The sequence below is a fragment of the Salvia hispanica genome, chromosome 4 (genome assembly GCF_029641045.1).
Source record: "Salvia hispanica isolate PSC_SH4W2 chromosome 4, Shi_PSC_v1, whole genome shotgun sequence".
NCBI classification, from domain to species: domain Eukaryota; kingdom Viridiplantae; phylum Streptophyta; class Magnoliopsida; order Lamiales; family Lamiaceae; genus Salvia; species Salvia hispanica.
The window spans coordinates 1,755,038-1,889,102 of NC_142695.1; the positions used below are offsets into that span (position 1 = coordinate 1,755,038).

General features: G+C 34.9%; 19 protein-coding genes, 1 long non-coding RNA gene and 1 pseudogene across 38 annotated transcripts; 17 read left to right on the forward strand and 4 right to left on the reverse strand.

The window, feature by feature from the left end:
- The first annotated feature begins 1,820 nt into the window (after positions 1 to 1,820).
- Positions 1,821 to 5,863, forward strand: LOC148927019 (disease resistance protein RPP8-like). The gene is made up of 3 exons (XM_089057302.1): positions 1,821 to 2,864; positions 3,625 to 5,389; positions 5,486 to 5,863. The coding sequence occupies exons 1-2, from the start codon at positions 1,871 to 1,873 to the stop codon at positions 5,355 to 5,357; spliced, it is 2,727 nt and encodes a 908-aa protein (XP_088913428.1). The 5' UTR covers positions 1,821 to 1,870; the 3' UTR covers positions 5,358 to 5,389; positions 5,486 to 5,863.
- An 8,634-nt stretch (positions 5,864 to 14,497) lies between these two features.
- On the forward strand, positions 14,498 to 19,826 carry LOC125194058 (putative disease resistance protein At1g50180). The gene is made up of 3 exons (XM_089057301.1): positions 14,498 to 15,627; positions 17,595 to 19,359; positions 19,456 to 19,826. Exons 1-2 carry the CDS (start codon positions 14,628 to 14,630, stop codon positions 19,322 to 19,324), a joined length of 2,730 nt encoding a protein of 909 aa, XP_088913427.1. The 5' UTR covers positions 14,498 to 14,627; the 3' UTR covers positions 19,325 to 19,359; positions 19,456 to 19,826.
- A 4,657-nt stretch (positions 19,827 to 24,483) lies between these two features.
- LOC148927020 (putative disease resistance protein At1g59780) lies at positions 24,484 to 28,962 on the forward strand (annotated as a pseudogene). Its single transcript, XR_016137824.1, has 3 exons — positions 24,484 to 25,306; positions 26,596 to 28,357; positions 28,456 to 28,962. The product of XR_016137824.1 is annotated as a putative disease resistance protein At1g59780 (transcript).
- A 1,180-nt stretch (positions 28,963 to 30,142) lies between these two features.
- On the forward strand, positions 30,143 to 33,235 carry LOC125196277 (protein CutA, chloroplastic-like). Of its 2 annotated transcripts, none has more exons than XM_089070182.1 (7): positions 30,143 to 30,244; positions 30,710 to 30,900; positions 30,993 to 31,108; positions 31,613 to 31,675; positions 32,437 to 32,468; positions 32,603 to 32,697; positions 32,987 to 33,235. In XM_089070182.1, exons 1-7 carry the CDS (start codon positions 30,170 to 30,172, stop codon positions 33,066 to 33,068), a joined length of 654 nt encoding a protein of 217 aa, XP_088926308.1. In that variant the 5' UTR covers positions 30,143 to 30,169; the 3' UTR covers positions 33,069 to 33,235. The 2 variants fall into 2 exon arrangements, with proteins under 2 accessions (XP_088926308.1, XP_088926309.1); XM_089070183.1 differs by having other exon boundaries at positions 30,239 to 30,320; positions 30,771 to 30,900.
- A 2,643-nt stretch (positions 33,236 to 35,878) lies between these two features.
- On the forward strand, positions 35,879 to 39,667 carry LOC125196240 (protein NDL1-like). Of its 4 annotated transcripts, none has more exons than XM_089057474.1 (11): positions 35,879 to 36,232; positions 37,462 to 37,561; positions 37,659 to 37,756; positions 37,835 to 37,923; positions 38,045 to 38,105; positions 38,183 to 38,269; positions 38,352 to 38,429; positions 38,498 to 38,557; positions 38,649 to 38,704; positions 38,793 to 38,928; positions 39,075 to 39,667. In XM_089057474.1, exons 1-11 carry the CDS (start codon positions 36,170 to 36,172, stop codon positions 39,396 to 39,398), a joined length of 1,152 nt encoding a protein of 383 aa, XP_088913600.1. In that variant the 5' UTR covers positions 35,879 to 36,169; the 3' UTR covers positions 39,399 to 39,667. The 4 variants fall into 4 exon arrangements, with proteins under 4 accessions (XP_088913600.1, XP_088913601.1, XP_047950629.1 ...); XM_089057475.1 differs by having other exon boundaries at positions 35,880 to 36,232; positions 38,501 to 38,557; XM_048094672.2 differs by having other exon boundaries at positions 35,889 to 36,232; positions 39,130 to 39,667.
- Positions 39,668 to 42,198: 2,531 nt separating this feature from the next.
- LOC125201754 (Pyridoxal phosphate phosphatase-related protein) lies at positions 42,199 to 44,672 on the forward strand. The gene is made up of 4 exons (XM_048099992.2): positions 42,199 to 42,412; positions 43,199 to 43,320; positions 43,405 to 43,600; positions 44,274 to 44,672. Exons 1-4 carry the CDS (start codon positions 42,272 to 42,274, stop codon positions 44,565 to 44,567), a joined length of 753 nt encoding a protein of 250 aa, XP_047955949.1. The 5' UTR covers positions 42,199 to 42,271; the 3' UTR covers positions 44,568 to 44,672.
- A 1,588-nt stretch (positions 44,673 to 46,260) lies between these two features.
- Positions 46,261 to 50,188, forward strand: LOC125196314 (Mitochondrial substrate carrier family protein). Its single transcript, XM_048094778.2, has 7 exons — positions 46,261 to 46,782; positions 48,380 to 48,465; positions 48,580 to 48,787; positions 49,065 to 49,191; positions 49,295 to 49,479; positions 49,566 to 49,688; positions 49,773 to 50,188. The coding sequence occupies exons 1-7, from the start codon at positions 46,618 to 46,620 to the stop codon at positions 49,935 to 49,937; spliced, it is 1,059 nt and encodes a 352-aa protein (XP_047950735.2). The 5' UTR covers positions 46,261 to 46,617; the 3' UTR covers positions 49,938 to 50,188.
- A 673-nt stretch (positions 50,189 to 50,861) lies between these two features.
- On the forward strand, positions 50,862 to 53,621 carry SERAT1;1 (serine acetyltransferase 1;1). Its single transcript, XM_048095732.2, has 2 exons — positions 50,862 to 51,354; positions 52,864 to 53,621. The coding sequence occupies exons 1-2, from the start codon at positions 50,971 to 50,973 to the stop codon at positions 53,353 to 53,355; spliced, it is 876 nt and encodes a 291-aa protein (XP_047951689.2). The 5' UTR covers positions 50,862 to 50,970; the 3' UTR covers positions 53,356 to 53,621.
- A 1,109-nt stretch (positions 53,622 to 54,730) lies between these two features.
- Positions 54,731 to 58,082, forward strand: LPXA (bacterial transferase hexapeptide repeat-containing protein). 2 transcript variants are annotated; one of them, XM_048089932.2, is made up of 10 exons: positions 54,731 to 54,901; positions 55,057 to 55,157; positions 55,677 to 55,801; positions 55,895 to 56,003; positions 56,407 to 56,499; positions 56,599 to 56,715; positions 56,809 to 56,892; positions 57,054 to 57,158; positions 57,504 to 57,590; positions 57,671 to 58,082. In XM_048089932.2, exons 1-10 carry the CDS (start codon positions 54,817 to 54,819, stop codon positions 57,788 to 57,790), a joined length of 1,026 nt encoding a protein of 341 aa, XP_047945889.2. In that variant the 5' UTR covers positions 54,731 to 54,816; the 3' UTR covers positions 57,791 to 58,082. The 2 variants fall into 2 exon arrangements, with proteins under 2 accessions (XP_047945889.2, XP_047945890.2); XM_048089933.2 differs by having other exon boundaries at positions 54,879 to 54,901; positions 55,057 to 55,152.
- A 168-nt stretch (positions 58,083 to 58,250) lies between these two features.
- Positions 58,251 to 58,925, forward strand: LOC125192395 (uncharacterized). The gene has a single exon (XM_048089935.2). It carries the CDS (start codon positions 58,327 to 58,329, stop codon positions 58,738 to 58,740), a length of 414 nt encoding a protein of 137 aa, XP_047945892.2. The 5' UTR covers positions 58,251 to 58,326; the 3' UTR covers positions 58,741 to 58,925.
- A 491-nt stretch (positions 58,926 to 59,416) lies between these two features.
- On the forward strand, positions 59,417 to 64,107 carry LOC125196320 (protein FAR1-RELATED SEQUENCE 2-like). 8 transcript variants are annotated; one of them, XM_089057461.1, is made up of 10 exons: positions 59,417 to 59,540; positions 59,611 to 61,809; positions 61,908 to 61,967; positions 62,050 to 62,118; positions 62,216 to 62,281; positions 62,355 to 62,426; positions 62,560 to 62,616; positions 62,703 to 62,774; positions 62,855 to 62,928; positions 63,662 to 64,107. In XM_089057461.1, the coding sequence occupies exons 2-9, from the start codon at positions 59,827 to 59,829 to the stop codon at positions 62,885 to 62,887; spliced, it is 2,412 nt and encodes an 803-aa protein (XP_088913587.1). In that variant the 5' UTR covers positions 59,417 to 59,540; positions 59,611 to 59,826; the 3' UTR covers positions 62,888 to 62,928; positions 63,662 to 64,107. The 8 variants fall into 8 exon arrangements, 6 of the variants coding, with proteins under 6 accessions (XP_088913587.1, XP_088913589.1, XP_047950746.2 ...); XM_089057463.1 differs by having other exon boundaries at positions 59,433 to 59,544; positions 59,786 to 61,809; XM_089057462.1 differs by having other exon boundaries at positions 59,454 to 59,544.
- Positions 64,108 to 67,772: 3,665 nt separating this feature from the next.
- On the forward strand, positions 67,773 to 69,629 carry LOC125193432 (transcription factor KUA1-like). Its single transcript, XM_048091219.2, has 3 exons — positions 67,773 to 68,316; positions 69,028 to 69,224; positions 69,298 to 69,629. The coding sequence occupies exons 1-3, from the start codon at positions 67,983 to 67,985 to the stop codon at positions 69,544 to 69,546; spliced, it is 780 nt and encodes a 259-aa protein (XP_047947176.1). The 5' UTR covers positions 67,773 to 67,982; the 3' UTR covers positions 69,547 to 69,629.
- A 3,834-nt stretch (positions 69,630 to 73,463) lies between these two features.
- LOC125192573 (tetraspanin-2-like) lies at positions 73,464 to 75,528 on the forward strand. Its single transcript, XM_048090187.2, has 2 exons — positions 73,464 to 74,018; positions 74,900 to 75,528. Exons 1-2 carry the CDS (start codon positions 73,521 to 73,523, stop codon positions 75,191 to 75,193), a joined length of 792 nt encoding a protein of 263 aa, XP_047946144.1. The 5' UTR covers positions 73,464 to 73,520; the 3' UTR covers positions 75,194 to 75,528.
- Positions 75,529 to 81,965: 6,437 nt separating this feature from the next.
- LOC125192921 (putative late blight resistance protein homolog R1B-16) lies at positions 81,966 to 84,980 on the forward strand. The gene has a single exon (XM_048090598.2). It carries the CDS (start codon positions 82,067 to 82,069, stop codon positions 84,761 to 84,763), a length of 2,697 nt encoding a protein of 898 aa, XP_047946555.2. The 5' UTR covers positions 81,966 to 82,066; the 3' UTR covers positions 84,764 to 84,980.
- Positions 84,981 to 88,460: 3,480 nt separating this feature from the next.
- LOC125196751 (S-adenosyl-L-methionine-dependent methyltransferases superfamily protein) lies at positions 88,461 to 91,334 on the reverse strand. Its single transcript, XM_089056018.1, has 8 exons — positions 91,047 to 91,334; positions 90,711 to 90,778; positions 89,841 to 89,988; positions 89,675 to 89,755; positions 89,422 to 89,508; positions 89,102 to 89,187; positions 88,823 to 88,943; positions 88,461 to 88,713 (listed from the first exon to the last, which is right to left on the reverse strand). Exons 1-8 carry the CDS (start codon positions 91,257 to 91,259, stop codon positions 88,639 to 88,641), a joined length of 879 nt encoding a protein of 292 aa, XP_088912144.1. The 5' UTR covers positions 91,260 to 91,334; the 3' UTR covers positions 88,461 to 88,638.
- Positions 91,335 to 96,917: 5,583 nt separating this feature from the next.
- On the forward strand, positions 96,918 to 98,166 carry LOC125194023 (cytidine deaminase 1-like). The gene has a single exon (XM_048092017.2). It carries the CDS (start codon positions 97,066 to 97,068, stop codon positions 98,062 to 98,064), a length of 999 nt encoding a protein of 332 aa, XP_047947974.1. The 5' UTR covers positions 96,918 to 97,065; the 3' UTR covers positions 98,065 to 98,166.
- Positions 98,167 to 99,806: 1,640 nt separating this feature from the next.
- Positions 99,807 to 101,485, reverse strand: EMB2752 (embryo defective 2752). Of its 3 annotated transcripts, none has more exons than XM_089056351.1 (3): positions 101,334 to 101,485; positions 100,890 to 101,090; positions 99,807 to 100,148 (listed from the first exon to the last, which is right to left on the reverse strand). In XM_089056351.1, the coding sequence occupies exons 2-3, from the start codon at positions 101,070 to 101,072 to the stop codon at positions 100,035 to 100,037; spliced, it is 297 nt and encodes a 98-aa protein (XP_088912477.1). In that variant the 5' UTR covers positions 101,073 to 101,090; positions 101,334 to 101,485; the 3' UTR covers positions 99,807 to 100,034. The 3 variants fall into 3 exon arrangements, with proteins under 3 accessions (XP_088912477.1, XP_047947975.1, XP_088912476.1); XM_048092018.2 differs by lacking the exon at positions 101,334 to 101,485 and adding an exon at positions 101,169 to 101,323; XM_089056350.1 differs by lacking the exon at positions 101,334 to 101,485 and having other exon boundaries at positions 100,890 to 101,323.
- Positions 101,486 to 104,184: 2,699 nt separating this feature from the next.
- Positions 104,185 to 107,130, forward strand: EER5 (proteasome family protein). Its single transcript, XM_048091190.2, has 9 exons — positions 104,185 to 104,458; positions 104,811 to 104,947; positions 105,028 to 105,121; positions 105,226 to 105,590; positions 105,888 to 105,975; positions 106,243 to 106,319; positions 106,401 to 106,475; positions 106,558 to 106,663; positions 106,833 to 107,130. The coding sequence occupies exons 1-9, from the start codon at positions 104,288 to 104,290 to the stop codon at positions 106,962 to 106,964; spliced, it is 1,245 nt and encodes a 414-aa protein (XP_047947147.2). The 5' UTR covers positions 104,185 to 104,287; the 3' UTR covers positions 106,965 to 107,130.
- Positions 107,131 to 108,490: 1,360 nt separating this feature from the next.
- LOC148927021 (potassium channel AKT1-like) lies at positions 108,491 to 113,818 on the forward strand. Its single transcript, XM_089070232.1, has 10 exons — positions 108,491 to 108,723; positions 108,816 to 109,157; positions 109,232 to 109,283; positions 109,946 to 110,031; positions 111,375 to 111,617; positions 111,791 to 112,043; positions 112,128 to 112,160; positions 112,253 to 112,438; positions 112,942 to 113,075; positions 113,623 to 113,818. The coding sequence occupies exons 1-10, from the start codon at positions 108,491 to 108,493 to the stop codon at positions 113,816 to 113,818; spliced, it is 1,758 nt and encodes a 585-aa protein (XP_088926358.1).
- Positions 113,819 to 121,381: 7,563 nt separating this feature from the next.
- Positions 121,382 to 125,970, reverse strand: LOC148927022 (potassium channel AKT6-like). The gene is made up of 10 exons (XM_089070235.1): positions 125,738 to 125,970; positions 125,304 to 125,645; positions 125,178 to 125,229; positions 124,430 to 124,515; positions 122,844 to 123,086; positions 122,418 to 122,670; positions 122,301 to 122,333; positions 122,023 to 122,208; positions 121,849 to 121,934; positions 121,382 to 121,571 (listed from the first exon to the last, which is right to left on the reverse strand). Exons 1-10 carry the CDS (start codon positions 125,968 to 125,970, stop codon positions 121,382 to 121,384), a joined length of 1,704 nt encoding a protein of 567 aa, XP_088926361.1.
- A 2,036-nt stretch (positions 125,971 to 128,006) lies between these two features.
- Positions 128,007 to 129,741, reverse strand: LOC148927023 (uncharacterized). 4 transcript variants are annotated; one of them, XR_016128796.1, is made up of 6 exons: positions 129,542 to 129,741; positions 129,039 to 129,169; positions 128,865 to 128,945; positions 128,697 to 128,760; positions 128,508 to 128,613; positions 128,007 to 128,305 (listed from the first exon to the last, which is right to left on the reverse strand). It is a non-coding gene; the product is annotated as an uncharacterized LOC148927023 (long non-coding RNA). The 4 variants fall into 4 exon arrangements; XR_016128795.1 differs by having other exon boundaries at positions 128,865 to 128,950; XR_016128794.1 differs by having other exon boundaries at positions 128,865 to 128,958.
- Positions 129,742 to 134,065: the final 4,324 nt, after the last annotated feature.

Sequence of the window (134,065 nt, forward strand, 5' to 3'; positions counted from 1 at the left end):
TCCGATTTGAGCTAGATTTCATAGCAATTTCGTTTTGTTAGCATATAATTAAAGTTTATTAGTTGTAACCTGCACATCACATTCTATGTTCTACAGCAGTTTATCTTGGATTCATTCAAGAAATATCCTTTTTATTCATTTCCCGATTACCTTTGAGCTGATGATACTGTTTCACATTCATTTTCGATTATAATAAACCTCATATGAAAATCAAGCTTGTCCTTAAAATAAGAAATAATTGGACTTTGGATTTAATTTGGATAATTATCCCAAGCAAATAATTAAATCCAAGAAAAATAGAATTCATTTCCAAAAAATAAAAGTGGTCGAAAATTCCAATGAAATAATGATGCTCCATTTAATCTCACTCATCCCTTAGGAAATTATTTACCACAATATTATTTCACCCCGCATTAAAATATTCACATAATTATGTCACAAAATCCACCATTCTAATTTCACCTCATATTCTCAACACCTTGACCTTTCAACGGCCACGTCATAAATTCCACATCTTTGACTATTCAACCGTCACGTCATATACTCAATAGATTTGATTATTCAAATCAATCTCAACTCCAAATCGCAATTAGGTCACAAGGAAAACCATGCAATTAATTCACCCATTAATTATTCCACATACTTCATAGTATTAAAAGCATTTAATGCAAAAATTTTATGACTCGAAAAATTAGGGTTCGAAAAAGTGATGTGTTACATAACCTAAGGTAACTTTTCTCTATGGTGGCATTTTTACGATCATTCTCTCTCTATCATTCTATTATCTAGTCATTCTCATTGATAGAAATGACACTAGCTAGTTAAGACTTGAGCATAATTTTCAAAAGCCACACATCACTATTTATAATCAGTATTCTTAATTTTCGTTTCCTATGTTCTTCCACAGCGTGCCTGAAGTGATTTCCTTGCCCATAACCGGTGGCAATCTCCAGTATTTGGAGTGGATTAAGAACAGTACTCGGGACTAAGATGACCGACAGTCGTGCATTGCATTAGATAAGTCTTACTACTATACATACTTATTGTTGGATCGGATTGTGCCTGTGCATACTCTGAAATGTGAAAGGGGACGACGAGGGGGAGCCTCTGGGGGACTACGATGCCGCCGGGTCTGGCCAAGGGGACGACGAGGAGTGAGAGGGGGGACGCGTGTGTCAAAGCTCTGGGATGGTTTTTTTTTTCGTGAACTATGTATTTTTTTTTAAATTATGTATGTTTTTTTTAATTTATATGAAATGGTTGCATTTTTCCCGTATTCATGTCGAAATTTTAATTCCGTATTTATGAATTTGTGATTTTGTTTGTTGAGATATCCTAGTGCTAGTCCTAGTGCTTATCGTGGGATGTTCTAGTGATGTGGCGGTGCAGTGGGATATTCCAGTAACGTGATATGAGGTGTTTTTGGCTAGTCCTACTAGTCCGCTGGGATATCCACCCTATTGTGGATGCTCTTAAGTGTATGTTGGTCTTCGCAGTGTTAATTTACTGATCAAAAGCAGGAAAAAAAAAAAAAAAGAAAAGGGGAAGAGATAGAGAGAGAAAAAAAGTAGAATGGCAGAATGCGTGATTTGGTGATGCAAATAAGTCTTTGGAAATCCTTCGTGAATTGGTGTAGGCTCTTGAAGAATAAATTAAATCCCTAAACATTACTAAAGAATAAAGCAAACTTCCAAACATTATTAAAGCAAAAGAATAAAGCAAACTCCAATGACTAAAAGTAGGATCTATACTACACAAGGCAAGTATAGTGAGCTTCCTTCCTTATCAAAAAATTCCATCTGCTTTAATTGGGTGTTCTTCTTTTCTCTACTTTGAAAATCTCTGTATTGCTGTGAAGCATTTGTGTAGAATGGCAGAATTTGTTGCAAATGCTTCTCTGGAAATCCTTCGTGATTTGCTGGTTGAAGAAACTAAGTTTCTGGTTAGTGTGAGCGGTGATGTTGAGAAAGTCAAAGCAGATCTGAGAAGCATCCATGCCTTGATGATGAGAGCTGACAGAGAGAGACGCGATTCTCCAACTCTAAAGCTTTACATTTCCCAACTCAAAGATTTGGCTTTCAAAGCTGAGAATCTGCTTGAAACGTATGCGGTTGAAGTTGAGTCCAAAAGGGAAGAAGGGCGGAGGAGCCTCAAGGATAAATTCAAAAGGTACATTTGCATCATGTGTGAGTGCATCAGTGTCCACGAGGTTGGGAATGAGGCTCGCGGCATAATATCTGCCCTGGCCGACCTCACTAAAAAGTTAGAATCAGAGTTGGATCGACAAGGCTCATCATCTCATTCGAAACAGGAAGATGAGCGTCTGTTGAGACAGACGTATGCTCATGAGGTTGAGCATGATTTTGTGGGCATGGAGAAAGACATCCAGCTTTTGGTCTCCAAGGTGAAGGATGAAACCAGAAGGAGACGAGTAGTGAAGATATTTGGCATGGGTGGTCTCGGAAAATCTTCTCTCGCCAGAAAGGTTTACAACCACACAGACCTCCAATCTTATGCCCGAGCATGGGTTTGCATCACCCAACAGTTTCAACATAAGGCCGTTTTCGGCAAGATTTTGAAACAACTTGACAAAGACATAAACGTTGATGTCTTGGAAGTTGAGGATTTGGTCACAAGAATTCAAAGTTTTTTGAAGGAGAGGAAATGTCTGGTGGTGATAGATGATATTTGGGAAGATGATCACTGGGAGATCATAAGGCAAGCTTTTCCGGTGAATTGTGATGTCATTCTCACCACTCGTAATGAGGATATTGCTAATCAACAATCCGAACCTCACAGGCTGGAATTTCTAACAAAAGACCAAGGTTGGACTTTACTTCAAAAAGTAGCCGATATTTCTCCAGGTCAGAAGTTTTAACTATATGAATATTGCATTTTTGAATATATTTGGCTGGTTGATGTATCATGATTTTGTTAGAAATTTAGAGGATAATTACAAGTAGATGTGAACATTCGGTTTTGGATTAATTTTTTTGACCAAATCAAGACGTATCAAAAAATAAAAAAAACTGAAATCTGAACATAAAAAAACTGATCCAAACAAATAAAAGAGTAGCTTTTTAGGGTAGAGAAATATTTATACTATTAATTAATAATGTAATAGAGAGTGATATTGATTTATATGAATCAATAAAATGAGGGAGATAAATATAAAATCTAATGCACTATTTAAATTGGTTATTTTTACGATCAACTTTTAAATTTATGGAAAATGCCCGCTAAAATTTATGATTTTAGAGAAATATCTTCCCTTAAACATACATAGTTTGATACTTAGAGTTTGTATAATCCAAGCCTTAGGTAACATGAGGAGTAAGCAAATTATTATAATTGAAATAGCCTAATGAAACGTCCAAAGCCTTTGTCCTATCGGCAACAAGTGTACACATTATTGTATGAGGTGCCGAGTTCAAGCCGAGGAAAATATAAATAAAATCTAATGAACTATTTTTACATTTCTTTTTGACGGTTCTTAATTTGTAAGGCTGGGTAGGACTAGAAATTTCTCTAGAGTACTATTAAATTTTATTCTTATTGTTATTTTGTATCCTACTAAGATTAACTTAAATAATATGCCTCATCTTATTTTGTATATTGTGGCAGATGACCCGGATTTAAAATCATTTGAAGATATTGGAAGAAAAATTGTATCAAAGTGTGAAGGGTTACCACTATCAGTTTGTGTTATTGGAGGGATTTTGCGCAATAAAGTACACACACAATGGATAGAGGTAAATCTGAACATGGAATCACATTTGAAGCATGGAAAAGGTGTTGGAAAATACGATAAAGTAAATCAGGTGTTGGAGTTGAGTTACGATGCTCTACCTTATTACTTGAAACCATGCTTCCTCTATTTAGCATGTTTTCCTGAGGATCACATGATTGAAGCAGAGAAACTGTATTTATTGTGGATGGCGGAAGGCTTCATTTCCTACCAAGATAAAGAAGCTAATGAGACTCTAAGAGATGTGGCTCAAAGATATCTAATAGAACTTGGAATGAGGTGTATGGTTCAACTGCATGATGAAGCTGACCCCTACACTCCACTTAGGAAGTTTGCTTGGTGCAGGCTTCATGATTTAATGCATGATCTATGTTCTTCTAAAGCAGAAAAGGAACAGTTTCTGATGCGCATTGATGCTTCCAAATATCTACCCGACATTCTTTTACCAGCTCGAATAGCCATCAGTTATGAACGCGGTAGTTACCCAAGTATAGATTGTTTAAAGGAAGTTAGAGGTCTTAGATCTTTTATTGTTCTACCAAAAGACTATTATTCTATATCAACCATGGGTTTCAAAGAGAGTATAGTTAACTTTAAGATGTCGCAATACTTGAGGATATTTGTGGTAGAAGGTTGTGAGTTTGAAGGGGGGGAATTACCAAGCAAGGTGGGGGAACTAATTCATTTGAGATACTTGAGTTTGGTGTATTCTAATGTGAGAGAGCTACCAAAGTCTATATGCAGCCTGCCATACCTGCAGATCTTAGATTTGCGAGTATTACCCGATGTTGCTATTAGATTGCCAAATGTGATATGGAAGATGAAAAGACTAAAGCATCTGTTACTCAATCCCAAAATAAAAGTGATTGGAGGGGAGAAACTAAGACTAGGTGGGCTACAAGAGTTGGAGACGTTAGGTGAGATCAGCAGTGAGACAACTTGCATTGCAGATATCCCTACATTGATTAGTCTACAGAACATGTGTGTTGAAGTTTGTGATGTGGATAGCCTGTTAATTGTATTGAACAACAAAAACAGCCAATTACGTGAGAGTTGGCTTTCAGTTCGCTCATGTGATTTCAGTTCGGAGAAAGGTAGAGAGGTTTTGAATCACGGGTTGATGTCTCCTTCGTTGGTCAGTTTGGAGATACGGGAATGCAATTTGGGTAGCAGTTTTCCATACTACAAACCAGAGATGTGTCAGAATTTAGTAATGTTGACCCTTAGAAAATGCAAGGTTAAGGTAGATGTGAAGGACTTTGGCAAGTATCCCATGTTGCAACACCTATGGTTAGATGACGCCGAGATGGAAGAAACATTAACTTGCCACTCAAATTCATTTCCACGACTCCAGAGACTTCAATTATGGAAATTGCACGATTTAAAGGTATGGGAAGCAGAAGAAGGAGCAATGCCAAAACTTACTTTCTTGGATATTCAGGAATGCCCCAATTTGGAGAAGCTTCCAGATGGTTTGAGATCCATCTCCACTTTTCGACACATGTCTATCTGGAAAATGCCAAGAGAATTCATGGAGAGAGTAAATGAAGAAGATTATGGGCCATTTGTCAATAAGAAAATTGAAATGGACCACGTCTACAAAGAATAAGCAGTGGTCGATAAAAGAGGGTTGAAGCAAAGGTAATCAATTTGTGAGCATACATTCTATACATCATATACAATATAACTAAATGCTATTCCATATACCATATTGACATTGTGCTATTTCTTTTTCAGATGATAACAAAAGTTTGATTCTTGGTGAAGGCTCTCTACATTTACTTATTCGCATTTATTGACTCAATTGATACTCCATAAAACTCTCTTGATTTTGTTTATGTACTCTCGTGTTAATAATAAGGCTCTCCAGCGCACCTCCCGACTCACCACGAGTCACCTACATCAGCTCCAACACATCCGCTCTATGTTGTGTCTTGTTATCGAGTCGGTTATTTGTTTCCATCCGGGTTTTCTTTGTGGTTCTTTCCTGGATCAGATTACGAGAGTCGAACCACATATTAGGTTTATGTTTCCATTATAAAAGAGTCTTGTTGTATCCATTATTTCAATTGAGCAATAACAGCTTATCTTTTTAAAACTCTAAACTCTCTCTTATTCCGCTATGTTGGTTGGATGTGTGTTTTTTTTACCCACAAATACTGCCATTATGATTGTGGATAAAGGAAGTAATGTATATTGACTTTTTGTTCTTTCAAGATAGATAAACAGAGATCAGAAATAACCAAGAACGTATAATTCCTTGATTGTAGTTCATATGTGCATTACTTGTGCAATTTCTTTTGTATTTTCTATATAACTTTGATGCATACATAATGAAAGTCCCAAGACTTTTGCTTTTATTGGCTCAATTATTAATAGTAACATTTTGTGGAATTTGTGTATGTACTCAATAATATCCGGATGATGTTCTATGAATTATTTTTCTTGCACATTTTGTAACTTCTTTTTTCGTTTAATATATACTCACAAGTGAATGTTGATGGATGTATTTTTTTTTACAACAGAATATAATTGATTATTGATACATATACTTTTCATTATGTATAAAATAGTGTTGATTGATCTTTTTCTGATTTTATTGTTCTTAACTTTGTTGTAGTAATAATTGATTATTACAGTACGGAGAATCAAACGGAAAGTCACGGCTATTGCAAACAAAGCTTTTTGGCTTGAACGATCCACGAACAACGAACCCAAACCCATAATAGTATTTAATTTGGACTGCCGATGATGCTACAAATGAAGATGGAAATTCGTTTGCGAAGTTGAAATGGATCTCCAATTTGTCAAAAATATCCTAAAAAAGCTTCTAAATATGAAATATCATACGGATAAGGGAATTTTTTACATAAGCTTATTTGTAACAAACACGATTGTCATCTTCATAACGATCAAACGCCAAAATTATGGTCCAAATCCAAAATCAAGTAGCATACAAATCTAAATAGGCAGCATTATTATGAAGAAAGAAACAGAAACAGATTGGTAAAAAGAATAGGCATGGCTGAATGCAAAGATAGAGCTGCTTCTAATTTATTTTGATTGGACTTACTATTTTGGGCTATATAAATTAAAGCCCAAATCCTACTAACCCAGCCCACCTTGTGTTACTAATTTATTATGTAATTAATCTAAAGCAGTCTGCTTTTCCTTTCATAATCTAAGGCTAATGCATTTCATCTCCATCATAATTATAAGATACAAAAATAATCACAGTTGAGTAAATTATTTTTTCAAACGAAATCATAAAATAATTAGATTTTTCTATCCAACTTTCACTTTAATTATAAAAAAATCACATAACTAAAACAAAATATTAACGGATGGAGTACATTATTATAAGTTCAAATTTTATTAGATGAAAATTGGAAGGCAACCTACGGCTAGACGGCTAGCACTAGTACTGTAGTAACTGTTTTATTTAATCTTCAAATAGTTAAATAGAAAAAAAAAGGAAATTATTTATCAATGAAATTGGAGTCCTAACCTTATTCCCATCTCTCCTTTAGTCTCGAATTTCTTCGACCAATTTAAGGTAACTTTTCTCTATGCATGGTAGCAATTTTACGATCATTCTCTCTCTATCATTCTATTATCTAAGTCATTCTCATTGATAGAAATGACACTAATTTAATTAAGACTTGAGATAATTTGATATCATCCCATATCTGTATGATCAAATCACACTATTTTATTTTGGAAATCCTCCTTATCTTACGTACGTTCATTTACTTTGTTTCATGTTTCCAACAACATCTTGCATCTGAAATAGTACTAATAATAATATGGATACATTTAAACTGATATGGAAAAATAGCACAGGCGACAAACTTGATTTTGTTCATGTACTCTCATATTAATAATAAGGCTCTCCAGCGCACCTCCCGACTCACCACGAGCCACCTACATCAGCTCCAACACATCCACTCTATTTCGCGTCTTGTTATCGAGTCGGTTATTTATTTCCATCCGGGTTTTCTTTGTGGTTCTTTCCCGGATCAGATTACGAGAGTCGAACCACATAGGATTAGGTTTGTTTTTCCATTGTAAAAAAATCTTGTTGTTTCCATCATTTCAATTGAGCAATAACAACTTATCTTATTCAAACTCTAAACTCTCACTTATTCCAGCATGTGTCCAGACTTGTATCATATATCCTCATGATATTCTACCAATTTGTTTTCTTGTTGGTTGGATGTGTTTTTTGTGACCGACAAATACTGCCATTATGATCATATATACTTTTTTGTGGATGGATGGACGAAGTAATGTTTATTGACTATTTGTCTTTCAAGACTATAGATGTTAAATTGGGATCAAATAACCAAGAAAGTATAATTCCTTGATGTTTTCTTGATGATTGTAGTTCATATCTGCATTACTTGTGCAATTTCTTTTGTATTTTCTATATAACTTTGATGCGATCATAATGAAAGGTCTAGCCTTTTGCTTTATTGACTCAGTTATTAATAGTACTAACATTTTGTGGAATTTGTTTATGTACTCACATATACTGATGACATTCTAAGAATCATTTTTCTTGTACATTTTATAACTTTCTTTTTTGTTTAACACTCACAATTAAGTGAATGTTGATGGATGTGTTTTTTAAACAACAAATAAAATAGTGGTGATTGATATTTCCTGATTGCTTGTTCTTTATATCAAAGTAGGTCATGAAGAATCGAATGGAAACTGAATATTTTGACTCGAATCACGGCTATTGCAAACGAAGCTTTTCGGCTAAAACGAACACAGACAACTAACCTAGAGTCTTAATATTTAATTTGGATTGTGGATGAGGCTAAACGCTAAAATGAAGATGGAAATATTACTACTACATTAAGTTCAAATTTTATATAGATGAAAATATGAAAGCCGCCTACGGCTATTTAAAAACGAGTAACTTTTTATTCGTAATCATCAAACAGTTAAAATACTGTATTAAAAAATGGAAATAAATAAGGTAACTTTGTCTATGGAATTGGAGTCTCGTCTCGCTTCGTACCTTGTAGATGTGAAGAACTTTGGCAAGTATCCCATGTTATTTATACACTCACATATCCTGATGATACTATGAATTATTTTTCTTATACTACATTTTATAACTTTTTTTTTGTTTATTACTCACAAGTGAATGTTGATAAATAGTAGTGGTATGTTTCTTTTAACAACAAAATATAATAGTGTTGATTGATTTTTTCTGATTGCTTGTTCTTAATATTATTAGAGTACGTCATGAAAAATCGAAAGGAAGCTGAATAGGTTGAGTCGAATCACGGCTATTGCAAACGAAGCTTTTCGGCTTGAACGATCTACAGGCAACGAACCCATACTCTTAATATTTAATTTGGATTGCGGATGATGCTACAAATGAAGATGAAAATTCGTTTGATAACTAGAATATTACGAATCACACACTACACTACGTGAAACGTAGTAAAGATAAAACCAAGAGTAGACACTCTTTGATTGGATAAAATGAAAGAAACCAAAGTATACAATATTGAAAATTACAAGCCTATTTATAAAATCCTAAACCTGTTTGCAGACTGATGAGCAGAATCAGTCATGCTTTTTAACCCCTATACTATTTTGGAGCGAGGCGAGGCTCAATAAAAATTTGAACCGAGAGCTGCTTATATTTTGGGCCTTATATACTCATTGTTTTGGTAGTTAAAGTTAAAGCCCAAATCCTACTAACCCAGCCCACCATCTATTATTTTGGATCCGCCACTACTCATGTGGTGTAGTTTTATGTTTGAGAAAATTATTACCTCAGGCCTTCTTGTCTTGTTTTTGGGGAGAAATCAATTCAACATGCTTCCCACTTTTTATCCTCAATCTCTCACTAACTTTGATGGGATCTGCATTTGCTCCCTTCACTCTAACTTTATGATTCCTGGCATCAATTTCCACCCCTTCCACATCTGCAGTATTATCAAATTATAGTACATTTTCTAAATCCAAATTCTAACTATATTTGTAATTAATTTGTAGCAACAAACCTTGAAATCCACGAAGATGGTTGAGCACTTCTTTTGCGCAGCCTTCACAATGAATATAAACACCCAAAACTATTACCCCTTCCTCATTGTTGTTGCCATTCTGATTATTGTTGGCATTCTGATTATTGGTTGCTACACAAGTCATTTTTTAGTTGCTATATTATATATGCAGATTAATAGTGTAGTATATGATAGTTTATATATATGTGAGCTATGAGGTGTTACATGGAAAATTGGAAATAATGCAATTCGGGTTAAAAATCTTTTCAATAATGATTGTATTATTACTGCAATTTTGCAGGGTGTAAAGTAGAAAGTGATAATTAATTAATCTTCCATTTTAAACGATCTATTACTCATTTGTGTAGTAAAATTAGATTCTATAAATTGATATACCTGAAGCTGTAAATGGGGTGGAGATTAATGTATTGATGTTTTTCTAAACTAAGGCTGGTTAAAATAGTAAGACCATATACTACTATAGTATAACCGTAACGCGTGGAAATAAAAAATGTAACTCTCTTACCAAAATAGAAATAAAATTGTTAATATAAATACAGCTATCGTCTCATATAAAACCATAGAAATAATCATAGATATCTTCTCATTCCTAATTCGATGGAATTATACATAGTTGAATAATTCTTTAGTCCTTATTGGCATAGAACTGAATGAAGAAGTGAAAGCTGAGGTGTTTTGTGTGATTTAGTCATCCCCTTATTTTCTTGTGAATTATCCAATTATCGATCATTTATCTATGTTTTTGTTTGTAGTTTACTTTGAATTAAAATTTTATACTACAAAACTTAGTTTAGACCCGTGGGATTGCTGTCTTCGACGCTGCACTCACTCGTGCAATCAATTGTAATTTTAGGAACATTTATTAACGTGTTGTGCTCATTTTATATTTGTATATTTATATTTGTATAAAGTGCTCTAAAATTCACTCAATTTATGCTAACCACATTTGGTCAAGAAATGCTAACAAATGAACCAAACACATCCTTAATATTTACTCCCTCAATCCGCCATTAAATATCTCATATTTCTTTTTTTTTTATGTCCGCCAATAAATGTCCGATTTCACTTTTACTATATTTGGTAAGTGGACCTTACATTCCACTAATTCATTCTACTCACATTTTTATCACAAAACCAATATATAAAGTAGGCACCACATTCCATTAACTTTATAACCCAATTTACTACATAAAGTTAAACAATTTCTTAAAATTCGTGCCGATCAAATATGAGACATTTAGTCACGGACAGAGGGAATATAGGGATTAATTAGGTCAAAATATTGGCATGACAAATTTTATGTTACACTTAATATAACCGTATTTATATAACCAATACTTTTAAATTCGGAGACCCAAATTACCACAGGATAAAATGAAGAAATCAAAGGATACAATATTGAAAATCACGAGCCTATTTATAAAATCCTAAACCTGTTTGCAGACTGATGAGCAGAATCAGTCATGCTTTTTAACCCCAAATGTAGCAATTCGAGTTAAAAATCTTTGCAATAATGGTTGTATTAGTATTAAATATGCAAGGATAATATTGTAGGTTGTAAAGTAGAAAGTAGGACGAGTATTAATTTTCCATTTTAGACAATCTGTTACCCATTTGTATAGTATAATTAGATTCTATAATTTGATATATCTGACTCCGTAAATCGGATGGAGATTTGATGTTTTGCTAGGGATCTTTTTCAATTAGCACATGAGTTAAAAGAGTAACACCATATGCATTGATTTACTAATAAATTTCATAGTATAACGGAAATAAAAATTGTAACTCTATAGCAAAATTAGAAACAGAATTATCAACAAAATAATACATCTATCACTTGATATGAAATCATAGAAATAATCATATTAACATGCAAATGATGGTATTGTCTTCTTATAATATTACTTTTAATTTTTTAATATTTTTAATGTGCCTAATATAGACATGGAGTGGTATTTTGAAGAATAATACTCCATCTCTTCCACTTAATTTTTTTTTCATTTTTGGGACGTTCCCTTATTAGTTTCCCACTTCACTTTTATTATCTTTTGTAATACCCTCCATATTCCACTATATTTTATTATAAAATTAATATATATAAAATTATGGCTCACCTTTTATTTCTATCTCATTACTCATCTCCTCGCAACTTTCGGCTATGGCAGCAAAAAAAATTACCCTATAGTAGTTACCAATGGATTGGATCTCCGTCGTCAAAATCCTACACCCGTCACTTGATATTGTTGACTAATATCATGAAATTTTTCACAATATTTATTTATTTTTTGACAAACTTTGATATTAATATATAATATCACGAACTTAAATAATTATTGAATTTTTTTTTATCAGTGACAAAATCCAACTACATCCACCATACGTGGCTTCTAAATACTTTGTAATCACAATACTCCCTCCGTCCGGCGTTAGGAGTCCCGGTTGAGTTGAGTGCGGGTTTTAAGAAATGTTTGAGTGTGTAATAATTGGAGTGTGTGATAATGAAATGTGAGACCCATTTGCATTATTATTTACTTTATTCTTTGGATGTGTTTTTACTTGTGTTTTTAGTATTTTATTTTATAATATTTTTATTTCACTTTCTATGAAAATATCTAACCGGGACTCGTAATGTCGGACAGATGAAAATGGTCAACCGAGACTCCTAATGCCTGACGAAGGAAGTATTATATTTCAATGGTAAGTAGGAACTACCTTGTAGAAGTAGTAGGAGTAGATGATTAGGAAACACGGTTTATATATATTATGATGGGTAAAATATTAACCATGATGTGAGAAGATATTAGTCTCTCCGTTCCAGTTATGATGACACATTTCTTGATACGCACGAGATTTTAGGAGTTATTGTTTAATATGTTTAATTAGAGAGAAAAAACAGTACTATGTTGTGAGTATTGAATGGAAAGGGAAATAAAATTGAATATTTTAATGAGAGCGAAAAAAGTAGTTGGGTGATTAAATAGAGAGAGAAATTTTCTAAAAGTAAAATGTGTCATCTTAGTTGGGACGAAATGAGTATTAAAAGGTATGATTATTTTTTGTATACTATATAAATATATGGACACACTTTATATACTCCCTCCATTTCTCAATAAGAGTCACACTTTGTCATTTTGATCCGTCTCACAATAAGAGTCACACTTTACTTTTTACCATAAATAGCAAATAGATCTCACATACCACTAGCTCATTTCACTCATAATATATTATAAAACTAATATAAAAAATTGGTCTTGTATTAGACTAACTTTTCCGACACACTATTATTTAAATTTCTTAAAACTCACGATATGATGGGAGAGTACTATATAAAGTAGTTGGGCGTATTCAATAAGTGGTCGGTACATTAAAATAATACAGCTAATCCTCTGATTTGAAATAAATGCAAACCTACCACTATCATAAATCAAAGCAATCAACCACCCAAGCAGACGAGCTGGCGGTTCGAGCAAGCCCTCGGAGGTGGGTGGCGCGGGGTAGAAGTGTCTTGTTTAGTAGCCGTTTGCAATTAACCCAAAAATTCCAACATGAGCTACATTGCTTAACAACTATTGGAATAACATCAGGCCGGGGAACGATTAAATGACTCGAAAAAAATAAATATATTTAAAATAGTAGTCTTAAAATATTTAATTATCAAGCACAACTATATAACAAACTAAAAAAAATTCACAAATATTTTAGACTTTTGTCTGGAACGCATAATTAAGCTGTCGATAACCCTAAAAACAAATTTGCAAAAATGAGTAGAATAGTCGAAATCTGTACTGTCGATGCCTCTGAAGTCATGTAGTATTTGATTTTCTAATATGAGTAAAATAATCAAAGCCATTTTTCTAATAAAGACGTGGTCGTTGGTATATAAAAAATACTCCCTCCGTTCCACAAAGATTGTCCCACTTTGACCGGGCACGGGTTTTAAGAAATGTAATATAAAGTGAGTTGAAAAAGTTAGTGGAATGTGGGTCCTACTTTTATATATTAGTTTTATAATAAAATGTGAGTAGGAATGAGTTAGGGGAATATGTGGTCCACTACCAAAAAATGATAAAAAGTGAAATGAGACAAACTTTGTGGGACGAATTGAAATAGAAAAATGGGACAATCTTTATGGGACGGAGGAAGTAATTGATACAGATATCAGCTAAGTACCTATCGTTTGAATTTAATAAGCTGTCCCACTTCACGTCACTTAGAACGTGGTATACTAAATTAATTGATTAACTTGACAAGAATTATAAAAAATATAATAAAAAATAAATTAGTGGAACGTAGAGTCCACTATACTGTCAAATTAGTAAAATACTCGTAAGATTTGGGGACGCATGGAAAAAGAAAATTGGTACTCCATGGGTTCTACAAAGATTGTCTCACTTTGACTGGATACAGATTTTAAGAAATATAATAAAAAGTAAGTTGAAAAAATTAGTGGAACGTGGGTCCTACTTTTATATATTAGTTTTATAATAAAATGTAAATAAAAATGAGATAGTGGAATATGAGTTTATATATTAGTTTTATAATAAAATGTGAGTAGGAATAAGTTAGTGAAATATGAGTTCCACTAAAAAAAATGATAAAAAGTGAAATGAGATAAATTTTGTGATCAACTGATTATAGCTATCACATTGTGAATGCTGCTATCCTCTCATTTTCAATCAACAATCTTCCCACCTTGCGGAGACTTACACAGCTATACTTTCATTTCAAGTCAACATGTTTGGCTCTCTGCATTCGTGTGGAACACTCTTGCATAGATAACAGTAACACAATATGTAATCTAACAAAGAAAGAAACAGAAAAAAGGTAGAATGGCAGATGCGGTAGCAAATGTGTCTCTGGAAACCCTTCGTGATTTGCTGGTTGAAGAAACTAAGTTTCTGCTTAGTGTGAGCGGTGATGTTGACAAAGTCAAAGCAGATCTGAGAAGCATCCATGCCTTGTTGATGAAAGCTGACAGAGAGAGACGCGATTCTCCAACTCTAAAGCTTTACATTTCCCAACTCAAAGATCTTGCTTTCAAAGCTGAGAATCTGCTTGAAACGTATGCGGTTGAAGTTGAGTCCAAAAGGGAAGAAGGGCGGAGGAGCCTCAAAGATAAATTCAAAAGGTACATATGCATCATGTGTGAGTGCTGCAGTGTCCACGAGGTTGGAAATGAGGCTCGCGACATAATATCTGCCATGTCTGACCTCACTAAAAAGTTAGACTCGGAGTTGGATCATCAAGGCTCATCATCTCATTCGAAGCAGGAAGCTGAGCAGCAGCGTCTGTTGAGACAGACGTATGCTCATGAGGTTGAGCATGATTTCGTGGGCATGGAGAAAGACATCCAGCTTTTGGTCTCCAAGGTGAAGGATGAAACCAGAAGGAGACGAGTAGTGAAGATATATGGGATGGGTGGTCTCGGAAAAACCACTCTTGCGAGGAAGGTGTACAACCACAGAGACCTCCAATCTTATGCTCGAGCATGGGTTTGCATCACCCAACAGTTTCAACCTAAGGCCGTTTTCGGTGATATTTTGAAACAACTAGATAGAAACGCAGAGATTGGTGGCATGGAAGAGCAAGAGCTGGTGAGAGGAATACATAGTTTTCTGAAGGAGAGGAAATCTGTGGTGGTGATTGATGATATTTGGAATAATGATGACTGGGAGATCATAAAGCAAGCTTTTCCGCTGAATTGTGATGTCATTCTCACAACCCGTTCTGAGGATATTGCTAATCAACAATCCGTCCCTCACAGGCTGGAATTTCTCACAAAAGACCAAGGTTGGACTTTACTTCAAAAAGTTGCAGATATTTCTTCAGGTCAGAAGTTTTAACTATCTTCCTTATTCCATGTTTTCATTGTGTAGTTTTGTTAAAATTTAGAGCTTTTCCATCTGAATATTGCATTTTTTATTATGTTTCATGCGTTATTTTGTTTGAAATTTAGAGTGTAATTAGAAGTAGGGGTGAACATTCTGTTTTTTATTAAATTTTTTGAACTTTATAAAATTTGAAAAACCAACAATCAAAAAAATGAATTCAACACTAATATCTACATATGGCAGCTCATGAGCTTCAAATTCAATAAAAGTTACATCTCTATGATTTTTTGTTTGCCTAGTTCTATACACCATAGTTTGTACCCTTTCACTCCCCCTATACTTAATCGTAAGGATGGGTTCTCGTCACACCGGCGACATGGATATTAATTTGTTTTATAAAAAAAATAGATGAGAGAGTAGTGACTCGATTTATTTTAAACACGAGAATTACCCGCAAGTGTACGGGGCTATCGTAGTATAGGCAAGTCAAGAGAATCGTATCCACGAAGACAAATTGTGTAACTCAAGTACCACGAACCAATTTTTGACTACTATCTAGAAGATCCGGAAAGGTTGATTTTGATTTTGAAAAACAATTAAACAAAAACAAGACAAAAGTATGCAACAAAAGACGAGTTTCAAGTAAGAGAACGAGGTAGAGTCTTGGATCCAACTACAACCAAACACGATATGAACAGCTCAACAACTTCGATTACCCATTTGAAGTCTCTAGGATTACTTGGAAAGCCGCTAGTCTAGACTAAGCCCTCTCTCGAGTGCACTTAACCCGATGATTAATTATTAATATTGAAGTCTCCTTCTAATACGTCACAATTAACTCCTTAAAACAAAAGGCTCAAGCCCTCACTCTAGAATTCCTTCTCTCGAATGCAAATTATCTAGGTGTTGTTCATTCTTTTATCAATTCTAATTAGATATCTCTCGATTACTCAAAACTAGGTCAACAAATCCAATTGGTAGCTAAGCAATTGAATTGGAAAAGCACAAGAACGGAACAAAGAAATCACAAGAGCAAAGGTAATCAAAATTCTTGAATTAATCAAAAGCATTCATTGTAGTCTTCACCAAAACTCTACAAATGATTTAGCTACTCATATCCAAAGCAAATTCACAAGAGAAATCCATAGAAAGAGATTTGAACATAGTAAACTAATAAAGATACTCCCAAGGGTGAATTGAATGGGCAAATCGTCTTCGTCTTCAAACTTGTTGATTAATCGGACTCTTTGTCGCTTCAATCTGCTCTCAAAAGGTGGAAACTGCTTCTGGGGCGTGTGGAAAGTGTGCTGGAGTCGAACCCTAGGTCCTATTTATACCCAAGGCGAAAATAGAAGAAATTCAGCAGTTACGAGCAATTCGCCCGGTCGGGCGATTTTTGAGTAACAAAACGCCCGACCGCGCGATCTTCTTAACACGCGGATTGGCCAAAATGCCCAGCCTGACCGGTTTGGGAGGCCAAACCCCCGGGCTGGTGCATCAAAACGCCTGACCCGTTGCAGTAAAACGCCCTGCCTCCTGCTTTGGTACCAGTTTCGTCCGTTTCCACCTGTTGTGACTACAAAAACTCGACAAACTTATCAAAACACTAAAATAAGGGATCATATATGAAAACTCAAGTAAAGTGCTATAAAATACCCAATTATGCACTTCCAAACATCCTACACACTTGCTAAACTACGAGTTTATCAAATAGCTTTTTAGGGTATTTGTCAAAAAATAAAATAGAGTGATACAAATTTATACGACTCAAATAAAATGAGGAAAATACAAATAAAATCTAATGCACTGTTTTTACATTTTATATTTGACGGATCTTAATTTGTAAGACTGGGTAGGTCTACAAATTTCTGTAGAGCACTATTAAATTTTATTCTTATAGTTATTTTGTGTCATTCTAAGATTAACTTAAATATACGCCTCATCTTATTTTGTATACTGTGGCAGATGACCCGGATTTGAAATCATTTGAAGAAATTGGAAGAAAAATTGTATCAAAATGTGAAGGGTTACCACTATCAATTTGTGTTATTGGAGGGATTTTGCACAATAAAGTACACACAGAATGGATAGAGATAAATCTGAACATGGAATCACATTTGAAGCATGGAAAAGGTGTTGGAAAATATGAAAAAGTAAATCAGGTGTTGGAGTTGAGCTTCGATGCCTTACCTTATTACTTGAAACCATGTTTCCTTTATTTAGCATGTTTTCCTGAGGATCACATAATTGATACAGAGGAACTGTATTTATTGTGGATGGCGGAAGGCTTCATTTCCTACCAAGATAAAGAAGCTAATGAGACTCTAAGAGATGTGGCTCAAAGATATCTAATAGAACTTGGTATGAGGTGTATGGTTCAACTGCATGAAGCTGACACCTACACTCCACTTAAGAAATTTGATTCGTGTGGGCTTCATGATTTAATGCATGATCTTTGTTCTTCTAAAGCTGAAAAGGAAGAGTTTTTGATGCGCATTGATGCTTCCAAATATCTAACCGACATTCTTTTACCAACTCGAATAGTCATTAGCTATGACCCCAGAAGTAAACCAAGTATAGATGGGTTAAAGGAAGTTAGAGGTCTTAGATCTTTTATTGTTCTCCGAAAACACTATTTTCCTATACCAACCATGGGCTTCAAAGAGAGTATGGTTAACTTTAAGATGTCGCAATACTTGAGGATATTTGTGGTAGAAGATTGTGAGTTTGAAGGGGGGAAGTTACCAAGCAAGGTGGGTGAACTAATTCATTTGAGATACTTGAGTTTGAGGGGTTCTAATGTGAGAGAGCTACCAAAGTCTGTATGCAGCCTGCCATACTTGCAGACCTTAGATTTGCGAGTAGATGTTGCTATTAGATTGCCAAATGTGATATGGAAGATGAAAAGGCTAAAGCATCTATTTCTCAATACTGAAATAGAAGTGATTGAAGGGGAGGAACTAAAACTAGGTGGGCTACAAGAGTTGGAGACGTTAGATGGGATCAACAATGAGACAACTTGCATTGCAGATATCCCTACATTGATTAGTCTACAGAAGATGCGTGTTGAAGTTTGTGATGTGGATGTGGATAGCCTGTTAGTTGTATTGAACAACAAAAACCGCCAATTACGTGAGAGTCGGCTTTCAGTTGAGTCATGTGATTTCAGTTCGGAGAAAGGTAGAGAGGTTTTGAACCACAGGTTGATGTCTCCTTCGTTGGTTAGTTTGAAGATGTGGCAATGCATTATGAGTAGCAGTTTTCCATACTACAAACCAGAGATGTGTCAGAATTTAGTATCGTTGTACCTTATAGAATGCAAGGTTAAGGTAGATGTGAAGGACTTTGGCAAGTATCCCATGTTGCAAGAGCTATACTTAGATGAAGTCGAGATGGAAGAAACATTAACTTGCCACTCAAATTCATTTCCACGGCTCAAGGAACTTCAATTAATTAATTTGCACGATTTAAAGGTATGGGAAGCAGAGGAAGGAGCATTTCCAAAACTTACTTCCTTGAGTATCTCTGGGTGTCCCAATTTGGAGAAGCTTCCAGATGGTTTGAGATTCTCATCCTCTCTTCGAGGCATCTCTATCTGGAATATGCCAAGAGAATTCATGGAGAGAGTAAATGAAGAAGATTATGGGCCATTTGTCCAGAAGGACATTGATATGGATCGTGTCTACGGAGAATAAGCAGTGGTGGTCGATAAAAGAGGGTTGAAGCAAAGGTAATCAATTTGTGAGCATACATTCTATACATCATATACTATATAACTAAATGCTACTCCATTTACCATCTTGATCTTGTGCTATTTCTTTTTCAGATGATAACAAAAGTTTGATTCCCAATGAAGCCTCTCTACATTTACTTATTCGCATTTATTGATTCAATTGATACTCCATAAAACTTTCTTGATTTTGTTTATGTACTCTCATTTTAATAATAAGGCTCTCCAGCGCACCTCCCGACTCACCACGACCCACCTACATCAGCTCCAACACATCCGCTCTATTTTGTGTCTAGTTATCGAGTCGGTTATTTATTTCCATCTGGGTTTTCTTTGTGGTTCTTTCCCGGATCAGATTACGAGAGTCGAACCACATAGGATTAGGTTTGTTTTTCCATTATAAAAGAGTCTTGTTGTTTCCATTATTTCAATTGAGCAATAACAGCTTATCTTTTTAAAACTCTAAACTCTCTCTTATTCCTCCATGTGGTTTGTTTTGTTGTTGGTTGGATGTGTTTTTTTTTTACCCACAAATACTGCCATTATGATCATATATACATTTTGTGGATGGATGAAGTAATATTTATTGACTTTTTGTTCTTTCAAGATAGATGTAAAATTGGGATCTGAAATAACCAAGAACGTATGATTCCTTGATGATTGTAGTTCATATGTGCATTATTTGTGCAATTTCTTTTGCTTTTTCTATATAAGTTTGATGCATACATAATGAATGTCCTAAGACTTTTGCTTTTATAAGCTCAATTATTAATAGTAGTACCATTTTGTGGAATTTGTTTATGTACTCATAATTTCCTGATGGTATTCCATGAATTATTTTTCTTGTACATTTTTTAACTTCCTTTTTTGTTTAATACTCACAAGTGAAGGTTGATGGATGTGTTTTTTTAGCAACAGAATATAATTGATACATATACTAGCTCATCGTTAATGGAATAATAGTGTTAGATTGATCTTTTTCTGATCATATTATTCTTGTTGTAGTAATAATTGATTATTAGAGTAAGAAGAATTTAAAGAAACTCACGGCTATTGCAAACGAAGCTTTTTGGCTTGAACGATCCACGAACAATGAATCCGGACTCGTAATAATTAATTTGGATTGCGGATGATGCTACAAATGAAGATGGAAAGTCGTATGCTAACTTAATATGAATATCTGGACATACTTAAATCTCCAATTTGACAAAAATATCATAAAAATACTTCTAAATATGAAATATCATACGAATAAGGGCATTTGTTACATAAGCTTATTTGTAACGAACACGGTTGTCATCTTCACAACGATTAAATGCCAAAATTATGGTCCAAATCCAAAATCAAGTAGCAAACAAATCTTAATAGGCAGCAGCATTATTATGAAGAAAGCACCAGATTAGTCAAAAGAAAAGGCAAGGCTTACTACAGATTTGATTGAGCTTATTAATTTGGGTCATATAAATTAAAGCCCAAATCACAATAACCCAGACTACCATTATTTTGGACTATACTTTGCTTTTTGCTAGTTAAAATTAAAGGCCAAATCCTACTAACCCAGCCCAGCTTGTGTTATTAATTTATATAATTAATCTAAAGCAGTCTGCTTTTCCTCTCATAATCTAAGGCTAATGCATTTAATCTAAAGATAATCACAGTTGAGCCCATCTCTCCTTGAGTCCTCTGCACAGCTCCAAATCGAATTTCTTCACCCAATTTAAGGTAACATTCTCTATGGTGGCATTTTCCGATCATTCTATCTCTCTCTTCCCAATCTCTTTTGAATTTGAGCGGCAATTTCGTTTTGTTAGGATATAATTGCAGTTTATTAGTTGCACATCACATTCCTAGGTTCTACAGCAGTTATCTTTTGAATTATTCAGGATATAGCCTTTTCAATCACTTCTCTATTAAATTTGAGCTGATAGTGTTGCTTTGTACACACTTTCGATTTTAAGAAACCTCAGATGAAGAATCGTTTAGAGATAGGAATTCGTCTGCAGTGGCATATTTATGCATAGATGATGAATAACCAATCTCAGAAAGTACTAAAATAATTATATGAAACTAAGTTGAATGCAGTGGTTTAGCTACTTGGAAATTGTAATTTTCATCTGTATAAACTATATAGAGTAATGGTGTGCTCAATCTCTCCCTTTTTGTCTATGTTACAGTTCCAAACAAGGAAGCAGGTTTGTTTCTGTTTCATAGTCTATACACTATTATGCTTAGTTTGTATGTTGTAGAACTTTAGGGTATTATGTGGTTACACATGTTGAATTTATAGCTCTCTCAAAGTTTTTCTAGTGTTTTTCATTGCTTCTGTTGGTCAAGTTTAGAGTGATACATGATAGAAACTAAATGTTCATTTTGGAGAGTTCTACTTATCATAAATCCATAAAGTATTGATTCAAGTGGAGTTTTGTTAAATACACCCTATGACCCTATGTTACCGATAAAAGATAAGGATTTGAGGGTGTGAAGTGAGACAGTGGTTGGTTAATAAAAATAATCGTCGATACAGCTATCCTCTGATTTTAAATCAAAGCAACCTACCACACTCATTTTACATCAAAGCAATCAACACCAAGCAGGCGAGCTGGCGGTTCGAGCAATGCGCATCCGATACTCTCATAGGTAGAAGTGTCTTGTTTAGCCTTTTAGTGATTTTTGAATGTTTATGTAGTACTTCATTTATAATTTGTCAAGCACAAAAAAATCTTTATGATATTATTAAATTTGTTTATATTATATCTAAAAAAAATTATTTAAATCTTATCTATCTTGATGGGATTTTTCCTTCTGTTGAGTAGTACAAGGGATTTCTCAAGTGTTATCTAAAAATGAATTATTTAAACCTTTCTAGTATTATTATAACTGCATTACAATCAGAAAACTAATATGCATTTATAGTATTATTTAGAAAATATTGAATGGTTATTTTTAAGCATTTATTTTTAATGCTTGATTACAACAATAAGTTATACTAGTTTGTTAGATACCGAATTTTCTACATTAATAAAGTGTAATTTATTGACTTAAATTGAATTGTATTGAATTGTAGTTAATTTTATTTAAATGACTTTATTTATATTATTGTTGTAATCATACATTAAATTAAAAATGAATCTTTTAAAAATAAACCATTCAATATATTTTAATTAATACTACATATACATATTGATTTCTCGGTTGTAATGAAATAATTTAAATAATACTACAAATATTTAAGAATTCATTTTTAGATAACACTACAAATATTTAAATAATTTTTTTGAGATAATATTCAAAGATTTAATAATACCACATAGATATTGGTCCTTAAAATATCACAAAGAAGTGCATAAACATTCAAAAATCACAAGTTTGGTCCTCAATCAAACTAAATGGTCAAATATACCCCTAAGGGCTAAAGGGTAGAATGGTAAAAATTGGGACTGAATTTGGGGTTTATGAAACTTTTTAACTGAAAATGTGATTTTATAAACGCTGGGTATTAAAAATTGCAAACCTAATTTTCTGAGTACTCCCTCCATTCCATAATAGATCTCACACTTTCCCTTTTAGTTTGTCTCATAAAAAATGTCACATTTCCTTTTTGGAAAACGCTCTCTCATATTAATATACATATATTAGTTTCTCTTTCCACTTAACACACAAAACACTATCACCTAAAATCTTATGCCAATTTCCAAGTGTGTCATCTATTATGGGACGGATGAATTAATATTTTTGTAGTACACTATTTTAATAAAGCCAAAATTTTTAACTCGAGCAACATGGTTCAACAACCGCTAGAAACACACGGGGGATAATTATAGGAATCTGAAAAAAAAGTTTGGTTACATAGCTTAATACTCATGTGTTTCATAATAGTGCAAATGTTTCTATTTGACACATGATTTAAGAAAAATTATTTTAAGTGAATTAAGTAAAACAAGAATAAAGTAAGAAATGAAAAAAAAGTAGAAAAATAAAGAGAAAATAAAGTAAGAGAGAGTAAAGTAACTAAAATGAAATGTGTTAACTTGTACTGAAAAAGAAAATAACTTCACACTATAGAACGTACCAAAATAACAAAACGATTGTATTACTATAGAACATAGGGAGTATATCAGTTTTTAAGGAATTACTATCTTTTTCCATATTTTAATATTCCAATAATTGATTATAAGTACAACTATCTAACAATTTTTGTAAAAAAATTACAAAAAAATTGTACTTTTTCTAGAACGCATATTTAAGCTGTCGCGGGAATAATGATATTACAACTTTTGCCCTACTGAAAAAATCAACTTGCTAATACGAGAACGAAAATTATAAGAAAAAATTATTATCACAAGACATCTTAATCGAACTCTGATTATGATATCAACCGGTCTTTGTTCTTAATTTGAGATGTGCATGAATTTTAAATCGCCTGTGTCCGTTTAAATTAATTGAAGAGGTTCCGCTTTTCATTCTAATATCATAGAAATGGACCACCCACTTCGTTAACAAGTTCTCATAAGGAGATATATCCATATTTATATAAATTACTACCTCCGTCCCTCAAAATTTGCTACACTTTGACCCGGCACGAGTTTTAAGAAATGTAATGGAAAGTGAGTTGAAAAAGTTGGTGGGATGTGGGTCATACTTTTAAAGTATTACTTTTATAATAAAATGTGAATAGGAATGAGTTAGTGGAATATGGGGTCCACTACAAAAAATGGTATAGTGAAGTGTATCAAATTTTCAGGGACGGACCGAAATGGTAATATGTATCAAATTTTCAGGGACGGAGGTAGTAGATATTTAGATGAGATTTCATCGAAACCTGTATGAATTTCAAAAATCAGTATAATAATCGAAACCATTTTTTCCAAGACGTAGTCGGTATATAAAACAATCTTTGATACAATTATCACACGTGAATACAGCTATCCTATCATTTTAAACGAATAAGCTTTCCCACTTCACGAGACTTGGAACGTGGATACAGTAATATTCCTCTCATTTTATAATCAATAAAGCCATCAACATGATTATACTTTACAGCTATCATATTTGGAATACAGCTAACCTATCATTTGAAATTAATAAGCATTCCCACTTGAGGAGACTTACAATCTCATTTCAAGTCAAAGTGTTTGGATCTCTGTTCTGTGCGTTGCATAGAATGGCAGAATCTGTTGCAAATGTGTTTCTGGAAACCCTTCGTGATTTGGTGGCTGAAGAAACTAAGTTTTTGCTCGGTGTGGGCGCTGATGTTGAGAAAGTTAGTGTTACAGTGTCCACGAAGTTGGGAAGGAGGCTTGCGACATTATACCTGCCCTGGACCAACTCGCTAAAGAGTTAAAGTCAGAGTTGGATCAACAAGGCTCATCATCTCATTCCAAGCACGAAGCTGAGCAGCAGCATCTGTTGAGACAGACTTATGCTCATGAGGTTGAGCATGATTTTGTGGGAATGGAGAAAGACATCGAGCTTTTGGTCTCCAAGGTGAAGGATGAAACCAGAAGGAGACGAGTAGTGAAGATATATGGGATGGGTGGTCTCGGAAAAACTACTCTCGCCAGAAAGGTTTACAACCACACAGACCTCCAATCTTATGCCCGAGCATGGGTTTGCATCACTCAACAGTTTCAACCGAATGCAATTCTCGGCAAGATTTTGAAACAATTTGATAGCAGCGTACAAATTGGTGGCATGGGAGATCGTGAATTGGTGACAAAAGTTCATAGTTTATTGGAGGTGAAAAGGAAATGTCTGGTGGTGATAGATGATATTTGGGAAGATGTTCACTGGGAGATCATCAAGCAAGCTTTTCCGGTGAATTGTGATGTCATTCTCACAACTCGTAATGAGGATATTGCTAATCAACAATCCGAACCTCACAGGCTGGAATTTCTGACCAAGGACGAAGGTTGGACTTTACTTCAAAAAGTAGCAGATATTTCTCCAGGTCAGAAGTTTTAGCTATCTTCCTTCGTCCATGTTTTCATTGTATAATTTTGTAAAAATTTAGAGCTTTTTCCATCTGAATATTGCATTTTTGAACATGTTTGGCTGGTATATTTCATGCGTTATTTTATTTGAAATTTAGAGGGTAATTATGTAGGGGTGAACATTCGATTTTAATTAAATCTTTTGAACCAAATTTTTATAAAATTTGAAAAACCAACAATACAAAAAATGAATTAGGTATGACAGGCCATGAGTTTCAATAAAAGTTAGTACATCTCTACTTATTACTCCCTCTGTCCCCCATAATTTTACCTAGTATTCCATTTTGGGCCGTCCCACATAATTTTACTCACTTCACTTTTACCATTTTTGGTAGTGGGCCCCATATTCCACTAACTCATTCCTACTCACATTATATTATAAAACTAATACTTTTAAAATAGGACCCACATCTCACCAACTTTTTCAACTCCCTTTCCATTAAATTTCTTAAAACCGGTGCCGGGTCAAAGTGAGTAAAATTATAAGGGACGGAGGGAGTACTTCCTTTATCCATGATAAATAAAGCACACTTATTATTTTTGGTTGTTCATGAAAAATAAAGCACATTTAAAAAAGAAAAGTTTTCAACAACCTCTCTCTTACTTTTTTTTCCTTCTCTTACTAATAATATGGGCCCCACATTAACATTATTTTATCTCTTACTTTTTCTCCTTCTCTCTTACTAATAATATGGACTCCACATTCTACTAACACTAGTTCTCTCTTACTCTTTTCTCTTTTCTCTTACTTTATCAATTTCACATTAAAACTCATACCATTCACAATGTGTCCTATTTTTCGTGGACGGAGTGAGTATGATTTTTTGTTTGTCTAGTTCTATACACCATAGTTTGTACCCTTCCACTCCCCCCCTATATTGAATCGTAAGTCTGGGTTAGCGTCAAAGTGGCGACATGAATATTAATTTGTTTTATAGAATAATAGATGAGAGAGTAGCTTTTTAGGGTATTTATCAAAAAATAAAAGAGAGAATATTTATATAATTCAATAAAGTAATGGAGAGTGATACAGATTTCTATGACTCAAATTAATAAAATGAGGAAAATATAAATAAAATCTAATGCACTATTTTTACATTTTTTTTTGACGGGTCTTAATTTGTAAGGCTTAGTGGGACTAGAAATTTCTCTAGAGCACTATTAAATTTTATTCTTATTGTTATTTTGTATCCTACTAAGATTAACTTAAATATATGTCTCTATCTTATTTTGTATATATTGGCAGATGACCCGGATTTAAAATTATTTGAAGATATTGGAAGAAAAATTGTATCAAAGTGTGAAGGGTTACCACTATCAATTTGTGTTATTGGAGGGATTTTGCGCAATAAAGTACACGCAGAATGGATAGATGTAAATCTGAACATGGAATCACATTTGAAGCATGGAAAAGGTGTTGGAAAATATGAAAGAGTAAATCATGTGTTGGAGTTGAGCTACAATGCCCTGCCTTATTACTTGAAACCATGCTTTCTCTATTTAGCATGTTTTCCTGAGGATCACAAGATTGATACAGAGAAACTGTATTTATTGTGGATGGCAGAAGGCTTCATTTCCTACCAAGATAAAGAAGCTAATGAGACTCTAAGAGATGTGGCTCAACGATACCTAATAGAACTTGGTATGAGGTGTATGGTTCAACTGCATGAAGCTGACACCTACACTCCACTTATGAAATTTGTTTCGTGTGGGCTTCATGATTTAATGCATGATCTTTGTTCTTCTAAAGCTGAAAAGGAAGAGTTTATGATGCGCATTGATGCTTCCAAATATATAACCGACATTCTTTTACGAACTCGAATAGCCATTAGCTATGACCCCAGAAGTAAACCAAGTATAGATGGGTTAAAGGAAGTTAGAGGTCTTAGAGCTTTTATTGTTCTCCCTAAACGCTTTTCTTATAAACCAACCGTGGCCTTCAAAGAGAGTGTGGTTAACTTTAAGATGTCGCGATACTTGAGGATATTTGTGGTAGACGATTGTGAGTTTGAAGGGGGGAAATTATCAAGCAAGGTGGGTGAACTAATTCATTTGAGATACTTGAGTTTGAGGTATTCTAATGTGAGAGAACTACCAAAGTCTATATGCAGCCTGCCATACTTGCAGACCTTAGATTTGCGAGTATGGTACAGTGTTGCTATTAGATTGCCAAATGTGATATGTAAGATGAAAAGACTAAAGCATTTGTTTCTCGATCCCAAAATAGAAGTGATTGGAGGGGGGAAACTAAGACTAGGTGGGCTACAAGAGTTGGAGACGTTAGATAAGGTCAGCAGTGAGACAACTTGCATTGCAGATATCCCTACATTGATTAGTCTACAGAAGATGCGTGTTGAAGTTCGTGATGTGGATAGTCTGTCAATTGTATTGAACAGCAAAAACAGCCAATTACGTGAGAGTTACCTCTCAGTTCACTTATGTGATTTAAGTACGGAGAAAGGTAGAGAGGTTTTGAATCACGGGTTGATGTCTCCTTCGTTGGTCAGTTTGGAGATATGGAGCTGCAATATGGGTAGCAGTTTTCCATACTACAAACCAGAGATGTGTCAGAATTTAGTAACGTTGTGGCTTTTAAATTGCAAGGGTAAGGTAGATGTGAAGGACTTTGGCAAGTATCCCATGTTGCAAGATCTAATTTTAAATGAAGTCGAGATGGATGAAACATTAACTTTCCACTCAAATTCATTTCCACAACTCCAGACACTTTATTTAAGGAATTTGCACGATTTAAAGGTATGGGAGGTAGAAGAAGGAGCAATGCCAAAACTTACTTCCTTGAATATGTGTGGGTGCCCCGATTTAAAGAAGGTTCCAGATGGTTTGAGATTCTCCACCTCTCTTCGACGCATCTCTATCTGGAATATGCCAAGAGAATTCATGGAGAGAGTAAATGAAGAAGATTATGGGCCATTTGTCGAGAAGGACATTGATATGGATCGTGTCTACAAAGAATAAGCAGTGGTCGATAAAAGAGGGTTGAAGCAAAGGTAATCAATTTGTGAGCATACATTCTGTACATAATATACTATATATAACTAAATGCTACTCCATATACGATCTTGACCTTGTGCTATTTCTTTTTCAGATGATAGATAACTGTCTGCTCCAACAAAAGTTTGATTCCCAGTGAAGGCTCTCTACACTTGCTTATTCGCATTTATTGCCTCAATTGATACTCCATAAAACTTTCTTTATTTTGTTTATGTACTTCATACATTAATAATAAGGCTCTCCAGCACACCTCCCAACTCACCACGACCCACCTACATCAGCTCCAACACATCCGCTCTATTTTGTGTCTTGTTATCGAATCGGTTATTTATTTCCATCCGGGTTTTCTTTGTGGTTCTTTCCCGGATCAGATTACGAGAGTCGAACCACATAGGATTAGGTTTGTTTTTCCATTATAAAAGACTCTTGTTGTTTCCATGATTTCAATTGAGCAATAACAGCTTATCTTTTTAAAACTCTAAACTCTCTCTTATTCATCCATGTGGTTTGTTTGGTTATTGGTTGGATGTGTTTTTTGTGACAACAAATACTGCTATTTGTATATATACTTTTTGTGGATGGATGAAGTAATGTTTATTGACTTTTTTAGATAGATGTTAAACAGGGATCAGAAATAACCAAGGGCGTATGATTCCTTGATTGTAGTTTATATGTGCATTATTTGTGTAATATCTTTTGTTTTTCTATATAGCTTTGATGCATACATAATGAAAGTCATAAGACTTTTGCTTTTATTGGCTCAATTAACATTTGTGGCATTTGTTTATGTGCTCATAATATTCTGATGAAATTCTCTGAATTATTTTTCTTGCACATTTTATAACTTCCTTTTTTGTTTAATATATACTCACAAGTGAATGTCAGTTGATGGATGTATTTTTTTTTTACAACATAATATAATTGATTATTGATACGTATACCTATCGTTTATGGATATAATAGTGTTGATTGATCTTTTTCTGAATTTATTGTTCTTGATTTTTTGTTGTAGTAATATAAAATTGATTATTACTAAGAATCGAACGGAAAGTCACGGCTATTGCAAACGAAGCTTTTCGGCTTGAACGATCCATGAACAACGAACCCAGACCCGTAATATTTAATTTGGACTGCGGATGATGCTACAAATGAAGATGGAAATTCGTTTGCTAAGTTAACATGGATATCCACTTATCCAGACATACTTCAATCTCCAATTTGTCAAAAATATCCGAAAAATACTTCTAAATATAAAATATCACACGAATAAGGGCATTTGTTACATAAGCTTATTTGTAACGAACACGATTGTCATCTTCATAACGATCAAATGCCAAAATTATGGTCCAAATCCAAAATCAATTAGCAAACAAATCTAAATAGGCAGCATTATTATGAAGAAAGAAACATACACAGATTAGTCAAAAGAATAACTTATTATTTTGGGCCATATAAATTAAAGCCCAAATAATCTAAGAATTATTCCCTGTGTTATCAATTTATGTAATTAATCTAGAGCAGTCTGCTTTTCCCCTCATAATCTAAGGCTAATGCATTTCATCTCCATCATAATTATAAAGACACAAAGATAATCACAGTTGAGTAAATTAATTTTTCAAACGAAATTATAAAATAATTAGATATTTCTATCTAACTTTCACTTTATTTATAAAAAAATCACATAATTAAAATAAAATATTAACGGAGGGAGTACATTATTATAAGTTCAAATATTATTAGATGAAAATTGGAAAGCAATCTATGAAATTAGTTACTCCTAAATAGAAAAAAAAGGGAATAATTTAACTATGAAATTGGAGTCCTTACCTTATTCCCATCTCTCCTTTAGTTCCTCTGCAGAGCTTTTCTTCAACCAATTTAAGGTAACTTTCTCTATGGTGGCATTTTCCGATCATTCTTTCTCTCTATCTTCCTCAATCTCTACTGAATTTGAGCTAGGTATCGTATCATGCGCGGCAATTTCGTTTTGTTAGGATATAATTACAGTTTATTAGTTGCACATCACATTCCTAGGTTCTACAGCAGTTACCTTTTCAATTATTCAGGATTTAGCCTTTTCAATCATTTCGCTATTCAATTTTTGAGCTGATAGTGCTGTTTTGTACTCATTTTCGATTATAAGAAACCTCAGATGAAGAATCGTTTAGAGATAGGAAGTCGTCTGCAGTGGAATATTTATGCATAGATGATGAATAACCAATCTCAGAAAGTAGTAAAAAAAATTTACTATGAAACTAAGTACAATGCAAGTGGTTTGGCTACTTGGAAATTGTAATTTTCATCTGTATAAACTAGATAGAGTAATGGTGTTGGCTTTCTTTACTTAGGGGTCTGAATTGCAAATACTCATCATGGCACTAAGACTCTCATCCGTTGTCTCCTCCACAGTGGTCCGTAGGCGACTCCCTCTGGTGGGTGCCTTTTGTGTTCTTAGTTTCGGCCTTTCCAATCTCTGCGCCGTTTCTCTATCTTCCAGAACAGGGTGTGCTCAGTCTCTCCCGTTTGCCCCTCTATTCCGGTACTTGGATGATTGGATATTTGCATTACTTGTTCAATGGATTGTTTTTATCCAATCTAATGATTGACGTCCGTGTTACTTAATAATAACAGGACGAAATTCGGTAGTCAGTCTGAGAGTAAGAAATATCATAGTGTAAGGATGGAAGCAAGTAAGACGACTGTACCCAGCATTGTTGTCTATGTTACAGTTCCAAACAAGGAAGCAGGTTTGTTTCTGTTTCATATTCTATTATGCTTAGTTTGTACTTTGTAGAACTTCAGGGTATTATGTGGTTTACATATGTTGAGTTTATAGCTCTCTCACAGTTTTTCTAGTGTTTTTCATTGCTTCTGTTGGTCAAGTTTCGAGTGATACATCTCGGGGAAACTCACGAATAATTTTAAGTGATGGAGTAGAAACTAAATGTTCATTTTGGAGAGTTCTGCTTATCATAAATCCATAAAATAAATATATTCAAGTGGATTTTGTTAAATACACCCTATGTTACAGATAAAGGATAACGATTTGTTTCCCTTAGGATACTGTGAGGTTTTAAAGTGAGACAGTGGTAGTATAGGAGCAAAGTGCGTAGTATCTTTTTTCTTAAACTTGGAGGAAATGTTTGTATCTAGTTAATGTATCTACAAATAAAAGATATTGACATCTAAAATCTGTATTGAGCCATCATAACTTTTAAAGGGAAACTTATAGGGTATTCATCTGTTTGCAGGGAAAAAATTGGCTGAAAGCATAGTCAAAGAGCGGCTCGCAGCGTGTGTTAACCGAATACCAGGTCAGATTTCTGCAATTTAGGAAATATGTAATACGGGGATACAGATGAAAGTGCACTCTCATTGTATTGAAGAATAGGTAGTCTCTCAAGGATTCTAATCTTGAGATTAGATTGAGTTTAGATCTTATTTTGCAGTAGATCATTAGTAGCTAAGCTGTTATTAGCATTTGATATTATGACTCTCAAATCCTACTTGTTGATTTGATAAACTATGACAGTTTTTACGTGTCAAACTAGTCTTGGAGTTGTTGCATTTTGGGGTCAATAATTATCATTGTTTGATCTTCCAATAAATACGAAAAAATGTGCTCTCTCTTTTCTTATCTTTCACATGGTGTTCTAAAATCTGCTAGCTATGCAATTTATTGTGTTTGAAGAGGATGGTTGCTTGTTAATTGAACAGTCAATCATTAGGGATCTTCATAATTAGAGATGGTTCTTCGATATTTACCTATGGATGTTCATGTTCCCATTTGACATGCAATGCCTGCTCTTACGTGATACTTGGAGTCGGCAATTTCTGGCCCAACCCAAATATTTTACTCTTTTTTCGGGGAAAATAGTTTACATGGATAGGGCACCAAAATTGTGAGTCCCGAAAAGGACTCGGCATATCTGGCAGGCGCAGCCCTTACTTGCAGTCGTTCCCGTGCACATTTAGCAAATGCATGGGCTGGTTTGGCCTTTGAAACACATAGCTGGATCTTTGGCTTGAACGTTTTCTGCCTCTACCAAAAAATAACCTTTTTTCCTCGATGCAGGTGTTGAATCAGTTTATGAGTGGAAAGGAGAGGTAAATGTGGTCATATTTCTATGTGTGTGTGTGTCTCAAGGATGGGTTGTTTGAGTGTACTATAAAGCCTCTATGCAAAAGTTTGTTGTTGTTTTAGAGAATTTACGTCTTGGTTCTATTTGACATGCAAACAGATACAAACTGATTCTGAAGAGCTGCTTATAATCAAGACGAGGGAATCTCTTCTAGAGGCTTTAACTGAGCATGTCAAGGCAAATCATGAATATGAGTGAGTAGTTTACCTTGTCTTGCTTCTCAGAAGATCTGGTCATTCAATTATTTGAACTGCTTTCAGTTTTACTTTTATCTTTCATATGGATCTCGAAGATTTGTCTCTTAAAAGTGCGGTAATTTACCTGGCAGTACATTTTAGCTATTTGACCTCCTCTTCATTCTATTATCTAAGTCATTCTCATTGATAAAAATGACACTAGTTAAGACTTGAACATAATTTTCATAAGCCACATCCCTATTTATAATCAGTATTCTTAATTTTTGTTTCCTTTGTTCTTCTACAGCGTGCCTGAGGTGATTTCGTTGCCCATAACCGGTGGCAATCTCCAGTATTTGGAGTGGATTAAGAACAGTACTCGGGACTAAGATGACAGGAAGTCACTCAAACCGGTTTGGACTGCATTAAATAAGTCTTACTTTGCATACTTATCCTCGGCATACGCCTGTGCTTGCTCTGAAACATGGATAAACTCGCATATGTAATGAACTATATTGTCGAGTAGTGTACTACTATATACGTTGATCTTCGTTTATGGTCTGTGTTTGTGCTTGCTTGCTTCCCCGCCCGACCTAAACTTGCCCAGTTTGGGCCAGTCGAGTTATCCATAGCGAGTCGAATCATGCAAATCAAACATTTGAATTAATTGGATTATTTTAGAAAGCATATGTATATAATGTGTATGGTTATTGTAAGGGTGTGATTAATATTGTCTAAACTCTAAAATACATATATATGGAAATGTAAGGCTCGAGTTGTAAGTTTGAGTGAAATTGAGATACCTACCCACTATAGTCTATAGAGGTTGTTGAGTTTGTGTAGAGTGCTGTGATAATCGTAATAATCAATTAAATAGTTTTGTCGATATCTTAACTGTTTCTTGCTTTTGGTTACCAATCTTTTTTGGTGCATAATTTATTGCTCATTTCGTTAATTCTTTATTGATTTAATGAAATTATAGTACTCCACTTAACTACTTCACCAACTAAATCAGTTTATTATGTGTATTTAATACGAAAAGAATACTCTGGAATCACAAGAACAATCTAGTTTCATTTGACAATTACTACTTGTTACTACATCTAAATAATACATCTAATTTAGTTAATTATTGAATTCTAATTATGAATGCTTAACATTAATGAGTATTGTGGATACATCGTAACTAAAATAATTTTACTACTCAATCCTGGATTATATCTTAATATTATTTTATCTACGAAATCGAACACCACCCATATACTATATAATATATGATGGGGGGCACTGGCCGATCTAGGGGGGCAGGAGGGGGCGGACTAATTTCCTCTTATCCGGACGTAAAATTACCATATCCGTCCCCTCCGTTTGCACCGACGTCACCCTGAAAATCGAAAAACTTGTCATTTTCACCTTAAACCAACCTACTAATATATATTTCACCCCTTCCGTCTATGAATCCTGGATCTGCCACTAATTGGAGACTAATGAAGGTCCTCACCAATAGAATAGTAGTGTTCATCCAGGTTGTCATTCATCAAATATAGTAACAAAGGTATGTTATGAATAATTATTTATAGTCTTCTCTTATCACTATAGCAAATAAGTATTAACTGCATAAAGACATAATTATTTAGTGTTTATGATTCCCAGCCAACAATAATCTTTCAGTGACAATGCGTTGCCCTACTTTTCTTTTATTATTTAAAACTTCTCCTATTTTATAATCAAACTGATATTGCCAGCGAGGCAGCAATGGTAACTTTCATTGTTAGTTTATATATGGTGGAATCAATTTTTAATTGACGATGTTTTTTCTAATGAGAATTAAAAATTTATTGGTTGAGAACTCATACTGTAAATTTAAAATGCATAAAAAAAATAGAATTCATTTAGGACTATTGCTTTTGAATAATCTACTTTTGTCATGAAAAGAAACATCATTACAGTAAACAAAATATATTGCATATATAAAAAAACATTATTCTAAAAGGTGTATAAATGCTCTTTTTTATAAAACAATATTATTGTGTATGTAAAGAGCATGTTTCTACACATTTCTACACATGTATCTTTTATTCTACTCAATCATTAAAAGTTTGACTGTTAATCCTTTCTAATCCTAGTTAAGTATATTCGTCAATATTGTTGAGATTGCTATGTGTGAAAGAAATTCTGACAAAAGACATAAATTTAATTTCAAATACCCTGGTCATAAAATGTAATTAATTACATTTTGACTTATAAAATGTAGTATAAACTAGATAAACACATGAACTTTGCTGTGACTTAAAATGTCAACTTTTCTTTCTCACTTTTCATGCACAAACTTAGTAAGTGGTGCAAATCATCATAACTGAGTTTTAATATATGAACATTCCAATTTAAATGATATAGGAGGAGACTAGCTAGGGTTACTTTCTGTGTGAATAAAAATAGTAGTAGTAATATTTGGGCTACTTATGATTTTATAATTAAACCCTAATGATATTGGAAAACTATGTAGAGGGATATGGCCACTTGCCACAGTATTTATCTTAAAAATTGAATAAACTTCTTATATCATTTTTTTTTTCAATCGATCATATAATTTGTATAGATGTAAAAGTTTTATTATGAAAAAAAAACGAATTTTTTACATTTTTTATAAGATACTTATTAGATTATTTAAGAAGTTGCATGTATTCTTATTTAATAAAATATATATACATAGTAAACAAGAACGACATATATATTTCCAATTAATTAAAACACATAGTTTTTGTGCATTTCATAAAGAACAAAGCATTGAATTCATATAAAAAAAATTGATGATCTTATTTCATGCTCAATTTTATTATTACCTCTTTATTTATTTTAGAAAATGATAATTTGCCTTTAATAAATTACATAAAACATTTCTAAAACTAAAAAAAAAATATTTAACTAAATTACAAATTAATGAATTCTATTTTAATTTGAAATTAAATTACCTAACCATCATTATATCTGACACTAATCAGACGTTTGAGCTAAAACGGAGTAAATAAAATTCAGTTGCAGAAACGGCGTTTTCCTCTTTAAAACGGTCAACGGTATCGGCCGTTAACCGCAAGACGCCGAAATGACACAAATGCCCCCTGACCAATTTTCAATTTTCGATTTTCATTATCTGTAGAGATAAACTACAGAAGTTAGAGAGAGAAAGCGTCGGTGGGGAATCGGTTTACTGAAATAGAAAAAAAAATGGAAAAAAAAAAAAAAAAAAACTGTGAAGAATTGTTGACATACAATATATATATACATACATACACACACAGTTCGTATAATTTCATATGTGAGATAAAAGAGGGGCGAAAGAATCGCTTCGTATATAAGTCATCCAAAGCTGAAGACCCCTCATTCAATATATGTATGTATAATCGGATATTTACGTTTTATCTAGATTAGCGAGCGAATCTCGGAGTAGCAATCCAATATTGTGTGCGTGTGTGAGGAGAGAGGCGACGGCATGGCTGATTTAAGCGTTGATTCCGTTTGCCTCGATGTGGAGACAATCTATCTCGGCGGGAAGGTTGCGATTTTTTATTTTTTTTTTCAATTTTGCGATGTTTATTGTTCAATTGAGGCGTATGCGTCGCTGTTTCTGAAATGAAACTCGCTCGTTTTGGTGTTTGGAATTTGAATGCTGTGTTTATGAGCTACTTTCCGTTTTTTGGCTTGATTTTACCCAGACGATTTAGGGGGTAATGTTGAGAATTAAGAGCTGCTGGTGATTTGATTTTGGTTCGGTTTTAGTTTATTTGTGGTTTCGGATTGCCGGCGTGATATGTGAGAGCTTCATTTTGGGATGACTTTTCTTTTGAATCACTCTAGCTTTATTTTTGTTATTGTTGTGTTGCTTTGGTGTGAAATTTTGTTTTTTTTTTATTGTTTGGTAAGTTCACATTTCGTAATCTAGCAATTGGCAAAATAGCTTTGTTTTTTGTTTCCTGAATCAATTGAAGGAAGAATACCATGTTTATCCAGCTCGTTTTGTTGATCGTCTTGCTAAAATAGTAAGTAGCTTTTGGCACATGTTAGTTTAGGCAAGTTCGTTTGAAGAGTTGAGAGATGATAACGTGGATATTACTTTGTCGATTCCGAGAAATTACTGTGTGATACGAATTGTGCGATACGATGTTTTTTTGAAGCATCTGCGTTATCTTAGTCAGGAGTAGATTCTATTGGTTCTGATGCTCGAGCTTGTTGGCTTCTGATAGATTAAAGCTTTTTGTTATCTGTAGTGGCTTGTGACACCTGTAGATTTTGTTATTGTGGTTGTATGTAATACAGCTTGGCTGTTGCTCCGTCTATTCCATTTCTTGTGCAAATGATTAGAAGTGGCAATCATTACAATATTAGCATATCTGTCAGCATAACAATAGTTTGATTCTAGAGGGTGCCGGTGCTCTTTGTAAACGTGGTTTTTTGTTGTGTCAAATGATTGGGAACTGCTGAAGATTTATTCTGCATTAACTTTTTATAAGAATTATTTCACACTAAAAGTTGGGTGGATGCACATGGTTTACTTTATTCTTAAGAATGAAAAAGGTGCCAGAATAAATTATGGGGTTTTCCTTTCCTTGAAGGATGATCAAGCTAAAATGAATGGTTATTTTTGTTTGACTAATGGTTTCCTGTTTGGTGAGAAAATAATGGTGATAATTGGCTCCTCTCTTGTACATTACTATATTCTGAAGAAGTTGAGTAAATTTGATTGTGAACTTTTTCTTATTATCTATGATGCGTACCTTCAATCAGGAGCATATTGTGCGAACAGGAACTGGTTCGGTATCTGTTATTATATACGGTGATCCAGAGAAACCAGCTCTCATCACTTATCCGGATTTGGCTTTAAACCGTGAGTAATCTGTTTCTTATGTAATACAGATATTTTTCCTTAAATTGTTGTGAAATTACTCTAACAAGCATTTATGCTTGTTTTTCTTTTTCTTCAGATGTATCATGTTTTCAAGGTTTGTTTTTTTGTCCGGAAGCCGCGGCATTGCTCCTTCACAATTTCTGCGTTTACCATATCAGCCCTCCTGGACATGAGGTTCGTTCTTTTCAAATTGTTAGTATGCTCCATGGATTATAAAATAATATCACTCACAGAAATTTAAATAATATCCAGTTGGGAGCTGCTGCAATTAGTGAAGGTTTTCCCGTGCCTTCTGTTGATGATTTAGCAGATCAAATTCTTGAGGTGCTCAACTACTTCAGGTGACCTAAATGCTGCATCTATTTTTTAATTTGTTAACCTTAGATTCCTTGTATTGCGTCTCGTCGATATTTGCTACATTCCAGATAAATATTTTCAACTGATGGAAATTGATTTGGTCAGACTTGGTGCAGTCATGTGCATGGGAGTAATGGCTGGCGCTTACATCCTGACCTTGTTCGCTGTAAGTTTTCGATGGTGTTTCATTACTATATTGATAGTCATCGAGTCTTTAAGACTAATGAGTGTTGATGTTGGCAGATGAAATACAGGGAGCGGGTTGTTGGTTTGATACTTGTATCGCCTTTGTGCAAAGCACCATCATGGACAGAATGGCTCTGTAATAAGGTTATACATCTACACTCCGTATTACTATTGTCTTTCAACATGATTTGATGTGTGAAATAAAAACTATAATGGAACTATGCAGGTGATGTCAAATTTGCTGTACTATTACGGTATGTGTGGTCTTCTGAAGGAATGCTTACTTTACCGGTATTATAGCAAGGTATTTCACATTTCTGGAGTGGTTTTCTTGGGACTTTATTGGTTACCAATTTTCTGTATGCTGTATAGCAGGAAGTTCGTGGCAATGCAGAAGTTCCAGAATCTGACATAGTTCAAGCATGTAGAAGAGTAAGTGTGCGAAGAATCTATTTTTCTTATTTTTCTTTAAACCAATACCCCGGATAATAATGTGTTTTTTGTTTAAATATATCTAATCCAGCTGCTGGATGAGAGGCAGAGCGCAAATGTGCTTCGTTTTCTTCAAGCCATAGACAGGTAAATGAATTCAGATATTATAGCAATTTCCTGTCCAAGTTTTCATGATAATTATCTTATCTTATTCAGTTTGTTTTGCCAATTATAGGAGACCTGACCTAACTGATGGTTTGAGGAAATTGAAGTGCCGAACTCTGATATTTGTTGGGGATAGCTCTCCTTTTCATTCCGAGTCTCTCGACATGATTGCAAAACTGGACAAGAGATATAGTGCCTTAGTTGAGGTTCGTGTACTTATTAAAACTGTAAATCATTTTTTTAATATCTCAAGAGGAGAAAGATGAAGCAAGCATCATTTTATACGCGTAGTTTTTAGAAACGACAGTGATGTTTAGGCTATATCTTGAATTAATGCTGCATATGATGGTAGTTACACACACGCGAACTCTGCTTATGCAATGGAGGAACAAAACGATGTTGTGCAGGTGCTCGATTGTGGATCAATTGTCACGGAGGAGCAGCCGCAAGCAATGTTGACATCAATGGAGTATTTCCTGATGGGTTACGGGCTGCACATGCCGAGTCAGCACAGTGGCAGCCCAAGGAGCCCGTTGAGCCCTACTTGTATCGCGCCAGAGCTCCTCTCCCCGGAGAGCATGGGATTGAAACTAAAACCGATCAAGACCCGCGTCACGTCACAAAGACTGCATTAGTCTTCTATTTGTCACTCTGTAAATTTGGGAGGGCCACATGATAGTTTTTTCTTGTTTCTACCATTTGTCACATTCTTTGGTTGTAACTGTTGTCGGAAAATGTTGGGGTAGAGAAAGAAAGAGGGCTGTAGATATATATATGTACATGTATACTGTAAAAGACTTGAAAATTCTTTGGTTGGACATAGGGTGGGATTTGGGAGGAGTTTGTTGGATGATTCATTCATTTGTAGTCTTTCATCATCTTGTAAACATCTGTTGTAAGTCTTGATGACAGCGAGCTATCAATAAATAATGCAGATCTGGTCTCTCTCTCTCTAGTCCTCCCCCGCCCCGTTACATACAGATGACAATTTTTGACACGATATGAAAATACAACATGGATATACACGAAAATAGTTAGGTTAGTATCAAACTATTTACATTCTTATTGGGTTGATCTAATAAACACGATAATTTTGAGTTGGATTCGATTCAGATGACTCATTACTAATTAAAGATTAAGATTATGTTTTTAGTTTCTTACTTTTCGTATGACACTTTCATTCTTGCCTTTGCCACAATCACCACTACCACGATGCTATCCAGTCATATTTCTTGCAATATGTGATTTTTTATGTTCAATATTGTGTGGTTGTTACGTTTTTGTGTCACTACTGTTTCTTTATTGTATCGTGTCGATAAGAATGAATGTTGCAAATTGAGTTCGTCTTCGTGTTAAGGGTTTTCTTAACTTTGTCGTATTCGAAATTAGTATGAATGATTATCAGGTTAACTTAACCGATAACAACTTAATTCATACGACTTGTTAGTCGTGTTCGTGTATGTGTGTATATACACATATATGTGATCTGTAAATTTGGTTGATTGGCAAAAAGCCAAAAATGGAGAGTGAAATGGGATTGCAAGCACATGGAGTCAGCCACTTGTATTGAGGTGGCAGTCACGGAAACAAAATTTTGATGCTTTTAGTAATGTAAATATTTTAATAGTACTATTGGAGGACCAATGATTAATCAAATTAATAAGTTATATGTGCGATGCACGAATGAGAATGGTAACCGTGGTTGTTAATTTTGTTTTATTGTGTACCAACTGGAAATCGTTCATTGGTTTTTGTTTCTTATGTTGTGGGCCACGGAAATTGCACTTTTGACCTACTACACAAATAATATGTATTTTAAATTGATTTAGAAAACTTTTTTATATCCGATAGTACTTATTAGTTCTAGGGCTTGTTTTTCCCTAAATTATGACAATGCTTCTCATAGTTGGTAGTATATGACTTTTATAACATCTAGACTATCAATTTATGTTCAACCACATATGCAATATGTGCACATCATGATAACTAACTATTCTATGTGACATTTCATTTAGTGATGAGAAAAAAAGTTTAAAAAATCAATTCTATAGATAGATATATCATTCTGAAATTAAAAAAAGTTTGAAAAATCAATTCGATAGATAGATATATCATTCTGAAATTATCTAGAAACATACTTAGTTGATACACTATCTATTCGTCTCCGGTAGGCAACGGTGCACCCAATTGCAGTGTGAGTGACGACTCTTTTTTTCGTCTATTCCACCATGTGTTGAATTACTCTCGTATATATCTCCTTACTTTTTTGAATAGGCTTTGGAAGTGTGGATAAATTGATGGGCTTTGGAACTATAGATAAATTGGATATGCGGCACGAATGTTTGATTAATGAAATGCGAGAATGTGGATAAATGAGTTATGTTGCGTGAAAATTGGACAATGTCTTAAGGGCTCGTTTGATAGCCCTGATAGGGTGAGATAAGCGGTCGTATCTAGGGCTAATCTATGCTTTGATAGCCCTGATATTGTTGCACTATGACCCGGTACACTCCGTCAAACTCGGAACAATTTAAGATACCACCCTTGTTTTGTTGTGTTAGTGTGTTTCATATGCTCGTCTTCTTAGTATTTATAGGAAGATTTGAGACTCGTTGAGTATACCAATAAATGAGTGTTGGAACTACACCATAACTAGGAACTCTACACTAATAAATACTATATTCTTGGAACTCCACTAAAACGAATGAAGGGCGGGCATTTATGATTCATTTTTCCAACACAATGGAATATTGTATATTGACGATGACCTTTTGAAGTATAATTTACAAAAATCCAATTTATCAAACATACGTGACATAATTGATTTGTGAGGTTAAAATTGCACCAAATTAAGTTATATATTATGATAGTACATTAGTTTATTTTCCAAGAGAAATGTTATAAACATACTAGCATCATAGTGAGCGTCACTCTCTTTTAGTCAATACAAGCATTATTATATTTATTTTATAGTACATTTATTTTGATTCTAATATCTCAAAAACAATATTGATGTCATTTAATATGTAGTAGTATATATTTTCTATAAATCTCAAATAAATTAATATAATACTAAATTTTTCTTTGATATTTATGTTACTTATAAAATACTACTCCCTCCGTCCCACAAAAGATATCACACTTGTGGGACGGCACGGGATTTTAGGAGGTTTTATTTTGTGTGTTAAATGGAGAGAGAAAATATTATTTTTATATTTATGTGAGAGAGAACTTTTTCCAAAAATAAAAACGTGACATCTTTTGTGAAACAAACTAAAAAGAAAAGTGTGACATCTTTTATGGGATGGAGAGTAATAATCTAAATAATTATGAGATAAAAAAATATAAATAAAATAAATTATGTCAAAATGAATTATTTTCACGAATTAAAGCCCAAATATAACTGGGCCGCAACTAAAAGTCGTTAAAACGGCCCATTTCCACGTGCTCTCCACGTGGCTCAGTTCTCACTCACAGAGATAATATGCAGAAGAAAACAGTCTGCTGCTGAATCAAGCTCAGAGAGAGAGAGGGAGAGCTCCGGCTGAAATGGCCGGGAAGATCGTGATAATATTCGATTTCGATAGAACGCTGATCGAAGACGACAGCGACCGATGGGTATTCACCAGGATGGATCTCACTCAGCTGTTCCGCGACCTCCGCCCCACACTCCCGTGGAACTCTCTCATGGTCTCTCTCTTACTATACATACATCTATATATACGTATTTAGTGTTTTGCGCGTCTCTGCGTTCCTTTTTAATCTCTTCTCGTTTAGTTTTCCGTCTTGTTCAAAGCTGGATATGATTTGATTTGTTTTTATCTCCGATCACTTGCTTTTAGTTTGATTTAGTGTTTTGATTAGGGTGAATCGATGTATAGTTTCATTGTTTTATGATTTGAATGGATGATTATGTCAGAAATCGCCTCAATGAATTAGTTGTTAATTTCGTGATTTTCGTATTGTTTTGTGATTAGTTCACTGTAGGATTGGCGATTGGAGGAGATGCACATTATAGGAAATTTGGTAGATGATAATTGCCTCAATGAAATGCTAGAACTCAAATTTTACTATGAAATTTTGCAGCCTGTTGCTAGTTGTTAATTTCGTGTTGTGTTGTGATTAGTCCACTGTTTTATATAGGATAGGATAGGCTATTGGAGGATAAGCATATTTTAGGGAAATCGGTAGATGATAATTGCATCAGTGAAATACTCAAACTCTAATTAGTCTATGAAATTTTGCTTGCAGCCTGTTAGTTTTAATTTCGTGATTTCGAGTTGTGCTATGATTAGTCCATTGCTTTCTATAGGATAGGCTATTGGAGGAGATGCACATTATTAAAAATCGGTAGATGATAATCGCCTCAGTAAATTACTCAAACTCTTAAGTTTTCTTTGGAATTGTGCAGCCGGTTGGTAGTTGTTAATTTCGTGAGTTTTGTATTGTGTTGTGATTAGTCTACTGTTTATATAGGATAGGCTATTGGAGGAGATGCACGTTCTAGGAAAATCAATAGATGATATTGCAGATTGTTTGAGAGGAATGCCGTTGCATCCTAGTGTTGTTTCAGTTGTTAAGCAAGCTCATGCTCTCGGGTACTTCCTCGCCCGACTTTTTGTCCTTTTTTACATTTTTGTTGCTCGATTAGTTAGTGATATGAGCATTTTTGGCGGTTTCAGATGTGACTTGAAGGTGGCGAGTGACTCGAATCAGTTTTACATTAGAACTATTTTGGAACATTATGGTATATATAGCTGTTTCTCGGAGATCATCACAAACCCTGCTGTTGTGGATAAAGGAAGGCTGAGAATCTTTCCTTACCATGGTTCAGCTGCGCCACATGGTTGCGATCTCTGCCCATCCAACTTATGCAAGGTATGTTGGTTAGATGTTTAAATGTCTGCATATATGTGTTGATGCCTTGGCTTTGTATCTTGCTCGACTGTTAACTGTTGCTTCGTTTATGATCATAGGCAGTTTGAAAGTCATGTTGCTTCATTTAAGATCATAGACAAAGTTGAATGTTATTTAACAGATTAGATTTAGACGTTGTGGATTATGGTGCCTCATTTTCTCCTCATGTTAAGACTGAAGCAAAACTGTTTGGGTTTTATTCTTTTGAATGCAATGACAGAAAACCTAAAGGATCACAATCAATAATGAATATTAGTAGCTAACACAGTCATAGCTTCCTTTTCTATGTTGTGTTTACTAGTCTCCAAATATGATGGAAATTCCGTGGAATTCCCTAGAAAATTTGTTTTGAGTTGGGCCAAACCATCGTGAGGATTAATAATATTCGAGCTGCATATTTTCGCTGCAGAATGTTAGCTCTAGGTAACTTGCAGATTTTCGTTACGATGAAAGAGCAAGGGCTATTCGATCATCCCTTTCTAATTGTCAAAGTGTCCTTCTATGTATATATATGTGTAGTGACAGTTGGTTTTATTCATAAAGGAGACGGATGGTTTGGTTGACAGGTTTTGACGAGTCAACATCTTGTTTATAAGTTGTAAGACACCAATTCTTCTCTTGTGCTCGATTGCAGGGTCGTATCATCGAGCAAATCAAGGTTTCTTTATCCGAAAGTGAAAGCAAAAGGCTTATATATATTGGTGATGGGGGGAACGACTTCTGCCCGACTCTCAAGCTTGCTGCCGGAGACTTTGTGTTGCCAAAGAAGGACTTCCCTCTGTTGAGCCGTATCTCGAAGAACAGCAATCTTGTCAAAGCTAAGGTTTGCGAATGGAACAGCAGCGAAGATCTGGCTAAGATCCTCGGGAAGCTTATCGAGTGCATGTCCAACGAAGACAAGATAAGTTCCTCGACCACTCAGCTCTAGTCAGCCATACATTCATTCAAACTGGCAGCCATCACTGCATCATTCTCTATTACTCATGTGAACATGATATTTTTTACATTAATCAAATTGTGTAGTTCAAGATTATAGCTTTAGAAATTAATTTCTGTCACTTCATAATCTAAGTTTATATTTCAGCATTATAGCATCCACATGATCAGATTCACAGATACTCCGTTTTTTTCTAGCATTTTTTCGAGTCACTTCCATTTCTTTCCAGCAATAAAGTTCGACATATTTTATTTTTAAAAAATATTCGTCAGGGGACAAAACGTAAAAAAGAAGAGAAAAGAACTGATACCTTTTCTTTTCTAAAATTCGCATCTCTTATAATTATATATTTATATTCTTGACGATTGAAAATTTGAAAGTAAGTAAAAAGTTCCTAACGAATTCCAATTATATATAGAAATAGAGAAATATTTTGTTACATAACTTATTAAAATGAGACCATATAGTATATGTTTAGTTTGCTCTCGTTTATTTCAAGCTAGCACTATTATTGAAATGAAAACATATGTATATTTTTTTGTTTAGTACTATTGTTTTAGTTTATGGATCAAATTATGTCAATCTACACGAGAGAACCTTTGACTTGTGCCTATTTTAACAATGTCAAACTTAATTGTCTAATGGAGTTTATTTATGTAGATAGGTTGGGCTTTTGAATTTATTAACCAAAGCGAATGAGTCCATTTCAACGATGTATAACTCATTTGTCTAGACTAGGTATGATTTTTTGCTTTGTAAATGATTGAAATTAACAAAGAATGCACTTTCTCTATAAAAATAGAAATAATTAAGGTTCAATTCCCACTACTAATCTCCCTCTCAACTTAAAATAAAGAATAACCTTTCGAAAAATTCATCAAATAGTGATTATATCAAATTTTACTAACATTTTTCTTAATTATCTATTCTCATATTTGGAAAAAAAATGAGTCTATGACTCTATGTGGTAGATGGAAAATATATATAGTCAAAGCCGCATCAATAATTTTATAAATCAAAACGACGTCATTTAATACACTTAGGTCAATAAAGTAACACACATAAAATGCGGGATCACAAATTAAATAAATTTGATGTGTTTATAGCAATTTGTTCTGAAATAAAAAGAAAATTATAAACAAGACTAATCTATTAAAATCAAACCAAGAGATACACAAGGAAAATAACATGATTGCACAAAAACTCATGGGATTCAAACAAATCATTGATCTAGCAAAATCAAACCAAGAGAACATCATATACACGATAAAAACATGCCTAAAAACATGATTGCACAAAACACACTTATCCATTAACCCAAGGGGGTGGTCGAATGGCATGAGACTCGTCCATCCTTAACCAAATGGTCAGGAATCGATCTCTATCTTTGAGTATAGAACTAACTTTAAATCCTTAAAACTGTCCGTAGATTATGGATACCTTTGGTAATTAAAAAAAACACACTTATCCATTGAAACCTTACAAAGAATGTCATCATATTATATCAATTCAAAACTGTCATCATACACATTTAACATAATCAAGTTGACTTAATATACTAATTGAGAGAGAGAGTAAAAATTGTCATGCTGGTCTTGACTCTTGAGCTTGAACATTTATGACTTGTAAGGGGCAAGCAACATCACAAATAGAGTAAATTAGAAAAGTAAGAACATAAAAAATTCAGCACACATTCGTTGCTAAACTAATCAAGCATCGCATCATTCACAATGGAGAACACCCAATTAGACCATCTAAAAATTCCCACTTTCCTTAACTACTGAATATTTTTTTAAAGAATCGGGAACTGGAATCTCCCCAAGATCGTTATAAGCTTTGTCCCGCTTGCGTATTAACCGCTGATTCGAACCCAAATTCTTGTCCCAAACGACACCACAACAGTCAGCAGAATTTCCATATTTGGGAGGTATTTTAAAGAGAGAGGGAGCAGAGCCCATCTCTCTCTCTCTCTCTCTCTCTCTCTCTCTCTCTCTCTCTCTCCATATATAGGTTTGTATTGGGGAGCAAGTTGTATACGACAATGGGAGAAGAGAGAGATGGCGGGAATGAAAAGGCGGCAGCTTTGGTGAATGGATTAATAGAAGGGATGCCTGTTTTCGTGAAGGAGCTGATTGCCGGTGGTGTGGCTGGTGGGGTTGCCAAGACCGTCGTTGCCCCTCTTGAGCGCGTCAAGATCTTGTTTCAGGTATGCTTCAGACTCTTGTTTTCCTCATCTTCATCATCAAAGTTGGTTTCTTGATTCTTGAACTGAATTTTGTCGGAAAGTCTTCAACTTTATGCCCCCTTTTGTGATGATGTGGAGATTGGGTTAATAGGGGGTTCAAGAATTTAGAATTGTGTGTTGATGAGAGAGAGAATTTTGGACATATTCAATTTCTGCTGTGGAATTAGGGTGTTGGAGGCATTGTGCTGCCAAAAAGTTGCAGCTGAAAGTATGTACAGAACTTGATAAGTTAGTCCCTAACTTCTACTTTTGTTTCCTTCATCAAAGATGGTTTCTTGGTTCTTGTGATTCTTGAACTGAATCTTGTCTCAAAGTCTTCAACTTTGTGCCCCTTTTTGTGCTGATGTGGAGATTGGTTAAGGGGGTTCAAGAATTTAGAATTGTTTGTTTGAGAGAGAGAGAGAGACAATTTTGGACATAATTCAATCTTAGCATATTTGCTAACCAATTTCTGATGTGGAATTAAGGTGTTGGAAGCATATCTTGAAAGTATGTACAGAGCCTGATTAGTAATCGATCAACTTATACTTAGGATTAGATTTAAAGATATCAATCTTATGTTGTCACTGTACATCCATATAGTGGGTTGCACTTACAGAGGTTGTTGAACTTTTATGGTCTTTTCTTGGATGCTGCATTTGCTATTTATTACGCTATAATAGGTGGTTGGTTGGCCTAATGATTACATGAACGTTTCCTCTTTGGGCCTTAATTAACAGTGTTTGCTTTCTTCTAAAAGTGCATTTTGGCAGAGTGTGTTTCTTGTTTAGTGTTGTGTTTGTGTTTGTCTTTCATTCTATAGTTCACTCCTTGTTCAGTCTTCTGTAACCTGAGAGATGAACGTGGCTCCTTATATTCGTCCCCGTCTCCAAAGAAACAAAAAGATACTGATAGCATAAATATTCCTCTAATTATCAGACCACAGAAGCATCTGCCCATATTCTTCGAGTAAAATTTTGTCATTGATGAGAAAAAAAAATGTGTTTTTAAGTTAACTTCCAACAAAATGGAATGAGGTTGTGACGGAATAATTACTTCAGTATGATGAAGGCTATATAGCTTGCTGGCTTAGCACGTAAACTCACTTTTCAAGAGTGAGCTCTCTCTCTCTCTCATTTTGTTGTCCTTCTCCTTGAATGCGTAATGAAAAGCTTGATTCTATCCGAAGCATGGCAAGTAGGCTATGTTCTGTCAATATGACTAAAAGAAAGGTTCATTTACTGCATTTACCGAACTTCTAGGTTAGCGTATGATTCATCTTTTAGGCCTAATTCACTATTCTCGTTGCAACCTCAGACAAATGGAAAATGTACAGTGAGTCTTGTCTTCACTTGTGCCCGGATCTTTTGATACAACATTCTTATGAGGAGCATTTCATGTTGTTTATTCAGTGGTCTTTAGAATTTATTACAAGCTTGTGTATTATCGCCATGAAAATTTGGTTCTTGTGGTCGGTTCTAAGTGAACGGACTGTGTTTTTTCTCTGCCGGAAAAGTAACACGGAAATATGTGACGGGGGGAAGGAAAATAACATTTGTCTTTTTCATATTTTACCCAGACCAGAAGATCTGAGTTCCATAGTCTTGGTTTGTTGGGATCCTTCTCAAAAATTGCAAAAACAGAAGGGGTGCTTGGTTTTTATAGGTAGAATTTTATCTTTGTTGTTTCATTTCATCCATAGTGTTTTCTTTGTTTCGTATTCTCCTTTAATCGTCGCATCAGTCTTGCTAACCATTCTCGATCACGTTCTGTTATTAGAGGGAATGGAGCTAGTGTCGCCCGCATTGTTCCTTACGCGGCACTGCATTACATGGCTTATGAAGAATATCGAAGATGGATCATCTTGGGTTATCCTGACGTGGGGAGAGGCCCCGTCCTTGACCTCGTAGCTGGATCGTTTGCGGGAGGAACAGCTGTGCTATTTACTTATCCTCTCGATTTAGTTCGGACGAAACTGGCTTATCAGGCAAGTACCACAAAACTCTGTCTCTTGAGTCTACTTAATGCATCTCAATCCTAAGATAGAAAACCTTGCCCTTCAGTTTCTATATATGAATAACCCGAAAATAGTGGACCAAAAGAGTCGAGGGATGGACAAAAACAACGAAGATTAAGCTAATGACACATGTATAACCGGACAAGGGCCTTACGTGTCCTATAGTGGTTAGGGGTGGCATGGTTGAACCGTTACTTGGTTTCAAGAACCCGTTTTTGTCAACGTGTTCAATAATGAGTGCATGCAGGTTGTTGAATCCTCGAAGACCGCTGTACAGAGGCATGCTCGGAAAGATATAATCTACAACGGGATCCGGGATTGCTTCTCCCGGATATACAAAGAGGCTGGCATGCGAGGCCTCTATAGAGGCGTTGGTATGTTCCTACGTCCAAAGGCTCGAATATTTGTGTTTGTATTCGTCTCATGTTATAAAAACTCGAACTTCCTTCCAACTCTTGTATCGTCTTTCGTTCTCAGCTCCATCGCTGTATGGGATCTTTCCTTACGCTGGACTGAAATTCTACTTCTACGAGGAAATGAAAAGGCACGTCCCCGAGGATCGCAAGAAGGACATCGCGGTTAAGCTCGTGTGTGGCTCGGTTGCAGGCTTACTCGGACAAACATTCACGTACCCTCTTGATGTCGTCAGGCGGCAAATGCAGGTAACACACATTCATCCAACTCAACCCCCACGATATCCGTGTTTGAAACTGTCGTGACAGAATAGAGTAATTGTGTCGCGTGGCAGGTCCAACGGCTGATAATATCCGACAGCAGTCCTACGAAAGGGACGGTCGAATCTCTTGTCGCGATTGTCCGGATGCAAGGATGGAAGCAGTTATTCTCCGGGCTCAGCATCAACTACCTCAAGGTGAGAGCAACCTCTTTCGCGAAATACTCGACTCGTTTTAAAACCCCGGAAAAGACTCAACGTGAGCGCGTCCGTCATTTTCAGGTCGTGCCTTCGGTCGCAATCGGATTCACCGTCTACGATGTCATGAAGGCGTCGCTAAGAGTTCCGTCGAGAGACGAGGGCGCGACTGGGGTTTCGTCCGGGCGACGACACGGTCAGCCGTCGTCGATTCCTTCATCACCTTCATTATCTCAAACTCAACAATAGTCTCTCATTCTTTGCCAAGGTATATGGTTGAATGCCATCTCCAACATATTACATATAGGATCATTTAGTTAAGTATATATATACATAAATGTACACTAGTGAATTACTTCAAGATTGAATATAGCCATTTATTTGAGTCAAGCAAGCTTGCTATTGTTCAACTCATTTATATGGTTTTATTAGAAATAATTCCATAGTTAAATACCCTTAAAACTGAAATATTCTATTTTTAATAGTCTGAAATTATAATACTCCTTCCGTCCCACTTTAGGAGTCACGGTTGATCAATTTTGGGCGTCCCGCTTTAGGAGTTCTGGTTGAGATAAATTAATAAAAAACGCCTACAAAGTGTTAAAAGTGGCTCTCAACATCCACTAAAACTAATAAAAAAGTGTTAAAAGTAGGTCCCAACATCTATTATAAAATTTATTCATTGGACACTCAATTAAAAGTGGATCCCAACATCCACTACTATATTTATTTATTATACACTCAAACATTTTTTCTTAAAACATATACCCGACTCAACCGGGACTCCTAAAGCGGGACGAAGGGAATATGATTTTTTAAATCCAAAATAGCTATCGTCATTTGGATGTTGGAATCATACTTATCCAAAAATTATTACTTGTCGTGATGTACAAACCAAACTTCATGTCCAATAATTGTACTTACTTCATATTCAATGTGCAACTATCCTCATCAAATATTCACACTAGTATATAATTTTTTTTCCTTCATACGCCCATATTTATGTATTTTTGCAGCTATCAACATATTTTTTCACTTTGATAAATAATTTTCCCGTTTTATATTGTATGAGCCGTATTTCATTACGAATTTTCTTAAATTACTTGAATTATTTTTCATTAAATAAAATAGAAAGAAATGGTCATTAATTTTATTTTTCTTCTCTTATAAAGCGATCGATTTTAAAAGCCAAATCCAATCACAATACGACATTATTTATTTTCCGTCATTTCCAACGGCGAACCCTAACCACACCCAAAACGGCGCCGTTCCGTCATCCGCAATGCCCGCCGGAGAATTCCGCCACCCTTCGCCGCCGCAGGTGCCGCCGGGGTCGATGGAAGAGGAGGAATGGCTGTGGGGCCATATCCAGACCGAGGCTCGCCTAGACGCTGAAGCCGAGCCGGCGCTGGCCAGCTATCTCTACTCCACAATCCTCTCTCACTCCTCCTTGGAGCGCTCTCTGTCGTTCCACTTGGGGAACAAGCTCTGCTCCTCCACTCTCCTCTCCACGCTCCTCTACGACCTCTTCCTCAACATCTTCTCCACAGACGCCTCCCTCCGCTCCGCCACCGTCGCCGACCTCCGCGCCGCCCGCTTCCGTGACCCCGCCTGTATCTCGTTCTCGCACTGCCTTCTCAATTACAAGGGATTCCTCGCTTGCCAGGTATCGATTGCGCAATTTAACCTGTTTGATTGCCGTCTCGCCCTAAATTGGAGCTCGAATTGATCGAAAATCGTCTTGTTTGATTGCTTTGCTTAGATGTTTTGAGCGGTGGCATGAAATGGATGATTTGTGGTGCTGGATTTAATTTTTGATTTATCTGAAGCTCATCCTGTTAGCTAAGTTGATAATAGTCAATGAGGCATTTGCGCACTTTAACCTGTTTCATTGCCGTCTCGCCCTAAATTGGAGCTCGAATTGATAGAAAATCGTCTAGTTTGATTGCTTTGCTTAATTTTGAGCGGTGGCATGAAATGGATAATTTGTGGTGTTGAATTTGATTTTTGATTTGTTTGAAGCTTATCCTGTTAGCTAAGTTGATGGTAGTCTGTGAGGCATTTGTGAGGGTGGAGATATCTCAACGAACGATTGTGATTTGTGATTGTGTGTGATGAGTTTTCAACTGAATTGATTTGATGATCTTTGCGATTATTATTAATCAGGGGCTTACTTTGGTAAAATTTTGAGATTATCATTATTTATGAAGCGTGTATTCTTTAGGTGGTGTTCGGGTTCCTAGATAAAATAATACCAAGATATAATCTAGGATTGAGTTGTGAGATTATTTTAGTCATAGGGGGCTAGCTATGACTAATTATCCCATGATTATTCATCTAGGATGGGGACTAAATCTTATGAACCAAACACATTACTAATTTAATCCCGGGATACAATCTTACAAACCGAACACCCCCTTAGAGTAGTAGTTTTAGGATTTCATTCCTCAGTGTCGAGTGAAGATCTGCAGAAGAGGTTAAATTTTTACTCTTTGCATGATGATAGCTGAAATATGAAGAAATCTGGTTGATTGTACTTTGTTTCCGTGTATGAGTAAGATTTGAATGGTTTGATCATCCATTTTTTCTTGTTCTTTGTATGCAATATCTTTCTTTCATGATTTTTCCCTTATAGTAATTGATTCTGAGCATTATTTTTCCTTTGGAAAAAGAACTGAACTTGGGTGTTATGTAGCTTCACACTTGGTCAATATGGTGGACAAAAACACGAATTGTTTGATCTTCTACTTTCTTATAGATGCTTATTCATCTCTCAAGTTTATTTGGTTGGGCTTTCAGCTTTCTTGTGATTGATTCTGGCCTTCAATAGGTCTTTTTTAACACCTTTTGGCATTTAGAAAGCACTCAATCTTTGGATAATCTGTATTTTTTGGTTATGCTGGAAGCAAATTGGTATGGCCCGATAGGAACAGGCATTGCAGTATTTAGGATTTTGGTAGGAAGGTTGTCAGTGGCCACTCTATGAGCATGATATGCAATTATTACTCATTGTTCATTTTTATGAATGCTTTGAAGTATCACATACACAGTGTAGTAATATGCTCGATTCTACTCTGTGGATAATAGAGTTCTGCGTTTGTAATCATGTGTTGATGAACTGTTCCAAAGCTTTGCTCACATACATTATCTGAAGTGGTCACTTATGTGCATTCAGGCTCACCGAGTGGCTCACAAGCTGTGGACTCAATCACGAAAGCCTCTAGCACTTGCACTCCAAGCTCGAATTTCAGATGTCTTTGCTGTTGACATCCACCCGGGTGCAAGAATTGGAAAAGGCATCCTCTTTGATCACGCAACAGGAGTTGTGGTAGGCGAGACTGCTGTTATTGGTAACAACGTCTCCATCCTCCACCACGTAACATTGGGAGGAACTGGCAAGTCAAGTGGTGACCGGCACCCTAAGATTGGCGATGGAGTTCTCATTGGTGCTGGGGCGACTATACTCGGAAACGTGATGATCGGGGAGGGGGCCAAGATTGGCGCAGGGTCGGTGGTGCTGATAGATGTACCGCCAAGAACAACAGCTGTGGGTAATCCAGCCCGATTAGTGGGTGGGAAGGGACAGCCAACGAAGCACGAGGAGATCCCAGGGGAGTCGATGGATCACACATCGTTTATGTCTGAGTGGTCGGACTATATAATATGATTCCGATCGTTCGGTAATGTTTAGGATTATTAGCTTGATAGGTGGCTGTGAGGATTGTTACAAGGTTACTTGCATATCTGAGTAATAAATCCTCATTGTCTGTGACTGTTATACTTTACTTGATTATGGTATGAGTTGGAATAAATGAAACCTCATTCTCCATTTACCTTTCAACAAGCTGTTGATTGTACATGGAGAACAAAATTGCAGATCATTGTAGCACATATATATATATATCCAGTTTAATGGTGATCTTGATTCTTGAAGGTGTGTAGGAGTAACAATAATTATGATGCATGAGCAATGATTATGATTAAGGGTATTTATATTGAGATTCCATTACTATATACTCCCTCCGTCTCATTAAATATGCAACATTTCATTTTTGGCACGGGATTTTATGTAGTGTTGTTTTGTGAGTTAATGAAGAGAGAGTAAAGTAAGTGAGAAGAAAAAGTAGAGAGAGTTTTGTTTTCATTTTTAGAAACGTTTTATTTTTAATGGAACAGATCAAAAAGGAAAACGTTTCATTTCTAATTGGACAGAAGGAGTAGATGTGTGCGCGCGCATTTAAATTTGTTATTATTGTGCTTAATTGATTCAACATAAATTTTAATTTGGCCATAACAGCTTTGATTTGGGAAAAATCGTCAATCACAAAAAATTGTCTACTAGATTGAAGTTTAGTAGCCGAATTTTGCTTAAGTTTGTGATTTTTAGTGACCATTTAACATATGTTCAATCAATCTTTTAAAAGAGGGCAAATTGCTATAACAATTTTTTTTGGCAAAATTGTATGTATTGTAAGAATTGGAAAATCAAACGCGGCCATCACCATTGATGAGTCAAATAATGGCGTCGCTTCGTACATAATTGAAGCACTACTATATTAATTTATTAAAAATATCAATAACATATTCCATGTAGATGTTTACATTTTTTCCTCATAAGACAACTACGAACATATCCTAAGTTTAAAAATTGCTGGAAATATGAGAATTTGATCAAAACACTTTTTCGGCAATTCTTTCAAAAAATAATTCATCGATTCTAAATTATTTTTATACCACTCGAGTACTCCCTCCTCCGTCCTTGAATAAGAGTTACTAATTTCCATTTTGGTCCATCTCCAATTAAGAGTAACACTTCATTTTTACTATAACAGATAAGTAGGTCTCAGACTCTCACGTTCCACTAACTCATTTCACTCACATTTTATTATAAAACCAATATAAAAAAGTGGGTCTCATATTCCATTAATTTTTTCAACCAACTTTTCTTTACATTTCTTAAAACTCGTGTCCGATCAAAGTATTACTCCTAATAGGGGACGAGTATTTAATTTAGGGCATGATGAATAGAAACAATTCAATAAGTCGTCTTCAAGCTCATATATTCTGCTAATTTTTCAACTGTTAAACTTAAACCTATGAATGCCGCAAAACCCACAAATTCTTAACGATGGCTTTGCTTCTCCGAATTCGAAGGCCATTGTCCGTTGCAGCTCAACGACTCCATCGCCGATGCTTCTCCACCTCACTCCCCAGTATGCTTACACTTCTCCTTTTTTGCTGTAGCATCTTTGCCCCATTGCATATGCATTTGATAGATATGATTATATGAGTGTATATGTATGCTCACACAAAACTACGCTTATGCCTATCAATTTTGTATCTTTCATCAGCGTTATTTCGTTGGCAGATTTGAAGGAGGAGCAGAAAATGAGCTGTATGGAAACAGGGGGCAATTCTAGTTTTATTCATCCATCCGCCGTTGTTCATCCGGATGCCATATTAGGTCAGGTATTGACATCAATTTTCCAGTAATGGTAGAAGATTGTAGCAAGCGCTTTAATTTGATTTGGAAATTTTACAGTAATTGATGAAAGATTGTTGCCAAGCTCTTTATTGTAACTTGTGTTGTGTAATTAATGTGAATAGTGTGTATGTTATCGGCTGCGATACCCGTAAGCTGCAAATTGAGTCAATTATTGAAAATGAGATGAACTCTGTTACTTGTGAACAAGATGAAGCTGGAAATCTTTGTAAGAAACTGAGGTTTTGAATAATAGGTTATTTGTTACATTCTCCGAAGAATTGGGTAACTGGAAATAAATCGTCTGAGTCTTTTCTATGGAAAAGGACTTAATTGGCAAGCAGTTCCTCAAAAGCCATTGATAGGCTGATATTCCTTGTGCCACCGAGATACTAACTTTTGGGATATTTTGAGGAATGAGAATGAAATTGTAATTGTACAGAGATACTGAGTTTTTTTTGGATTCTTAAGATATTGTAAACTGATTAAGTCTTATCTAAATGCAGGGTGTTTCTGTTGGTCTGTTTTGCACAATTGGACCTTCTGCAAAGTTAGGGAATGGTTGTCAGTTGTACCCGGGGAGCCATGTCTGTGGACATACAAAGATAGGGGATGACTGCACTTTAATGATGTAAGATAATTGTAGCTTACATATAATACTGGTTTAAAGAAAGTTGTCCGTGTTCCATACATTCAAAGCTGAATCTGCCTACTGTGTCTATAGGGGTGCTGTGGTTGGTGATGATCTTCCTGGTAGTACTGTTATTGGAAATAACAATATAATCGGGCATCATGCTGTGGTAGGCATTAAATGTCAAGATTTGAAATATAAGGTAGGTTGCAAAACCAAGACATTTCTCTTTGCAATGAAGCATAGCTAGAAAAAGGAAAAGAAAAAAAAATTACTTGATTAGTGTAACTATCTAAACTCCGACTTTCAGACTTTGAGACAAGTGTAAATAATTTCAACATCGATTTTGGAACAGCAAAGAAATATGACATGCTTTATGACATAGTAGCAATTTCTGCATGCAAAGTGATTATATAATACCTAAAGAACTTGTTTATTTGGTAGAATTGCTAATTTACAGAAATGCTTAAACAGGAGTTGGGTGAAATTGGTGAAAGTGAAGTAGATAGTTCTATATCCTTTCACTGTGGAGTATAGTGAGGATAGTGACTTTCTCAAATTTTTATATCAAATATGTATACTCAAACTCAAACCATTTACTTTAGCCAGGGAATGAATGTTTCCTTGAGATTGGGGACAACAATGAGATCAGAGAATATGTATCTATCCATAGATCCTCACGCCCAGATGAAAAAACAGTATGTAACATGACTTTTGCTCATTATTTTACATTGCTTTGCAATATGAATTGTATCATTAATCAAATATCCTATACCTCACAATACTCTCCTCAACAGATCATCGGCGCTAATAATCTCATAATGGGATCTTGTCACATTGCACACGACTGCAAAATGGGTAACCATAACATTTTTGCAAATAACACTCTCTTGGCAGGCCATGTAAATGTGGAGGTGTGGCCATAAGTCTTTGCCTCTAACTTGGATTCTTAGTTTCTATTGTTTCATCTATGTAATGACAAGGTTGTGAAATTTGTGATATTGCAGAATTATACTCACACCGCAGGGGCCACGGTTATACATCAGTTTTGTCATATTGGTTCTTTTTCTTTCATTGGTGGCGGGTCAGTGGTAAGGACATATGCTTGAAATATTCTTGATTGTGTTGATAATTTTCTCTTTAATGAGCATTGAAGCATGTCATGCCAGAACCAGAACTGATGATGTTTGATGACAAGTTGATCGTTTGCTCACACCTCATTTTTATTTAATCTCTTTGATGTACCTCAAAGGTTTCTCAAGATGTACCCAAATACACAATGGTCTCTGGTGAACGAGCTGAGCTACGTGGGTTAAATCTCGAAGGCCTAAGGCGCCGTGGGTTTTCAGTTGGGGAGGTTGGTTTTCAGTCAGTTTATATATATTGTAATGTTATTTCAATCTAGTGAATTAGATTCAATAGATCTTCCTTCTTTTTAACAACCTGTTCCCCTGGAATTGTTGGATCCGGAACCCATTCTCATGATCTCATCCGATAAAATTCAACTAAGTTATGTGGATTCCATACAGATTTCCTATGTTTTAGACATCAAACTCATTGTTGGAAATCTCAATTCAAGTCCCCAAACTAGAGATAAAAGAAGAAATAGAAAACATAAGGATGTTCGTGTGTACTCGTAATATAACATTACTTTGATTTGTTTTCAGTCCGACCATGACTAACTTTTCCTGATGTTTCCCAGATAAAGAGCCTGAGAGCAGCTTATCGAAAAATATTTATGCCTAGCGAAGGAAGTTGTCATAGCATTGAAGACCGGCTGACCGAATTGGTACTTCTCCGCTCTTTTCATATTTGTTCACCTGCTAGGATAACAATATCCTCCTAAATGCTCCCCCCTGACCTTCTCAGGAGAAGGATGACGAATTGGGTCAAATAGAAGCCGTCTGTTTGATGGTTGAATCCATTCGGGATTCTTTTGCTGAGGATCGCCGCGGTATTTGCAAGTTTAGGTCATGGATTGGATCTTAATACTGAATGCTAGGTAATTTCTTGTCATCTGCTTATCACAGATATCAACCTTGCCATAAAAAAATTATCTGGTTTTTGGCAAATGTCATCAAAATTTTGATATGGGAAAATCCTCAGACTCTTCTTTGTATAACATTTGTATCATAAGTCAAGACATTTCAAGATTTTAGCACTAGTTTTGAGAGCATGTAAATTTGACATCCACCAATTTGAATCCATGATTGATCCTATCTACTTATTTTCATTACACTCTAGGTTACAATCTCAATATCCAAGATATTATTTTTTTGAAGGGACCATTTAATTCTAAAGTTGTGGTTTTGGCATTAATTTCTAGAATTGGCGGTGGTGCAAATCCTTTGTGGCGATACACATCATATATGTATAGTGGGGGGAAATCTACTCAAATATTGCATGTCCCTTTTAATATCCCACTATATATAGTGCTTGCCTAAATCAATTGCCTACCGCCATAAGTCATATGAATTATATAAACTTCCTCTAACAAAATCATCATAGAAATCAATCAGCTCAAAATGCGTACAACAATTCTCCATGTCACAATATGCCTACTTCTCTTAGCTTCAATCCATTGTTGGGCACATAGCTTTGGTGGTGAAGGTGGAAGACGAAGGATGATGGGCTCGTCGGAGCCTAGTGGCGCTTCGGAGACTCCCACCGGAGGTAGCGGGGAAGCCCACGCCCCGAGCTGGGACTACAGCTGGGGGTGGGGCTCCACCCCGACATCCGGGTGGGGCTACGGATCGGGCTCGGGCAAGTCTCCTAACGGTTTTGCGAGGGGGTCCGGTTTCGGGTTTGGGTCGGAGTCTGGCTCGGGCTCCGGATATGGTTATGGTTCGGGTAGCGGTGGCGCTCATGGAGGCGGTCACGGGAGTGGCAACGGGAACGAAGGCAGCGACGGCGATGCAGGCAATAACAAGCATGGTTGAATATGGACTTGTAGTATAAGTAAAGTGTATTATGTAGTGTGACAAGTAGAGCATGCGTGATGCTTTTATAGGACTTGTTCTGCCCTCCTATGTGTGTGTGGAATCGTAGTTGGTTTGTGTATTATAAGGCAGCTTCTGTGTTACTACTATAATAATATAAAAAAAAGGAAAACTTAGTTTGGTAACATGTTTCTCCTCATTCTAATAGCCTGGGCGTGTTCGCGAACTATTATTGATCCAGTCTTTTTCTCAAAAAATATAAAATAAGCTAAATAGTTTTATGTAGAGACTCCATTCCTGAATTGTATAAACTATTTTATTTTTAGTTCGTCTCTAATTTTGGAAATCTCTCTCTATAATGAAATAGGATTCACTCCATTGACAATACTTTACTTTTTCTTTCTATCTCTTTAACTCTGTTAATTTAAAATTTATATTGAATCAAACGTTCAAAGTACTTATTTTTCATGGACACAGAGAACGGTAGTAGATGACAATGGCATACAAAAAGTTGTTAAATGAGAAAAAAAAAAACTAATATCAGTTTGTAATTTGACACCAGAATCACTAATCGATATTGATTAAATTATAAAAGAAATTAGGTCAAATTAACAATTCTACATTTTCGATTTGGCTACAAATTATACTCCCAAATTAAATAAGGGTCAAACATAATTAGTGAAAACTAAGAGGTCAATTTACAATAAACGTAAAACCTTCATCTCGATGACTATGAGCGAAGAATTGGGAGAGTTTTCTCAACTGCAACTCTGCAAGTGAGAAGACAACAACTGCGAGCTGTAGGTACAATATTGTGCTCTTCCTTTTGTATTCCCTTATTGGTGACAGAAATTATCTACGTGAATGCAGTTAATTTTGATTCTACATAGCTTAATTGCCTCCGAGAAATGAGAATGTTCCTGTTTTTTGCTTAGTCTATACAATGGAAATGAATCCTGCTTTGATTCAGAAGCGGGATGAATTTCATGAATTTTGGGGAAATACGGCAGAAATCGGCGAATTTTGATTAATCCAGTTTTATCAGGTCAATTTTGGAGGGAAATATTTCTGATTAGATGTCTGCCTATGGAGATTGACCTAGAATTGCCATCGTTGGAGATAAGAAATAATGATGGCGGTGATGACGAAATTGATGGAATTATGGGGGATGGAGTGAAGTTGATTGCCTCGAGTGATAGTAGAGGCAGGGTAGAGAGTTGCATGCCTCAAAATGGTATGGAATTCGAGACGAAGGAAGGGGCCTATTTCTTCTACCGGGAGTATGCTCGGTCGGTTGGATTTGGCATCACGATAAAGGCTAGTCGAAGGTCCAAAAAATCGGGCAAGTTCATTGATATAAAGATCGCGTGTTCTAGGTTCGGGAGCAGGCCTCAGTCCGGCACGAGTATTAGTCAAAGGCCGTGTGCCAAGACGGACTGCAAAGCTAGCATGCATGTTAAGAAAAGGTCAGAGGGGAAGTGGTTTGTGTACAATTTTGTGGAGGGGCATAATCACGAAATTTCGCCTAATGATTTCTATAACACTGTAAGGGGGAGGAAGAATAAGGAGGGCGATGCTTCCTGCGAAAGGAGAGGGCTGCAGCTGGTTTTAGACGAGAGGGATGTGGAGTTGTTGATGGATTATTTCATGCGTATGCAAGCTGAGGCTCCGGGGTTTTACTATGTGTTAGATTTTGATGCTGAAGCACGTATGAGAAATGTGTTTTGGGTTGATCAGAAAGGTAGGAATGACTATGCATCTTTTGGTGATGTGGTCTTCTTTGATGCACATTACATCAGAAACAAGTATAGAATTCCTTTTGTACCTATTGTTGGGGTGAACAATCATTTTCAGTTCATTTTGCTTGGGTGTGCCTTGATTGGAGATGAAACGAAGTCTAGCTTTACTTGGTTGATGCGCACTTGGCTTAGATCAGTTGCTGCGCATGGTCCGAAAGTTGTTATCACTGATAATGACAGGTCATTTGCTGAAGCCGCACATGATGTTTTTCCTAATGCTTTCCATTGCTTCTGTCCTTGGCATGTCTTCACCAAAGTTGGTCAAAATCTAAGTGGCGAATTTGATGAATCCGCACTTATTTTGATGGAATTTAAGAAATGCACGTATAGATCTGGGACAAGCGAAGAATTTAATAAGAAGTGGCACAAAATGGTCAAGCAATTTGATCTCGCAGATGATAAGTGGGTGCAATCATTGTATGATGACCGTAGGAAATGGGTTCCTACTTATATGAGGGGGGTTTTTCTTGGTGGGTTTTGTACAGTTGAGAGATCACAAAGTGTAGGGTCTTTTTTTGACAAGTACCTGCAAAAGGAAACTACTTTTCAAGTGTTCATCGATCAATACAAATTATTTTTGCATGAGTGGTGTGAACAAGAAGTTAAGGCAGAGGCTGAAACTCGCAGCAGTGGACCAATATTGATTTGTCATTCACCTTTTGAGAAGCAAATGTCTAAAATCTACACAAATGCAATATTTAGAAAGTTTCAAGCTGAAGTTTCAGGAATTCTTTCGTGCACTCCTGAAAAAGAAGGTGAAGATGGGGAAACAATTGTATATAAAGTTCATGATCTTGAAAGGAAACAGACCTTCACCGTCTCCTGGAACAGAGGAATATATGGCATCCATTGTTTGTGCCGCTTGTTTGAATATAGTGGATATCTCTGCAGACACGCCTTATCAATTCTCCAACTATCAGGCATTTCCACTATTCCGTCAAACTCCATACTGAAGCGATGGACACGAGCTGCAAAGATTTTAGATATTCCTCATCAAGCATCAGCCAATACAAACTTGAGGGTCCATCGCCTTAATGATATTTGCAAACTTTCTACTAGATTAAGTGAGGAGGGTTCGATATCAGAGGATGCTTACAAAGTTGCTCATCATGCTCTAGAAGAAGCAATGGAGCACTGTGCGCGCTTAAACTATTCTGTAAAGAGCATCACGGAGACCACCAAGACTGCTGCTCATGGTCTTTTAGACATTGGACAGAATAATGATAAAGGTGCAACGGCATCAAAGATACAAGTTCCAAAAAAACGGAAGGTTAAATTTTGTCTTAGTTTTCTGCAGACACTGGCATAATTGAAGCAAATTTTGGGCTTGTGAAATTTGTGTCCTAACGTTGATCATCTCATTGATAGGTACGAGCAGCTGTGTCTGAAACATGGCCTACTGGGATGGAAGAAAGCGGCCATGATGTGGTTTGTTCCCTTTTGCGATCCTAGTTTATGTGTGTCCATTGAAAACTGCGTATGTTTATGCACCTCTATACCATTTTCATAGGAGCAGATGAACCAAAGATCACATAGGCTTCATGATTCTTACATGTCTCAGCAGGACTTTTATGGGATGGTATGTCAGATATATATCTCATTCTTCAAAATCAATCTCCTATTTTCCCTTTTCTTTTCCTAACTTCAAGGAGACGTAGTGAACCTTAAATCTGCAGGAACCTGGATTAAGAATCCCCATTGTCAATAGTTACTCTATTGCAGAACATGGCGATCAAGGACCGGTATAGATCTGTTTTTTGCTTATGCATGTACTAGATTCTTGTACTTGTATCTAAACGGCCGTTATATTTACAGGGACATTTGAGTTCACCATCGTCTCTACAAGATTGCTACTACAGTGACCAATCATTTATGCAGGGTGTTCTGGTATGATGATTGAATCATTATGACCTTTAGTATCTGTAAATATAAGTTGTTTGGTTTATCATTGCATTCAGATATATTTCTATGTGAAGCATATCTTCTTTTAATTCGACCTTGACTTTCTTTTCCAATCTAGGGGAATTTTTCAGCACGTTCCAGCCTAAATGCTGCCCAACAGAGTCTGCATGCTATGGTATATGGTTGAGCGGACATAAGTTGTTTGAGAAACATAATGAGTTCTTATGCATCAGCTTCAACTCTTGAAAACTATATTTGTAGATGCAGGGCCACTTTAGCTTCAGGCCCCCATCCCTGGAAGGCTGTTCTCAACTACAGGATAGCTTGCACAATGTAATATTTGTATGAGAAAACTTCCGCATGCTTTTCTATACGCTTTTAAGTTATGTTTTTGTTCTCTCTGGCCACTGCAGGAACACACGATGCCAAAGCATTTGCACGATTAACATGCTTGGAGGTTTGGTGATCCGCTGATTCAGTTAGAAGGGTAATTCTGCTTTTGATGATTTCGCTCTTCCAAACATGTTTAGATAGTATTATCTACACCAAATTTTCGTGTCAATGTGTCATGCTATGCAACAATTTTCCGTAGTTTTTTGGTTGCCTGGGATTAAGCAAAATTAGGTGATTGTGATTGAATTGGTGCTATAAATCTGTCACTTTAACATTTGCTTGTAAATTTCTATTTTCTGAACTAATTCATTGAGGTAAACTAATATGCAGGGAAGATAAATTACAGTACTACATACTCTTATAAATAAAAACACATGAGCCACATTACACATGTACAGCCTAAATATTCTTTCTTTAACCCTTGATGTCAATCGACTGAAAACATGGTATTCGTGTCCATAATGAAGTTCTGCACCTACTTGTATGGACACGGCTGTTTACTTACACAAAGACAATAAACTCTAAGGTGTGATTCAGAACGATGAACATCGTGTTTGTTGCTGAGTAATAAGAAAATATTCGATTACTTTCTCACCTAAAAAAAATGGCAACACGTTTGACATAACTAGAGATGCTAGAAAAGAATTACTATCTGTTTTAGCAGTACTCTCTAGTTTAGGATACTCATTGGCAGAACTTGGTGCTGAATATTAGCTACAATCAATGAAATTTTGTCAAATACTAATATAATTAATTCTGATCTCCATTTGCTTCTCTGCTGCCAGTGCTTGTTTAAGTTTTGGGAGCTGACGAGCTTTGTTATGCAGAGATGGGAAGGGTGATTCTTCGAGTATATCTTGCGAATGCTGGTCTTTCTCTTTCCCCCTCGTAAGACAGATCCTCTCTTGTCCAACAAGAAGCGAGATACATGCCTCACTTTCTCGGTGGATACTGCTTGCTGTGCCGATGCACGCTTGAGCTTTTGAGAAGTCACATAGTATAGTATAAGCATCAATTGAGAGTGTGCCAAATAGGGTAAGTTGCTTAATTCCATTATCACTTGAGCTGTGCTACACCAAGATGATTTATGGAGTAATATTCATTCCTTGTAGAAAGTATTGAGTTGGTTGGTTTAGTTTATTTTTCTTGCAAGTTACATTCATGAAAATTGAGCTATGCAATTCAGTTGCTTGTTTCTGAAAATTGCAAGGTTGTTGTGTATGGAGAGAGGATATAGAATGTTTCTTTTATAAATACCAATTGTATTAGAGCATTTACAACCCAAGAAATCAATCAGACCTATACTATTCACGTGTTATATCATATCAGCTTTTTAGGCCAGACTTCAAACACCCTTGCCACAAATTAGGTCCGGCTTGTGTTCTTCATCGTTCCACCACTTGCTTTTTAATTCATCATTTCTTTATTTATTAATTTACAATTTAAAGTTTTTTTTAGTTGCAATATTTATGAAACCAAAACGAACTAATAAAAATAAAGAAAATTAATTAATTGAAATTAAAACAAATAAATAAAATTGTGAAGAAATTGAAGATATTATATGATAAATTAAAGAAAAATGATCGTTGCCATGTGGTGCAATGTGAGTGGACGAGGGCATGCAGCTTGGACCAGACTGTTTGCTGCTAGGTGGCCCAAGCTGCGGTTCACCTTGCTCCCTCGGACGTTCATAGGTTGTGCCTCATGTCCTCAGGCCCATTCCATTCTTTGGTATCATTTGTGAATGGGTGGCCCAAGACGCGGTCTGCCTTGCTCCCTTCGACGTTCCTCAGTTGTGTCTCATGTTCTCATGTTTATTCCATTCTTTTGGTATCGTTGTGAATGACCTCATGTTGCTTCTATTCTTTTGGTACCGTTGTGAATGCTCTTAGGAAAATTTTAAGATTATTTAATTGAAAGGTGCAACCACCGTTGCTAATACGAGGTTATACCATAATGACTATTGACTAATATGTAAGACTAATCTTTTTTGTTAAATATATTCATTGAATATTGACCATACAAGCATTGTAGTAAGTAGATTTCATTCTAGTTTCCAAGAATTTCTTCGAATTGAAATTTGAAACCATTAAGCCAACCTCATTAGTCAATATGACTAAGAATAAAGCTGTGAGTTTCCAAGAATTTATCTACCTTTCTATGCATTGTGAGTGTGATCATTAAGATTTAAGACTATCAACAGAGGAACGATATACTACATACCTTACAGATTATTAAATTTACTATTAGATAATCAAATTTGCATGGATAAACAAAGTTTGATTTTTTCCTTTTTCCCTTCTTGAACGTTCAACAAGATCAATAAAAGAATGAAGCAAGTTATACTAAACTTTTATGTAATTTAAATTTGATGATTTTAATAATAATTTATGTCGGTATCCGAATTGAAAATTAATACTCCACGTAACAACTCGATAATAGAAAAAGTTTAGGTGAATTATTTACGGCAAACCGATGGATTGTGAACACTTTGCATAAATTATATATCATATTGTGGCTAATCACATAGATTAGATCCCATCCTTAAAAAATAAGTTTAGCACTTGAAAAAGAACTAGGAAGTTAGGAAAAGATATTTCTTTTTAAGCAATTAGCAAGAACTAGTGGAGGTACTTTTCGGTACGATAAAGATAATCTTTCAATAAATTATAAAGATTTAAAAGTGATTAATGAAGTATTAACTGTTTGCTTTAAGAAGTTAATCATTTACAAAGGTAGCACCACTCAAAAAGTAAATTAAAGCCGGTTGCTTATGCTAATTCCATACTTAAATTAGGTATATGGTGATTAATTATCTTTCATGTTGTAATAGTATTAATTAGTTTAATTATACAAATCTCTAATGTTGTAAATTATTTCATCCGTTTATAAAAATCGGTTCTTCTATTTTGATAATGTTTTTTAATAAGATGAACGTCATTCTTATTTAACAATACCTTAATCATATTTTTTATATATCTTCTATTTTATTGATATAGTATTAAAATATATGCAATCTTATACTAAGACTATTATTAATAGTTGATGAAAAGAATTTTACTATCTTCTTCTATTACATCTTAATTCAAGTTGTGTGAATGGTTATGCTTATTCAAGATTTTAAATCAGTTAATAGGTGAGCACTATATGAGTGGCGTCTGAGTACTAAATGTTAATTTTATAATATGGCCAAGTAGCAAATAGTAAGAGAAAAGACACTTATATATTTTGATGGGACAATCAAGATATAGCAATCCCACTTATCCAGCCACATGTTAACTTTAATTATTTGAACAAAAACAATAAATCACAAACTAAAAAGAGAGGGAGGAAAGAACAAAAATCTAACATTATGATAATTTAAGTAGCATAATTAGACACCATTTAGTGGACTATAGAGAGGTGATAGTTTCCTTAGGGGCAAGTTAAGTAAAGTTGGCTTATGTTAGAAAAAGGAAAGCATAAATTACATAATTAGTAGATCAAATAAAGATAGGCCTCAAGCTCTGAGCCTAATTAATGAGCCTTGGAATGTGACATAATATGGTAATCTTGTTCATATATTGACAAATACGGAGTTAAATAGGACTCATGTAACATCTGAGACAACTTGTTGAGATATTCACATGTGAGTTGTCTCACATAAAAATGTGAAGTAAAAAAGATAAACTTCAATGCTTATCGGGTAACTCCTCGATCTAAGATTTAGATGGTTTCCTCTTCTATGTATTAAGTATGCTCTAGTTAATAAAATTGTAACTTAACCATTGTAAAAATCAAACTCCTATTTATTAAATAATTTAGATCACGAGTACAACTTAGTAATAGTACAATTTTTTTCGATTAATAAACTAGGGTTCAAGTTACGTAGAGGGATTGTGTATGTTTATGAGACTAAAAAATGTGTTAAATAAATAATTTTGATTATTATTAATATCTTCACGAATTATGACAAAGTAAGCCCATCTAAGAGATTAGGCGAAAAGAAGGGACAAGATATGGTTTTAAATTTACTTTGATTGAGATATAGATAAGTTGTGGGGTTTTCCTGTTCTCAATTTCCAAAATTAATTCAAGTTTTTGACTTCCTAAGTCTTGGGTTGAATTAACAAGCTAAGAAATTAAAAAAAGAATATTACTATTTCTATTTGCTTTTACTTCGTCAACGCTGTATATATATATGAAACTAAGAATTGGAAATGAAGCAGTAATTTTGGTCCTAAATTCAATGTTTTGATCTTCAATATTCTGAAAAGAGACTTTTTTATCAAGATTATTTGAGCTCCTATTTAAAACAAATATTTATAGATCAACCTTCCCCAGATAATGCACACCATTATATTCTTAAGTCTTTGTCAATTGTCAGCATCTTGGGTTGAAAACACTATTTTATAAATTAATCAGATTATCTTTATTTGATGTGCGTAACAGAAGGTTTAATATTTAAAATAAAATTTGTGTCTTCATTAAAGTCTAAAAAAACTAAGAGTGACACATTTTTTTTGGGATATATATAAGAAAGACTGCAAAAGTCTAAAAGTTAATGATAAAAATTAGTAGAGTTTTTGTATCAATATTTTTTCTGCGTCTGTCACAGCATGCTAGTGTAAGTATAGATTCAAAGAGAAATATGGATTTACCATGCGTCAATCAATAGTAGTTGCGATTATTGCATATATGCATAAGTTTACTGAGTACAACGAAAATAAAAATAGCAGATTCTCGTGACATAAAACAATAACAAAAATGGAATAGCGACCCGTTCAGATACAACGAAAAGGTACATACAAATACACCCGCATATGTATATCTATATATAAGTATATTTCTATCTTGAGCAAGAGAGTCAAGTTGGTAAAATATCAACCATAAAATAAATCTTGATCCAATCATCTACAACTACTTATATATATGCACATATATTTCTATCTTGAACAAGAGTCAAGTTGGAATAAATATCAAGCATAAATAAATATTGCTCCAATCACATAAAATTGATGTGCATACCATTTTGACAAACCCCAACTTATCCTCTCACATCATATCACATACTATATCATGAAACAAGCAAGTGTGCTTCTCAATCAACAATAGCCTCATCTCTCTCTCTCTCTCTCCCCTCTCTCTTTCTCTTTAGGGTGTGGATGCATGCAAAGAATTAAGCATAGTGAGAAAAAAATGGGGAGGAAATGCTCACATTGTGGGAACATAGGGCACAATTCAAGAACTTGCAACTCATCAAAAGGCCACACCAATATTGGTGGTGTGGTGAGGCTTTTTGGGGTTCAACTCGAAATCTCCTCGAATTCACCTTCCTCTTCTTCTTCTTCGTCCTCAATCCCAACCGCCATCAAGAAGAGCTTCAGCTTGGAGTGCTTGTCGTCTTCGTCTCCAACCTCTTCCTCCTCCTCGCGACTTGGCCCGGTCAATAAGGCCTCCCTCGGCTACCTCTCCGATGGCTCTCCACCGGAGAGGAAGAAAGGTACACATATATCTACACTCCTATTTTCTTGGAATAATTAGGTTAACTTGTTTTTTGCAGTTTTGTGTATAGAAATAATTAGGGAACATTGCAATCCTCATATTAAAATGAATGTTTGTTATGTCTTGTTTTTTTGTGGTAACCTATGCTTGATTTTTTTTTTTCTATGCCATCTCTCTCTCTCTCCTGATTGTTGTGATAATTCTCTAGTTTTCCATACACTTCCAAATATAAAATTAAATTAAATACTTAGTGGAAATTGACGTTAAGCATACACATTGGCTGCTTATACACTTCTGAAAACAAAATATAAATAAAAATTTAAAAGTAATTGGTTATTTTTTTAGATTTTAATTTTGTGACTTTAGATTTTAAATTTGATAAATGATTAAAATAGAACGATAAAATAGTTTGGTATATGCTTATAAATATTTTGGATGGGAAGATCAAGAGAAGAATTAATAATCATAATAATCTATATTAAGAATTAGTGAGAAAGGGTAAGTATGTAAAAATATTTGAATATTAATTAAATTTATTAATTTAGTGGTAATTTTTTTATGAAAATATATTAAAGATTACTTTTATTGTTAAATAAAATACTCAATGGAATTAATAAGGTCCAAATATAGAATCTCCACCACATACATTTTTAACATATAGTTGTGATTAATACTAATAAAATGGTGGGTTTATATTTTTATTAATTAGGAGTTCCTTGGAGTGAAGAGGAGCATCGCTCATTCCTAATGGGGCTTGAGAAGCTAGGCAAAGGCGATTGGAGGGGAATTTCTAGAAATTTCGTTACGACCCGAACTCCGACACAAGTTGCTAGTCACGCTCAGAAATATTTTCTCCGGCAAGCTTCCCTCAATAAGAAGAAACGACGCTCCAGTCTCTTCGACATGGTACTTCTTATATTCGATATTTTAAACCTAACCATTTTTCCTAAAATAAAAATAAAGTCAATTTTTTTTAAAGGTGGATGATTCAAAAGGGGATTTGGCGCGCCCTAAACACGATTTCGAGTTTGACCTAGACCTCAATTCACTCGGTGAGGAGGGTCGTGATCGGGATGATTTCCCAATGACGAATGCGAGTTGGCCGTGCGACTCGCCTGAGTTGGAACTCACGCTTTCCGCTCCCAAAAGTGGGTTGCGGAAAGCCCACGATTCTTCGTCTTCGCCTTCGCCGTCTTCTTCTTCCTCGGTCCTAATTAGTGTTACTTAATTGATGATCGTTGCTATTTAATTGTAATATTGGGAGTTTTATATGAATCAATTTTAATCTTAATTATATATTTTGAAATTGAATGTCGGCTCTGATTAATAATGTTAAAGTCGATACAGACATAAATTTGAATAATTACTACGACATAACTCGTAAACATTAATGGTCCACCAACAAAATCTTGTCCTAAATCTAACTTGTTTGGCCGTTTTCTAATGTAAATCTCTACGTGTTGGACTCACACTTGTTAAATCGTTTGGAGTTTATGTAATATTGTTTGTATTAATAATAGTTCGTGTGTACGGTTGTATTTGTATGTAACAAAAATTTCTCTTCATAGATTTTTTATTGAAAAAATGTCTAAAACTAGTACGTATATAATATTGATACGTTTTCGTGAAAATTTAGATTGTGGGAATATCTCAAGTCAAAATTGGATAAAATCTTGAAATATTGACTAATAGTTTATCACTTATTAAACATTGCTCCATTTAATAATATTGAAAATATAACTATATACTATAAATTTGGCATATAAACTAATGTCATTTTCACAACTGGGAAAAAGGGCTAACTCAGTACATTTTTTAGAAAATAATAGCAAACAAGTACCAACATAAATAGAATAAATGTATGAACTGCTTATCCAGTTCGATATATACATATCCACATATAGGGGAGATGTCAAGTTAGGAATTTCAATGTATAATTTTTAGATACGATTTTCTACTACATAAACAGAAAATAGCAAACTCAACTCATATCCACAATAAGAATCAGATTTCACCTAAATACAAATCGAATGGACAGTAAAAAAGCAATACAAAAGCCGTCTAGAATAAAAAAAAAATCCGACAAAGAGTAACAAAATCAACGTATAGACACGAGTAAATGTTAGCTACATTATAATCGAAACTCGGTTGTAAATTAAGGAGGGCATTGGATCTGAGCTGTGACAGCCTTGAAATGTGATTTGGACCATTCGAATAGGCAAATAGTTCTAAGATAGGACCACAGAAATTGCTAGAAGAGAGTTTGTTTTACTTGGACCTAATAATTACTTACACATTCATATTTGAATGGATTGGGTCCATGAATTACCAACCCCACCAAATAATAATGGAATTATGAATATGATGGAACATTTCGAAATTAACGAATTGGACTCAAATTTAAGTTCCAAAATAAATTACTAGGTTTAAGTGGCTTGGATAGAATAAAGAAATAAAATACTATTAATACAAATTCATGTATTTTTGAATCATTGATGGGTGAAATTTTGATTTGTTTTTCCTACAACCAAATATTCTTTATTTTGTTTGATTTTTTGTTGGCTTTTCAAAATAATACACACACTGCTTTAAATAACGTATAGTCATGCGACCTCCTAAAAGGGATAAACGTCTTGCTAACTGAGTTATATTTTGTTATTTATAAAATTAAAATTTAAATAATACTATTTCACCGTTTGTCGACATTGCACTAAAAACACATAAAAAAAATACTTTTTTTATTATATAAAAATAGTCATATATACATTAAAATACATCATTTATTATAAATAACCATATATATAGACGTAGATAGAGATATAATTGAGTTTGGTGTGGTCCATTCCTTGGAGATTCCAAAAATCTTAATTGTTATGTAAAGTTCTCAGAAAATAGGACATTCTATTTATAACGAAACGGTCCATATTTAAAGGACAACTTTTTGTATATAGGGACACTTGTATATTATATGTATATACATTTATATAATTTTGTCTTTTAATCAATACACACGAAATATTCTTGTAATGAGATAGTCGTTTAATTGTACGATGACACTGAGAATTCTCCCATATTAGAAAATAATGATTTTAATAAATCTATGCTAAGCTAATTGTATAAATAAATAACTAGACACTAGTTTTGTACTAATATGTAATGGATAGTATATCTTCTTGATAGCCGTTAGTTAGTTATTTTGTTAAAAAATCTAAATAAAGTTCCCCTTTGACAACTACTACTACTTAATTTACATATAAATAAAATTCTCTAATTTCCGGCCAAATTAAAGGCTAAAATGAAATGCAAATATAGATAAGATAAAATGAATGAATTTGGTGAAGAAATGATTGGACAAATTTGTCGATGACATATATGGTAGATATGTGGTGTGTGTGAATGGACACAAAGTGTTTTTGGAGAGAAAAAAGGCAAAGAGAAAGACAAAATAGTCCTAGGGCAAATTAATTTGGAACAAGAAACAAATTTTTTTTTCTCTCATGTTCTATACAAATTGTCGTCTTTTATTTCATTTTATCCTTCAAAAACTTAATATCCTACTTATGAATTAAATTCAATAGAAAAGCCACTATCAAGCCAAGCCCCCCTCTCTCATGATTTGGCACTATCAAGCATCTCTCTCTTAATAAATCATTTCTCAAATTTTCTTACATGAAATATGTGTTGGTTTTTCTATGGCTAGTTTTCAACCATGTATATACATTTTGATCATTTGTTGTTTTAAAGATATGTTTGTGCTTAAAACGAAAACCATTAAAGATTAAATAAATGTTTTTCTTTCCTTCTACTTAAACATGTAAAAAATCGTTTTCTTATTACTAACTTAATACATTGCCATATAAAATTATTGAATTTGTTGCAAAATATATTGAAATAAAAAAAAAAAATTACCACCACTTAAATTGAGTTGTCAAATGGGCCTATTTGGACCATCCTGGCCAAGGCCCAATGTGCACATAGCCATGACACATTTGGTAAATGGGCCCAATCAGGAAGGCAATGAAAAGGCTTCAAATAAAAATTTTAGGCGACTCTAATGTTCTTTAAATAAATTATTAAAGTGATAAATAAAGCCCACAAAACTCGAACCTATTTTTAATATTTCGTATTCTATTTCTTTTTTACAATCAATGAAGATCATATCAGCCTTATGGGTCAAGAATCAAGATTGACAATCGGCTTCACCAAATTTATTAATATTTTGAATTCAGTTTTATGTGATTTGAATTTATAAATTACTCCACAATTGTTTGTTCTTTTGTGTTTGTTTGATAGAAGCTGCTGAAAATTGTTTCCTTAAGTTTTACCTTATTTAAAAGTTACCTATGTTGAGAAATTAAAACATTATTTATGAATAGAATATATATATATAAACAATCAAAATAAGGCTCCATTAATTAATTAATAATCAGGTATGTCTCCTAAACTTCAGCCGTGAAATACTCTTAATGATGACCTAATCATTATTTAATCAAGCACAAAACTTGAGCCAGAGAATACTCTTTTTGTTGCCTTTAGTTTTAGCTTGTTCCCTCCCTTTTGACTTTCGCACATATATATCAATATTGGAAAGGAAAAGAAGTTGGGAAAAAGGCCACTAATGAATTCTTAATAGAAATTTTGATGTCAAGAATCAAGATTGTCACACTTTAAACAAGTGAAGAACATAAATCTTATTGATAGTTACACCATCTCAAAACTCTACCCCTCACGTCACAATTTATGATCCTACCCAATAATAATGTAGGTCACACTATCTATTATTGTGTAATTGAGATAAACAGAAATGTAAGAAGACACAGATTTACGTGGTTCACCAACGTTGTGTAGGCTCTACGTCCACGGACAGGAAAGGAGAACAATTTATATTCAGATTGTTTTTCGAATTACAGAGTTTTGCACCCTACTTCTATATAAATAGATACACAAACGACGGACTAGACCCAATAAGACAATTAGGACCCAAAACAGAAACATAGCAGCGAGACTCCCGTTTAACTAGTAACAAACAATACAGATTCAAGACATACTAACAATTTCAAATGCTCATAATTTTGTGAAAAATATCATGATTTATTTATAATTTCTTTTGGCTCACTTTACTATTTAAGGTTATAGTAACCTCCAACACTCTTCCTCCATATTTCACTCTCTTACCTCTCTCTCATAATCAATCTCTCAACAATGGCTATGAGCAACAACATAACAGCCTTGGTGAACTTCATCGCCCTGATGTGCTCCATCCCGATCATCTCGGCCGGCATATGGCTCGCCTCCAAGCCCGACAGCGAGTGCATCCGGTGGCTCCGGTGGCCCCTCGTCTTCCTCGGCATCGCCTTCCTCCTCGTCGCCCTCACCGGCTTCGTCGGCGCCTACTGGAAGAAGGAGGGCCTCCTCGGCCTCTACCTCGTCCTCATGTTCATGCTCATCGTCCTCCTCCTCGTCCTCCTCGTCCTCGCCTTCGTCGCCACCCGCCACACCGGCGCCTACTCCGCCCCCGCCGCCGCCTTCCGCGAGTACCGCCTCGCCGGCTTCTCCGACTGGCTCAAAGTCCACGTCATCGGGGACGACAACTGGCCCGGGATCAGGGCCTGTTTGGCCGAGTCGCGGATATGCCCGAAACTCGCCGGAAAGTATTTCTCCGCCGCGGAGTTCTTCGCCGCCCATCTCTCTCCTATTGAGGTAGTTTTGCTTTTTATTTTATTTTATTTTATTTTTTTGCATTTGGTTAGTGAAAATGATCATGTCACGTCACATGTTAAATTTTTGGGTCGGAGGAAGTACCTATTTTAAACATATGGTTGCAATTGTTCACTAAAAAAAACACGGGATTTAGCGTCTAGCGAGTTTGAAAGTTTGTCGTAAACAGGGGTGGATGTAGAAATTCGTCTCGGGAGGACATATGTATTTATAATTAGAGTTCGGAATTTTGTTACAATAATTATTGAATGTTTCATTGTGGATTGTGGTGGTAGAGGATTCACACAAAATACTAGAAATTTGATAATATTATATAAAAAAATCTTTTTTAACATAGTAAAACCCCAAGAATTTCACTAGCAAGATTGAAGTGCTAGCAAAGTTTTGAGATCAGTCTCTTATGTTTATCGAATTTCACTTATGTTCGTGGTATCATTAATTATTTGGATAGACACTATGAAATTAATCAAGAAGATGCAAGGATGGAAATTTTTATGGACCCACAAATTAAATTTGTTTGGGGCCTGTTTCTTGATATATATGCCATGTGTGTTAATTAATCTAATTGAAATTGGTCAAAAAAGACTTCATCACAGACTCATAGTAATATTGAACCCACCTCATTATCTTTACCTAATGGTAGGTCCCTAGAACATTTTTCCTATGCTTATTTGCTAGTATTATTCCCATGTTCCCACTTATCATCCACACAAAATCACTAGCATCAAATATTTAATCTATGGATCATATCTTTAATTGTGGCATAAAGTAGCTATGATGACACATATATTCTACAAGAATGTAGTGTTTTTTTCCCCTTTTTCCACAGTTTAAATTACTTTTCTTGTTTTCAAAATGTTCAGTCCGGATGTTGCAAGCCTCCGATGATATGCGGCTACCAGTACGTTGGTCCCACGACATGGAATGGTGCATCCAGCGTTGTAGCAGACGTTGACTGTGCCATATGGAGCAATGACCCTAGCCAACTCTGCTACAACTGTGAGTCGTGCAAGGCAGGGTTGCTAGGGAACCTGAGGCGGGAGTGGAGGAAGGCGAACGTCATACTCATTGTGACCGTGGTGGTGCTAATTTGCTTATATGTCATAGCTTGCAACGCGTACAAGAATGCTCAGTTGGCGGACACAGTAAAGAGGTAGGAGGGGCTTAAGCCAACCTATCATTATTCATTTTAAAATATGTGGAAATCAGGAAAAAACTATGTCAACCCGAATTATGTCTAGATTATTAGTAGTCTCTACTAGCATTTTTTTCTGTGTCCGCTACTGCAGGTAGGGATGGGCTTAATTTTTTCCCCTAGTTTGATTATGGTTTGCATATGCCATTTTAGTGCTTTGTTTGTATATATTCTTTTCTAATAGTATTCTATTCTCTAAGTGAGTGGAGTTTGAATATTATGGGATAGTTGGAAGGGTTGATGTTTTTGAGGAATTGCAGATTTTGATGAGAGTAAAGTTTCCAACTTTTTGCTGTATTCTTTGAACATGATTCTCTGCATACATTATATTAGTACCATATTGTATTCAATTATTGATGATGCTTATGGCATCCAACAAATCATATCTTTAACTGTTCACATGCTATATCATTTTTTCATCCTTATTTATTCAATATTCAATATTTAAATTCATTAACACTTTACAATCGAAATAAAAAGAAGTTGCATAAATTTTTTTTTAAAAAAAAAAGAAAAAGAAAATGAAAATGAGGCCTAAATTACTATACATATAATAAATTATGGTGATGACCTTGTTGTGGGCGTCCTTGTTGTAGTCTCAACCACAGTAAAATTAGTTTATTGTATGAATTATAGGTATTTCTTTAACCAAATAATTGATCAACCATGCCCGAATTAAAATAATTACTAAAGTACTAAAAAAACACCAAACAGATGTTGTATGTCCAATTGAGTTAATGAAAGTTTGTCATAATATTCAATCTTGTGTGGTCTACCCATCCAAATGAAGAAAAGTGTCATGTGTTGATTGGTCATCAAATTTCAATTTGGATATAAAGATAAACACAGACCAAGTTTGTAATAGTTATTGATTTATAAACATATAAATTGGTGTTATGTTTGTCCCAAGGTGCATCGACGCATATAACTTAGAAATATTCGGAGACAGAAAGCACAGACATCACCGACTAATTCTTTCATTTCTGCTTTCCAATAGGCCTCTTTATGTGTTTTCAATGTAGGCTTCAATTATTTATTTCTACAATTAATATTACACTACTAATTTTTACAGTGTAGTGATGTAAAAGTTCATTTAGCTCAATTTAGCATTCATGTAACTACGAAAAAAAATTACTATCATACAAAAACTAGTTTCTTCATAAATAATATTCTCTCATATATTATTCAGATTTCAGAACCAATTGCTACTCATGAACTCATGGATTTTCGAAAGTGAAACTCGAAGCAGCGATTGGAGAAGCTTGCACGCAGAACTCACAAAATCAGTGGAGTTTCAGTAAAAACCAGAAATTGATTCTAAAACCATTGCAGATACCAAAACCGCAGAAGATTTCAGAGAGTGCATTTAATTTTTACCTAATCTTGAAACGTTGAGTGGGCTCAAACTCTGTTCACGACTTATATGTGTAAACGTGTTATTTATCTGGGTAACCCGACACAAATTCCGTATTCGGTTAGTATGTAGTATTTATTTTGCCGGGTCTGATTAAGCTAGTTGGCCGATGTATTCGTGAGAAAGCAATAAGCATTTAATGCTAGTTGGCCGATTAATGTCAAGTCTGATTAAGCTAGTTGGCCGATGTATCCGTAAGAAAGCATTAAGCATTTAATGCTCTATTTTTTTCATTTAATGTTTCATATTTTAACGATTACAAATTGTTGCAGTTAAGTGACCTTATGACCGACAGTTGAGTCGTATTCTTTTTTAGGTTAATTATATGAGATTTATGCTTGGATCTATATCTATGAACACCTTTATGTTTAGTTGATTGTGAATTTTTGTGCAGATTTATGTTGAATTCTCTTTATTTAATCTTGTTCTAGTTAAAGCCATTGAATTTTTTTTATATATATATTTTTTTGTGCCTTATATGTCATAAGGGTTCTTTAATTTATGGAGGTCTAAGGGCAATCGGTGAGTAGAACGTTACAACGTTTTTAGCTGTGTAAATTCTCTATTAATCCGGGTAACCCGACATAGATTCCATATTCGGTTAGTATGTTTATTTTGCCATGTTTAATTTATCTAGTTGACCGATGTAAACGTAAGAAAGCAATAAGCATTTAATGCTCTAATTTCAACGCTTACAAATTATAGCAGTTAAGCGACCTTATGACCGATAGTTGATTCGTATTCTTTTTAATGTTAATTTATATTCTCTATATGAACACAACACACATTGTGTGCACACACACGGTCGCACACATTGCGCGCACACACACACACTATATTTTTTGTTGGTTCCTATTTTTTTTAAATTTTAGTTTTGACTACATCATTGGATAAGATTAATTTAATTTATTTATGCTTATAAAATATTTTATTAGCTACACGTCTCCTTCATGTTCAAAACACGTGCATATTCAAAATCATAGTTATTAGAAAACCCGAAGATAAGATAAAAATAAATACAATTGCACTTTTTCACTTTTAACATTTCTCAATTTTCGTATTTATAAGAAGGTATCTTATTCATTGGACGGAAATATTAAAGATCATGATTTAAGGAAAATCGAAAACCACCGGTTTTATGCTAGAAACCGTGGACCGAGCCGCCGATTTCTGGAAGAATACAACCTGATTTGAATTTTGAATTTTTCTTTAAAAAAAGATTCGCTCGATTATTCATGTATAAATACCTACTTCCCCATCATTTCTACTCACCCAATTCTTGTGTTTGACAATGACTTCTCTTATCAATCTTAATTTTCTTTATTCTGTACCCTCATTCAGGGACGGAGATAGCACTGGCCAAGCCGCCGCTTCAGCGGGGGCTTGGCCGGTGCGGGACCCAGTATCCCTGCCCTAGCCGCCATCACTGTGAGCTTTTTTTTAATATTATAGTGTATACTTTATTTAAGATATTTCTTTAGTTTCTTTTTCATATTCATCTACTTTTTGAGAAATTCGCACAAGAACACCTCCCAGAGAGCACGTTCTCCGTCATAAACAAGGAGATCCCGGTCCCAGTCCCGGGCCTAAAGAGCCCCTTCAAGCTCAACCTGTTCAGGCTCGTGTGGAGGAGCGTGTTCGTGCTGACAACGACCGTGATCTCCATGATCATGCGGGTTGCTTGGGGCGTTGGGGTTCTGGCCCCTCACGGTCTTCTTCCCGGTCGAGATGTATATCAGTAGCCACAAGATTCCTATGTGGAGCTCAAGATGGATCTGTTTGCAGATGTTGAGTGGGGCTTGTTTGATCATATCTATTGCTGCGGCTGCTGGCTCAGTTGCTGGAGTTGTTTCTGATCTCAAGGTTTATAAGCCTTTCAAGACTAGCTATTGAGATCATTGGTTTGATTCTAAGATATGAGGAGTTGCAAGATTAGTTGTTTTTTTTTTCAGTAAATTGAACCCAAAAATGGGTTGTTTTTAGCTCCATTGTGTGATAGAGAGGGGGGAGTTAATGGTCCATACATATGTACTCCCTCCGTCCCAGACAATTCGACCCGGTATTCAATTTCGGGTCGTCCCACATAATTTGTCCCACTTCACTTTTACCAAAATTTTGGTAGTGGGCCCAATATTTCACTAACTCATTCCTACTCACATTTTATTATAAAACTAATAGTTTAAAAGTAGGACCTATATCTCACCAACTTTTTTCAACTCACTTTTCATTAGATTTCTTAAAACCCGTGCCGGGTCAAAGTGTTCCAAATTATTTGGGACGGAGGGAGTAATATTTTGAAGTGTAATTTCATCTATTTTTTGGTGATATACTATGTATTGTTACTTAATGAAATTCCTCAAAATCAGAGACTTTTTTTTATGAATGAGTTCTCTTGTTATATGCCGTGGATTGGATTATTAGGTTGTGGCACAAGATTTGTTCCTTTTTTTCTCCTTTTATTGTCAAAGCAATTTATGAGAAAGAGCGATTATTTATTAGGATTTTTGGTAGTAAATCTTTTTAGGTTGAAAATCAATGGAGTACATTATCTATAACTAGTGTCACACCCGTGCAATGCACGATTTATTTATTTTATTGGCACTAATTTTAACTTTTTAGTAAGATAAAAATAAGTAGATAAAATTAAAAATAAGATTTAAAATAAAAATAAAATGAACACCCATGTTGATTAGAAGTTAGAACACTGTTGGATCTCTATTGCCGAGAATATGGTCACACATAAAAAAAAATATAAATTTGATTTTGAAATTTATAATTAAACTATGTAAATAAACGATATTCATATTTCGATTTTGTTAAATTTTGAAATTTATGACTGTTGATTTAGTTACTTTTGTTACGTATGTGTATACATATATTTTTTCATATGTTTAGGGATTGATTGATATTGTTAATTGATTTTTCGCTATCCTCAAATCTAAAATAAAAATAATTATAGAAAATAAATAGAAAATTATAATAGTATAGAAATATGTCAAAAAATTATTTCTCACATTATAATTCATCGGTTTCTTCCAATGATTCTATCCTAAATAATGCGTAAATAAGAAACATTAGATGTCAATTAACCTTGATTAAAAATATATCAATCTAGAATGTGATCAAATAATATACATACAACAATGAATAAATATATAAAGAAAATATCCCTAAAATCAGACCTCAAAAACTGCTATATAATTATATTTCTAAAGTTGAATAACAATTTTAAATATCTTCCCCAAATTAAATCCTTATGATACTATTCCAATAAGTAAAGGAACGTAAGCGATATACAACCTCTCTCTTCTCTTTTATCGTTTTCCCTTGATGAAAATCTTTCCTCTTTGTTATGCTTCCGCTTATATTGCCAGGTAGTTGTTGTCGTTGCGAATATTTTGGCTTCTTTCACCATACACAATTCGTCCATTCTTCTCCCCCTCTTAATCCTTATTGAAGTAATTAAGGTTGACGCTCGTCATTTTTGTTTTTGGATAGTGGGAACGAATATTATGAACTTCGACTACTAAAGAAATTATCGAATGATGCAAAGCACCAATCAATTTGAAGAATCATGGCATGAAGTTAAGGTTCTTCCAATGGTAAGAATAGAAACGCCAAATTTCAATCTTGTATAAAAAATTTTGTTGTGAGTGATTGAATTTTTAGCGACCAAATATCATATATTTATACTCCAAATTCTACTCCCAAAACGTTTTCATTTCCCTTACAAAAATCTTTTAAACTTTTTACTTTACCATAGTCGGTGGTTTAAAAATAAAATTTGATTTAAATGCAATATAAATGATATTTATGTGGCACTAATCACCATGATCAGTGGGGTTATTGAAAAAACGTATGTTGTAGTTGTTTGTTTTGGTTTTTGAAAAACGTATTTGTAATGCCCCCTCTTAATTTTTGAATAAATATTGAATTCTCTATTTAATGCAATAAAATAGAGCATTGAGATTTCCAGCAAATCATTTAAAATAAACTACTAAAAGTAACGGCCAAATAATTTCTAAAATTAAAAATCAGAATTGTTATTAATACAATGTTTAATTTTGGAGGCAGTCACAAATCTAGTAATTAGCTGCAAATTTCAAAATTTAATCATTTTCCAATGTAACTGCCGAATTTATAAATAATTAAATTCATACCCAAAATTTATAAATATTTCAAAAGAAGGCTAAAACTCGTCTTTTATATATGTATAGATATTTCATGAAGACTACGGGGAAAATACTAAAATTAGTGTGAAGTCATATTTTATAGTGAAAAGCAACTGGTCAAGATTCTATTTTAAAAGATGTTGAGATCGAAATTACAATTGGTTAACTTTTGTATCTTAAAATATATGTTAATCCGATCAACAAACATATTCATTTTTCCTAGGGGTTGTATATTCCGTACAACAACGTCTAGGAAATTCAATGATGACAAGTGATGGAAATATCTATATTATTCATCTATGATGGATGTGAGTATCACACAAATCTTGTTGTACATTAACATACACCATGAAAAGTGTGTCTTTCCCAAAGACACTACTACTGATGGAAAATAAAGAAGGAAACCTTCCTAATCATATAAAAATCTCTAGCAAAGAAAGCAACATTCCAATCACAAAATAGGCCATTAAATATACTCTTTTCTTTAAACCATAAATAGTAAAAACATTAGTGATTTTGCAATAGTTGGCCATGCATCCACATCAATAAGCAAAGAGTGTGCATATGCTCCCACCACAATGCAAGAAATTGATGGATACAAAGAGAGACCAATTTTTTAAAACACTTTGAACTTTTAAGTGAAGAATCCTAGCTAGGTTGTGTCTTAATTCATAATAAGCCCCCTTGATGGGTGAGTATGATTCTTTATCCATGAGATAATTTTTGCCTACATCACAGCCTACACCAACAAGTCTATTAGCCATACACAAAAGCAATGGTATGTTATGTTTCTTATATCAACAAGTGCAAACTTATTGTGATCAGAAAAGTGGCCTCAAAATGAAATGGTTTCTAAGTTAATACTATTAAGAAATGTATGTTCACCATTTCCACAGGGCTGTAGGCCTCAAGGGAGTACAGCCAAGAGCAGCAGATACCACTGCCGCGGTATGTTGTTTCCATTACGAATTTTCCTTATACGAACTCGGATCAACTACAATTCCAAAGAGCAGAACCATTTTCTTCTCTTCAGTGCCTAATCAAATCACACTAATTTTATAGCAACTACTCATGTAACTGTCGCTCACCGATATTACTAGTATGAGTCAAGTCAAGTCATTTTTAAGTTCATTGAAGTTAGGTGACAGAATTAATAGCCCAGGGTCCACAATGAGCTGGCTGTCCCTAATGTCATTTGAAGATCAACTTAGCTGCTGCATTCTTCCTTTGTTTTCCAAGATCTAAAAAAATGGCTTACAATCTTCAACCCCTCATCACCATTCTTGAAGGAATACTTGATCCTGACCAACCACGATGGATTGTCGATGAAAACAATCCTCAACTCCATTCCCTCCTTGACAAAGCTACTTCTCTTCAAAAACTCCTTGACAGTAAATCTTCACTCACCAAAATGGATAGTAGTTTGGAGAGTCAAATCAGAGAAGCAGCACATCAAGCTGAAGACATCCTTGAATCCCACATGGTTGATCAAGTGCTCTCCGGATCTAATTGTGTGAGATTCACTCTTTCAACGCCAGGTCTGCAGCAAGCAGCACAAGATCTTGATTCTGTTATGGAGCAAGCCGAGAAGCTCATGGAGACGGAGGGTAAGAAACTTGATTCTACTGTGGATAAAGTGTTGAAGCCCATGGAAATGGAGGATGAGAAGAAGCATCCAGAACTTGATTCTTCTATGGAACAAGTGAAGCTCGTGGAGATGGAAGATAATAAGACGCAGTCTAGCAGTTCATCAAGTTCCAAGAGTGTTGTGGTTGGAATTGATGAAGATCTGATGCAGCTCAAGGATAGGCTGACCGGGATGCAGAAGAAGCTGGAGATCGTCCCCATCATTGGTATGGGCGGAGTAGGTAAAACCACTCTTGCTCGAAAGCTTTATGAAGATCCTTTGATTGTTGATCACTTTGCATATCGTGCATGGGCCACAATCTCACAAGATTACAATATGCCACAAATTCTCAAAAGCCTCCTTAGTTGCATAACTGGACAAGAATGTGATGAACGTAGTGATGATTTAAAAGATATGTTATATAGAAGATTGTACGGTAGGAAGTACTTGATTGTATTAGATGACATATGGAGCACAAAATTCTGGGATGAGATAAGGATGTACTTCCCAAATAACGACAATGGGAGTCGCATTGTGATCACTACTAGGGAATCCGATGTGGCAAACTATGCAGACTCTTTGAGTTTGCATCATCGGGTGCAATTGCTAAGCAGGTTAGAAAGTTGGAATCTGCTACACCGACTTGTGTTTGGAGAAGAGAATTGCCCTCCCGAATTGGATGAAATTGGTCAAAAGATAGCCGGTGATTGCAGTGGGCTTCCTCTAGTCATCAGTGTGATTGGAGGGATGCTATCTAAGATGGAAAGATCAAAAGATGTTTGGGAGAAAATTGGGGACAATGTAATAGCAGCAATTTCTGGATCAGACGAGCAATGCTCTAGTATATTGTCTTTAAGTTATAACCACTTGCCGAATCACTTGAAACCATGTTTTTTGTACATGGGAGCTTTCCCTGAAGACTTCGAGATTAGTGGCTCCACACTCGTACAATTGTGGGTTGCTGAAGGATTTGTAAAATCAAATGGGAAAAGAAGTTTGGAGGAAGAGGCCGAGGATTGGCTGAAGTCTCTAATAGAGAGGAATCTATTTTTGGTTACAAAATACAAAAAGAATGGAAAACCAAAGAGCTACAGCATGCATGATATGTTGAGGGATCTATGCATTCTGAAATGTGCTGAAGACAAGCTTTTGTATGTGACGAGTCGTCCCAATGTCACATTCTCTAATACACGCCGCGTCAGATTTGACTCGTCAAATGGAAAGGTCAATGCTAAAGTTCTAATAGAGTCCATGTCACTTACTCGATCTTTTATATGGATTCATAATCGCCGCAAACAGCTACCATTTGGTGTCTTTTCCGTGTCAAGATTGCTAAGGGTGTTGTATCTCATTAATTTCAAGTTCACTGAGTTCCCAACTGAAATATTCGACTTTGTCAATTTACACTTCTTAGTTGTCGGCTTAGTTGTCAGCTTCGTTTCAAGGGTTTTTACAAATAGCCGTGTAAAAATACCTAGAGGAATATCAAGATTGAGAAATTTACAAACCTTGATTGCTCCTCGTTGCGAGTTTGATGTGCCGTCTGAGCTATTGCAGCTCTCCGAGTTAAGAAATGTCAAGGTGTTTGGATTTGAGTTGTTAAAAGACGAGGAAATGAACTATAGTGTTATGAAGAAGCTGCAAATGATTTCAGTTGTGGGTGTAGCTGACGAGGCAACTAACTTAGATGCTTTCCTCAAAAGCATTCCGAATATAAAAAAATTGGCAATTAATGGTCGCCACCTAAGCAAATCCGCTACATCTGATCTTAGCAATCTTCACAAACTCGAAATATTAAGATGCAAAGCTATCAAAACCATATACAGTCCTGACAGTTCTGATTGGCGCTTCTTGGTTATATTTCCTTGTAATATCAGAAAACTAGTTCTGGATGACTGTAAAGTGAATTCAAGAGTGTTGAGGACTCTGTGTGCACTACATAAGCTGGAAGTGCTCACGATAAAATCATGCAGATTTCTGAGTGATGAGATGACACGTGAAGAAGAAGAAGAAGAGTGGGAGGTAGCAGATGGAGAGGTGTTCTGTTCACTGCAGTTTCTATCTCTTGAAAGATTGTTTGTTGACCGTTGGATAGCCGATGAGACCAACTTCCCTAGACTTCGCCACCTCTATGCAAAGAGCTGTTGGAATCTAAAGGAAATCCCTAGCAGCATTGGAGAAATCCCAACACTCCAACTAATCGAGTTAGAAAGGTGCACCGAATACCTAGTGGCATCAGCTGAAAGGATTGTGGGGGAGCAATCTGAAAATGGTAACTACGATCTCAAACTTCGTATCTCAAAAACCCTCGACCAGTGATCACACTTCCAAAAGGTAACCAACCATTTCAGCAGCAACTTGTGGGGCTTAAGTAGTGTTAGCAACTTCATTGTTGTTTAATACTGTATCTTATTTTTTCTCTTCTTCGTCAAATGTTCAAATGTTCAAGTGTAACTATGAGCTTTTTTATCCAAGGCTACTTGGATAACTTCCCAACACTTTTGACTTGTTATTAATGAACTGTTATCCAAGGCTACTTGTTGTGTCTTCAACTTTCTTTATTTATGTCTTTGATCATCTTGTGTTGTTCTTAACACTACTATTATGTGTATGTGGAGATGTTGATGCATCCGATTTCTTGAATATCGACGTCTCCGGAGTTTCTCTGGTTTTATGAATTTCGTGATTACTTCATAACTGTGCGCTTTGAATTTGAAACTAGATTGCTTTGATTGCTTGATTACTTTATCCGAATTGATTTCTTTAGTAGTACAGTTTTTATAAGAGGCTTGAAATTCTAATCTTATCTCATGTTCGGTTGTCTTTTTCTCAACGCTCGATCCGTCACCACAATGTCAAGATTACATCGTATCTCAGGACTATACATCTATAAGACTTGCTTTATAAGTGGAATTTTAAATGCTTCTTCAAGGTCATAGGTGATACTGATGAAGGGAGCTAAGTAGGTTTGACAACTTCATTTCAATTTAGAGACCGAAATAATTCTGACACTAATTTATAATTTATTATTGTTTTATTTTGCGGCAAACTTTTTTCGTCTTTAACTATATTTCAAAAAAAAATTAATTTCAATTTAGAGACAAAAAAATTTTAGAGACAGCAACAATGCGGACGATACGGAGTCAAGGGAGGTCGCTGAGTTGCTAACCATAGCGGCGAGGCCGGTGCCGCAGGTGTTGGATCTGATTATAGAAGAAACAACAACTTTTCCGGCCTTGGTGGAGCTCACTCGCAGAATTCGGGCGGGTGAGGCGACTCGCCGTTTGACTTGGGCGGAGGGCCTTATTTACTTTAATAGGAGGGTGCTGGTGGATACTAATTCAGCAGCAAAACGTGATTTACTGACTGCCCATGACGGGACACCCGGGGCAGGAGCGCACGTTTCGACTCCTTGCGGCAACGTTCTTTTGGCCTAAGATGCGCAAAGATGTCAATGCATTTGTGGACGAGTGTGTAGTGTGTCAATCTACCAAGTATTCCACACAGAAACCGGCTGGGTTGCTGCAACCGCTCCCCATCCCTTTCCAAGTATGGGAGGACGTTTCTATGGACTTTATTACTGGTTTGCCGCAATCTCGAGGGTATACGGCAATTATGGTTGTGGTTGATCGACTTTCAAAGTACGCCCATTTTGCCCCATTGGCTACTCGTTTCGACGCCTTTCGAGTTGCTCACTTATTCGTCAACACGGTGGTGCGCCATCATGTTTCCCTAAAACACTTGTTTCTGATCGAGATTCAGTTTTTCTTAATGCTACTTGGGAGGAGATAATGAGATTGAGTAGTGTACTAAGTTGAATTTTACCACAGCTTACCACCCGCAGTCGGACGGTCAAACGGAGGTACGCAACCGAGGATTGGAGCAATATCTGTGTGCTTTTACAACGGATAAACCATCAAAATGAGCGAATTAATCAGAATACAATATTCTAGCTTTAAATCGTAAAAGATAAAAAAAACTATCACTATAATGGATAATGCAAATGGGTAATTACTCATAACTTTTATAAAAAATTTTATATATATTAACTTTAGAATTGAAAGAACCAGCAATCTCATCATGACAAACTAAAATCTTCAAAGTTTCACTACTCATTTTGTTTTCCAATAAAACTCAAAGATAAAATAACTCGATTGCCTTGCTTGGAGCTATTTGTTGCCCACTTATAAATGTAATAAAATACACATATAATTAAAAACTAAATAATAAAATTCTATATTTTACCTTAACTTTAAAATTGAATAAAATTAATAATCAATAATAGAATAAATTAGTTCTGAAAAATTTAACGGTTACTATTGAAAATAAAAATTATGATTATTAAAATGTGAAAGAAATAAAATGGTGGTAATATAGAAGGAAAAAAATCAAGAAAAATATTTGAATTTAATTAAATTCCATGCTAAATACTAACATTTCATTAATTATACTCCCTCCGTCCACAAACAATGGATCTATTGTTGTTCGGCACGGGTTTTAATGTAGAACTGGTAAAGTAAGAGTGAGGAGGAGAAAAAGTAGTTAAAGATAGGGAGAAAAAGTGAGTAAAGTATGAGAGTGAAGAAAAAGTGGAAAAAGTATGAGAGATAAACTTTCCATTTTTAGAAAGTGATCAATTTTTTGTGGACGTCCCAAAATGGCAAAAGTGATTCATTTTTTTTGGACGGATGGAGTATTTGTTTTGATCCAAAAAATAAATCAATACGTAAATAGGAAAAAAAATTATTAAAATACTACAAATTTAATCGATGTATAAACACCAATTACTACAATTAGCATGCATGAACCCTTCATTTTGAACTAAATTGATACACTTGGATCACTCACACTCAAAATGAATGATTGATTATCAAAGGTTGAAAATATGTTCTTTGAATCTTAACGCAACGTAGAAAAAAAGAAATTGACTATGAAATATTTTAGATAAATAACTAAAAAAGTTTATATGATAAGAGGTGGAAAACCCATATTCTGCACTCATTGAGAACACATTCCAACTTGATGACGACATTTGATTTGTAGAACATTGAGGAAGGAGAATTTTATGGCGCAATATGAGACAAATGAGTTAAAACTTAAGGTCATCTCCAACCATTTACACCAAACTCAAACCCATTTTTGAGTTTGGGTCACACCAAAAAGTAGTTTTACTATAGTCATTTACTCCAAACTCAAACCCAAAAGAATATTCCATATTTATATTCTTTTTATACCTTTTCAATTATACCTACATATTTACTTAAATTACATATTAGTCCCACAATATTTTATCAATAATTTATGTAACTTAAATAATTATACAAATTTTTTTATTAATATATTTATGTATTAATTATACTATATTAAAAAAAATTACACTACTTTTAAAATTAAATACACTAAACATGCAATAATAAAATTCAAATATAAATTGAAACTCGTTTAAATATATCGCAATTACATAAAACATATCACGATAAACATAAAAAATAGCTAAAATTCAAGTTAGCAACAAATTAAAACCCACCACCACTTGAAAAAATATGGCATCAATTCCAACTCCGTGCGTGAAGGATGAGGCCGCCGCCCCAACCACCATCCGTGCCACCGTTGTCCAAGCAAGCTGCCACTGTGTTCTACGATACCCCTGCCACTCTCGGTTTGTACTAATTTGAAACATTTTGTATATACGGTGTAATTCAACATAAGAAGTTACTAATATATACACATTTTATTTTTATGTCCGAGGCGGATAAAGCAGAGACATCACCGACTAATTCTTTCATTTCTGCTTCCCATTAGGACTCTTTATGTGTTTTCAATGCAGGCTTCAATTATTTATTTCTACAATTAATATTACACTACTAATTTTTACAGTGTAGTGATGCACTATTTTGTTTACCATTCACTAGATTTTAATTATTTTTTATAGTATTTCGACTCGATCAATGATTTAGAATGGTGTAAAAGTTCATTTAGCTCATATAGCATTCATGTAACTACAAAAAAAAATTACTATCACACAAAAACAAGTTTCTTCATAAATAATATTCTCTCATATATTATTCAGATTTCAGAACCAATTGCTACTCATGAACTCATGGATTTTCGAAAGTGAAACTCAATAATGGCACCAAATAATCGAATCGAGAGCTCAACAGTAACTGCTGCGAGGACTGGACTGTGATTCGGACTCAGGCTGCTAGCTTTTTCGAGTACACAACATACATTGGGTCGGTGCGACCAGGATTTGGAGATATATCCACAGCCTACAAGAATACAAAGATAACTCGATCACTGCTCGTGCTCGAGCAACATGGTTGCTAAGGCTATTGCAAATGTATGAAATTATCAAGACAGAGTCCAGATTCCAATTACCTTAGGAGGCTCAAACCCTCCAGCATAATGGAAATAGGCTCCGACTATAATTACATGATCTGTATCTCCGGTCGATGTCCAGATTGAGATTGCCTTCGTAAAGAAGCAGCGATTGGAGAAGCTTGCATGCAAAACTCACAAAATCAGTGGAGTTTCAGTAAAAACCAGCTAATCGATTCTAAAACCATTGCAGATACCAAACCATCAAAACCACAGAAGATTTCTGAGGGTGCATTGCTAATAACAAATTTTAGTTGCATAAAATTGAGTAATTATCACCTCATTATAGCAAGTCCGCCTGGTTTGAGGATCCGTGCCATCTCCTTGAAAATTTCAATAGGCTTAGATAGGTAGTCCACACTAACCTGAGACGTAATAAATCTTTTCAAACAGGATTCATATCATCACATGCATAAGAAGGGTTGATGCAAAAGCAAATGCTAAGCATCTTCAAGATTTTCAATGAATGTCTATATTGATTCAATTTTCCAATTCAAGAGAAGGAAATCAGTTACTATATCTCTTCCCACTGAATATTATCATAAAGAAAACAAGTCTCGAACTTGAGCATGGACAGATATTGAAATAGATTTGCATACCACATTTGTAATAACGTCGAAGGTGCTATCATCAAATGGGAGTTTAGGATCAACGTTCAAGTCTTGCACGATATACTCAGTCAAAACCTACAAATACATTAATTGAAACACATGAATCATTCAGTTCATGAAATGCAGCATCATTTCCATGGAGAATTGTTAGCATCCTCAAAACTTATATCTCAACATTGTGCTATGGAGTAGGGATATGACATCGGAACTGCTATAAAACGATCAGCAGATATGATCTTACTGGATTTCTCTTTAACTCTTCTTCATTTAAGCCCATGCCAGTTATCCTTGGTTGCTTATACCCCTTAGGATAATGACTGACCTAGACAAACCATAAGAATCATGTTATTGTCAACGTAGCGACTTTTATTAGGCAAGAGCAATATAAAGGTGAACATGTAACTTACCCAGCTGCTACACATGTCAAGTATAGCAACTCCAGGAGTATTACTTGGGGGCAAGACCTCTGAGTAATATTTAGTCAGGGCAGCAATTGCTGGATCATCAATATGAGTCACGAAACGCGGAGATTCATAGAACAATGTATCCGGTGACCTGTAGTGTTGTCCAGACAACCTTTGTCAGTGGATGAAACTGAATGTGTAATAACAATTGATTTACAAAATCCCAATTTTCAAGACATTGACATATAAATCAGCTAGATTGTTCGGCTCTATGAGGGAAATCCTCATACCGCAGCCACTACTATACTCTCCTCTCCCACTATCTCGCTTTCTCACTTGAGGGTCACACGGCATGATAACAGAAAAACTCCCTATAGTTTCACTTATTAAAACCCTTGAGAAGCTGACAATACAAAGGAAGCAATTGCCATATCATTCATGATTGCTTGCACTCAGCCATCTCAATTCTACACTCTTGAGTAATACGTTATCACAATGGCTATGGCAATTTCTGGTGCAACTCGTCAAATTTCGCTCTCTTGAATGTAATAACCTATCTATTCATCATCTCCACTTTTTCATATTTCACATTTTAGCTAGCATATCAGACAAAATATGCTCTTAAGATCGTACGAATACAAATTGGAACGAGCAGCCTCGTCCAAAGGGGGAAATGAAAGGATGAACGAAACATTTTGTAAACATCAAACCGTAGCTCCTACCAACGACAGCTGCTTATGCAATGATGAGAGCAAAACTGTGGTTCATCTCTTCAAACTCAATACTCGACCTTAGCTTTCCTAATTTTCCTATCTTTAACAAGACTCAATTCTCGAATCAAGCATAAAAGTTCGATCTTCTTAATAGACTTACTCATCAAAGCGTTGGAAGTCCTCTTCCTTAAAGGGAAACTGCTCAGGCCATTCCATATTCTCCAATACCTTTAAAATTAAAACAAAGCCATCAATCAATAATTTCAAAAAGCACACACACACACACAAATTAGTAAAGGAAACGATTAAATTTAGAATAATTGCTTAGTATCATAAATTATCAGTGAATTTGGGGAATGTATGCAGATGACAATTGGGCAATTACCAAAAAAAAATTGCTAAGCATTCAATCATCCATAAATAAAAATTAATTGTAGACAACAATCAAAGCAACTAATCCAAAACACACACACACACACACAGAGAAATTCTATACCTTTTCAACAGCACCTTTTACCCTGGCGGAAGCGATGAAGGATTTGGCGCCAAAATTGGGAGCAGCCATGCTGATAAACTGCGACAAAAACGAGAATCCGGCGCCTAGAACTGCCCTGCGAGGAGCTCTGAATGCAGCAACTCTCCTTGAAAGTGGAGGTAGAGCAGCAAAAGGAGCTGCAAATTTGATAACGCCCAATCCATTTGCTGCCATTTTACCCCTATTTTTAGCTCTCTTTTTTAGCTCATTTCAGTATTCAATTGAGTTGGGCTATTTCTCCCACATGCAATAATAGGTGTTTTAATTGAAGTAATAATATTAATAGTTCTAAAATATGTTTAAAATTTGAAATAAAAAGATGATTTAATTTATGTTATATTCTAATGAAACTTCAATGGAATTTGATTCATCTCCTCGTTAAATTTTTAATAATTTTGGGTTCAGTATCAATTTGCATTGGGAATTAGTGAAATTGTTGATAACCACAATTGCATTAATTTGATCCAATTTGATCAAATTTAGAGGGAAAGTGTTGTTGATAACCACCATTGCATTAATTTGATCCAATTTGATTAAATTTAGAAGGAAAGTCTATCCTTTTTGAGTATTTATTGACTGATGCAGGTGTATGTTACGTGGCTACCATATCCAACACTAGGATAATGGTATGATGGGCTTTTGGGCTGAACAAGAAGGCCCAAATTTAATACTACTTCATAAGCCCAATCAAGAAAAATACGCACATCCATAAAAACATTTGTGTGAGTTTATTATTATATATTATTTGTTCTTATTAGTAAAAAGTGCATAATTTTATAAATAAGAGTGGTTTATGTTCTAAATAAAATTAACACATTTTATGATTAAGTGACGTTTGTTCGTAATAAGATTTTATGTTTTAAGAGCATCCACATTCCTGGTCCGGATTCAGGCACCAAGTCCCCTCCACATCATCATTCCCCTAAACTTTTAGGTCAGACAACAACTCCTCTAACCCTGTAGACCCCATCTAGGTCCCAACTATTAAATTGCACTATTCACAACTACAACATATTTTACTCGTAAAATTAAAAACGTTGAATAATTAAAACACAGAAAATTCATTGTTCAGTTGAAAATAACAAATTACAAATCCTAGAAAATAAAAATTACAAATCCTAGAAAATAAAAATTATAAATAGAAGTAGAATAAAGTGAAAAATTGGTGGAAGAATGTTGAACAAATGGTATATAAATAGACAAAAATTCTTAAAAAAAAATAAAAAATGAAAATTGGGGGTTCAGGTCCAGCCCTAACACCCCATGACCCTAGGTCGGGCTGCAACCGGGTGTAGCCCCGGGACTCTCCCGGTCCTCAGGCATGGCCCAGGCCTCTCCACCACCACCTCCAACGCTGCTGGGCCTAGGCCGGACCCCAGGTGCGGTCCGGCTCCAATTTTTTTGCTGCGATAGTGATGCCCTAATAGTTCTCTTTAAATACGATGGAGCTGATTTGATTAAATCGCACTGCACATTGTGACATGTGTGCTACGAAGAAGAGAAGTATGCTTTTGGGTCACAAAAATTCAACGATGAAATTGCTTAAGCAATTGGTGCTATGAAAATGACTCATTTGCGAAAGTGATAGAAACGTACATAACAACCTAATAATATTCAAACATTTCAACCTTACCAATTTGAGGCATATGTAGATTTTAAATTCGATATCATGCATAATAAAATTAGTGCATAGACTTTGCCATCGAACTTAGTTCGAATCACAAGTTGCTCTATTCTTCCCATTTGATAATAAAGTAAACAAATAATAAAAAAAAAACTAACATAATCATAAGATCACATTTCATAAAATCACAAATAATAGAAGAGACTAGTTAAACAATTTATCAAAGTTACTTATAAATCAAGCATTAATTTAAAAGCAATGAAACGTTTAAGACTGTAATGATAATTAATCAAATGATGAAAGCTATAACACCACATTTAATAACATTAGTAGCATATAAAAATGCAATTGAAAATTGTAATGCTTGCAAGCTTGCACCAACTATATATGGAATTGATACAAACTTGCTTTTATTCATTTTTGTATTTGTCATTGATTCATCATAACTCATAAGTCATTTTCAATCCACAAGTAGGAGTAGACAAAACCATCTCCATTGCTTAGTGCCACATCATCAAAATGATTAAAAGATGTTATTTAGTGTTTGTTTTGATTTATTGGTAAGTTGATTATATTATCTCACACTAATCTATTGATATAATTTTTAAAAATTCTCTATCTATCCATAAAAAATATGTTATCTTTAAATTGTATTTAAAACACGAGACAAAATGGAGCCATTTTTAAATATTTTTTTATTGTACATTTATTTTGACTCTTATGTTATAGTACTAAAATTCATTATTGATGTTGTTACTTCTATAAGTTTCTTGAAAGTTTCATTTTCTATATAGCTTTCAATAAAGTAATAAATAATAAATTGGACTTGATTTTTTATTTAATTTATAAACTTAATAATGTCAACAATAGTTTTTAAGATATTATAATCAAATTAAATGGAAGTGATGGTTCCATTTCGAAGCTAAATTACCCAATAGTTGACAAAAAATTTATAATTTAAATTATTATAGCTAGGCTTCAGCAATTAGAATCTTCCAGCAGAAATACAATGTTTAGAATTATAGTTCCTTTCTTGACAGAAATACTAATGTTTCTATCAATTCAAAGATGGACTTTTAATGTGTTTTCTACCCACCATTTAACTTAATAAATAATTTGTCATGCTCTTGTTTTGTTTGTATCCCAGTTTGATAGGGGGAATATGACTCCACATGTCTATAATTTAGTGCCAAATAATTAATATACTACTATACATCATTGGATTTAATGGGAACAAATAAAAAAGGGAAAGCATATATAGTGACCCCTAACATTAATGTAATTATTCAATCATTTAATCATTTGTCTTGGGGTACTACCACCTATGTACTTACTGTACAATCTTGACTGTTCCAAATATTAATTAAAATAAATCATTATAAGGAGACGTTTGTAAAACGATAATTTTATATGACGAAAAAAATGCATTTTAATAGTAAGACTTTTTTTCTTCTTTGACCGTGAAAACATACTAGAAATTGAATTCTTGATCACATATTGGATTTTTTAGGAGGGTCAACTATAAAATAATGTTTTAAAATGTTTATGATTATATAAATAATTTTATCTAGTTACTAATAGTCCGTTTTGGTCATGAAATAAAATGAAACTATCACTTTCATTCAATATCAACTCAAGAGGATGTATATTGAATTTTATTAATATTGGCATTCATTATTAAAACGAGGATACAAATTCTATATATTTATTTAATTTAGTGCACCACCAAATTCATCCATTCATTTATAATACAATTTCATTCTTATATAGTACTCCCTCCGTCCCACGTTACTTGAGTCACTTCTTTTTTACACTCGTTTTGCAAAATTTTTAATAAATAGTTTAAGTTGAGAAAAAATTAAGTAAGAGAAAGAATAATGTAAGACTCTTCCCTACATTATTCTCTCTCTTGCTTAATTTTTTCTCCACTCTAACTATTTATTAAAACTTTTGTAAAATGAGTGCAATAAAGAAGTGACTCAAGTAACGCGGGACAGAGGGAGTAATTAGTTAATGGAGTATAAATGAAATAATAATACGTGTATGTGTTGAAGTAGATGAGATCATAGAGACGTAAAATAAAAAAAAAACGTTAATTGTGTAAAGTGTTGATGGGACCCACATAAATCGACTTTAATTCATTGATAAGCATGAATTAGTATTGTGAAAATTAAGATGACCACTAATAAAGAAGATATCAACAAAATTGTCTATCAAATTATTAGCATGAAATTGAAAGATTTTTGTGATCCAGATCCATCTGTTAGGTTGGTCGTGGCGTGGGTATTGGGGAAGTAATAATGAAATAATTAAAGGAATACTTTGTATTTTAGTACTTCATTTTATAATTATAGTCCACATGCGTTGTATTCACACAAATTATAGTAAAAAATATTGATTTATTTATTAGAGAGGATGTGTCAACTGATTAACAAGGTTATGTCGTGTTATTGGATTCTCAATTTTATAGTCAACTTTTCAATTACTTTATAGGGATTAATCAAATTTAAGACTGTTTAATACGCACGAATTTATTCATATATAGGTGTTTTTATAAACGATATTGTGATTTTAACGTGTGAAAAACATGAGATAGGAAAATAAAGTGGTCACACGAAGACAATCAAAAAATGCACTTAAAAGCGAATTAGAGTAAGAACAATGAGTTAAGCTAATAGAAATTAAATGCATACCATAAAATGCACACTTTATGGGGAGATAAGGATCACAAATTATTATTTTATTATTGTTGTTGATAATAATAATAATTAATATTCAGAAAACAGAAGGATTTTTAGTGAAAGTGACAATGTACTGGTATTGGTATTAGTATCCCACATTATTGGGAAAATGAAATAAATTACAATTATTTTGGCTAATATAGGCCAAAGGTTAAAAACAATGGTAGCTAGATAATGTTTTCAATCGAAAATAGAATATTACGTGTGGATACAACCTCAAAGCCATCTGTAAAACTCTTACTATAAATATACATTCATCGAAATTAATAGCAATTTTTTCTAAATATTTAGTAAGTAAACTTTACAATCTTTACAGATATCATGTCCACATAAAACATCCTCTCCAAACTTTTAGTTCTCAAAATATCCATTTAGCTTTTCACGTAAAAAAAGTCAATATTTTTATTTAATTAAGACGCTTCAAACGTAGCTAAATTAGAACCACGTTGACCCGAAATTAGACCAATGATTACGTTTAAACTGTATCTCATAGGTTGAATCAGAACCGATATACTAGCAACAATTTTGATCCAATATCGGTGGAAAAAAGTGAAAACCTAACCACCATAAACCGCAAAACGATCTATCTTTTAAATATAAATGAGTTATGAGACAATTGAAGTCAATTAGAGCCACGTAATTTAATTGGAACGACTAATATTGGTCCGCATTTGGCATGACTAGGGGTGTGCATTCGGGTTTCGGTTCGGTTTTTCGTCCAAACCGAACCGAACCCAAAAAATCGAATTTAGGCTAAAATTGAAACCGAACCGAACCGAAAAATCGAAAACCGAACCAAACCGAAAAACCGAAATTTTAAAACAAAACCGAAAAACCGGAAAAAATAGTACTATTAATATATATAATTTATTTTATTTTATATACTATAATAGAATGTAAATATATATAATATAAAATCAATAGAATATATATAATATTTATTCTATAAAATTATATTAAAAGAATATATATTATATATATAATATAATATACTAAATTAATAGATTAAAAATATATAATAATATATTTAAAATATAATTCGGTTTTTCGGTTTCTCGGTTTTTTTTTCGCCCAAACCGAAATTTTTGTATTTTTCAAACCGAACCGAACCGAAAAACCGAAAAAACCGAACCGAATTTCAAAATTTCGGTTTAGTTCGGTTCGGATATTCGGTTTTTGATTTTTTTCCTCACCCCTATGAACGACCGTTCAATTTTATAATAATAAACGTATCTCATTGGTTGAATCGGAACCAACATACTACCAAGTTACCAAGTTTTACCAAGTTACCAAGGATGATTGATAAATTGATCCAAAAAAATCAGAAAATGCTATTGAAAACCGCTAAAACTCATCATTTCAAAATCGAAATCGTCATTGGTCAATTAAGATTCGACTCCTCTTGAAAGCGCTATTCCGAAAAACACGATTCTTTAACAGATGACGCACCAACAACTACCAAAAAATGGAAGTGCGAAAGAAGCAGCAAATCAGATCCTATAAATACGCTTCCACCACCACCACCTCCTTCCCACGGCCACTCCTCCGCCAATAATCACCGCCGTCGCCACCTCCTCCTCTCCAATTTCCCTCTCTCCCAATCACACACACAAAAATGAATCACACTGTGACGCAATTCGTGATGGAAGCCTCCGTGGCCGAATCCATCGCCAAATCCCTCAACCTCCCCTCCGTCCTCCACCTCCTCCCCCACCTCGTCCACTCCGCCCAGTCGCTCGCCCGCCCCCCGATCTCCAGCTTCCACGTCGGCGCCGTCGGCCTCGGCTCCGACGGCCGCGTCTTCGTCGGCGTCAACGTCGAATTCCCCGGCGTCCCGCTCCACCACTCCATCCACGCCGAGCAGTTCCTCCTCACCAACCTCCAGTCCCACCGCTGCCCCTCCCTCCTCGCCCTCGCCGTCTCCGCCGCCCCCTGCGGCCACTGCCGCCAGTTCTTCCAGGAGCTCCGCCGCTCCGCCGACCTCCAAATCCTCGTCACCGACCACCTCAATTGCGTCCAGAACCACGACCGGATCGGAATGCCCGACGTCAAAACCCCCGATTTCGTCCCCCTCCTCCGATTCCTCCCCAATCCGTTCGGCCCTCGCGATCTGCTCGACGACGAAACCCCTCTCCTCCTCGAGAAGCACCACAATCGCTTAGATCTGCCCGATCACGACGAAAATCCCCCAATCCTCTGCAACGGAAACCACAATTCCCCCAAATTAACCAATGGAAATCACGAAATCGACGAATCTCTTCTCAAAAAAGCAGCTCTGGAAGCTGCAAACGACGCTCACGCTCCCTACAGCGGCTGCCCCTCGGGGGTTGCATTGATGGATTGCGAAGGAAAAGTGTACAAAGGCTCCTACGCCGAGTCTGCTGCCTATAACCCTAGCCTCGGGCCGGTTCAGGCGGCGCTGGTGGCGTATATCGCCCGAGGCGGAGGCGATTACGAGAGGATCGTGGCGGCCGCGCTGGTCGAGACTAAAACGGCCAAAATCAGGCAGGATGACACGGCGAGGCTGCTGCTCAAGGCGATTTCGCCCAAATGCGAGCTTCGGGTTTACCACTGCCAATTGGCTGGCAATGTGTGTAAAAAGGTTCCTGCCTAGCTCATTATCAAATTCGATGATGATCAGAAATATGATATCTTGCAACTGTAGATTGCCCCTGCAAATTTATATATTTATCAATGAATAATTGCATTTCGAATATCTTGCAAATGTTGATTCTTTGTTCTTGAAATGGAGATTCTTAGTCATGCTGCAATCTAGTTTATGCTTAGGAAGAGCTAGTTTACTTGGTGATTCTACGCATTAGGATGGCTTTTGCAGTGTATAAACGGGCTTGAGTTTGTGTCGAGCGATGTAGGTGGTGTTGTTCGCACTTTTACTGATCTTAAGGTAGAAGGCATGGTTCTAGTGTATAAAACGGGCCTGAGTTTGTGTAACGTAGATGATGCTGTTTGCACTTTTGCGAATCTTAACGTAGAAGGCATGGTGCTAGTTGCGCTGCGACTTTAACAACTTTCCCCCATGCTTACAGTCGATAGGTTCCTACTTTATGTGTTTCTTTGTTCTGTTGTGTTGGTGCTCTCGATTGCTTTAATACTAACTATGCATTAGGTTGGTGTTTGCATCGTATAAACGGGCTTGAGTTTGTGTCGAGTGATGTAGATGGTGCTGTTCTTACTTTTCAAATCTTAATGTGGAAGGCATGGCGCTAGCTAGTTGCGTTGCGACTTTAACGAATTTCCCCCATATTTAGTCGTTTACAGTGGATATCTGTTATGTGCTTTCTTGATAGGTTCCCATTCTACTTTAATGCATTTCTTTTCGTCTTGAATTGGAGAGAGACATGTCAAAGGGAGCTTTTCTGAGTAGGAATTCCAATCTTAGGTGCTTTTCCAAAGTCCCTTTTTTGTGCTTAGATGGAATAGCAAAGTTCCCCACCTTTTCATCTATATCAATAGTAAAGTACTAGCATTAATGTGAATAGCCTTGTTAGCTTCATTCAATTGGATGATTGGTGGTTGTAACACATCTCTTTCTCATAAACGTACACATGATAAGCATCATCGACTTGTTATCACACAGCAGGTGGAGCATGAATGGGGTCGTAGAATTCAACGATTTTGGGTTTCCACGTTTTGGGTCGTAGAATTCAACGATTTTGGGTTTCCACGTTTTGTTTTACTGTACGTTGTTGCTCCTCTATTCTTAAATTTGAATCGGTGTTGAACCAAAACGTCATATTATGTGCATTCGAATTTAGCCCGGTGCGTTTAGCTGTAGCGAAGAGCTCTGTCTAGTGGTTAGGACTCAGGAACTTATTGCTCAGAAAGTGAAGTGGAATATAAGAGTAGAACAACATCATTCACCAAAATTGGAGGCCAATTTGATCTTGTAAGTGGAGGTAATGGTATTTGGCCCTATCCAGTTAGATTTCTTGAGAATATATTCATTGGTATCTATATATATGATCTGGTGATGGTGCCTCAGAAGAGAATGTTACAGTTAAAAAGAAAGCAAGAGAATGTAGCAATTACAAGTAATCCTACACGCAAAAGAAAAAGAAAAAGAAACAAACAAAGACAAGGCCTCAAAATAGGAACTTTCTGCAAGATCCGCTGAGATAATGAGAAATATTTCTACATGTACGAGCAAATCGGTAATAATATTAAATACGGTAAATCAGCCCGACTCCGCTAACTAATGAGATGCCCCAATAAACTACAAAAATTTGCTTTAGCAAGTTCCACAATCAGAGGATAATCGGAACAAGGGTGTCGATCTAGCCCTTATCAAATGAGCCCCAAAGCATAAAAACACGAATAACATTAGTGGCAAAAATATAAGCTCAACCACATGGCATCGTATATTAAAATGAGTAACAGAGACCAAACAAAGTTGGGGATCATCAGTTCATCGTCATACAAGATTATTCGTATTATCTAGTAAATGACCATAATCTGTTTGCAGTTATCCATGACTAAGAATCACAAGAGCAAACATGATGCTGCAGTTCCTTGTTAGGCATGTAGAGTGAAGAAACTGAGTAGCAACGACTAGCCCGTTGCTGACTATTTCTTGATGAATGCAGGAACATCACCTCTCATAACTCTCCAAGGCCCTCGATAGAACACCGGCTTCATCAATGGAACGTCATGCCCAGGGTGCTCATCCCAGAATCTCTCCTGAACAATGCAGCCATAGATTACAATGAAACACTTCTGAAAAAGGTGCAAACTTTTTCTGCGAAGACGTAAATAGGCGAAAGGAAAATTGCAAGGGCACCAGCTAAATGAACAAAGATCATATCTGTCTTCTCAAGCACCCGAGCTCACTATTCCATAATTTTCTTTGGTAAACTGTAAATATAGGCCCTGTTTTTCTATAGTAATTTAACCAGTGTGCCAAAATAGGCTAATTGTTGGTTCTAACTTCTAAGACAAACATACCATCAACGTACTATTTATATGAACATCTTGTAATCAAAAGCGCAGCATGAGTTTATAGCAGCGTTTCGACTAGCACATTATGCAAGACTTGATGTAAAGCAATCAGAAAAAACTTATACAATTTGCAGACAATAGAACTTCAAGCTGAATGTGTGCAATGCTGTCCAACAAGATTCAGGATATAGGCTAGGCAAGAATAGATTTACAAGACAAAAAAGCCACTAGAAATTCCTACCAAGTTAACAACATTAACTTAAATATATACCCTCAACCTTTTTTCCACATATCGAGTTTTTCAAGCAAGTAGTGATTTTTGGTAAAGTTAATTCTGTCCAATCACAATTTAAACACAAATACCAAACACTCATCAATGCTATCTTAACCATTCAGAACTAAGTAATTTAACAAGAGTTTTAACTCACTAATCGAGCTTATGCATAAAAAACAAGTCTTGCAGTAAAAATTCAAAGATACTACCTTGTAGAGCTGCTCTTTGATGGCAGCCCCAATAACCCCAGTGTAAAAAGCACAGACATAGATGGTGATGAGAGGGGTGAACGACTTGGGACGCTTGTAAGGCTCGATCATATCCCACAGAAGCGTTCTCTCCCACTTTGTGTACACATAATCAGCGTATTTCCTCCACAGGTAGCTCGCCATTTCCCGATTCTACCTACCCTGAATCAGATTGAATCCATGTCAATTCCCAACAGCCGAAATAGTGATCGAAAAAATCAAACAGGCATTAAAACAAACAGTTGGGGTGCGTGGTGAGAAGCCACCAATCGAAAGCGATTTCTAAAACTAATTGTGGAGTGCAAACAAGAAGTAAAGACGATCAAATCGGAGCGGAATTTCAGCAAAAGGGCTATCCGATCAGTTTAGAAAGATGATTGGGTTACAGATTTGAGTAGCACTCGCCTGTTTGGAAGCAATGGGGGCTCTGCTACTAAAATCAAATAAAACTATTTTCTATTTAGTTATTATATAAATTGATCATAAATATTTATCAATATTTGATCAACTAGTACTATTAATTATAGGTTTTTTATTTTTATCATTAGTGATTAATATTTAGAAACAAAATTGCTAAACAAATGTGGCGATCTATTTTTGTAAAGCACAAACAATGTTGTATTTTACGAAGACTTTTGTGTTTAATAAAAACTAATAGTTATAATCAATCGATCTGTCATTAGTTGTTTATAATGTTTATATATCAATATTGTTGAACGAATGTGGCAATCTATTTTTGTAAAGCACAAATGATGTTGTGTTTGTCACATTAATTTTCATTATTCGAAACAATCATGAAATTCAACTAAACACTTGTGAAACTGGTATAAATAATCAAGTGATGCGCGAAGTGAGACACGAAAAATGGACTAATATCGTATTGAACCACTTTGCTCTATTGTTATGGTCGTTTCGATTCATTTCATGTTTAGTATTATATGAACATCTGAACACATTTTAGATGGCTATAGCATTTGAATTATTTAAACTAGTTTACATGGACACTTGTTTGGACGGAGAAAATTTGAATGTTGGAAAAGAATGAGATCACATGATTTCTTAAGGACGTGTGAATGCTGAGAATCAGAACTGAGTATATTGTAAGTGCTCGTTCGGTTTCCAAGATAACTTTTATCTTCCTCATTCACACTTTCAACTAGGGATGTCAATCGGGCCAGCCCAACGGGTTTCAGGCTAACCCTATTCGGGTTGCGGGTCAATCGGGTGCGGGCTAATCGGGCTGTGATTTTTTCGGGTTATAAAAGTTCAACCCTAACCCTAAAAGCTCGGGTTTCGGGCTAGCCCAATGTGCTAATCGGGTTGCTACCGATAAAAATTACTCCCTCCGTCCACGAAAATTCGTCCCGGTTTGACCGGGCACGGGTTTTAAGAAATGTAATGGAAAGTGAGTTGAAAAAGTTAGTGGATTGTGGGTCCTACTTTTATATATTAGTTTTATAATAAAATGTGAGTAGAAATGAGTTAGTGGAATATGGGGTCCACTACCAAAAATGGTAAAAGTGAAATGGGACAAATTTTGGGGGACGGACGGAAATGGAAAACTGGGACAAATTTTCGTGGACGGATGGAGTAACATGTATTCAATCCAATAAATAATGGTGAAAATTAGTTATAATTATAAAATATTTAATTATGATAAATTTGAGATATATGCTTAAACCCAAACATAAACATGATCAAATACTAACATTTGAGATTTATGCAAAATAAAACATAAACATCAAGAAATTTTAAAGCATGTTTTAGAAATTTAAATATATTTTTTTAGTGAATTTGAAGTTTCTAATTTATATATCTATTATTATGTTAATAAAAATTTAATATATAATTTATATATTTAATATATAAAATTGAAACTTCTTTTTTTTAGTAATCTATATTAAAAATAACCAATGAAGTGTCGAATTAGAGTCAAACAAATAGAATAGAATTTTATCGGGTTTTCGGGTCTGGTCCTAACGGGTTGCGGGTTAATCGGGTGCGGGCTAATCGGGCTGTAATTTTACCGGGCTAGAAATTTTCAGCCCTAACCCTGTAAATTTAGCGGGTTATTCGGGCCGGCCCACGGGTTGCGGGCTACATTGACATCCCTACTTTCAACCAAATCTTAACTAAGTACATTTGGGCCTGTTTCGGCCCATTTGAATGGACTTCTTTTCCCCTAATCTCATGACTAACCATCTCACCTCACCTAATTTGTGCATTTCGCTCTCCTCATTATTCTCCTCTCCACCTTACTCTACAACCATGCATAAAACTAATTTAATCCTAGCCAAGGTCTATTATAGTGTATCTTAAACTTCGTCTCAAAATAATTAACGACCACTAATTGTATTCATAGTATTGCTATCCATATTCGATATTTGTTTGAAATAAATCGGATTATTTATATGGAAGCAACCAACGAAAAGACTAAGTTGGTGGATACATGAGATGTTGTTACATATCAGTAACGACACAACATTTCATAGTATCGAAAAATAAGTATCGAATAAATAGTGACATGCTAATTTTTTATTTAAAAAATGAATATCTCCCATTAAAAACAATAAAAACTGAGAGATGTAACTATTATAACTCCGAATCCAACCTAGGAAGTAATCAACGCGAAGGGTCGCACACGCGATGAAATATGATGAACCATGGCAAGGATGAAATAAACCACTTTCTGTAGCTCGTCTCCAACATGCAGCTACGGACTACAATAGAGTTGCGTATCATATTTATAAGTATATCTCCTCTGAATTTAAAGATTTAAAAATTGAGCAAATTGCAAATAAAAAGAAAAGAACTAATCAAATTTGTTCAAATTTTGACAATCTCGCAAACTTTTAAAAATAGTCAATTACCGTATATCATAACTTAGACATTTTTCTTATGTATCTCATGTCTAAAATTTTCTGACACGCTACGTGTTTGAATTTATTGAGATGATGTGTACACGTGTAAAAATAAAAGATACGGCCAACTAAATGTATTAATTGACGCCGTTTAAGTAGCCAAGCACTTTATCCACATTTTATTTTGATTTGTCACAATATACACCTAGTTTCTCTCAAATATAAGTTCATAAAACAACTTTAAAAATATCAATATTATGATATAATCCTAATTTAATTAGGCGATTGACCAAACTTGCCATAACCAAACTTACCATTATACCATATTTATGGTAATTCGCCCTTAAAAAATTACTCTATTTAAGTAAGATCAATTTGAAAAATCCCCCCAAATCGTATCACAAAAAAACCTAAAATCAGGTGTCAAACGTCGTCGTCTTGACAAAGCCAATTGCAAAATCTGCTGATTTCTCCTAACCTTGTTCAGCGGCTTCGACAATGGCGGCATACATAAGCATGGGAGAAGCTCACCGCCGGATAACTGAATACCTTACCCGTTTCTCCGACGCGATCTCGTCTCAAGACGGCAAATCGCTCAGCCGCCTTCTTTCCGTCTCCTCCGACTCCCCCGCCCTCCTCTCCCTCGCCGACGCCCTCAATACTTTCCAGGTCGCCCTCTTACTTGTTCAATTTTGTATTTCCCAACTTAAAAGATCGTATTTTCAACTCACCCAAATTGTTGATTCGCTTATTTGTAGAGTAGTTTCAGTGGTTTTAGTACCAATTTGCAAATTGTTGTTGAAAAGGATTAGAAATTGGAAGTGTAAATATGTCCCTGATCATATGCAGATTAGGTTGAATTTAATGTCTTTGCTACTCAATTGTTTGAACCCCTCCATGATTCAATGTTTTAGGGTTCTAGTTCCATGATTCAATGTTATTTTTCCAGTCATCCATTGATGAAAATATAGATTCTTCACTTTTATCGATCGGTCTTTGATTTGGTTGAATATATTTTCAGGATGCTAACAGGGTTATTAGGCAATCTGAGAGATTTTCTCAGTATGGGGACATTCTACTTCATGTATTCCGGGCATTGCAGAGTTATCGGTTGAAGAATTTGGTCGAATCGTATATGGCCTATGAAAAAGCATCCAAGTAAGTTACTTTCAGATGAAGTTGCTCCATGTTTAAGATTTTTATGCCCTGTAGTTATTCCTAATGATGGAGAATTGTAGTGCTATTGTTCAGGAATTTCGGAATTGGGAAACAGCGTGGGCATTGGAGGCATTATATGTGATTGCATATGAAATTCGGATTCTTGCTGAGAGGGTGAGAAATTCACGAATTCCGCTCTTTTTGTACAGTTATATTTGTGTATATTATCAAGAGTACAAAGAGGTAAACCGATGTATGCATTGCTGTTTCGTTTACAGGCTGATATGGAGTTGGCTTCAAAAGGGAAAACACCTGAAAAACTGAAAGGTGCTGGTTCTTTCCTTATGAAGGTGTTCGGGGTTCTTGCTGGAAAAGGACCAAAACGTGTCGGGGCTTTGTATGTGACATGCCAGCTTTTCAAAATATATTTCAAGCTGGGGACTGTCCATCTCTGTCGCAGCGTGATAAGGAGTATTGAGACTGCTAGGATATTTGACTTTGAGGAATTTCCTGTGAGGGATAAGGTCACATACATGTATTACACTGGTCGTTTGGAGGTGTACAATGAAAACTTTCTAGCTGCTGACCACAAATTGTCATATGCGTTGACGCATTGCAGCACAAAGAAAGAGGCTAACATAAGGTGAGGGTATACGTCCACTTTTACTCATTCCATTGCTAATCATAAACCTGAATCAAAAGAAATCAGTAAAGTGGGAACCGAGGCCAATGTGATATATTTATGACAAGTTTCTCTTTTAACTTTTAATACATGATAACCTTAATACATTAGTAATACATAGTGGAAAGGCTTAGGTTATTGGTTTAATTTCATCATCGTGTTAAGTTTACAGTCAATTGTAGAGTCTCTTCTTTCTGTTTGCATCGTAATGTATTTTGTTTACTGCAGTTCTAACTAGCCATTTCTTCTTGCAATTAGGATGATCTTAAAATACCTTGTTCCTGTGAAGCTTTCCATAGGTATCTTACCTAAGGCGTCACTCCTTGAGAAGTTTAACTTAAATGAGGTATGGATCCATACACGTTGCCTTATATATTGAGTCTTGTCATACATTTAGGAGGATGGTATTAGCAGCAGCATCTGAACTTCTTATGATGGAATGAGCTGTTGTAAAAAACTGGAGCTAGAACCCCCCGTTAAAATCTTACATGTGAATATGTTTTAATAGGCTCGATTTTGTTTCCTAGGTGTGTTTACTTGTCAGTCTGCATTATGTGCTTCTTTGAACTCTGCTGTAAAAAGTTCTCAAACTCACACTATCTGTTTGTTGCAGTATAAAGATGTTGTGCTTGCTCTAAAAAGAGGCGATCTTCGACTCCTAAGACATGCCCTTGAAGAACACGAAGACAGGTTAGAAACTTTTTTTTCTTTTATACAGTATTGTTTGGTAATGCATTGCGAAACTTCTTCATTCAAGTAAATCATGATCAGGTTCTTAAGGTCAGGCGTATACCTTGTTCTCGAGAAGCTAGAACTCCAAGTTTACCAACGACTGGTTAAAAAGATGTAAGTGGCGGTTTTCACATGTCTCTGTTTATGGCAATTGAGCCCGGAGCTATTATTAATTGTCTTTTTCGTTCTGTTGCAGCTATATCATACAAAAGGAGAGAGATTTAAATCGTGCTCACCAAATCAAGTTAGATGTCATCGTTAAAGCACTTAGGTGGCTTGACATTGACATGGATGTCGATGAGGTAATTCTTCCTTTATATTGATGGAATTGATTCACAAAAAAGTGTATTTGTGTTGGTTTATACTGATTCCTAGTAAAACTTCAATGACTAAGTTATTCATCTCATCATCTCCTGCTCTTTTCCTAGAGTTAGAAATGCCATTTTTCTCAATATTTCGCGTGTTTTGCAGGTGGAGTGCATAATGGCGATTCTGATATACAAGAACCTGATGAAAGGGTACTTCGCGCACAAAAGCAAAGTCGTGGTTCTTAGCAAACAGGACCCCTTCCCGAAACTAAACGGCAAACCAGTCAATGCATAGACATAAACTACACACACCGTCTTAGCAAACAGCTTCTTGTATTGACAACACTGTGTTATTCTCTCTGAGTGTATTTTCTCTGTTCTTTTTAGGTGATTTTGATCTTCATTGTAACTTATTTTTAGGAATTTTTAATTCTATAACACTATACAGCTTTGTTTTCACATTCTGACTTTGTAGTAGAAGATCTGAAATTCCAAAGTTTAAGAAAAATGTATATTTGGGATTTGAAGAAAAAGGTCAGAGAAAAAAAGTCAAATTGTTGAAATCAGAAGTAACAATTGTTACATTGTCAGTCTTGACTTGACCATTAAGCTGATTTGGGCATAGATAGTGAAAAGAAATATATAACTAATAGGTTTGGATTTAGAGGGTAAACATTACTACAATAATTTGTATATATTCTTCTGAAAAAAACATTTTAGTGTCCTTTTATTTATCACTTGATAAATGATATCAATCAACATTTTCATTGCATGGGGTCCAACTACAAGAACAAAGATCTTGTTATTTCTTCAACAATTTCTTATCTCTAGTGGATCTAACCCTCTAATAAAGAAAATGAATTAATTGGACTTTTAGGATTTCTAGTACAAAAGAAATAGTAGTAAATTTTATATTAATGGTACCTCCAAATGAGTAATTGTAACTCTATTAATGATTTTTTACATTTGTTGAAATTGATTGTACTTACAATTTTCAAAGTTTATTAGCAAACAGCCCGACAACTTTTATGTGTTATAAAAACGAATTGTCATAATTGATTGGTTTGTGATTAGTGATTAGTGATATTGGAAGGTAAAAAAGGGCAAAGCGACACATTGATTAGTTTAGTGCTACATATCACAACAACAAAGAGACATGTAGCTATGGTGAATAACCAACTTCTTATGATGAAATGAATTGTATCATATCATACTAATTTCTATTTTCTTAGGCAGTGAAATGAAAAAGATTTTGGTTAGTAAATGTATATCGTGACTTATTTTAGGAATGTTAAACCTTTTGTCCCCCACCATGTGCACCTAAATCCCAAAATCTACTACATATTTCACAAATTACATAAGCGTTCACACATACTAATACAAGATTATGCAATAGAATAGACATGCACGTTTGATTATGATATGAATCACATTAGTTAGTTGTGTTAGTTCACAATTGAGAACTCTCCTTTTATGTTAATCCCCAATGTGAACACTAATCTTTTGGACAATGGAAGAAAAACAGTATGGAATTAGTGGTAATTCAGAGTTAGTACGCAACAAATTTGTGCCCCAAATGCACAACATTACTAGTATAATTTGGCTCATTGATTTAGTGGTAAATCAGTGTTAGTACGCAACAAAATTGGTGCCCCAAATGCACAACAATACCTGTAAATTTGGCTCATTTTGCAAGCACACACACGTACTTAGTGAATTATTGAAACACTCAACACTATATATACACTTGGAAAACAAGAAGAAAAAGTAACACTCCTACTAGTCTCTACTCTACATACTATCACAACTCACAAGCTAGCTATGGACATGGTGAACCAGCCATCCGACGACGAAAGGTCCAGGCTTATTCCCATCACCGAAGGGTCTGGCCTTATTCCGAACCAGCATGTCCAGCCATCCGATGAAGGGTCCGGCCTTCTTCCGAACCAGCACGGCCAGCCATCCGACGAAAATATTGCCAACCAGAATGGCCAGCCATCCAACGAAAATATTGCCAACCCCAAAAGTCCTTTCATCATCCAACCTTATAAAAGGTTCTATAGGTTCGTGGCTTGTACGTTGTTCCATTTTTGTTTTTATCATGGCTGTGGCTGTTGTTTACAAACCTTGTTGATGGCTGTTGCAGAGGTTGGAAGATTATTATGGCTGCGATGGCTGTTTACAAAACAATCTCAACCCCGGTTGAGATTGTGGCCTTCTTCCATGATGAACCTGCAAGGAGCTGGATATCACTCATTTGCTTGGTGTTATCCGTTTGTGACATATTGTTAAAATTTTGTGTGTCGTATGATGTAAGCGTCACCAGCTGGAAGATCGTTGCATGGAAGTATGCAAAGTCTTACTTCCTTTTTGACGCGGCCTCGGCAATTCCCCCATGCTCCATTGCATCTACACCTATAGATGCATACCTCATTTTCGCCATGGTTTCTATGTGGCGTTGCAAAAAAGTCTACAGCTTGCTTGAAGAGTAAGCCACTCCTCCTCCTTTCTCTTGAAATCATTGTATTTGTGCTGTTCCTAATCTCTGTTGTGCAAAAACAGAATGCAGATAGATATGAGCAACAAATGGGTGGAGAGGGGCAGAAAGGTGTTGGTAAGTGCCTACTTACTCAGTAATTTTGATTATAAACTACTCCTAATTTGGTTTTGTTATTTTGTAGGTATGTTGTGTTTGTGTGTATCATTTGGTCTGCGCGCGCCTCAATTACGAAAATCAACCAGTACACTATATGAATTACTTCTTCGAGGCTCTTTCGACAGTACTGATCGCATACATGTTATACATAACGATTAACAATGCGGCAATAAGGTCAACTTGGAGGTGGAGAAATGAAGACAATCAGCAATGTAATAGCAAATTGTTATTTAAAACTAGTAATGAGATTTGATTATGACTCTGTTTCTCTTTCTCTGTATTTTGTTATCAGACTATATATGCATTAATATATTTCTCCTTAAACTCACTCCCACACTTATATATATTTCTCCTTTTCCTTGCCCCAATTCAGTACTCACAAACAAACACAAACACAATCAATCCTGTTATATTCTGATTTTGCACCCTTTTTTCTGGTATCAGAGACAAAACCACAAGAATGAGCTCCAATTGATCACCACCTCCATGATTTGATGCAAACACTTAAAACTAAAATCAAATGAGCAAACTCATATAGGAATCTCTTGAGCTCCAATTGATCACCACCTCCATGATTTGATGCAAACTTAAACTAAAATCAAATGTGCAAACTCATATAGGAATCTCTTGAGCTCCAATTGATCACCACCTCCATGAATATGCAGAATCGAGAGTATCCGATTTGGGTATTTAGGGATTTTGACCGGTATATTTAGGGATTTAGGGATTTTGATTTCTGAATTTGGGGAAATTGGGCGAGATTGATGATGACCGGAATATTTAGCATTGGGTTGGACCATTATTTTAGTATTGGGCCTTTATTTAAACTTATTATTTTTATTATTGGGTCACCTTCTTTTTATTTTTTGCACTAAAAAGAAAGTGAATAATTAACAAAACTTTGTAATTATCTTAACTTCAATTATTTTTTTCACAAAATATACATCACTATAATTTCATATAGAATTTAACGATATTCTATTGTATATATTCGCATGATAAGATTTGGCAATATTGAATTAATTTTCATGTATTATAATAATCAATTGAGTGGACCAAAACAAATGTTTCCTCTATTTTCTAATTAATAAATATTGTATAAACCCGAATGCTTTGAATAAGATAGAGGAAATTTACTCACTTAGTTTTATGAGTATAATATTTAGTTTTATAAGTCCTATAAATATGGGTGTATTTTTAGTTTCTCAAATCCAAAAGCGAAAAGAATTAATAAGAATGACAATCGACGCTGTTTTTTGTGGACGCAATAAAAGAATATTGCATGGGTGTCACGATTTTAGGGATTCCAAAATAAAACACGACACTTCCGAATCCGAAGTAATGATTGAGCACGCTCCCTTTCTCTCTTTTCATAGGGAATATAGGTTCGACTTTTCTTGTGTTTTTAATCTTAAGATTACTTAATTAATTTTATGCTGTTTGTTTAATAAATTTTCTAAATAAATTAAAAGGTATGCTTTTCAAAATCTGAAAAAATAAATCATTTAAGTTTTAAAATTTTGAAATCATCCCGTCCTTCATTTTCGCATAATTAAACGACGATGTGACAATCGGGTTAAAACACGTTGACGAAATGGCGTTTCAAACATGGATAGACGATGTCATTTGGCCCCACGATATATCTACTTGTTTTAAACTGACTGTCATTTGCGCATAATTCGTCAGAAAATGGAAATATGAGATAATTGCATAAATTTTCAAACTTGTGATATAGTATATATCAGGTTTTTGGAATGTGTGACACGAACCAGAATTTGATAGTGTTTCATAATTAAATTGATAATTTGATCCTTTTACTTTTATTATTTTTTCAAGTGCACTCATTTTTTTAACCCAATGCACTCAATTTTTGTAAGTTAATATACAAAAGTAAGACTCATATTTTAATTTTTTTATATCTATTTTCTTTTATAAAGTCATCTTATTTTTTGAAATGCAAGCCGGTCAAATTTGAGACATTTATTGTCGGAAGAATGGTTAATAATATAGTATTTCATATATAAATAATATTTCTGAAATATATTTTAGGATAGAAGCGATGTTCTCCATGTGGTATCATGCCCGTGTGTTGATCACCTGCCCGGAGAAGGCGGGTGCATGGGAGATGCTTATAGTGCGCCCTCATAGTTTCGAGGAGCTCAAGGAGATTGGTTTGAAGAGATTTGGTGCTTCCTTCACGAGAGTCTTGGACGAAGAAGGAGCCGAGATTGATGATATCCGGGTGGTGAGAGACAACGGTCGCGTCGTTTTCGCTAGCCGGACGCCTATACTGTGATTACTCTTTCTCAATATTATGAAAATAACCTAAATAATAATTTTGAGTGTAAACTTGAAAATCAGGAATTTAGTTTGCAAGTGATATAAAAGAAAAAAAAAAACAACCATAAATTCTTGGTTCTTCATGTAAAGCTAATATCTAGCTCCATATATACTACTGCCTACAGAAATCAATCAAATGAAGATGTGTTGCACGACAATAGGCCAAATTTTAAATACCCGGGCCGAAAAATAGAGGACTGGGATTTGCCCGGAGTGTACACTCTCCTTGACAAGTCCTACTTGTTTCAAGGAATGTCCACCGACCTATACGGAAAGCTGGTCAATGGAATGTCGATAGAGTATTTCTCTCCCAACAAAGACGTGATCTTGCAGGATGAAGCACCAACCGATTTTTATATTATTGCCAACGGGGCAGTGGTAACAACTGGCTCTCTATACATACATTCTTCCTTCTCTTTCTCTACTATGTTGATTTTGTTTTATCTATATATTGATCCGCAGGAGCTACTGATTATGAAAAATGGAGTTCAGAAGGTGAGATTATTCCACATTTTTTCATTTATATATATATCAATACACATATCCATAAGAAGACCGACAGTATGTGGCCGAAAACACAAATGCAGGTTGTCGGGGAGGCACGGACGGGTGAGATATGTGGCGAGATTGGTGTACTTTGCCATATGCCTCACGTGTTCACGGTGAGAACAAAACAGTCAACTCAGCTATTGAGGCTGAACTACACCACCATTCTCAAAATTCATGGCACCAATTGGGCAGAGAGAGATAGGATCATGAACACCCTTCGTAAGGTACATACTCTAAAAATCAACAACAAATTAGAAGCAAGTGGTTTCTTCACATTTTAAGCAAATGGATTTATATGCAAGTTATCTGCAGCATTGGGACGAGCCGAAATGGAAAACGATGATTAGGGATAAAGCCATAGAGACAGTGATTGGACGCAAAAGAAGGGATTTTACAGAGTTAGTAGCGCACACCACTGATGTTGCATTGCTCTCCTGCCAAGGACGATGTGTTGGGAATTAATTTGCAATTAAGTTTGTCTAAATATTCATGCAACTATTCATCCATGTACATGTGTTGATTAGTTTCATGTTTGGAAGTATTTACAAATTCTAATGCATATCATTTCAAAAAATCAATCATCAAAACCAAAAATTTACATTTCATATTGTCTTCCTAGATCAAAGTGCTACGACACTAAATATGGAGTATAGTTCATCCGGTTTAATTTATTAGAAAAGGAGGGAGTTATAAAGATGCTTGCAAGAGCCTTATACTGCGTCCTAAGAGTTTTGAGAAGCTTAAGGCGATTGGTTTGAAGACATTTGGTGCATCCTACGTGAGAGTATTGAACGAAGAAGGAGCTGAGATCGATGATATTCGAGTGTTGAGAAACTACGATTGCATGGTTTTCGCCAGCCGGTAATGTAATAGAGATAGTAATATGTATTACTCCTAATATAATGGAAATATCCTAAATAAGTGTAAATAATTTGAAGGGGGTAAACCTATTAAATTGCAAATTGTTTCTATGAAAAAAAGTAATCAGATTGATTCAATTGATTTGAACTTTGAAGTCGCCCCATTTAATCTCATATGTTGTCTCACTGTCTCTCTCTCTCTCTCGAATTGTGTTTTATGTATGGATCACCTTAACTGCTTAATTTCCTCTATTAATTTCGTCAAGGCAAAAATATATTTCGAAATCAACCTAAAATTTCGTCTAGTCCTTCCAATTAACAGTTTCTTTATGCAAATATTTTCTCTAAAATACGTCTATACTTATTGGTATTTAAACTTTGTGAGATAGGCTAGATAGATAAAGATCCGGATAGAATTTCTATATATTATCATTTGTATATTTATAGTCCCAAACTTCAAAAATAATAAGTGAAAATTGCGAGTAGCATGATTTATTTATGTTCTCTAATATAAAAGCTAATGCATAGCTTCTTATAATTGCCGGCAGAGAAGAGAAAGTAGGAGGTCAAGTCGAAGATGGGATGATTGATGAAAGTTTGGGTGAAGAATTTGGTGGGAATGAAGGCGAGACAGAACGGCTCGTAGAGAACGAATCATGGGATATATCGATATCTGACATATTTAGTTCATTTGTAGATGGGATGAGAGAGGAGATGAGAGTAGTGAACGAACCAGAAATGTAATCAAGCCGGGGTTGAAATTAAAAAAATATACTATAATAAAAAATTGCAGTATCAAATTTTACATGCAATATGTGCACAATTTTTACCGGACATTAGATGATAATGGCTTTGGACGAGTCGACATGTATCGCTGAAGAGGTCTCATTTTCATTTTTTTTTTGAAATTTCTCTTCCAATATATACAAACTAATATATCAATCATCCAATTTGTATCTCATTCTATTTTGCAAATTTGTAGTACTAGTAAGTTTTATTGAAAAAAAAAATTACTTTTTTGATAGAAATCGTTACAGTCGTGAGAATCAGTGTCAATTCACGTAGTGAGATGGATTGGATGACAGAAGAAGCTGGACATTTTTTTCAAATCCCATTTTTGGAATTCACGTAGTGTGAGTGTAGCCCCTTTTTCTATTTAGTAATACATATATTGGGCTATAAGTTTGATTCAAGCAATATGGATAAATAATAGTTTGGGCCGGAGTTATGTTTAAAGAGGTTAAGCTAATGATTTAATTAGGAGATTTGGGTCGCTTGTTTATTTGAGTTGGACTGGAATTTGAATACGAGAATGACGAGAGCTCGGAAGGAGTCAATAGAAGGATGCATACGATGTGCTATAGTCATGAAAAATTTTAGAATTTTCCAGCGAGAGATCAAAGGGTAAGATTTAATATCATATAGGATGCATGGATTGTTTTGATTAATTATTTTTCTTAAGTCAAATTTTGTGCATGTTATGTTCTTTGAAAAAAAGATGCTTTTTGCTAGCTATGTGAGAACGGAACGAAAAGGCAAGTTGAGGATTTGAGCGAAAGAGGTGGGCTTCCTTTTTTAAATAAGGGCTATGTCCTAAGTATGTATATTTTTCAAATAATATGAAATATGTTTGTCATGCCATATTTTTGTGTTGCTATGGGACCTATCTGAAGTGACTTTTGTTTTCGCTGTGGTATTAGAGCAATTTTCTTTCCGTCGTGGACCCGTGAGTCTCTTTTTTTAGTCTTTGTCTAGTCTTGTTTCGCTAGACTAAAAGGTCTGTGTTGAAGGCTCAACATCCCGCTTCGCTACGCTCAACCGAGAAAGAGGTAATATATTTTTATGAGAAATTTATGAGTTTGGAGAAAGGAAGATGAGAATTTTAGAGAAAGAAAGAGGTGAAATTTTTTTTATAAGAACGAAGAAGTAAAATCATTCCGTGAGGGATTGATTTCAAATTGAGAAAGAGTATTTGCTGACGTTTGAGAAAAGAGCGAGTTTTGAAGAGGAGCGAGGGAGTGTTTTTTTTTAAGATGAAGGTTGATGGATCGTTTAGAAATTGTTGAAAAAAAATGTGAGTTACTTAGAAAATGTCTGTTTTAAACATATATGTGAAGTAGGAAGTGTATTACTATTAAAGTGTTAATGGAAGGAAAGCACCATACAATGAACTTTGCATGAAGCATAGAATGCCCAGGATGTATGTTGGACTGAACAATATCGAACTTAGTTGTTGACAACTGCAATATCACTTTCCCGAGTTATAGCACAAACGGAAATATGTAGTGCGAACACGAACTGCATGGATAATTACTAAGTCACTATTGTTTCCCTGAACGATAAGAACGATGAGAATGTAAAGAGACGTTATGTACGATAAAGAGTTCAAGAGAAGAAGATGTGCAAATTGAAGAGAAGTCCAAACGAGAAGGTGTTTGATACAAGAAGAGATGTTAAATTATGTAATTCTCAATGGATGTGTTAAGCTAAGCCCAATGGACTTAGTCCTTGCTTTGTTTTTAAACAAAGTGTCGCAAGTTGGTGAAGAGATTCAAAAGAGTCGAGCTAGAAATATTGTTCTCGTTTCATTGATTAACTTTGGAGCCTTTTCGAGTAAAGACATTTTCAGTACTGATTCTTAAAGTAAATTAGTTTAAGGAAGATTGTTTGATCAATTTTTAAATTCTTAATACTAGAATCTAATGAAAGGGTGAAGATGAGCTTTTTGGATACACACGAGGAATAAGTTTCGATAGTTAGACATGCCCAGAAATGATACACCAACCAAAAGCACCGACATAACCAAGAACACGAGACGATAATTAATATTCCGCATCTGCATACCCCTTGTAGCGAGCTACTAAGGGATCGAACATTATGCTATATTCCTAGATATTAGATCTTGAGAAACAAAATGTGGAGGAAATGTTTTTACGACTGTCGGCCGCTTACTCCCAGAATTCCTACGTTGGCTCCTCGTATTTTCCAACATGATGTCGAAAAAAAAATCCCAAAATTATTTTAGCGCGTAATTAAATTATTGCAACTATTTCCCCTCAGAAATTATATTTATTTCGGACCTGAGACCAATTACTCATCCTTCTAAAAAAATTCAGAATCCGCCGGTGTGCTCGCCGTCTCGTCGAGACGAAGTTTCCGGCTGCTCACACCCTAAAATGATTGAGTTGTTTGATCGGTGATACTTGTTGATTGAGTTTATTCGAGTTATGTGTGGGAGTGATGTATGATGATCAAGCTCAGTAAAATAGGGAGAAAAGATTTAGGAATTGATTGTGGTATAATTGGTTTAATTACCACTAATTGGGAGTTAATGGAATTAGTCAATTAACAGAGGTTTGAGGAGATTTTTCAGAATAGCATCGAGCTGAGAACAAATTACACTGAATTCAAAGATGAAAATAAGCATCACTCATTTATTTATTTGGACTCATTTAGTTTCATAGCCCAAAGCCGAATGTAATTAAACATTGGACTTTACTACTAGTATTTATTTGGGAAGCCCAATATATATTTTCGTATGTTGCATTCTTATTTATTAATTAAAGTTCATGGAAAACTTTAATTAATTCGCCGCCTCGCTCCCAACAAAAGATTAAAACTTCCAACTCAAACCAATTTATATTTAGGGTTGTCCTAAATATTAATTCTTCAAAAACGATCCTTGATTTAGAACACGCCACGTACTAAATATATTACTTCAGATAAATTTTACGAAGATCGAAGGTATTCCTCTTCACCAAAACAATTCGCACTTCACAAGTATGAATATTAAATCAAAGTATGCACTTCCCTTCGCACAATCCGAAAATAATTAGTCCCTTGGTGTTATGTCAAGTACTACAACAACTCCTCGATATTCACTTGATTAATCAACCAAGATTAGTATTTCACCAAGTTCTTAAAGAACTAAAAGAATTCCTTGCCTAAAGAAAATTATTCGTGTCAACCCAAAATGTTTAATTCCTCGTTCCGTGAGAAATTAAATATTATTTTTCAGAAATTTCATTTTAATCACCATATCGCATGCAATAAAGAAAAATTTTATTATCCGAGAATCGTGGGTGTTACACACTACCCCCCCTGCAAATTGGTGTACCGCGTAGTGATGAATACTTGCTCCGAGCTTGGCTTAATACACGCAAGGACTCAGAACATCTCCAGCTCCAAGCCGATATAGTAAAAGAGATATGGGCACGTAGGGGAGCAAGCACATCGAGATTACTTTCGTTTGTAATTGTCGTTGACTAATTATTTTATGAATGAATTAAAAAAAATTTCTAATTATTTTTGTACAATTAATGTTATTCTATAAGTTGAAAATATACAAACAATTGATAAAATAATGTGATTTGTGGTTGTGGCGTGACTGTCATAGTGGCTAGACAAGTTTTTGTGGCTGTGTTGACTAGACGAACAAGTTTTTTTGACTATGCTGACTAAACGGACAAATATTTTGCGACTGTGGCGTGGCAGTTCCGCCTTATTATGGACACTCTTATTAACCTACTTCTGGTTAGAGGCATACTATATATACTTTTAACTTCAATTTTAATTTTAAGTAGTAATAAAATATAGTAATTGAATTGTACAAATTCTAAGAATTATAACCAGGGTTAGTTTTAGTTTTGGCCCAATTCACGTGGGCCAAAAATCTATCACAAGGAGTAGTTATTTGTTGCATTGCAAAAATCGGATAGAATCGAATCGGGCTATTGAATAACATGCTTTGAAAGTTTGAATTTCAAAATTTTATTATGTTCAAGATACTTTGATTAATTTATTTAAAATTAAACTTGTAAATTTGTTATAATGTAGTAATGTCATTGAGATTCAATATTTTTTATCTATAATATCTTTTTTTCACCACCAACCTTCTCTCACGCACAGCCGCTCAGAGTTTGTTCACTCTTCTTAACAAATTATTGTTTATTGCTTACTTGTATGTATCAGTATTTTTAAAAATATTAAAGGAATAATACAACTGCAGTGCCTTAAATAGTATTTCAATTCTGGATTCAAGTGAATTGACACTGATCCTCACGATTATAACAATTTCTGTCAAAGAAGTGATTTTTTTTCAATAAAACTTATTAATACTACAATTTGCAATAGATGATTGATATCCTAGTATACATTGGAAGAGATTTTCAAAAAAAAAATGAAAATGAGACCTCTTCAGCCATACATGTCAATTCGTCCAAAACCACTATCATCTAATGTCCGATAAAAATTGTGCATATATTTAATAAAAAAATTTAATTCTGCATTTTTTATTATAGGATATTTTTTAATCTGAACCCCTGCTTGATTATATTTCTCTCATCCCATTTCTCATCTCCTCTACAAATGAACTAAATATACCAGCAACAAATGAACAAGTGTTAGATATCAATATATCCTTCCATGTTGGATCAGGTCGATGTAGCTCCTTTTCATCCACGTCAGCCACGTTTGCAGCCAAGTCAGCATTTCTTTCTGTAGCTTCCAAACCCGTGGTCACTAACCCGTTGCGTTCCATGTCTTGGCCCACGAGCCGTTCTGTCTCGCCTTCATTCCCACCAAATTCTTCACCCAAACTTTCATCAATCATCTCATCTTCGACTTGACCTCCTACTTTCTCTTCTCTTCTGGAAATTGTAAGAAGCTATGCATTAGCTTTTATATTAGAGAACATAAATCGTGTTATTCGCAATTTTCATTTTAGGCAGAAAATTAATGATTGAATAATTAGTGTGACTAAATTAGTATTTCAAGTGTCATTAAGAGATATAATACTTAATAAAGAAATACGTAATTAACTCTAATATTTGAATTAAATACTCTAATTCTTACTAGTGCAAGTAGTTTGTGGCGGACCAAAACAGAAAAGTGCGAGCAGCATGATTTATGTTCCTAATATAAGGAGGAGGAGTAGTACATTAGTGACGCTTGGCGGGAGAAATCGATGCGATGACCGTCTTTCACCCCCCGAATGTGATGAATCTCTACTCCTTCTATGCTCAACACTCTCGCGTAGGGGGCGCCATATCTTTCCACACCAATCTCTTTCAGATCCTTGAAGCTACGAGGGCACACCACGACCTTCCCGGCTGCATCTCCCTTCTCCAAGCAGGTGATCGTGATCCGAACATGCGCCATCCAAGAGAGCAACACATCGTCCCTAGAATTTGGAAAAAAAATAATTTAATTAGTGAGACAAATTACTTGAGTAAAACAAATTGATTAATTTCAGTAAACAATCTCATACAATTACTACTAATTAATAAAGTAATCTACAACATAACGAGCAAAAGAGGATCCAAACCAATAGAAGCCTGCATAAGAAGAGAGATTGCCACTGCAGTTGTCTGCCATTGTCACTGTTATTATTCTGAGTTTTGGTTGCTCTTTTATTGTCACTGTTATTATTCTGAGTTTTGGTTGCTCTTTTATCGTCACGTATTATATATACATAGGGATGGAGCCAGTCATTTGGATTTGGGATTTGAGAAACTAAAATATACTACCAATTACGATTTTGATAATATGTAAAATAAAATTTAAAATTATACTAATATAAGTGTTGTTTAATAGTATTATAAAATTATACTCCTAATAATTTAATTAGAGAATTTACAATCCTAATAATCAACACATTAAGCATAACACTAACAAGTAACTATTATTATTATAGTTTATATTTTAATAAAATAATAAAGATACTAGTATTAAAAACATATAAGCCATATATTAATAAAAATCATAAAACATTGTTGGGACGTCCCAAAAAAGAATATGACTTAACTTAGTTGGGATGGAGAGAGTATTTTTTATTATTACTTCGTTGTTAGAAAAAAAAAACAAATAGTAAGAAATTTAATTATGAATCGGATTACTTTTAGAGAACAAAATCTAGTCGAACATTGTTAATGAAAATTTCGTAAGTTATATGCACAATATTGCATATGTGATATGTATAATAATATTGTTTTTGTAATCATGTGTAATATGCATAAGTGCACACGACTATGATTTGCGTAATACAGTATTATGTATCCAAAGTAGCAAATTTAGATTGCAATGAATATTAATTACACAATATAGAAAAAATAGGCAAAGAAAGTATTGTTGTTATTCGTTGAAATCACATGTTTAGTAATGCAATATGCGGCCGCGAATGTCACGAAAAATACAGCGCTTCATTATTTTTTTTATAGTTTAATTTCTTTTGAAATCTTATCCCTCTAATTAAATTATGTAGGATAGATAGTATTAATGAAGATAATATGTTTTGATTGTTTGAGGACCGATCAAAATTTGATATATGTATTCAAAAGCTAATAAAATCTCCAGTTATAGGGTCGAAGATCACAATGGCATAGACAGTATGTATTTTTTTAATTCATAAATATTGATTTTGTGTGCAATTTTATGTTTATTCATGTTCACGATATCCACTTCTTAACAATTTGCACGCTAATTAAAGTTAAATTGGATAGTTTCATTTCTAGAGATATATAAAATACAATTAATTATTGAATGAGTTATAACATGATAATATATTGGTTCTTCCATATTTAGTTTGTAAGTATATTTTAGTTGCTTGTTTATATTTTTTCGAGTCTATTTTAGAAGACCTTGGAGTTGTTGAAATAAAAATAACGCGCCTAGCATATCAAAATTTGATGAACATATATGTTTAGTGTGAGAAAGAAAGAAAGAGAAAAAAACAGAAAAGGCGAAATTGAGGTGAGAGAACATATGATGTGTCATTTAATATATATGGATTCTAAAGAAAATATACAAAAAGTAAAATTAAATAACATGAAATAGTGCAAAAATTCTTTTAACGATATTATTTTATTATATTAAAAATTGGACATAAATACCAATAAGTATAAACCTATTTTAGAGAAAATATTTGCATAAAGAAACTGTTAATTGGATGGACTAGACGAAATTTTAGGTTGATTTCGAAATTAATTTTTGCCTTGAGGAAATTAATAGAAATGGCCAAATATTGAACGGAAATTGGCTTCTTCTTCTTTTTTTTAAAAAAAAAATTTATGTTAAGCAGTTAAGTTGATCCATACATACATAAAACACAATCGAGAGAGAGTGAGAGACAGTCTTACAACACATGAGATTAGATGGGGGGACTTCAAAGTTCAAATCAATTCAATTAATCTGAGTACTTTCCAATTTGCAATTAGGTTTTCCCCCTTCAAATTACTTATATAGTACTTACCACTTATTTAGGATATTTCCATTATGTTAGGAGTAATACATGTCACTATCTCTATTACATTACCGGCTGGCGAAAACCACGCAATCGTAATTTCTCAACACTCGAATATCATCGATCTCAGCTCCTTCTTCGTTCAATACTCTCACGTAGGATGCACCAAATGTCTTCAAACCAATCGCCTTAAGCTTCTCAAAACTCTTAGGACGCAGTATAAGGCTCTTGCAAGCATCTTTATAACTCCCTCCTTTTCTAATAAATTAAACCGGATGAACTATACTCCATATTTAGTGTCGTAGCACTTTGATCTAGGAAGACAATATGAAATGTAAATTTTTGGTTTTGATGATTGATTTTTTGAAATGATATGCATTAGAATTTGTAAATACTTCCAAACATGAAACTAATCAACACATGTACATGGATGAATAGTTGCATGAATATTTAGACAAACTTAATTGCAAATTAATTCCCAACACATCGTCCTTGGCAGGAGAGCAATGCAACATCAGTGGTGTGCGCTACTAACTCTGTAAAATCCCTTCTTTTGCGTCCAATCACTGTCTCTATGGCTTTATCCCTAATCATCGTTTTCCATTTCGGCTCGTCCCAATGCTGCAGATAACTTGCATATAAATCCATTTGCTTAAAATGTGAAGAAACCACTTGCTTCTAATTTGTTGTTGATTTTTAGAGTATGTACCTTACGAAGGGTGTTCATGATCCTATCTCTCTCTGCCCAATTGGTGCCATGAATTTTGAGAATGGTGGTGTAGTTCAGCCTCAATAGCTGAGTTGACTGTTTTGTTCTCACCGTGAACACGTGAGGCATATGGCAAAGTACACCAATCTCGCCACATATCTCACCCGTCCGTGCCTCCCCGACAACCTGCATTTGTGTTTTCGGCCACATACTGTCGGTCTTCTTATGGATATGTGTATTGATATATATATAAATGAAAAAATGTGGAATAATCTCACCTTCTGAACTCCATTTTTCATAATCAGTAGCTCCTGCGGATCAATATATAGATAAAACAAAATCAACATAGTAGAGAAAGAGAAGGAAGAATGTATGTATAGAGAGCCAGTTGTTACCACTGCCCCGTTGGCAATAATATAAAAATCGGTTGGTGCTTCATCCTGCAAGATCACGTCTTTGTTGGGAGAGAAATACTCTATCGACATTCCATTGACCAGCTTTCCGTATAGGTCGGTGGACATTCCTTGAAACAAGTAGGACTTGTCAAGGAGAGTGTACACTCCGGGCAAATCCCAGTCCTCTATTTTTCGGCCCGGGTATTTAAAATTTGGCCTATTGTCGTGCAACACATCTTCATTTGATTGATTTCTGTAGGCAGTAGTATATATGGAGCTAGATATTAGCTTTACATGAAGAACCAAGAATTTATGGTTGTTTTTTTTTTTCTTTTATATCACTTGCAAACTAAATTCCTGATTTTCAAGTTTACACTCAAAATTATTATTTAGGTTATTTTCATAATATTGAGAAAGAGTAATCACAGTATAGGCGTCCGGCTAGCGAAAACGACGCGACCGTTGTCTCTCACCACCCGGATATCATCAATCTCGGCTCCTTCTTCGTCCAAGACTCTCGTGAAGGAAGCACCAAATCTCTTCAAACCAATCTCCTTGAGCTCCTCGAAACTATGAGGGCGCACTATAAGCATCTCCCATGCACCCGCCTTCTCCGGGCAGGTGATCAACACACGGGCATGATACCACATGGAGAACATCGCTTCTATCCTAAAATATATTTCAGAAATATTATTTATATATGAAATACTATATTATTAACCATTCTTCCGACAATAAATGTCTCAAATTTGACCGGCTTGCATTTCAAAAAATAAGATGACTTTATAAAAGAAAATAGATATAAAAAAATTAAAATATGAGTCTTACTTTTGTATATTAACTTACAAAAATTGAGTGCATTGGGTTAAAAAAATGAGTGCACTTGAAAAAATAATAAAAGTAAAAGGATCAAATTATCAATTTAATTATGAAACACTATCAAATTCTGGTTCGTGTCACACATTCCAAAAACCTGATATATACTATATCACAAGTTTGAAAATTTATGCAATTATCTCATATTTCCATTTTCTGACGAATTATGCGCAAATGACAGTCAGTTTAAAACAAGTAGATATATCGTGGGGCCAAATGACATCGTCTATCCATGTTTGAAACGCCATTTCGTCAACGTGTTTTAACCCGATTGTCACATCGTCGTTTAATTATGCGAAAATGAAGGACGGGATGATTTCAAAATTTTAAAACTTAAATGATTTATTTTTTCAGATTTTGAAAAGCATACCTTTTAATTTATTTAGAAAATTTATTAAACAAACAGCATAAAATTAATTAAGTAATCTTAAGATTAAAAACACAAGAAAAGTCGAACCTATATTCCCTATGAAAAGAGAGAAAGGGAGCGTGCTCAATCATTACTTCGGATTCGGAAGTGTCGTGTTTTATTTTGGAATCCCTAAAATCGTGACACCCATGCAATATTCTTTTATTGCGTCCACAAAAAACAGCGTCGATTGTCATTCTTATTAATTCTTTTCGCTTTTGGATTTGAGAAACTAAAAATACACCCATATTTATAGGACTTATAAAACTAAATATTATACTCATAAAACTAAGTGAGTAAATTTCCTCTATCTTATTCAAAGCATTCGGGTTTATACAATATTTATTAATTAGAAAATAGAGGAAACATTTGTTTTGGTCCACTCAATTGATTATTATAATACATGAAAATTAATTCAATATTGCCAAATCTTATCATGCGAATATATACAATAGAATATCGTTAAATTCTATATGAAATTATAGTGATGTATATTTTGTGAAAAAAATAATTGAAGTTAAGATAATTACAAAGTTTTGTTAATTATTCACTTTCTTTTTAGTGCAAAAAATAAAAAGAAGGTGACCCAATAATAAAAATAATAAGTTTAAATAAAGGCCCAATACTAAAATAATGGTCCAACCCAATGCTAAATATTCCGGTCATCATCAATCTCGCCCAATTTCCCCAAATTCAGAAATCAAAATCCCTAAATCCCTAAATATACCGGTCAAAATCCCTAAATACCCAAATCGGATACTCTCGATTCTGCATATTCATGGAGGTGGTGATCAATTGGAGCTCAAGAGATTCCTATATGAGTTTGCACATTTGATTTTAGTTTAAGTTTGCATCAAATCATGGAGGTGGTGATCAATTGGAGCTCAAGAGATTCCTATATGAGTTTGCTCATTTGATTTTAGTTTTAAGTGTTTGCATCAAATCATGGAGGTGGTGATCAATTGGAGCTCATTCTTGTGGTTTTGTCTCTGATACCAGAAAAAAGGGTGCAAAATCAGAATATAACAGGATTGATTGTGTTTGTGTTTGTTTGTGAGTACTGAATTGGGGCAAGGAAAAGGAGAAATATATATAAGTGTGGGAGTGAGTTTAAGGAGAAATATATTAATGCATATATAGTCTGATAACAAAATACAGAGAAAGAGAAACAGAGTCATAATCAAATCTCATTACTAGTTTTAAATAACAATTTGCTATTACATTGCTGATTGTCTTCATTTCTCCACCTCCAAGTTGACCTTATTGCCGCATTGTTAATCGTTATGTATAACATGTATGCGATCAGTACTGTCGAAAGAGCCTCGAAGAAGTAATTCATATAGTGTACTGGTTGATTTTCGTAATTGAGGCGCGCGCAGACCAAATGATACACACAAACACAACATACCTACAAAATAACAAAACCAAATTAGGAGTAGTTTATAATCAAAATTACTGAGTAAGTAGGCACTTACCAACACCTTTCTGCCCCTCTCCACCCATTTGTTGCTCATATCTATCTGCATTCTGTTTTTGCACAACAGAGATTAGGAACAGCACAAATACAATGATTTCAAGAGAAAGGAGGAGGAGTGGCTTACTCTTCAAGCAAGCTGTAGACTTTTTTGCAACGCCACATAGAAACCATGGCGAAAATGAGGTATGCATCTATAGGTGTAGATGCAATGGAGCATGGGGGAATTGCCGAGGCCGCGTCAAAAAGGAAGTAAGACTTTGCATACTTCCATGCAACGATCTTCCAGCTGGTGACGCTTACATCATACGACACACAAAATTTTAACAATATGTCACAAACGGATAACACCAAGCAAATGAGTGATATCCAGCTCCTTGCAGGTTCATCATGGAAGAAGGCCACAATCTCAACCGGGGTTGAGATTGTTTTGTAAACAGCCATCGCAGCCATAATAATCTTCCAACCTCTGCAACAGCCATCAACAAGGTTTGTAAACAACAGCCACAGCCATGATAAAAACAAAAATGGAACAACGTACAAGCCACGAACCTATAGAACCTTTTATAAGGTTGGATGATGAAAGGACTTTTGGGGTTGGCAATATTTTCGTTGGATGGCTGGCCATTCTGGTTGGCAATATTTTCGTCGGATGGCTGGCCGTGCTGGTTCGGAAGAAGGCCGGACCCTTCATCGGATGGCTGGACATGCTGGTTCGGAATAAGGCCAGACCCTTCGGTGATGGGAATAAGCCTGGACCTTTCGTCGTCGGATGGCTGGTTCACCATGTCCATAGCTAGCTTGTGAGTTGTGATAGTATGTAGAGTAGAGACTAGTAGGAGTGTTACTTTTTCTTCTTGTTTTCCAAGTGTATATATAGTGTTGAGTGTTTCAATAATTCACTAAGTACGTGTGTGTGCTTGCAAAATGAGCCAAATTTACAGGTATTGTTGTGCATTTGGGGCACCAATTTTGTTGCGTACTAACACTGATTTACCACTAAATCAATGAGCCAAATTATACTAGTAATGTTGTGCATTTGGGGCACAAATTTGTTGCGTACTAACTCTGAATTACCACTAATTCCATACTGTTTTTCTTCCATTGTCCAAAAGATTAGTGTTCACATTGGGGATTAACATAAAAGGAGAGTTCTCAATTGTGATCTCACACAACTTACTAATGTGATTCATATCATAATCAGACGTCGTATGTGTGAACGCATATGTAATTTATGAATTATGTAGTAGATTTTAGGACATGCTGTGGGACATAGGCATAAAACCTAAAATAAGTCACTATGTACATTTACTGATCAAAATCTTTTTCATTTCACTGCTAAAGAAAATAGAAATTGGTATCATACGATACAATGAAGTTGGTTATTATTTAATTATAATATTGACCATATATAGCTACATGCAAGTAGGAGTCGAGAGTTTTATGTCAACGTGTCTTTTTGTTGTTGTCATATGTAGCACTAACATCTTATATATGATATGATACAATACAAATTATACAAGATTAAGATGACAAACACAACCACATGATTCATTCACCAATCTCTAACTAATGAGAAAGAGATGCCCCAATAAAGTACTACAAAATTTGGGTTTAGCAAGTTCCACAATCAGAGGAATAATCGGAACAAGGGTGTCGAGCTAGCCCTTATCAAATGAGCCCCAAATTTGTTGCGTCTAACACTGAATTACCTCTAATTTCATACTGTTTTTCTTCCATTGCCCAATAGAATAGTGTTCACATTGGGGATTAACATAAAAGGAGAGTTCTCAATTGTGAACTAACACAACTAACTAATGTGATTCATATCATAATCAAACGTGCATGTCTATTCTATTGCATAATCTTGTATTAGTATGTGTGAACGCTTATGTAATTTGTGAAATATGTAGTAGATTTTGGGATTTAGGTGCACATGGTGGGGGACAAAAGGTTTAACATTCCTAAAATAAGTCACGATATACATTTACTAACCAAAATCTTTTTCATTTCACTGCCTAAGAAAATAGAAATTAGTATGATATGATACAATTCATTTCATCATAAGAAGTTGGTTATTCACCATAGCTATATGTAGGACTCAAGAACGTCTCTTTGTTGTTGTGATATGTAGCACTAAACTCATCAACGTGTCGCTTTGCCCTTTTTTACCTTCCAATATTATTAATCACTAATCACAAACCAATCAATTATGACAATTCGTTTTTATAACACATAAAAGTTGTCGGGCATGTTTGCTACATAAACTTTAAAAAAAATTGTAAGTACAATCAATTTCAACAAATGTAAAAAATTATTAATAGAGTTACAATTACTCATTTGGAGGTACCATTAATATAAAATTTACTACTATTTCTTTTGTACTAAAAATCCTAAAAGTCCAATTAATTCATTTTCTTTAATAGACGGTTAGAACTTTGTGTGGGTTCAAATCATACTAGAGATAAGAAATTGTTGATTAAATAACAAGATCTTTGTTCTTGTAGTTGGATTATCCCCATGCAATGAAAATGATGAATGGATATTGATTGAAATCATTTATCAAGTGATAAGTAAAAGGACACTAAAATGTTTTTTCAGAAGACTACATAGTACAAATTATAGTTTACCCTCTAACTCCAAACCTATTATTTATATACTTCTTTTCACTATCTATGCCCAAATCAGCTTAATGGTCAAGACTGACAATATATAAGAATTGTTATTTCTGATTCAACAATTTGACTTATTTTCTCTGACCTTTTCCTTCAAATCCCAAATATACATTTTTCTTAAACTTTGGAATTTCAGATATTCTACTACAAAGTCAGAATGTGAAAACAAAGCTGTATAGTGTTATAGAATTAAAAATTCCTAAAAATAAGTTACAATGAAGATCAAAATCACCTAAAAAGAACAGAGAAAATACACTCAGAGAGAATAACACAGTGTTGTCAATACAAGAAGCTGTTTGCTAAGACAGTGTGTAGTTTATGTCTATGCATTGACTGGTTTTCCGTTTAGTTTCGGGAACGGGACCTGTTTGCTAAGAACCACGACTTTGCTTTTGTGCGCGAAGTACCCTTTCATCAGGTTCTTGTATATCAGAATCGCCGTTATGCACTCCACCTGCAAAACACGCGAAATATTGAGAAAAATGGCATTTCTAACTCTAGGAAAAGAGCAGGAGATGATGAGATGAATAACTTAGTCATTGGAGTTTTACTAAGAATCGATACAAAGGAACACAAATAAACTTTTTCTGTGAATCAATTCCATCTATGTATATAATCAGTAAGGAGAATAGTGAGTGAGGAAGCAATTGAATTACCACATCAACACCCATGTCGATATCAAGCCACCTAAGTGCTTTAATGACAACATCTAACTTGATTTGGTGAGCACGACTTAAATCTCTCTCCTTTTGTATGATATAGCTGCAATCGATACGAAAAAGACAATTAATAATAACTCCGGGCTCAGTTGCCATAAACAGAGACTTGTGAAAACCACCACTCACATGAAAACCAGCACCTTTCAGTTTTTCAGGTGTTTTCCCTTTTTGAAGCCAACTCCATATCAGCCTTCAAATTCAACAGCAATGCATACATCAGTTGAGCTTTTTGTACTCCTTATAATATATGCAAATACAACTGTACAAAAAGAGCAGAATTCGTGAATTTCTCACCCTCTCAGCAAGAATCCTAATTTCATATGCAATCACATATAATGCTTCCAATGCCAACGCTGTTTCCTAATTCCGAAATTCCTGAACTATAGCACTACAGTTTTCCATCAATAGGAATAACTACAAGACATTAAAATCTTGAACAAAGAACAACTTCATCTGAAAGTAACTTACTTGGATGCTTTTTCATAGGCCATTTACGATTTGACCAAATTCTTCAACCGATAACTCTGCAACATGAAGTAGAATGTTATGTCCCCATACTGAGAAAATCTCTCAGATTTCCTAATAACCCTGTTAGCATCCTGAAAATATATTCAACAAAATCAAAAACCGGTCAATACAAGTTAAGAATCTACTTTCATCTATGGATAACTGGACGTTAAACAAAAAAAAGTATGATTTCAACAAAGATTGTGGTGGAACTAGAAACCTAAAACATTGAATCAAGGAGGAGTTCAAACAATGAGTAGCAAAGACATTAAATTCAACCTAATTTGCATATGAACAGGGACAAATTTACACTTCCAATTTCTAATCCTTTTCAACAACAATTTGCAAATTGGTACTAAAACCACTGAAACTACTCTACAAATAAGCGAATCACCAACTTGGGTGAGTTGAAAATACGATCTTTTAAGTTGGGAAATACAAAATTGAACAAGTAAGAGGGCGACCTGGAAAGTATTGAGGGCGTCGGCGAGGGTAAGGCATTCAGTTATCCGGCGGTGAGCTTCTCCCATGCTTATGTATGCCGCCATTGTCGAAGCCGCTGAACAAGGTTAGGAGAAATCAGCAAATTTTGCAATTGGCTTTGTCAAGAGACTCAAGACGACGACGTTTGGCACCTGATTTTAGGTTTTTTTGTGATACGATTTGGGGGGATTTTTCAAATTGATCTTACTTAAATAGAAGAATTTTTTAAGGGGGAATTGCAATAAATATGGTAAGTTTGGACAATCACCTAGTTGAATGTATTATATGATATTGATATTTTTAAAGTTGTAACTTATACTATTTGAGAGAAGCTAGGTGTATATTGTTACGAATCAAAATGGAAGGTGAGACATTTTTACTATGGTAATTATAAATCGAATTCCTAATCATGGACGAATTAAAATGGAAAACGGGGAACTCCTCGCATGGAAGGGAGTACTATAATTTTTGGTTGGTGTATTATGAGATGTTTTGTTAATAAAAACAGTCTGGCAGGTGATCCTTACCGCTATAAAATACTGCACACGACACGACCATCATTGCAACACAAATCCACACCTCTCTCTCTGTGTATTTTTCTTATCAGCCATGGCGCAGCAGCTCCATTTCCTTATGATCCCCCTCATGGCACAGAGCCACATAATCCCTCTAACCGACTTCGCCAAATCCCTAGCCCGCCGCGGCGCCCTCGTCTCCATCGTCACCACCCCCCTCAACGCCAAGCGCTACAACTCCACCCTCGCCTCCTCCCCCCTATAAAATGTAATCAAGCCGGGGTTGAAATTAAAAAAATATACTATAATAAAAAATGCAGTATTAAATTTTACATGCAATATATGCACAATTTTTAATGGACATTAGATGATAGTGGTTTTGGACGAGCCGACATGTATCGCTGAGAAGTCTCATTTTCATTTTTTGTTTAAAATTTCTCTTCCAAATGTATACAAACTAAGATATCAATCATCCATTTGTATCTCATTCTATTTTGCAAATTTATAGTATTAATGATTTCCATTTCTTGTGGTTCCGTCGCTGGCTGAGAAATATTTGATGACTGATCAAAGCATGGTTTTGGATTTATTTGTTTATGAGCAGAACTTCTTGGGGGTCCATATATAATTTTAATAATGATTTCAATTTCTTGTGATCATGCCTACTATAGGATTGATTTATCTTATCACTTGAGGATTACCTAATTACTTAAATGAGTTTGACTAATGAAATAAGGTTATTTGTTTACTTAAGTTAATTTGTCTCACTGGGCAAATGAATTTAATTACATCGATTGTGGTATAATGTATTTGAAATTTTAAAATTGTTACCTTTGCATATGCCAAGTCAACTGAATCTATCACATCCTAATTAAGAGCATAAAAACTCCTGTTCAATCTTAATCACTATAATTTGATCTATAACTACTGCCGTCCCGCATCAATTGTCATATTTACTTTTCTGTACTTGTTTTGTAAATATGATAATAAATAATTAAAATAAAAAAAAATAGTAAAGTAAGAGAGAATAATGTAAAGAAGACTCTTCTCTACCTTATTCTCTCTTATTTTACTATTTTTCGACTGTAACTATTTATTATCATTTTTATAAAATAAGAGTAGAAAAGTAAATGTGACAGTTAATGCGGAATGGAGGTGGTATATCATAACCATAAACTAGTACAATAAATCCTACTACAATTCAGCAGCATATCACTACTTGACCATTTCTCACCGTTTGTTATGTGCAATGGCGTGTCCAATTCCGTCGCATAACATACCGTGATGATAAAAATACAACCACATTTGTGCATAACAATGGCCATGACTGCAGCTTCGTCTCGTCTCGTCTCTTGTTTTTTTTGTCGATTTGATTTCTTGTTCATAATCTTATCTCTGTTTGATATGAAGATCATTAATTAATTAGATGAGTTTGACTAATGAAATAAATTTACTTAGTTAATTTGTGTCACTTAATTAATGGACAAATGAATACTCTATGAAATTTTTAGAGTGTTGAGAGGGTTGTGGTGATCAATTTGAGCGATAAAGAAAGGGATCGAGATCAATGATATCAACTTCCTAGTGTTGAGAAGATTAGTTTGAAGGAGAGAAAACGTGACTTTACCATTTTTCAAATTTCCTATTTTTCCTTTTCAAAACTAGGAAATCATAACTATGAAGTAACTAAAGTAATGAGTTGAGCTAAATATAAACGTTTTGACACTTAAATTTGATAAGTATTCAAACATATTTTGGTGTTCACTTTCGTTTTGACCCTGTCCCATGGTTAATTCTCAAAACAAACAAACAAATAAATAATCCACTTAATTTATTTGTGGTTAATTGACTATAAAGTCACAAAGTTTGGCCAAATTAATTTTGATTTGTTTCCAACCTTTCAAAATTTGATTGAGATATCACAAAGTTCAAATAATTCTCAATTCTCCCATTTTTGTGGCAAATTTGATGATAAATTGGTTAAAAATTGTCTCATGATAACTTTATATTTATTGATTGTAAACTAATAAACCAAATATACAAGATTAAGATGAAAATTATGTATTAGAATTATCTTTTGTAAACTATAGCAGGCGCTTTTGATAAATACTGTATTAATCTACAATAAATAAAATTCCATTTTTGTGTCGAATAAGTAATGACTCACTCTTTGGTTGGTGGGTAAATACATCACATGAACATAGTCTGCCAATTTTTTTAAAGTTTTAAATACTATTACATGTTTCTATGTCAGTTTCTTTTAATTTAATTTTATAATTGTGTAATGAGGTCTCTTTATATCCAATTAGGGTTCATAATTTAGATTTTGCCTAAATGATTTTTGGAAGTAATAGTCATAATTTCTATTCGCAAATGGTGAGAGATGTAAGTATGCAAAAATATTTGAACAAACTATTATTAACTTTTTTTAATATTTAGAAATAGTGTGAAAGGGTTAACTATTTTGATAAAATATTATAATAAAAAACTAGTAGATAATGAGTATATATGTACTTACACAAATAATAAAATAATTAATTATTTATTAGAATAAATTATTAAACATTATTAATAGTTTCTTTGATAATATGTACTAGTATAATACTCCCACCATCCCACCTTAAGAGTCCCAATTATTTTTCTACACTCATTTTATAAAAATGACAATAAATAGTAAAAGTGGAGAATTGGTAAAGTAAGAGCAGTAAATATTCTAAGAACTAATTTCATTAAGAGATGGATGGTCAAAGTGAAAACACCGGTTTGGCTCAATTAGAACCAACTTTAACTGTAATAAGACATATTTTATTGTCCATATTTCAAATCCAACATCTTTTTTGGAAATTAATGATTAATCGTAAATTTTGATACACTCATAAGGAGATTGTAACAAAATATTCAACTTATTACTTCGTGGATGTGAACTCCACAATCTTTATTGAAGTTGTTTGGTACATTTCACCGATACTTTTACAAGAATATGGTTTAATCTATCCCTATGTTTAATGTATTTAAAATTGTCAAATTGGATAATTACTTAGAGATTGTAACAAAATATGCAACTTATTAGCTTCGCTCCGGATGTGATCTCCACAATCTCTATTGAAGTTGTTTGGTGCATTTCACCTATACCTTTAAAATTGTCAAATTGTCAATCCCTATACTTTTTGTTTTTCAGGTTATCTTCATGGCTATTATACCTCCGGTCGAGATGGAAGTTCTATATGGATCGAGTTTTATTTCCACCGCAAACGTTGTCAGTTGCTCGTAACTGATCCTTGATATGGTCATCAAACTATTTGTTGAATATGTGGACAAAAAACACATATGATGTGGTTGACTCGTATATGGAGATTGTAATGAGATATGCAACTTCCTCCTTGGCTCTGGATGCGCTCGTTGCAATCCCTATTGGAGTAGTTTCGCTCAATTTCCCGACACCTCTCAAGCAATACGGTTTATAATGTTTGATCCGTCTATGGCGTGTCAAACGAGTGTTTGACGTGTCTGCTAGGTAAAACACACTATCTCATCTCACGTTAGGTTCACATGTTGAATTGTCTTACCACCTAATATATTTCTTTTCTTACAAAAACAGAATGGAGAAAAATATCCGTGTTAAATACGTCTGCACGAGGTGGCTAAAGCTTATAGTAGTACGTATTTTGTAATTCATAAACTCATAATTTGTTTATTGATTAAATATCCGTTATTCTTGTTATTGCATATAGGTTACCGTTTTTTTTTCAATTAATCGTGTTGCTTGCATTTTCTACCTACTTGTTGCATATAACAACGATCCATCCAATACTTGGATCGCTAAAGCTGTGCCTGGCAATTTTCGCCAACTGAGCCTTCTTTCTCGTTATATCATTTCCATATATTAGTCTGTCACCATCTTCTCCACCATCTGTTTTGGCGATTTACATGTCGTCAATTTAAAGGAGAGGCTGGTGTGCCTTATTGTCATGTTCTTGGACTGCGGAGTCG

Excerpts from the sequence above, each read along its gene's own strand:
- LOC148927019 (XM_089057302.1), top strand. The coding sequence starts at position 1,871 with ATGGCAGAATTTGTTGCAAATGCTTCTCTGGAAATCCTTCGTGATTTG. Across the intron at positions 2,865-3,624 it reads AGTAGCCGATATTTCTCCAG|ATGACCCGGATTTAAAATCA; the intron begins GTCAGAAGTTTT and ends ATATTGTGGCAG.
- LOC125194058 (XM_089057301.1), top strand. The coding sequence starts at position 14,628 with ATGGCAGATGCGGTAGCAAATGTGTCTCTGGAAACCCTTCGTGATTTG. Across the intron at positions 15,628-17,594 it reads AGTTGCAGATATTTCTTCAG|ATGACCCGGATTTGAAATCA; the intron begins GTCAGAAGTTTT and ends ATACTGTGGCAG.
- LOC125196277 (XM_089070182.1), top strand. The coding sequence starts at position 30,170 with ATGAAATTGGAGTCCTTACCTTATTCCCATCTCTCCTTTAGTTCCTCT. Across the intron at positions 30,245-30,709 it reads TTTTCTTCAACCAATTTAAG|GGGTCTGAATTGCAAATACT; the intron begins GTAACTTTCTCT and ends TTCTTTACTTAG. Across the intron at positions 31,676-32,436 it reads GTGTGTTAACCGAATACCAG|GTGTTGAATCAGTTTATGAG; the intron begins GTCAGATTTCTG and ends TCCTCGATGCAG.
- LOC125196240 (XM_089057474.1), top strand. The coding sequence starts at position 36,170 with ATGGCTGATTTAAGCGTTGATTCCGTTTGCCTCGATGTGGAGACAATC. Across the intron at positions 36,233-37,461 it reads CAATCTATCTCGGCGGGAAG|GAGCATATTGTGCGAACAGG; the intron begins GTTGCGATTTTT and ends ACCTTCAATCAG. Across the intron at positions 38,106-38,182 it reads ACATCCTGACCTTGTTCGCT|ATGAAATACAGGGAGCGGGT; the intron begins GTAAGTTTTCGA and ends TGATGTTGGCAG.
- LOC125201754 (XM_048099992.2), top strand. The coding sequence starts at position 42,272 with ATGGCCGGGAAGATCGTGATAATATTCGATTTCGATAGAACGCTGATC. Across the intron at positions 42,413-43,198 it reads TCCCGTGGAACTCTCTCATG|GATAGGCTATTGGAGGAGAT; the intron begins GTCTCTCTCTTA and ends CTGTTTATATAG. Across the intron at positions 43,601-44,273 it reads GCCCATCCAACTTATGCAAG|GGTCGTATCATCGAGCAAAT; the intron begins GTATGTTGGTTA and ends GCTCGATTGCAG.
- LOC125196314 (XM_048094778.2), top strand. The coding sequence starts at position 46,618 with ATGGGAGAAGAGAGAGATGGCGGGAATGAAAAGGCGGCAGCTTTGGTG. Across the intron at positions 49,192-49,294 it reads AGGCCTCTATAGAGGCGTTG|CTCCATCGCTGTATGGGATC; the intron begins GTATGTTCCTAC and ends TTTCGTTCTCAG. Across the intron at positions 49,480-49,565 it reads TCGTCAGGCGGCAAATGCAG|GTCCAACGGCTGATAATATC; the intron begins GTAACACACATT and ends GTCGCGTGGCAG.
- LPXA (XM_048089932.2), top strand. The coding sequence starts at position 54,817 with ATGGCTTTGCTTCTCCGAATTCGAAGGCCATTGTCCGTTGCAGCTCAA. Across the intron at positions 56,004-56,406 it reads GTCAAGATTTGAAATATAAG|CCAGGGAATGAATGTTTCCT; the intron begins GTAGGTTGCAAA and ends CATTTACTTTAG. Across the intron at positions 57,591-57,670 it reads AAGACCGGCTGACCGAATTG|GAGAAGGATGACGAATTGGG; the intron begins GTACTTCTCCGC and ends TGACCTTCTCAG.
- LOC125192395 (XM_048089935.2), top strand. The coding sequence starts at position 58,327 with ATGCGTACAACAATTCTCCATGTCACAATATGCCTACTTCTCTTAGCT.
- LOC125196320 (XM_089057461.1), top strand. The coding sequence starts at position 59,827 with ATGGAGATTGACCTAGAATTGCCATCGTTGGAGATAAGAAATAATGAT. Across the intron at positions 61,810-61,907 it reads AAGTTCCAAAAAAACGGAAG|GTACGAGCAGCTGTGTCTGA; the intron begins GTTAAATTTTGT and ends TCTCATTGATAG. Across the intron at positions 62,427-62,559 it reads CATTTATGCAGGGTGTTCTG|GGGAATTTTTCAGCACGTTC; the intron begins GTATGATGATTG and ends TTTCCAATCTAG.
- LOC125193432 (XM_048091219.2), top strand. The coding sequence starts at position 67,983 with ATGCAAAGAATTAAGCATAGTGAGAAAAAAATGGGGAGGAAATGCTCA. Across the intron at positions 68,317-69,027 it reads TCCACCGGAGAGGAAGAAAG|GAGTTCCTTGGAGTGAAGAG; the intron begins GTACACATATAT and ends TTTATTAATTAG. Across the intron at positions 69,225-69,297 it reads GCTCCAGTCTCTTCGACATG|GTGGATGATTCAAAAGGGGA; the intron begins GTACTTCTTATA and ends TTTTTTTTAAAG.
- LOC125192573 (XM_048090187.2), top strand. The coding sequence starts at position 73,521 with ATGGCTATGAGCAACAACATAACAGCCTTGGTGAACTTCATCGCCCTG. Across the intron at positions 74,019-74,899 it reads CCCATCTCTCTCCTATTGAG|TCCGGATGTTGCAAGCCTCC; the intron begins GTAGTTTTGCTT and ends CAAAATGTTCAG.
- LOC125192921 (XM_048090598.2), top strand. The coding sequence starts at position 82,067 with ATGGCTTACAATCTTCAACCCCTCATCACCATTCTTGAAGGAATACTT.
- LOC125196751 (XM_089056018.1), bottom strand. The coding sequence starts at position 91,259 with ATGGCAGCAAATGGATTGGGCGTTATCAAATTTGCAGCTCCTTTTGCT. Across the intron at positions 90,779-91,046 it reads TAAAAGGTGCTGTTGAAAAG|GTATTGGAGAATATGGAATG; the intron begins GTATAGAATTTC and ends TTAATTTTAAAG. Across the intron at positions 88,714-88,822 it reads GAGGGTTTGAGCCTCCTAAG|GCTGTGGATATATCTCCAAA; the intron begins GTAATTGGAATC and ends GTATTCTTGTAG.
- LOC125194023 (XM_048092017.2), top strand. The coding sequence starts at position 97,066 with ATGAATCACACTGTGACGCAATTCGTGATGGAAGCCTCCGTGGCCGAA.
- EMB2752 (XM_089056351.1), bottom strand. The coding sequence starts at position 101,072 with ATGGCGAGCTACCTGTGGAGGAAATACGCTGATTATGTGTACACAAAG. Across the intron at positions 100,149-100,889 it reads TCAAAGAGCAGCTCTACAAG|GAGAGATTCTGGGATGAGCA; the intron begins GTAGTATCTTTG and ends TGCATTGTTCAG.
- EER5 (XM_048091190.2), top strand. The coding sequence starts at position 104,288 with ATGGCGGCATACATAAGCATGGGAGAAGCTCACCGCCGGATAACTGAA. Across the intron at positions 105,591-105,887 it reads AAGAAAGAGGCTAACATAAG|GATGATCTTAAAATACCTTG; the intron begins GTGAGGGTATAC and ends TCTTGCAATTAG. Across the intron at positions 106,320-106,400 it reads CTTGAAGAACACGAAGACAG|GTTCTTAAGGTCAGGCGTAT; the intron begins GTTAGAAACTTT and ends AATCATGATCAG.
- LOC148927021 (XM_089070232.1), top strand. The coding sequence starts at position 108,491 with ATGGACATGGTGAACCAGCCATCCGACGACGAAAGGTCCAGGCTTATT. Across the intron at positions 109,284-109,945 it reads AGAGGGGCAGAAAGGTGTTG|GAATCTCTTGAGCTCCAATT; the intron begins GTAAGTGCCTAC and ends AAACTCATATAG. Across the intron at positions 112,439-112,941 it reads TCATGAACACCCTTCGTAAG|AGTTTTGAGAAGCTTAAGGC; the intron begins GTACATACTCTA and ends CTGCGTCCTAAG.
- LOC148927022 (XM_089070235.1), bottom strand. The coding sequence starts at position 125,970 with ATGGACATGGTGAACCAGCCATCCGACGACGAAAGGTCCAGGCTTATT. Across the intron at positions 125,230-125,303 it reads GTCTACAGCTTGCTTGAAGA|AATGCAGATAGATATGAGCA; the intron begins GTAAGCCACTCC and ends GTGCAAAAACAG. Across the intron at positions 122,334-122,417 it reads TTATTGCCAACGGGGCAGTG|GAGCTACTGATTATGAAAAA; the intron begins GTAACAACTGGC and ends ATTGATCCGCAG.